This window comes from Bos indicus, chromosome 11 (genome assembly GCF_029378745.1).
Source record: "Bos indicus isolate NIAB-ARS_2022 breed Sahiwal x Tharparkar chromosome 11, NIAB-ARS_B.indTharparkar_mat_pri_1.0, whole genome shotgun sequence".
Taxonomy (NCBI): Eukaryota; Metazoa; Chordata; class Mammalia; order Artiodactyla; family Bovidae; genus Bos; species Bos indicus.
In genome coordinates, this window is record NC_091770.1 from 12,657,180 (window position 1) to 12,801,358 (window position 144,179).

General features: G+C 46.6%; 1 long non-coding RNA gene across 1 annotated transcript; it reads right to left on the reverse strand.

Moving 5' to 3' along the window:
• Positions 1-21,236: 21,236 nt before the first annotated feature.
• Positions 21,237-94,202, reverse strand: LOC139185639 (uncharacterized). The gene is made up of 3 exons (XR_011569139.1): positions 94,121-94,202; positions 32,833-32,962; positions 21,237-24,001 (listed from the first exon to the last, which is right to left on the reverse strand). It is a non-coding gene; the product is annotated as an uncharacterized lncRNA (long non-coding RNA).
• Positions 94,203-144,179: the final 49,977 nt, after the last annotated feature.

Consider the following 144,179-nt stretch of genomic DNA (forward strand, 5'->3'; position numbering starts at 1 on the left):
CGACTCTGTGTGACCCCATAGACGGCAGCCCACCAGGCTCCCCTGTCCCTGGGATTCTCCAGGCAAGAACACTGGAGTGGGTTGCCATTTCCTTCTCCAATGCATGAAAGTGAAAACTGAAAGTGAAGTCGCTCAGTCGTGTCTGACTCTTAGCGACCCCATGGACTGCAGCCTACCAGGCTCCTCCGTCCATGTGATTTTCCAGGCAAGAGTATTGGAGTGGGGTGCCATTGCCTTCTCTGGTATGTCTTCATAGAACCGTTCAAATTCAGCTTCTTCAGCATTACCGGTTGGGGCATAGACTTGGATTACCATGATATTGAATGGTTTGCCTTGAAAACAGAGATCATTCTGTCATTTTTGAGATTGCCTCCAAGTATTGCATTTTATACTCTTTTGTTGACTATAATGGGTACTCCATTTCTTCTAACGGATTCGTGCCCACAACAGTAGATACATTGGTCATCTGAGTTAAATTCACCCATTCCAGTCCATTTTAGTTCACTGATTCCTAAAATGTCGATGTTCACTCTTGCCATCTCCTGTCTGATCACTTCCAATTTGCCTTGATTCATGGACCTAACATTCCTGGTTCCTATGCAATATTGCTCTTTATAGCATTGGACCTTGCTTCCATCACCAGTCACATCCACAACTGGGTGTTGTTTTTGCTTTGGCTTCGTCTCTTCATTCTTTCTGGAGGTATTTCTCCACTGATCTCCAGTAGCATATTGGGCATCTACCATCCTGGGGAGTTCATCTTTCAGTGTCCTATCTTTTTGCCTTTTCATACTGTTCATGGGGTTCTCAAGGCAGGAATACTGAAGTGGCTTGCCATTCCCTTCTCCAGTGGACCACATTTTGTCAGAACTCTCCACCATGACCCATCGGTCTTGGGTGGCCCTACATGGCATGGCTCATAGTTTCATTGAGTTAGACAAGGCTGTGGTCCATGTGATTAGATTGGTTGGTTTTCTGTGATTGTGGTTTTCAGTCTGTCTGCCCTCTGATGGAGAAGGATAAGAGGCTTATGAAAGACTCCTGATGAGATAGATTGCCTGAGGGGATAATGGGTCTTGTTCTGATAGGCAGGGCCATGCTCAGTAAATCTTTAATCCAATTTTCTGTTCATGGGTGGAGCTGTGTTTCCTCCCTGCCCCACTCCAGTACTCTTGCCTGGAAAATCCCAGGGACGGGGGAGCCTGGTGGGCTTCCGTCTATGGGGTCGCACAGAGTCAGACACGACTGAAGCGACTTAGCAGCAGTAGCAGCAGCAAACTGTGGTGGAGGTAATGAAGATAATGGTGACTTCCTTCAGAAGGTCCCATGCATGTACTGCTACACTTGGTGCCCCCGACCCTGAAGCCGGCCACCAGTGACCCACACCTTCACCAGAGACTCCCAGACACCCACAGGCAAGTCTCCTGTGGGGTCACTGTTCCTTTCTCCTGGGTCCTGGTGCACAAGGACCTGTTGTGCCCTCCAAAAAGTCTATTTCCCAGTCCTATGTAAGTTCTGGCAGCTCTATGGTGGGGTTAATGGCGACTTCCTCCAATGGGAATAAAATTTGGAAAATAGTGTGTTAATAAAAGTTTGGGTGTGATAGATCATCATACATAGAAAAGAGTAAATAGTTTGAGTAACTTTAGACTTTGTTACGTAGTAATATAAAAAAAAATTATAAGTTTTTTAAAACAGGAATAAATGTGTATCTTCCAAATAAGAGAAATATGTATCTACCATCTCTGGGTGCCTACCTTTAGTTTTCTCTCTTGGGAAAAAAAGCAAATAGGTTTTTGTTTAAGACATTGAAGTTGGATCTCTTGCAGGCACTGCCACATCTAATATTAACTAGTATAATTTCTGAATAATATTTCTCCACCAATATACCGTAAGATCCAACTTGGAAGGGACAGTTTCTATATTTCCCCTTCCTATATTTAGGAACTTAATGTAGTACTTGTACAAATTGGGTTTATATGAAGAAGGGAGGAAAGGCAGAAAGAAAGGAAGGGGGAAAGGAAAGCTCTCTATAGACTCTTAACTATTTGAATAATCATAAAAAGTGTTTATTAATGAATCAGCATCAACCTGAAGAAGGATCTTAGTGTTCAATCTATATTAACATTTTTATCAATAATTTGGATAAGAACAATAACTTGATGTTATCCAATTTGACAGATGCTATACTATTAATGGGAATAAATAATATTAAGTGAAAGAATCAGGACAAAAAGTCTTTTCTGGCTGTGAAAGACAGAATAATGTGACCCTCCCCCAGAAAATGTTCAGCTACTATTCCCTGGAACCTATGAATATGTTACCTTATGTGGCAAAAGGTAATTTGCAGATGTGATTACCTTAAATCCCTTGAGAAGGGGAAATTATCCTGGTTTATCTGGGTGTAAGGATAAGAAGCTTCAGAGTCAGAAAAGGAGATGCGCTGACAGAAATAGAGGCAGGGTGAAGTCTAAACATGCTTTGCTGCTGGCCTTAAAGATGAAAAAAGGGATGGTGAGCCAAGGAATGAGGAAACCTTTAAACACTAGAAAAGACAAGGAAACTGATCTTATCTCAGTGCCTCCACACCTTGATTTTAGCTCAGTGAAGCCCACTTTGGACTTCTGCTCTCTAGAACTATAAGATATAAATTTGCGCTGTTGTAAAACACTGGACTTGTGACAATTCATTACAAGCAGCAAAAGGAAACTAATGTATTGGCTGAAAGTAAAAGATGGTCTAACAAAATATTTAAAAATACAGATTTAATGCAAATTTTTATATTGAGATCAAAGAAGACAACCAAATCTAGATTGATACTTTATAATGTGTCAAGGGCTTATGAATTTTAATTAACAACAAGCTCAGTAGAAAATAAAGAGATGCAAAGAGATGTGTGGGCTTGGAATGGAGAAACAGAGGTTCCATGTCATCACTGAGAAGGGTCCTGCAGACCCCACATCATTATCAATGATGTGGCACAGTGGGCAGCCGTGGGTTTAACTCTTTACAGAGGATATTGACAGACAGAAAGGACATCTAGATGAGGAGGAATCTAGAAACATATTTAAAAAAGAAGTAACTAGGTAGGAAAATTTCATCAAAATAAGAGAAAGTCTATGAAGTTATGCCACTTTCTTAAGTGATAGGAGCTTATTTTCTGTGCTTCCTGTGGGTTTCCCAGGTGGCTCAGTGGTGAAGAACCTGCCTGAGATGCAGGAGACCTAGAAAATGCAGGTTTGATCCCTGGGTCAGGGAACTCTCCTGGAAGAGGAAATAGCAACCCTCTCCAGTACTCTTGCCTGGAAAATCTCGTGGACAGAAAGAGCCTGGAATCACAAAGAGTCAGACATGACTGAACAACTAACACTTCACTTCATGGACTTATTTTCCGTGGTCCCTAAGGTTAAAACTCAAACTAGAAGGCTCCAAGGGGATTTATTTTAATCCAGCATGAAGAAGAAATCTTTCACCCTCCCAGCAGCCCTGACATTGGATGAATGTGAGGGTGAATATTGGAGAAGGAAATGGCAACCCACTCCAGTGTTCTTGCCTGGAGAATCCCAGGGACAGGGGAGCCTGGTGGGCTGCTGTCTATGGGGCCGCACAGAGTCGGACACAACTGAAGCGACTTAGCAGCAGCAGCATTCTGAAATTCTTGCCCCTAGACATAACTAAGAGTATTCTGAGAGTCTTGTCCCTAGATGTAACTGAGCATAGCTTGAGCATGTATTTTAAAGTCTCTTTTGGTCCTTAAGAGACTGTGCTCCTTGAATGGAAAGTGAATAGGAATAGTATCATGGAAAGAAGAGAGATGACTCCACTGTTTCACCCAGCCTTCTTACCTCCATCCAAGCCACAGTTTCAGAAAGAAACCTGGGCCATTAGAATTCTGCCTCCATCTTGGAAAACCCAAAATCCTGATGATAAAAGAGAGGACCTTGAGTCCTTGCTAGGCAATTCATTCCCTCTCCTACCTCAGCAAACAACAACACAACCAAAGAAAAATCTGTAATTACATCAGTCAGTTCAGTTCAGTTGCTCAGTCGTGTCTGACTCTTTACGACCCCATGAATTGCAGCATGCCAGGTCTCCCTGTCCATCACCAACTCCCAGAGTTCACTCAAACTCATGTGCATTGAGTCAGTAATGCCATCCAGCCATCTCATTTTCTGTCGTCCCCTTCTCCTCCTGCCCCCAATCCCTCTCAGCATCAGAATCTTTTCCAATGAGTCAACTCTTTGCATAAGGTGGCCAAAGTATTGGAGTTTCAGCTTCAGCATCAGTCCTTCCAATGAACACCCAAGGACTGATCTCCTTTAGAATGGACTGTTTGGATCTCCTTGCAGTCCAAGGGACTCTCAAGAGTCTTCTCCAACACCACAGTTCAAAAGCATCAATTCTTCCGTGCTCAGCTTTCTTCACAGTCCAACTCTCACATCCATACATGACCACTGGAAAATGGTCATACAGCCTTGACTAGATGGACCTTTGTTGGCAAAGTAATACCTCTGCTTTTGAATATGCTATCTAGGTTGGTCATAACTTTCCTTCCAAGGAGTAAGCGTCTTTTAATTTCATGGCTGCAGTCACCATCTGCAGTGATTTTGGAGCCCCAAAAAATAAAGTCTGACACTCTTTCCACTGTTTCCCCATCTATTTCCCATGAAATGATGGGACCAGATGCCATGATCTTCGTTTTCTGAATGTTGAGCTTTAAGCCAACTTTTTCACTCTCCTCTTTCACTTTCATCAAGAGGCTTTTTAGTTCTTCTTCACTTTCTGCCATAAGGGTGGTGTCATCTGCATATCTGAGGTTATTGATATTTCTCCTGGCAATCTTGATTCCAGCTTGTGCTTCTTCCAGCCCAGCGTTTCTCATGATGTACTCTGCATATAAGTTAAATAAGTAGGGTGACAATATACAGCCTTGACGTACTCTTTTCCTACTTGGAACCAGTCTGTTGTTCCATGTCCAGTTCTAACTGTTGCTTCCTGACCTGCATATCGGTTTCTCAAGAGGCAGGTCAGATGGTCTGGTATTCCCATCTCTTTCAGAATTTTCCACAGTTTATTGTGATCCACACAGTCAAAGGCTTTGGCATGGTCAATAAAGCAGATATAGATGTTTTTCTGGAACTCTCTTTTCTAAAACCAGCTTGAACATCTGGAAGTTCACGGTTCACGTATTGCTGAAGCCTGGCTTGGAGGATTTTGAGCATTACTTTCCTAGCGTGTGAGATGAGTGTAATTGTGCAGTAGTTTAGTGCTTCTCAAAATCTATAAAATCTTAGAGTTGAGGAAATGTATTTTCTGGGCTCTTGTCCCAGTTCTCAGGGAAAAAAAATAGAGCAGTAAAATGAGCAGTGGTGTCCCATTTCTCACAGAGCCTGGTTCCTCTTGATCATGAAGAAGAAGGAAGGCCCCACCGGCTCCCCAGTCCCTCAAGTACTTGGCATCCATTCTTTCAGGAACCCCAGTCCTGTGGGGGAGGCATGGAGGAACTCCTTTTCCCAAATGAGACGCGGCCCTTGACCTCAGGGATGGCTTCTTTTTGGGTCCCAGCCTTGATATGTGTGTGGGGAGAGGTCAGACTAGGGGCACAGATTGATGACAGGGTGGACAGCCCAACCCCTTATAGGTTCCAGAAAACACAGGGCCCTTGGGTACCCTGGGGTTCTATGAGAGGGTGCGGGATGAGGGGAGATCAGAGAACACATCCTTCCTGGAATAGACTTGACGCCACAGATTTGTAGTTTCAGTCCTACACATGGCATCCCCCACCATCACCAACTTTAAGGGAATTTCCATCTCTTCTCTGTCCCTCGGCTCACCCTCCACCCTGCCCAGTCTTCAGGATGGGTGGGAAGGGAACTGTGGAAATTCCCTTTTCAGGGACATGCGGGGTGACCGAGAGAGCAGGGGGTGGTGGAAGCAAAGGGAACACTGAAAACTGAGAAGGATCCCTTGGCTTTCTGCCCCCACTTTCATCCTCAGCCAGGTCATCCTCAGAAAGGAGGAAGGCCTCACCAGACCCACCAGCAGGTGCTGAATTTTCCCAAGGCCTCCTGCCCACCCTCCTCCAGTCCCCCAGCCAGCCCATCCCACCAGGGAGTCAGAAGGCCCAGCTGACAGCTGGGTTGTGCAATCAGCAGCCCAGATGTGGCTGGGACTCTGGCTTGTGGCAGCTGCCTCTGTCATCACCCAGAGCCTATGGCCTTTATTTCACCCTTGAGCTGTATTCTAGCAACATTCCTGTTCTTATCCCAGACAGGCCCCACCCCGGCCACCATCCTCCTCCAGCAACTCCAGAGAACACTTAGCAGCTAAGGATTATGGGCCCAGCTCAGCCATGCAATGCATACTCTGCTGTGCCGCCAATGGGCAGGGCCTCACCCTCCTTGGGCCTCACTAGATACATGCTAAACCTTGAGCCCTAAGTTCTCTCCTGAACTTCTGCATCATTCTCAAGGCCCTTGAGTTTAGCGATGCATTTATTGGCTTCCCACAGTAACTGGATAAAATATAAAACCTTTTGTTGCCCTTGGGTATTCTAACCAGGGCAAGGTCACATCCCAAACAGCTACCATGACCACTGTTTGCAGGAAGCCTTGGGTGTGGTCAATCTTTAGGCAACACCATTGATTCTTTGGCTTTAGGTTTGGCAGCCAATCAGACCTACAATAATTTCAGCCTGCTCTCTGCTTCATGCAGGACTGCCTGACTCAGAGCAGATGCACTGTAGTTATTTGCTAAATGGAAAAATACAGTAAAGATTAGCCGAGATAGAGAGCTGCTTGAGGTCACACTACAAACTAGCGGCCAACACAGGGTAAATCAGATTGCTTTTCCCTGCGCCATACTCTCTGAATTCACAGATGTGATGGGGTGATGGTGGAGTGATGGTGAAGAAGGTGGTGGTCATGACGGCGGTGATGGTGGTGCTATGGTGATAGTGGTGGTGACGATGGTGATGGTTGCAGGGTTGGTGGTCAATGATGCCCGTGATGGTGGTGCTGGTGGTGAGAGTATTGGTGATGGTGGAGACGTGTTACTGGTTGTGGTGATGGAGGTGGTGGTTGCAGTGATTGGAGTGTTGATGAAAGCAATGGTGGGGGTGGTGGGGATGATGTGGTAATGATGACAGTTAAGATGGTTATAGTAAGGATGATGGTGACAAGGGTGGAAATGGTGGTGACGATGGTGGTGACGATGGTGACAATGCCTTGACATGATAATGGACATGAATCCCCCTTATTTCAAGGAGTTCTCTTTGGGAACGCATGCTGCTGCTGCTGCTGCTGCTACTGCTAAGTCGCTTCAGTCGTGTCTGACTCTGTGTGACCCCATAGACGGCAGCGGCCCAGGCTCCACCATCCCTGGGATTCTCCAGGCAAGAATACTGGAGTGGGTTGCCATTTCCTTCTCCAATGCATGAAAGTGAAAAGTGAAAGGGAAGTCACTCAGTCGTGTCCGACTCTTCGAGACCCCATGGACTGCAGCCTACCAGGCTCCTCCATCCATGGGATTTTCCAGGCAAGAGTACTGGAGTGGGGTGCCATTGCCTTCTCCGTGGGAATGCATAGCACATTCCAATAACTTTGGTTCTCATCTTCAACTTTGGGAGGATTCAGAATCTGAGCCCTTACTCTAAGTTTTCCTCAGCAGCAGAAACTAAGTCAGCTTTGACCCCTGAGTCAGCCTTGAAGATATCTTGCCCAGAACTGCTGCTCTGATGAGGATATGGAAAGACAGCTCCAGCTGCTGCCCTGCTGGATCCACCAGAGTTTCCCGTGGTTCCCGGGGCTACTCCAGGCAATGGCAAAGCACAGCAGTGCTCCTAATGCTAGCCTATTCCTGGGGATGCAGGACTCCTCAGCCAGGTGAATTCGATTCACCATCCTCCCAATGCTGAGACTTTCTTGGAACTGTACCACAGTCTCAGATTCTTTTCCCCCAACCCTCCTTCCTTCCCTCTCCCCTTCTCAGGGGCAGGCCTGCACTGCCCTCGGAAGGTTCCTCTCAGCCCCCTGGCTCCCTCTCCTTTATTCTGGGAGAGTGTTCCTCCTTCCTCCTTTGCAGGTGTTTCCTCTGGTAACTCTTTTGTGTCTTTTAATGTCCTGTTCTATGCTTTTCAGAAGACCCGGGGAGAAAATCTGATTGCTCAAGCTGGGTAATACCATTCTGGTGAAAGGGAATTTTTAAATAGACAAAACATTTTTTAAAATGAGATGGATTTTCTTCTGACTTTCAGACTGCCTCTGAGGACAATTCCAGGCTGGTATGTGTTATATGCTTTGAGAAATAAAATTTGCCTTTGGGAGATTAAACCCTTGCAAAGGATTTGAAATAGATTGGAGAGAAGGGGGAAGATGGAGGAAACACAGAGCAAAGACTTTGAGACAGGAATAAACTTGCTATGTTCTGGGGATGACTAAGGTGGAGGAGAAGTCAGAGAAGTGGTGAAGCTGAAGCTGAAAGGTGGAGGGAATGAGAGAAGGATGTGGAAGTCAAGGAGAGGACCTGGGATTTGATGAAACAAGAAAAGAGGTGACACAGAGGACTCTTGGTTGGGTGGGAAGTGCATTACAGAGTGGCCGGGCAAACAGGGCTCACAGGGAAGAGGCCATCTGGAGGTGGCTGGGGTCATCCAGCCGAGCCACGATGCCAGTGGGATTGAAACGGGCTGAGAAAGAGTAAATCCGTCTTGTCTCACTGTGCATGACCACTGGAGAGGAGGAAGGCAGCAAGGCGCCTTGGAGCTTCCAGTCTGGAAAGTAGCCTGGCGGTACCTCTGACAGAAACAAGACGGCTGAAAGGTTCTGGAGGAGAGATTGTGAATTGGTTTTGGCCATGCTTTTCTGTTAATAGTGGGCATGTCCACCAGGGACTTGGAGATGTGGGCCTGAAGCTTGGCAATAAGACTGTGGACCAGGATGCGGGCTTAGAAAGGGAAGAATCAAAGGCGCTGTCCTCTGAGGCAGATGGAGGGAGAAAGCAGATCTTGGGAACTACCTACAGTGGTGGCAGGGAAAATGGAGTGGAGCAAACAGACGAGGGGGTGAGCCACAAGCAGCAGGAGAGAAAGGCAGGCAGTGCTTATAACCACAGGAGTCCTGGAGGCTGAGGGGTGCCTGTGTTTCCCTGAAGGGAAGTGGGGACAGGCATCTGGGGGTTTCTCACAACCTCAGAGGAGCTCTTCCCTAGAGCCAGGCCAGGACAGAGGGGTGACATTCTGGCAGGCTCAGAACATCTGCACCCGCCACCAGGGCGGCCTCCCACAGGCTGCTCCTGTGGTCCAGTGGACACGTCGCTCTCCTGGGGTCAGCGCCGGGGCGGCAGCAGCCTCCGTGTGAGGTGGTAGTGCTGGCATCTGATTCCCTGGAACAGGGACTAGGAAAACAGATGACCTCAGGCTGAAAGCTCTTAGAAGCATTGCTCAGAAGAGGGCGGAAAAGACGAGGCTAAAAATACACACAGACCCAAATTCCCTACCTCTCCGGAAAAATTCCAGGCAGAGTGTCCTACAAATGCGTCTGACACAGGCCCTGCAATTGGCTGTTCCCTCACCACCCTTTCCCCATCATGCTTGTCTCTGGCCTGTGCACCTGCCCTCCACCCAGGCTGGTTCCTCTCTGTGCCTGGGGCACCTTGGCTCAGTCCTATGTCCTGCCTGTCCCCACGTCCCCCTACTTCCACCTGAGGCACCTTCCTTCTCCATTGGGCTTGTCCTCACTTGGGCAGCATTCATCTCAGAATGGCCCTCCAACTTCCTCCTCCTAGGAGCCTGCTGGACCACCCATGCCAGGACTGCTCTGGGTCCCCTAACCCAGAATCTGAATCACACAAAATTGACCCTCAGATGGTCTCTCTTTCCCTCAACTTCTGAAGGTTAGACAGATCTCTTACAGTCATAACAGAATCTTCATAATGGAGGTGGAAGCAAGAAGGGACTTCTGATGTTTTCTTTTTCTTCTATCTCCAAAAGCACTCGGTCTATAATTAGGCACATGCGGAGCTTTAATAAGGTGGTGCTAGTGGTAAGAAATTAGTGAGCTTCCCTGGTGGATCAGACGGTAAAGAATCTGCCTGCAATGCGGAAGACCTGAGTTCGATCCCTGGATTGGGAAGTTCCCCTAGAGGAGGGCATGGCAACCCACTCCAGTATTCTTGCCTGGAGAATCCCCATGGACAGAGAAGACTAGTGGGCTACTGTCCATGAGGTCACAAAGAGTTGGACATGACAGAGCGACTAAGCACAGCACAGTGGCAAAGAATCCGCCTGCCAATGCAGGAGATGTAAGAGGCACGAGCTGGATCCCTGGGTTGAGAAGACCCCCTGAAAGAGAGCATGGCAACCCGCTCCAGTATTCTTGCCTGGAGAATCCAGACAGAGAAGCCTGGTAGGCTATAATCTATAAGGTTGCAAAGAGTCGAACATGACTGAAATGACTTAGCATGGCACAGCATGGCAGAAGCTTAATAAATCTTAGTGAGCAATTGAATAAATAGAATGGCTCAGTTATTAGCAATAAAAAAGTGGGTAGGGACTGTGGAGGGTATGGAGGATGATGGGGAAGGATGGGGAGGCTTACCCAATGTGTGTGTGTGTGTGTGTGTGTATGCGCACATGTGTGTGGGCAAGTGTGCCTGCCTTTGCATGTGACATGCATGAAAAACTGTACTAAACCAAAAGGGAGGAACTAGAATGTTTGGGATTCCTGAGTAGTTTCTAAGGTTCTTAAGACAGACCTGGGCTCCCTGGAAAGCCCAAGCCCACATCTTTGGGGCTGGTACTACCTGATTCTTGCCCTGAATCTCCTCATTTTGGCTGGAGATCGGGGAACCCTCCTGGCAGGGTTCCCAAGTAAAAGCTTTGGATCGTTTTCTGCCTCGAAGACCCTGGTTCCTCATCTTCAGTGGTGGGGAATGGGACACAGGGGTCCAGGGCATGTCTAATGGCCGGCGTCTCTTTACAGTGCTTCCTTTGCTTTTCTCTCAGGACCCTCTCCTTACTACTGCCTCTGTCCAACTGCTTCAGTCCTCATCTGGGAACCTCGAAGCTCCAGAAGCCCTGAGTACAGCATAAGACCCGACCCTCAGTAGGTAGCCCAACGTCGCAATAGGACGAAAGGGAGGGTAGGCAGGAAAGTGGGGGAGGAATTAGTCTTCCAACCTAAACCGTCTGGCAGGAGGATGGCAAAGAAGAAAGAGAAGGAAAACACATAGACCTCCTGCGGCATCATCCCGGTGTCCTTGCGGCACACGTGGCTCAGCAATGCCGGCTGACCTCTGTTTCAACAAAGCGACTGTCGAACAGTCAAAATAGTAAACATTACAGCTCTGACACGCTGGGGAAGGGGATGAGATTCTGACCCCCACAATTCAGCGTGACCCTCAGGGGAACGCCCAGTCCATCCCTCTCCAATCTAAGGAATATCAGGTGAGGAATCACAGACCTTCTCCTCATCTCCCTCCCTTCTGGCCCCAGCCAGCCACACTGGGGATCTGGTCAAGACTGGACACTTCACGGTGGGTGGGCTGACTCAGACACCACCTCTTGTTTCTTTCACTTCCTGGGACCCGGCCTTCCCAGGCAGGCCCGCCAGCCTCCTGCCTCCTCTCACTTCCTGTGCTACGTTCTCACGGCTTGCCCGAGGCGGGGTGGACCAGGTGCTCCTAGCCTGTGGACAGTGGGCAGGTGGCTGCCAAGCCTGCCACACTGCCCCGGGCTACGGAGTCATGCGGGGCTGGGGGCGGGAAGCTCTCCTTGGACTTCCCAGGAAGCTTGGACTGTCCACCCAGCTCATCAGAGCAGCCTTGCTTTGGGGGAGATGCTGGGCATGCATTCGGAGATTAGGGAGCTGCTACTTTGTTTCCCTTTTGGATTTTATCCTTATGTTCAAGACTCCCTTGGCAGGAGAGCTGGAAGGCAAGGAGGTGAACCGTAGAAATCAGGCCCCAGACCTCCCTGGAGCCTAATAAGGAGCCAGTACAGAGATAACTCAGTGAGATGCTAAAAATGCATCCTCAAGGTCACATTTCCATCATGTTCTGCCCCCTTAAGCAGATAAAGTGAAGAGCACAGACAGAAGACTTGAGATTCCAACCCTCCCCTGAAGGAATTCTTTCTGATGCACAGCCCAGTGTCCTTCCGCGCAGCACGAGAAGATGGCTCTAGGAGACCGCAGAGGACCGCGCAGCCTCTCGTGTTAAGCAACTTCAGGATCAGAATTCGGTTTGATGCCTTCAGTTCTGTGTGCAGGACAGAAGCCGAAGGAACTCAGTAGTGGAGCAATGGGGTCAGGAGAGGAACCCACATGTGTGAACCAACTGGAGACAAATGTTTGGCAGAGTTTGATTGAATGCCTGAGTGAGTGGATCAGACCGGCAGTGACGGCTTGTGGGCTGGAACTCTTGCAAGGGAGCTGTACATCCATATGCCCTACAAGCATCGACCGAAGGTTGAATAAATAATACAACTTGCATGTATATGTGTGACTATTTTTCAAATCATCAATGCTGCTGTCACGAATGAAACACAGATTCACTCGAAAGTAGTCCTGCGTGCAGACCGCCTTTGGGTTACAAGGCAGTTTCTCAAACAGCAGACCTTATAAAGACAACTGCGGTTTACAGTGAAATAAAACGATATCTGGGCTCTTCTTTAAAATACTCAAGGGAAAAAAGGCAGGGGGTAGATGAAACTAGGAGAGAATGTTAATAATTATTGACGCTGGATGATGAGCACATGGGGGGCTATTTACCGTTGTCTTACTTTTGTATGTTCAAACTTTTCCATAATAAAATGTTTTTTGAAAAGTATAAGTGCTCTTATGTGGTCATTCATGGAATCTATTGACATTAAAAAAAAGAGATTTTTTTTTTTTTTTGTGGAAAGCTGTTCACAATACATCGCTGGATGAAAAAAAGCAGTTGTGAAGCCATATGAAAGTATGACTTCAATTCTCTTTCTTTAAAAAAGTGAGTACAAGTATGTGTGTGTGTGTGTGTGTGTGTGTGTGTGTGTCTAGAAAAAGGCCTTCCTTTCAGACCCTCTGGAGATGTGAATGATGGTTACCTCCAAGTAGAAGGAATGGGATCATCTTTATTTTCTTTATTCTGTACATCTATATTTCCAATGAGTCTATTTTCCTTTTGTTATCTACCCAAAATATTATTTTTAAAACATTATAATAAGTATTCTTAGATTCTGAGAAAGGTTAGGAGGGATTCATATGGACCCTCGACTGTGATCAGAATGCAGTTTTCAGGGAAACGAGCAAGGGGAACAGGCTTGGGAAGCTGTCATGAAGGACAGACGCCTTGTGCTGGGTCTTAAGGATGGGCAGGATTTAGATCCCAAGGCGGGTGGGAGGCTGTTCCAGGCAACATCAAAACAAGTACATCCCGTCTTGAGACAGTGGCCTTCCCAGAGCTGGGATGAGCCCAGGGGCCAGGGGGCTGTGGAGGACATGGAGTAGAGATGGAGGGGTTGGGTGGGGCATGGCCTCGAAGGGCCATGGGGTTCTGGGAAAAGAGGAGCCTGAATGTCTGGCTAAAAATGGTCCTGGGTATGTGTGTGAGTGTGCACGCGCGTATTAACTGTGGCATTCAGAACAAGGGATAATTGGAAAAACATGACTGATGCTGAGCCACACGCATTTGGGGACATGTGGCTCCAGTTCTGGGATTGTTTGTCATTCCTTATTTCAGGAAAGCAGGAAGACAAAAGATGTAGCTTCGAACGCAGCGAAGACTCAGATGTCACCAGTCAATGTGGGGCCAGGCCACCGCCATCTATCAGCAGCGGCCTTTTGAGGCTGCCACCCGCCCCATGATCAGCCCCATGCCTGGGCTGTCCTGTGCCAGCTGCCAGATAGGACCCAGAGCCCTCCACAATCTGAGCTTTCGCACGCTGGGAGAGGGAACTCTGGCTCCTTCCCAAGGGTTTGCCGGAAGGGAGCTGGAGGGACAGCGGGATGCAAAGGAAGAGGTAAACTGGCAACTGGAGTTACAGGCAAACTGGAGTCAACCGGGAAACTCCCAGAAACCCCAGCACAAACCAAGGAACGAGCCTGGGTGACCCACAGAGGCCTGCATGACCTCAGGAAGGGCCAGAGGCTGCTGACTTCCAAAAGCTGGGGAGGTTGAGGGCCTGCTTCTCTGTACCTCTGTGTCCTTTCTGGCAACTGAAGTGGAGGCATCAGGATGCGGGTGGGGACTTGAAGAGAGCAGAAGACATAAACAGCATCCACATGCGAGGCCAGGCAGGTGGACTCCGGTTGGCAGGACCTGCATCCAACCCCCTTTGAGCAAGGTGATGGAGAACACACTTGCTAACTGCTAGCATCCAGTTCCTCTGAGTTCCCTTCACTCACTGGGATCTATCTAGTGCATAGACTCTTGGTATTTAGGACTGGAAGTGACATTACCCAAACTTGTTCTGATCTTTGAGAGAACACAGAACACTGTGCCTTACTCCGAGTAGGGGCTCAACAAACGTGAGGTCCCTTTACTGGCCCCATCCTGTCTCTGAGTCCCAGGAGACCTGGGTGGCAGCTTCACCAGGAACACAATAGCTTCCTTCTTGCTTTTCCAGCCAAGTCCTTTCCCCCTTCACTCAGCCAGAAATAAGACTGGACTTTTAAAAAATGTTTACTAGGAAACTAAGAAACAAACAAAGCAAACAGAATGCATGTGATGGAAGTTGAGGAACTATTACAGAATTCCAGATTTTATTAACACTCTTGGATCAAAGAACCCAATCTAAATCCCCCAGGATTTTTTCTCTTTTTTGGAGAAGTGCTTCTTGCTCGTATTTTATTGTTCTAATTTTCTTTCTCATTAATATTTTTTGCTAATATTTTTGAGCATTTGCCATGTGCCAAGCACTTTGCAATGTGATCACCAACCATTTTATCAGACTTAAGCAATGTGCACATATATCATTTTATCAGACTAGAGCGGTTAAATAATTTGCCCATAGTTGCTCCTTTGTGGCAGGAATGGGAGCTGAAATGAAACTCTGTGACCCTCTGCCGCTGCTACTGCTAAGTCGCTTCAGTCGTGTCCAACTCTGTGCGACCCCATAGACGGCAGCCCGCCAGGCTCCCCCATCCCTGGGATTCTCCAGGCAAGAACACTGGAGTGGGTTGCCATTTCCTTCCCCAATGCATAAAAGTGAAAAGTGAAAATGAAGTTGCTCAGTCGTGTCCAACCTCAGTGACCCCATGGACTGCAGCTTTCCAGGCTCCTCCATCCATGGGATTTTCCAGGCAAGAGTACTGTGACCCTCAAACCTGTGTTTTGATCACCTCTACCCTGACTTCCTTTGGCCTACACTCCCTTGTAACACCACCTAAGGAGGGTGAGGTAGGCTGGGGTAGGCTGGGAAGCCAGAAGGCACATGTGAAATTTGGAATCCACTTCTGCCCAGGCCTACTTTGTGCAAAGGTCCCTAACACTGACTATGAAACAGCTCGCAAGTTTAAGAAGACAAATAAATAAGTCTGCACTGTATTTCTTTAATTTCTATTTCTTATGGACTCATGTACACAAAGTTAGCATAATACCCAACTTACCTCTTGGCACGTTATCATCGTTGTTTCATACATGACTCTCAGTTATTTTTTATTTATGTATTTTTCTTTATTTCTAAGAAACTGAAGACCCACAGAGCACCACCCAACATTACAGGCAATGGACAATTACCTGTGTTCCCCTCCCTTCCTATCCCTATACCCCATCCCTTCAGAGTAACTATGCTGAATATCATGCATATCATTCTTTTAAATGTCAGTTTATCAGATTTAATTGTATGTTTAAAAGTAGAATTTTTTTAGTTTTACTTGTTTTCAAACTTGCAGGATTATAGCTGAGCACCAGAACCTAAGATTTCTTTTTTTCACCCAAAATTATACTACCAAGATTCATCCATGTTGTAATAGGCCATTTCTCTTTTTTTCTGTTTGATCCTATCAATAAAAACAGTCTAGTTAAGTAACTTTGCCAAGATTTTTGATCACTTTTGCATCTGCTATATCTTGCATAGATTCTTGAATTTAGTTCTCCTCTTAAAGGACACTTCAAAGAATGTCTTCAATGCGGGTTTCTCATGGCTGGTCATTCAAGTCTATGTATCACTAGGAATATTTTCATTATGCCCTGACAGTTGGTTAGACATTTGGTTAAACAGCTGGTTAAACTGACAATTCGGTTAGCTATATAATTTATGTAAATAAATAACTGTGGCAAGAATACATACATGAGATCTACCTTCTTAACAAAATTCTAAGTATATGCTATAGCATTGTTAACTATAAGCACAATATTGTACAATAGATCTCTAGAACTTACCATTTTTGCATAATTGAAATAGACAATTTGCTGCTGTTGTTCAGCCGCTTATCATGTCTGACTCTTTGCGACCCCACAGACTGCAGCAGGCCAGCTTCCCTGCCCCTCACCATTTCCCGGAGCTTGCTCAAATTCATGTCAATTGAGTTGGTGATGGCGTCCAACCATCTCGTCCTCTGTTGTCCCCTTCTCCTCCTGCTTTCAGTCTTTCCCAGCATCAGGGGCTTTTCTAATGAGTCAGCTCTTCCTATCAGGTGGCCAAAGTATTGGAGCTTCAGGATCAGTCCTCCAATGAATATTCAGGACAGATTTCCTTTAAGATAGACTGGTTTGATCTCCTTGCTGTTCAAGGAATTCTTGAGTCTTCTCCAGCCCCACAGTTCAAAAGCATTAATTCTTGGGCTCTCAGCTTCCTTCATGGTCCAATTCTCAAATCCATATAAGACTACTGGAAAAACCATAGCTTTGACTATATGGACCTTTGTCGGCAAAGTAAAGTTTCTGCTTTTTAATATATTGTCTAGGCTTGTCATAGCTTTTCTTTCAAGAAGCAAGAGTCTTTTAATTTCAAGGCCGCAGTCATCATCTGTGATTTTGCAGCCCAAGAAAATAAAATCTGTCACTGTTTACATTGTTTCCCATCTATTTGCCATGAAGTGATGGAACCAGATGCCATAATCTTCTTTTTTTGAAAGTTGAGTTTTAAGCCAGCTTTTTCACTCTTTTCTTTCACCTTCATCAAAAGGCTCTTTAGTTCTTCTTCACTTTCTGCCATAACAGTGGTGTCATCTGCATATCTGAGGTTATTGATATTTCTCCTGGCAATCTTGATTCCAGCTTTTGCTTCATCCAGCCCAGAATTTTTCATGATGTCCTCTGCATATAAGTTAAATAAGCAGGGTGACAATATACCACCTTGACATTCTCCTTTCCCAATTTGGAACCAGTCCATTGTTACAAGTCTGGTTCTAACTGTTGCTTCTTGACCTGCATACAGGTTTCTCAGGAAGCAGAGAAAGTGGTCTGATATTCCCATCTCTTGAAGAATTTTCCACAGTTTGTTGTGATCTACACATTCAAAGGCTTTAGAGTAGTCAATGAAGCACAAGTAGATTTTTTTCTCAAATTCTCTTGCTTTTTCTATGATCCAACAGATGTTGGCAATTTGATCTCTGGTTCCTCTGCCTTTTTTAAATCCAGCTTGAACATTGGAAGTTCTGGGTTCACATACTGTTGAAGCCTACCTTGGAGAATTTTGAGCATTACTTTGCTAGCATGTGAAATGAGTGCAGTTGTGTGGTAGTTTGAGCATTCTTTGGCATTGCCTTTCTTTGGGATTGGAATGAAAACTGACCTTTTCCAGTCCTGTGGCCACTGCTGAGTTTTCCAAATTTGCTGGCATATTGAGTGCAGTACTTTCACAGCATCATCTGTTAGGATTTGAAATAGCGCAACTGGAATTCCATCACCTCCACCAGCTTTGTTCACAGTGATGCTTCCTAAGACCCACTTGACTTCACACTCCAAGATGCCTGGTTCTAGGTGAGTGATCACACATCGTGATTATCTGGGTCGTGAAGATCTTTTTTGTACAGTTCTTCTTAATATCTTCTGCTTCTGTTAGGTCCTTGCTATTTCTGTCCTTTATTGTGCCCATCTTTGCATGAAATTTTTCCTTGGTATCTCTAATTTTCTTGAAGAGATCTCCAGTCTTTCCCATTCTATTGTTTCCCTCTATTTCTTTACATTTTTCACTTAGGAAGGCTTTCTTATCTCTCCTTGCCATCCTTTGGAACTCTGCATTTAGACAATTTGAGACTACATCAAACTAAAAAGCATTTTCACAGCAAAGGAAATTATCAACAGGGTGAGAAGACAATCTATGGAATAGGAGAAAATATTTGTAAATTGAATATCTCACAAAGAGTAATACCCAAAATATAAAAGGAACTCAGCAAAAAACAAATAACCCAATTTAAAAATGTGCAAGGAACTTGAATAGGCATTGCTCCAAAGATGTAACAGTGGCCAAAAAGTGTGTTAAGAGGCTCAACATTACTAATCATCAGGGAAATGCTAATCAAAATCACAATGAGATATCACTTCGAACATTTTAAGATAGCCATTATTTTTGTTAAAAAAAAAATGAGCGTTGATAAGGTTGCAGGGAATTTGGAACCCTTGAACACTGTTGATGGGATTGTAAATGATAGCAATTATGTAAAAAAGTTTAGAGTTTCCTCAAAAAAATTGAAAATTAGAACCACCATATAAGCCAGCAGTTCCAAAAGAACTGATCCAAAAGAATTGAAATTGGGATCTTTAAAAAATATTTGCGCTCCTCTGTTATTGCAGCATCATTCAAAAGAACCAAAATGTGGAAACAACCTAAATGTCCCCTCAGTGGATGAATGGATAAAGAAGACATGATATATACATGAAATGGAATATTGCTGTTGTTCAGTTGCCAAGTCATGTCGACTCTTTGTGAGCCCACAGACTGCAGTGCACCAGCCCACCTTGTCCCTCAGCATCTCCTGGAGTTTGCCCAAGTTCATGTCCATTGAATTGGTGATGCCTTCCAACCATCTCATCCTCTGTCACCCTCTTCTCCTCCTGCCTTCAATCTTTCCCAGCATCAGGGTCTTTTCAGTGAGTCAGCTCTTCATATTAGGTAGCTAAAGTATTGGAGCTTCAGCATCAGTCCTTCCAATGAATATTCAGGGTTGATTTCCTTTAGGATTAACTGGATTGATCCCCTTGCTGTCCAAGGGGCTTTCAAGAGTCTTCTCCTGCACCACAGTTCAAAAGCATCCATTCTTCGAGGTTCTGCCTTCTTTATGGTCCAACTCTCACATCCATACATGACTACTGGGATGGAATATGCAATGCAATGGAATATTATTCACACATAAAAAGATGGAAATCCCACCATAGATGACAACATGGATGAACCTTGAAGACATTATGCTAAGTGAAATAAGCTTGCCACAGAAAGACAAATACTCCATGATTCCACTTACATAAAACAGAAGGGAGAATAGCAGTTGCCAAGGGCTGAGAGAAGGGGGGGAATGGGGAATTGCTGTTTAATAGTTACAAAGTTTCATTTATGCAAGACAAGTAACTTCTATAAATCTTCTCTAAAACATTGCCCTTTGTTATTTTTAAATAGTGTTCCCCAATTCCATCTACAAAGCTAAAATATACCTAATGCAGAATGCTTGAAAAGCAGGCTAAAACGATCTTCAATCTTACCACCCTGAAATTTCTTCTATTAATAGTTCAATGTGTATAGATCCTGCCAAGACCTTCAAGAAGGTCGTAATGATGTAGATGTCAACTGGGTGCTTGAAACTCCTATTTCCTGAGACCTAATACTAATGCTGGATAATATTGATCTTAAAAAGTTTTGCCAAACTGATGGTTAAGAAGAAATGTAATTCCTTGTTGATTTAATTTGTAGCCCCAGAGCTGCAGGATAGTATTCATATGTGCATTAGCTATTGGCACTTCTGTGAAAGGCTCATTCAAACTCTTTGCCCAGGTTTCTTTTGAGTTATTTGAGTTTTCTTATTGTTTTGTAGAAAAAAATTTTGTATGCTAGCCTTTATATATGTTTCATACACTTTCTCCTCTTACGTAAAGGGAAGGTGATTTGCATTTAACTGTTTCTTTGAAATTACAGATGTTTAAAATTTTCATGTAGTTTCAACATTTTCAATATTTTCCTTTAACATTTCTGAGATTGTGCAATGCCTGGGAAGGTTTTCCCCATTCCACAATTAGAAGAAAAAAAAAATCCAAAGGATCTGAATAAATATTTATCCAAGCAGATATATAAATGGCCAACAAGAACATGAAAAGATGATCAACATCATTAGCCACCAGGAAAATGCAAATCTAAACCACAATGAGACACCATGTATCTACTAGTATGGCTACAATCAAAAAGACTGATCATTCATTACACATGGAGAAATCAGAACCCTAATACATTGTTAATATGAATACAAAATGGTTCAGCTACTTTGGAAAGCAGTATGGCGTTTCCTCAAAAGATTAAACATAGAATGACCATACAACCCAGAAACTGTACTCCTAGATAAATACCCAAGAGAAACGGAAACAAATGTCCAAGCAAAACTTGTACGCAAACGCTCATTGCAACATTATTCTTAATAATCAAAAAGTGGAAACAACCAAAATGGTCATCAAATAATGAGTAAGTGAATAAAATACGGTATTCCATACAATGGAGTATTATTTGACAGTGAAAAGGACTGGAATACTGACACATCGTATAAGATGGATAAACCAGGGAAACATTAGGCCAAGTGAAAGAAACCAGTCACAGAAGATCACATGTTATATAACTCCATTTATATAAAATGTACAGAATAGGCAAATCTATAGAGACAGAAAGCAGATTAGTGGTTGCCTAGAGGTATGGTTCGGAGAAGGCAATGGCACCCCACTCTAGTACTCTTGCCTGGAAAATCCCATGGACGGAGGAGCCTGGTAGGCTGCAGTCCATGGGGTCGCTGGGAGTTGGACACGACTGAGCGACTTCACTTTCACTTTTCACTTTCCTGCATTGGAGAAGGAAATGGCAACCCACTCCAGTGTTCTTGCCTGGAGAATCCCAGGGACAGGGGAGCCTGGTGGGCTGCCGTCTATGGGGTCGCACAGAGTCGGACACAACTGAAGCGACTTAGCAGCAGCAGCAGAGCTGTATGGTTGTATAACTCTGCTGCTGCTGCTGCTAAGTCGCTTCAGTCGTGTCCGACTCTGTGCGACCCCATAGACGGCAGCCCACCAGGCTCCCCTGTCCCTGGGATTCTCCAGGCAAGAACACTGGAGTAAAGGCTGTTGAATTGTACACTTCAAATGAGCAAATTGTATAGTATCTGAATTATGTCTCAATAAAGCTGTTTTTTTTTTTTCCACCAGCTTAAAAGAAAAGGAAATTTATTTGCCCTAACAATGGAAAGTCCAGGACAATGACTGACATGAGAGGTTTAGGGCTTTGTCTGTCTCTCTTCTTGGCCTTCGGATGTATAAAATTTATCCTCAGACTCTTTGGAGCTGGTCACATGGCCATCACCAAATAACCCAGAAGTGTGGAGTGTTTTGATTCACCAGAGCTGGATCACATGCTTGACTCCTGGTGCTGAGGGAGAAACTATATCCAGATCACATGAGACAAACATGTATAAGGAAGTGGATTCTCAAGTGACATTTATGAGCTATTCAGGAAGAAGAGGCAACAGATAGTAACAGACATTCAATATGGAGATAATTAAATCATCTGAAAATAATGGTGTTTCTGCATTTTCGTTTTCAGTATTTTTGCTACCCAATTTTTCTTTTCTTGTTGCATTGTTTAGGGTGTCCAGAACTATATAGGAAAATTATAGCAATAATATTACATGACTTTAATGGGAATGCCTCTAATATTTTACTATTCTAGACAGAATGGTTTGGATAAAATTTGATGCTCTTTACCAAGTAAGAAAAATATCATTATAGGCCTAGCTGGCTGAAATTTCTTAATTAAGAGTTAATTTGACTTATAGTGAATGTCAACTGCTATAATCATGAATTTACTCTCTTTTATTTGTCCAAACTACATGAATAAACTTTTTAACATTGGACAGTTTCTGTATTTCTATGAATTGCTTTATAATGGAGGGGATAAACAGATTATTTTTCTTAAAAAAATCAACAAGTAAGTTGTGACATTTTCTATTTCAGGAGAGCTCCTGGTTAAGGGAAAAAAATTTGGGTACCCATTGAGGGAGTATATGAGCCAGGATTCAAGAATATGGGAAAAGGATATGGCAGCTGGCTCTGTTTTCAGGCCCAGCTTTTAGGCCTTTTCCTTTCTTGGACCCAACACACTGGCAGTAATCATATAAGAGGCAAGTGTGCAGGATAGCCCAGTCCACCAACAGCTCCTTTCATATAATTTCTATTAGGCATGGTCTGTCAACAAAGGTCCATCTAGTCAAGGCTGTGGTTTTTCCAGTAGTCATGTATGGATGTGACAGTTGGACTATAAAGAAAGCTGAGTGCTGAAGAATTGATGCTTTTGAACTGTGGTGTTGGAGAAGACTCGTGAGAGTCCCTTGGACTGCAAGGAGATCCAACCAGTCCATCCTAAAGGAGATCAGTCCTGAGTGTTCATTGGAAGGACTGATGTTGAAGCTGAAACTCCAATACTTTGGCTACCTGATGCGAAGAACTGACTCATCTGAAAAGACCCTGATACTGGGAAAGATTTAGGGCAGGAAGAGAAGGAGACAACAGAGGATGAGATGGTTGGATGGCATCACCGACTCAATGGATGTGGGTTTGGGTAGACTCCGGCAGTTGGTGATGGATAGGGAAGCATGGCATGCTGTGGTTCATGGGGTCGCAAAGAGTCAGACATGACTGAGCAACTGAACTGAATTGGATAGGGGTAAAAAAACAGGATCAAGATCTGATAGAAGGAAAGAAGTACTTAGAAGACAGATAAGGAGGGACAAAGTGCAGAAAGCCTGTGACTTACCTACAGTTCCACAGGTTTTGAGTCCATGTGGAATAACCTCCAAAGTCTAGTTCCTGTCCTCACCACGATACTATCCCAAAGGTTGGTCTGTACTGCTCAGAACAGGGGCTCTAAATCCTTGGAACAGAAATTTTGGGGAAAGGAGGAACCAATATCCTTGTTCCTGTCTGGGTCTGAGGCTTCTTCTGGGCCACAGAACCCTTTTCACCAGTATGAGATGCTTGGTCCACATCCTGCCCAAATGGGTTCTCAAAGATGAAGCCCTCTGATTCTCACATAACTCACAGTTTTCTAGACAGATAGAGTTTTTAGGAAAAAGAAAAGTTTATGGAAATCCCAGCCAGATTCAGATGGGAAAGAACTGTCCTCATCACAATGTTCATGCAGTTAACAGCTCTGATGCTCAAAAATGCTGTAGTGGACATCAAAATTAATGGAACCAAGGTTACTTGGAAGCCAACAGGGCTTTGGTAATCCCTTAAAAGTGTAACTTGTCTCAGTTATGACAAAGGGAGAGTGGGAAATGGAGGACAAACTTTAGTAAAAGCTGAAGACAACATTGGAAGCCCTTGGGGTTAGCCAGCTCTTCCTAACAGAGGATGGTGTTGATTTCATGGGACTGAATAAGGAGAAATACCATTCATTCATATTTTTGATGAGTATTTACCCAGTTCCTTCTGCATGCAAGGCAGCCTACCATTTGCTGCAAACACAGTGGTGAACAGAGTAAACATGTCCCCTGCTTTGGCAGAGCTTTGAATCTAGTGAAAAAAGACAGTCAATAAGAGAACAAATTTCAAATTCTGCTAAGAGGAAAATGAAGTGTGTGTTATGGAAGGGAAGATGGGGTACACACGTGGAGATGTCAAGGGTGAGAAGAAGCCGTCTCAGTGAGGAGGAAGGGAGGCCACAGCATGGGTGAAGTCTTCACAGTAGAGAAGAGCTTGTTTTGTTCAAGGACCTGGAAGGTTAGTATAGCAGGAGCACCATGTGCTGGGAGAGACTCAAGTGAGATGACCTTGAAGAAGTATTGGGGCCAAATTATGCAGATCCTCTTGGACCATGTTGAGGAGTGTGGATTTTCTTCTAAAAAAAAAAAAAAAAGACAAAAAACATTTTTAGGCATGTGAAAAATCTGGTTTCTTTTTTTTTTTTAATTGCTCTAACTTCTATGTGTAAAACAGATAGGAAAGGGCAGTATAGGAAATAGAGAAACTGGTTAAAGGCAAGTTCCCAAGTGAGAAATTAAAGAAGCTTAGGCCAGAATGGTGTCAGTGGAAATGGAGATAAGCAAGCGGACTAGAGATGTATGTTTGAGGAAGAATCAATAGAACCTGCTGATGAAGACAATGTGGGAAGTAAGGAAATGTGGAAAATCTGTAATTACTCCCAGGTTTCTGAATAGAGCAGTTTGTTGGATGGTGATGCTGCCTTGAGATGGGAAAACAAAGGGGAGGGTGAATGGTGATGTATGGCAAAACCAATACAATATTGTAAAGTAAAAAATAAATAAATAAAATAAAATCAGCAGTCAAAATGACTAGTTGAGATCATGGAAATAAATAAATAATTTCTTACTAAAAAAAAAAAAAGAGTTCTATTTCAGGCATATAGAAATTAAACATCTACTTTTAAAACTCTCCTTTGTCTATGGTCGCACACTGTGCCTTATCCCTGGGAGCTCCTTGTCTTATGGGTTGGTGTGTCCTCTACTAGTCAATTACCAAGGACTCAAGCGCGGGGGAGGCCTAGAAGATCTCCTCACCCACTTTTTGCCCCAGCCCCACAATGCCTGTTCTCCAACAGCCCCATGAGGCCCCAAGTACCCCTTCCCCATGTCTCCATTTGGACAGGAGGATGGACTTGACCCTGGGAGCGATTCTTGGCCTCTACTGGGAAACTGGCTCCCAGCAACCTCCTCCCCCTGCGTCAGTCCTTTTCCCCTAAATGCTTCCCAGCTTCCCAGATGGTGTCCAGATAACCCGCACCCTCTCCCTGGGGTGTGATCATCATTCCGAGGGTCAGCTCATCTCCTTGAATCCTTCAGCGTAGGAAGAATCATGAGTCCATCTGTCATCACCCACCTCCCTGGGAACTGAGGAAGGCAGAGAGCCAGGCCAGCGGGCAGAGTACATTTGTATCCCTTTGCTCAAGGCCAGCTCTGCTGGTTAATCTATGGAGAAACCCAGCCAGGAAGTCTACAAAAAAACACAGGAATCACTAGTTTGAGCCTTCTGTCCCACACATCCTCTCCCCATCATCATACATGTCCTATTCATCATCCCAGATTTAGCTCAAAGGCCATCTCATCTGGGCAGGCTTCCGAATTCCCAAGCACATCTAGTCTCTCTCTCTCCTCCAATTCTTTAATTGGACCGCAATGGTGGTCTGATCTTGATGTACTGATAATGAAACGGTCTGGTTATGTCTCTCTTTCCATTAAATCTGTGCTGTTTAATATGGCGCCCACCCATTATATGTGGCTGCTTACATTTAAATCAATTAAAATTCAACAAAATATAATTTCAGCTCCTCAACTGGTCTAGCACATGATCAGGTGCTCAGTAGCCATGTGTGGCCAGTGGCTCCCATATTAAACATCACAGATTGAGAGCCCCTTCTCAATCTGTAGAATAGCACTGTGTTAAACTAAGAACTCCCTGATGACCAAACTGGGTGTTATCGTCTTTGTGCCCTTGGCACCCGGTACAGAATACAGAACATAGAAGATGCTAAATATGTATGGACTGAATGAGCAGATGAGAGGATAAGTTCTGGACACCATGTGTGAAGGAGAATATGGGTGACCTGCATGAAGTATGCTCCAAATACAGGAACCAAGAGAAGATATGATTTAGGGGAAAGACAGAGAGGACAGCTCAGTGTGAGCAAGGTGGCCTTTCTGTGTCCCGAGACACTAGAATGCCGTTGCCAGTGTCCTTCAATAGCACCATTAAATCACACATAGTCGCATAGGACAGCTCATCCTATCAGCCTCTCCTCTGTGACACCTCTGTTTACCTCTCTGTCAATCCAGTCCCCTCATTGTCCTTGAAATTCCCTGAGAAGTCTCTCCTGACCCACCCCAGCTGGTCCTACTTGCCATGCTCTGTCCAGCATCCCCAAGTACAGTGCGAAGGAACTCCGTCTGACGGCTACAGTCACTGTCCATTTTGTGCCCCAGTGCATACGTCTTATGTCCGTAACTCTGCTCTGTCCTTCAGGCTGACTAAGCAACAGATCCCCAGGGATGAGACCCCCTAAGACTTGGGCTCCCTAGGGGTAAGATTTTACTGATCAGGATGAGTAAGGGTTGCCCAAGAAGCTCTTTCCTAACAGGCAGGCCACTTAGGGGAAGGACCCGAGATCTGATCTCACGGAAACTGTTTACCCAGAGTCCTGCCCACCATGGCAGACACAGAGCAGGGGCTTGAGGGATTTCAAGACAACGCTACTTCTCCTGTGCAATCTCAAGTGGACTTTATGCAACAGCTTCTCTTCAGGGCAGTGGCTAGACTCTGGGAGAAGTGAGGAACACGGGCCTGAACCTTAAGGATCTGCGGAAGTTGAATCCCCCTGTGTTTGCCTGTATCAGCTCCTACTTCAGCATCTTGAGACTCATCATCTTCCTTTGCTTTCTGAGAATCCAGGAAACATAGACTGAGCAGTTCTGTAGCTCTGACTTAGCTCTCTGTGGATTCCTTCTTGACCCAAGAGCTCTCCCTAAATCCATGACTTCAGAGACCCTCCTGCCAACAGGAAGGGCTCTTCTGGCCCTGGGCCCTTATAATCCTGCTCTTCGCCTGGGCCATTTCTCTGTGGTCCCCTGGAGTTTATGTGCAAAGCTGTGGTAGTACAGTTTGGCTCTGCCCTTGTAGACAGTTCCGCTTCTTTTCCCACTAGAAACGAGGCCATTCTCAACAACAGGCCCAAATCCCCAAATAGTGGCCTTACCAATAGGAAGGCTGTAGAGGGTGATGTAGTATTTAGAATGTCTTCAATCATTCACCTTGTCCTTCTCCTGGGCTCTTAATACCAGCTTCTTTGACCCAAACACTATCCTTTAAAGCAATCAGCAGCTATTCCCTTTGTCCCCTGAAAGAGAACCTGGCCCTCAGTAACATATCTTTGAAAGTTGGCAGGTGGGCACACCTTATGCCCCATAGATGATCCCTTCTCACTGGTTCTGTGTGTGACACCCCTTCCACCAGAGGAAAGTCTCTTAGAGTCATGATTTGAAAGCTTCAGCACAGTTCATCTGTATAGGAACACACGTCTGCTACAAGGAGGCTTGATGGCACACAACTTTGGTGAGAGGTGTCGGGAAAGATATTCCAAGCCTCAAATCTGAGTCAGTGTTTCCCACTAGACTCATTCTTTTGGGTTGAGACTGGCCCTCCTTTTAAACAGACCCTTCTTTTTAAACAGTGGTCTTCCTCCCTCCCTTGAGGAGCGCTTGGGACTGGTCCCATGGGAGAGCTTTGTGGACGCCAGGTGACTCTCTGACTACTCCTCCAAAGGGCAGTGGAAGGAAGTGGCCATCCCAAAGCCAGAGCCTGTGCTCATCTCTCCCCAGCTGCCATGGCTGAGAGTGGAGGCTGTCTTTCCCATGTTCGGGGCAAAGGAGGGGAAGAGCTGGAAGTCATCAGGGTGTTGTTTTTGCCAGTGGAGCCCTTGAAGTGGAGACAGGAGGAAAACAAACAAACTCATGTCATCTCCCCAGGGTCCTGGAAGAGGTCCCTTTCACAGCCAGGAATGTGACAAGGAGTGAAGTCAGCCAGGAGGCTGCCTGCAGAGGGAGGGAGGCAGGCAGCGGGGTGAGGATCAGAGGCGCAGAGCAGGGGAAGGGGCCAGACACGGGGAGGGTCCAAGGCCGTCATATCCCTGGGGCTGGGGGTGGGCAAAGAGCCCGCAGGGAGAGATGTGCCCCAAGGCTGGGAGGGCCCCACTGTACAGAAAGACATGTATCTCAGCTTGCCTACTAAAAGGTCCAGCCCATATTTTCCAGAAGCCAGTTTTGTGGAATAGATGTGGCAATAATTACAGGGATTGGCCGCTGATTGGCATGGAGATCAGTACAAGGAAGAATAAGATTAGAAGTAGATACACAGAAAGGAAAAATGGTCCCTGGGAGGAGAAAAAGTGCCAGGGTGGGGACCGGCCCCAGGCCAAGTGGCCAAGTGAGACCAAGTGGATGAGAGTCCAGGTTAGACTGAGGTTGCCCAGCCCTCTGGCTCCCCAGGAGGCTTCTGATGTACTGAGGCTGACCCCACACTGCTGCTGTTCAGGAATCCATGACGTGTCCCAGCCTCACCTCTCTATCACGGGGCAGGAGCCAGCAGGCAGTGCTGGGCCCAGATTTGGTTCTCAGCTTGCCACAGCCCCTGGAAACAGGGGAGGGCCTGAGGGGAAGGTGTGGGGTTTCCTCCTCCAAGCCACCTCCATGACCTTGAGAGCACAGGTGCAGCTCACCTGCTCCTCCTTCTCCCTGTGTGTCTGACAGAGTCTGAGATGTTCTCTGCTCTGGCTCCCAGCTGTGTGGGAAAGCTGGGCTATGCCAGCCAGGTCCAGTTTTCCCAGCAACTCCCTTTGTAGCATTGGGATCACTGTAAATTGTCAGGACTCAATATCCCCATTCTGAAAAATGGAGGTATATCCTGACCTCCCCTCACCTCACCTCATTCACAGTTGAGGGTTAACAAGAAACCAGAGTGGCCAGAGCACCCAGGAAGCAAACTAACACATCTAAAGTATTCCAGGAGAGAGGTCTCTCTTTGGGAATTTTCTTTTTGTTTGGGGGTTTGTATAGATAGTACTGAAAACTTTATTTTATGTATTTGATTTTATTAAATATTGTACAGTACATTTTGACAAAATAGATACAGTGTAAATCTATAAATATTTGGATTTAAATCAAATATAATTTTTAACTTACATTCACAAACACCTTTGTTTTTTGGGCAAAAACAAAATCTTATATTTTTTCTGAATTTTGAATTTTGTTAATGAGTGTTTAAAGCACACATTATCTCTGAGACACTTTCAACAATGTTCTCTAGAAGGAAGTCTGAAAAACAGAATCAAGTAAGATGGCATGTATTATGTAGTGACACTGAATGTTGAGTTACTGAACTTGGAATTACAGCTGACCTTGAAAAATCTCTTTGGTAATTTTCTGCTGAAGATGCTGACTCCGTCCACAGCCTGAAATGTACCCGTGAGAGCGTCTGCTCCAGCATCCCTGTGTGCAATTGGGAGGACGGAGGCCCACCTGGCTCACAGACCCCTTAGGCAGGCCAGAGAAAGGTGAGCAGTGGAGAGGCAGCCCCGTCCCCTAGCAGCCCCGACCTTCTGCCTGGATTCTGATAAATGGGGTCTACCTTGTGCCTGAGACCCAGGAGCCACCTCAACCCTTTCCCCATTTCTGAACCTCCATCCTGAGATAGTCTTAGCACCGTTTGGAAGCCCAGACCTGGGGCTTGCTTTTGCTTCTCCTCCCAGAGGCTCAAGTTCCCTCTGAATCTCCAGCCCAAGAGCCAGTGCCCAAGCACTGCTCCCAGATCCCTGACACCTCCCGCCTCCTGGCTAGCTGGGCTTTCACTAGGATGTAAACACTCTGTGAGCAGGGACCTTAGGTCTCCTGTTCACTGATGAATCCAAAGCCCCTAGAACATAGCACAATGGAGACACCAGTATTTGTTGAATGTGCAGAGGCCAGAACCTACTATAAAAGAATTGGTGGGAAAATCCAGCCCACAGATTAAAGGGAAACCCATCAGGAAAGACACTCTGGGGTGGCCACATGCATCTCACCTCACTTGCCCCTCACCACAGTTTGTGTGCTATGCTCAGTCACTCAGTTGTGTCTGACTCTTTGCACCCCCATAGACTGTATAGCCCACCAGGCTCCTCTGTTCATGGGGATTCTCCAGGCAAGAATACTGGAGTGGGCTGCCATGCAAACTCAGGGATTGAACCCAGGTCTCCTGCGTTGCAGGTGGATTCTTTAACATCTGAGCCACCAGGGAAGCCCCACCACTATTTGCCACCTCTCAAAATGTATCAGTCCCTCCAGAGAGGACCACCTCCCTCCACCAGCTCAGGTCCTATAGCTCTCCATTGCCTGGTGGACTCTTCCAGCCTTCTTCTTTCTTCCTCAATGCTCAGTGTCACAGTAGCCCCAGGACAGTCCCTAAGCCATCAGGTTGCCGGCTCAGCATCCATATGGAGCTCACCAGGTCCCATTTGGCGGGTCTATCCTCCCAGCCTGGTCTGTGCATGCTCAGAGCTCACCCCTGTCTTGGAGGTTGTCTAGGGTGGGAGTCCTGGCTGGACCCAGCTCCCAAAACTTATTGGATCATCGAGAAAGCAAGTTTCTTCATCCTCTCTCACATATGCATCCCCAGCTCCACGCCCCTGCCTCTTTTTCCATGTTTTTAGCATCTTCTTCCGCTTGCTGGCTTCCCAGGGGTCCAGACTCAAGGCCATTTCCCACTGCCAGCACCCAGACCGCAGGAAGGCCGCTATCTCTCCCTCCTGGGCCTCCAGATCCCAGGGCCTTGTGTTCCTCTGCTACATTCCAGGCGAGACTCTGGTGGGAGAGACAGGGAGGACACCAAGGTGGTCTGAGCTCCCGGGAACAGCCCGGCTTCTTCCCTCCACTCCACTCTGCCTTCCCATCCCCTCTCAAGCTTTCTGGCTCTAAGCTGCCTGAAGGAATCTTGGCTCAAATCTTTACAGCCCCTCCTTTAGCCTCCTCCAAGGTCGCCTCGTCCTCTCCCTGCTGGTAGGCCCTGAGGACCTCACCCTGAGGACCTCACTAACACAGCAGGCTCCCCATGAACCTGCCATCCCTTTCCTTTGTCCCTGCTGGCCGAGAGATCTTAGAAAAGTTCTAATGAATTTGGGGCTCTACATCATCCCTGCCATATGAGGGATTTCAAGCTGGCACTGTTCCCTTCATCCTGCCACAGACAGTAAGCCAGTGTGGAGACCATACTCCAGTGAGAGACTCTCCCTCGGGCTGTCTCCTTAGCCTCAGACTGTCCTGCCCTAGACACAGATAGGTCTCTAACTCTGGTCCTCATTTGACATCATCTGTCCCTTCACAGGAGAAGGTAATGGCACCCCACTCCAGTACTCTTGCCTGGAAAATCCCATGGATGGAGGAGCCTGGTAGGCTGCAGTCCATGGGGTCGTGAAGAGTCGGACACGACTGAGCGACTTCCCTTTCACTTTTCACTTTCATGCATTGGAGAAGGAAATGGCAACCCACTCCAGTGTTCTTGCCTGGAGAATCCCAGGGACGGGGGAGCCTGGTGGGCTGCCGTCTATGGGGTCGCACAGAGTTGGACACGACTGAAGCGACTTAGCAGCAGCAGCAGTCCCTTCACAACGACCCCAGGCCCCTCCAGCCAACTCTCAAGAATGGGACATGAAGCACTTGAGGGAGCTGATGTTAGAGGCTTTTGGAGACCCTCCTCACAGCCCACCTTGGGTGGGGAGGGGCTGGTCACCCACAGTTCACTGCTTCGTAGATACTCTTCTGCCATCAGGAAGAGCTCTCTGGCCCAGAGCCCTTCGAGGCTTACTCTCATCCTTTGTCCATTTCTCTCTGTCCCACTGGCTCCAAGTATGAAGCTAGAAGCCTAAGATGGTAGCCTAACAGTGTCAATGTTTGGAGGGTGATTTATTTACCATGTCCCCAGTTATTCCCCTGGCCTTACCACTGGGTGTATTCAAGCAGTATCCCTTCTGCAGCTGTGCTCCTCTCTCAGGCCTCTGCTCACATTCAGTGTTCCTGAGGTCTCCATGAGCTCTCTTGACCCTTGCCTGGATCCCACCAGCATGCCAAGTCTCTCTTAAGTGTGGATGTCCCTGCTTCTTTCATACTCATTTCATCCCTGGAGCATATTGCTCCTGAAACACCACTCGCTGTCATGGCCTGTCCTTCTAGATATATCTGGTTTCTGATGGGTCCTGCATGGCATGAACACTGTAGAAGGTGATCCCAGAGTTGGCCAGAGTCCAAAATACCTCACTTCTAGCCTCAATTCTTTACCTTCCCTTTTCCCAACTGCCTAAAAAAAACGTGCCTCTTATGGATTTGTTTGAATAATAATTTTCTTTTTAAAATGTAAGCTCTTCTGCAAAGTCTAGGCCCTTCCTTCCCTTCCTTATATTGACCTCACATTTCTGCCCTCTAACCTTCACAGAACTTGATTAAACTGCACAGAGATGGGGTGTCTCTATTGCTGTTTTTCACCAGCTCCTCCTTATGTTTCTCTCACTGGTCCGTCATTTGCCAAATATTAATCAAGACTCCGCAATATACAAAGTAATGGGCACTTTCTATCTTCTTTCTTCTTTTCCATTAAAAAAAAATAATTTATGAAGTAGAGCCAGGGATCCCAGGCCAAGATAAAGTCTAAACAAGGATATAGGTGGTCCATCCCAGGACTGAGTGAGGCACAGGACTTGGTGTGCAGAGCAGAGAGTAAATCCCAAGAACCTCTTTTGAGTGAGGACCCCAGGGGCACCTGCCCCCCCTTGGCTCACTGAAGAAGCTATCATCAAGCAGCAGCCACCACCCCCTGCCCCCAGTCCACTTCTATTCAGAAGCCAGGGAGAGTCTCCAGAACACACCTCAGATCACATCCTTCAAGGGTTACAAACTCCTGCCTGATCTGGACCTCAATGTCCCCCTCATCCCATCTTAAGTTTGTGTGTCCCCTTGCTTGCTACAGACACATTGGTTTTCTTCAAGACTGGCTTTGTGTCAGCTTGCACATGCCTCCCTCACAACTTACACACATGCCCCTCGAGCCCACCACACTTGTCCTCACCCTCACTCTCTGCTTCTTGCCAACGTTCACATTTCACTGTAAGTGGCACTTCTTCAGAAAGGAACATCTTACCTGACCTTCAGCTGAAGTCAGTGCCCTGCTGTACATTCTCATCATCACCCTTATCATCATGAAACTCCACTGAGCTTATGCTTCTGTGATTAGTGATAGCAGGTGGCAGGGGTAACGGGGGGTCTCCATTCTGCTAGGGGGAAAACAGACATAGGTATGAGTTCTGAGAGCAGGGCTCTGGGAGGTAGTAGAGAAGCCAGTACCACATCCAGCTGACCACCAGGAGAGCCCACGTTGGGTGATAAAACCACTGTAGCATCCCCAGCCCTCGGCAAGGTCTGGCTGACCGGTCAGTGAGCAGCTGCGCTGCAGCTGGGACAGCTCTGGCCCTCCCTGTCCTCCGCTCATCTGATTTCTGCATGGCTCCAAGGATCACACTGCCTCCCAGGCCAGGAGCCTGTCATCAGCGTCTTATTCCCCGCCTCCCCTTCCTCCAGTGTGCACGCCACAGCTCATATTCCCAGGGTGTCTGGGAAACAGCAAGGGTACCACGGGCTCCTCCCAACTCAGGTGGCAGGTGATAAGCACTCCAAGCCCCAACAAAACTGAGCCTTTGACCCCTTGAGGCCTTTCCCACACATGCCATAGGTATTCAGTCTGGCCACATGAGGCTGGGGACACCTCCCTGTCTGTGTCCTGCTCCCTGGCTGCTGGCTCTCTACAGGACTGAAGGGGCATGTTCTTGGAGGTCCTGGAGACCCAGATCTATGGCTTCTGGCCTGAGGTGGTGTGATAACTTCCTTCTCCTCTTCCCTGCACCAGCTGCCCAGCCTTTCCTGGGCCTTTTCTCCATTCTGCCTTTACAGAGGCAGCCGGTGCTAACAGCAGAGGCCTCTCATTCTTCTTCCACTTTATCCTGGTTCAAGCTCATCAGTTCTTGTCAAGAAAGGAACTGAAGCCAGGGGTTCTAATCTTCCCAGCTCTGAGAATAATTTGCTCAGAAAACCCCTCTTTCCTTGACAGCTAGGTTTTGGTGTTGAGAAATCCAGGCCAAGAGACTTCCTCACCATAAAGATCTGGACATAGCTAGCAACATCAACTTACTGCCATCAAAACCATAATCTTCAACACTGTGATCATCACCACCATGAGTAATACAGTCATGACGACCATTACATCATTACCACCATCCAACGAACACTGTCGCCCTCCTCATCACCCTGATCGTTATCACCGTCTCCATTATTTTCACCATGGTTATTATCACCGTCACCAAGACCCATGACCACCCCCCACCACCGCCGCGCAATCATCCCACTTAACATTACTGCTATGATTAGCATGTCCACCACTGTCACTGCTGCTCCACTTTCACAAACATCCTCACCAACTTCTAGATTATCATCCCTGTCAGTTTTAGCACAACACCACAACAATTACACACTCACCATCTCCTTCACGGCACGTCAGCACTGCTATCATCAGGCATCACCAGCATCTCATCACTCTTACCTTCACAAACACCATTACCCACTGCCATCCCCTCCGTGGGCACTGTTATCACCCGCCAACATCAATACCATTATGATGGTATTCATACCCATCATCGCCAGCCATCATCAACACCCATTATCACCACCAAGCATCACTGTCCTCGTCCTTGTCCATGTCCTTCTTTATTCAGATGATTTTTCTCTGTAATAGATTCTATGAAATTCTTCTTTATTCTAAAAATCTATACTAAACACAACCTGTGCGTGTAACACACAATGGGTTATTCAGGTTGAATTAGTTGGCTTTCGAGGTATAATGAGAAACCCCAAAATAAGTGGTTTGAAATAACAAATATTTAATTACTTAGTGTATGAGTCATGGGTCGGTTGGGTAGTCCTTCCAGTCTGGGATGGAAGCCACTAGGCTTCCTTGCTGCTGCTGCTATGTGTCCCCAATCAGCTGATAGGTCAGGCAGCAACCAGATGAAGGGTGGTCTGACTCACATTGATGGGGCCCCTTAGCTCCGCCTCATGTGTCTTCTCACTCTCCAGTGGGCTCGCTCAGGCTCATACACACAGTGGTCTTGGGGTTCTAAGTTTAGCAAAAAGGCAAGCCCCCATGCACAAGGGTGGTTTCCAAGCCACTACTTACATCACGCTTGCTAATATCCCATTGTCTAAAGTAACTCACAAGTTGGCACAGACTCTAGAGATGGAGAAAGAGACCACCTCCTGATGAGAGTATCTACAAAATCACTTTGCAAGGTCATGAACTCAAGGAAGGGAAGAATTTATAGCCACTTTACACTTTACCATACTGTAAACTGGCCTGATGGTCCTCGTGGACCCCTTTTTATCCTCCTTTTCCAGGGACTCTCTCGATTCCTGCTGGACACGGCTTATGAAACTTCTGATTCCATCAGACCCTCAGCCAGTTAGTCTCCATTGCGTTTGTGCATGCGTGCTAAGTCGCTTCAGTTGTGTCCAACTCTTGGTGACCCTGTGGACTGTAGCCTTCCAGGCTTCTCTGTCTGTAGGATTCTCCAGGCAAGAACACTGGAGTGGGTTGTCATGCCCTCCGCCAGGGGATCTTCCCAACCCAGGGATCAAACCCGAGTCTCTTATGTCTCCTGCACTGGCAGGGGGGTAGCACCACCTGGGAAATAGCCGACTCCACACATGCTTGTGCAGGTCTGCCATCTGAGGTTGACCAGTTGCCCTGCCAGTTTCAGGCTCCTGCTGTACTTCCATTCTTAGAAGAAACATCAGTGCACAGAGTCTGGGCTCTGAATTCATAAGCAGTTACTGAAGGAGCTGAGTGACACAGTCAGGAAGCTCAGGTTAGACAACTCCCTATGAAATGAATTTTGGCAGAGAGAAGATGGGAGAGAACTTCAGATAACAGTCTGCTTTTCCTTTCTAATGAATTGTTCTAAGACACATTTTTTTCTGTCTGTCCAAAGATGTCCTGCCTGGCTGATGCACTTATATCTTGATGAGCTGTGTCTCTTTGTAACTCGTCAGGAAGCAAGGGTCAATGTGATAACTGTCGTCTTGCATTGGTTCCCAGCCTTTATGCTTCACTTCCACTTTGCTTCACTCTTGCTGCTGAATTTGCACCTCCCAAATAAAACATTAGCACTTAAGCCTTGCCTCAGGCTCTGCTTTCTAGGGAACCAAAACAAAGACATCATCTTAAAGGAGTTCATAACCAGGATGTTTTAAGAGGAAGCCAAGGACATCAGGGGGCTAAGTAGTTATGCCTTCTAGCCAAAGAAGACTGTAAAATTGACAGATTTTTTTGTGGTGTTAGACAGTGGGAGTAGTGGGACATCTGTGTCCCCTCATCAAAAAAAAAAAAAAAAAAAAAGTAGCCCATTTCTAGGAAGCTAGGGCTTGGGGATGAGGGTCTAGGAATTCAAGTCCCTACTGTCCCAGTTCCCCAGAGAAAGGGTTTCCTTTTTTTCCCTTTGCCCTTCCATAAGTATTCAGAATCAGGTTCAAAGATTCTTAGTTGTGCTAAGTATTAGGACTAGTCTCTGCTTTCTATCTCAGCCAATGAGCATGAAGCTTCCTACATCCAGAGATCACCTCCCAGTTCCTTGCAGACCAGAACTTTGACTCCCTCATCAGTCTAGGGTTTCCCAAAGGCAGGAAATATGTGGCTCTCCTGAAATCCAGCCCAAGATGACTCAACTGGTCACAAGAACAGAGCCCAGCCATGAAGCTGAGGTGGACACTGTCTGCTCCTCTCTCCTCTGATCATCTCACTTCCCCGACTGTGTCCTGGCCTCCTCTCTCCTTCCCAGGGCCCAGCTCTCATTAGAGAGCTCACCACCAACCTCTCCTCAGTCTTCGTGGTCTGAGATTTAGTCGTGTACATGGAATTGTGGCCCACTTTGTCCTTCTCTCTGTGTGTTCATGAAACTGGATGAATGAGTTTTCAACAAGGTTGGAGACAAAACAGGGAAAGCAAGTAATCCCCAAAGGGGAAATAGTAGGAAAATATGCTATTTGTTTGAAGACATTTAACCTTTCCCCCAACCCAACTCATTACTTTGAATTTGGGTTTTCCTAAAGTTCCAGCAAACCAGAGACAGGCTGTGTAATGTTTCAATCCTTGTGTTGCAGGACTGAGACTAAGCCCATGCATGGAGAGGGATGGGTGGTCACTCGGCCCTGGTCTCTAACTTAGGGCAGCATAAACTCTACACCTGTCTCTTGAACAACTCTCCTGTCTATGAAGACACCTGGGTCTAAAACAGTAAAGAGAGTAAATATCACTCCTTGCCTGTTTTACCCATGGCCCAGCCACTTTTTCAGGAGTTCTCCTTGCAGCTCACCCACACCCTGCTGGCTGCATTTCAAGCCTGTTTCTACCTGCCAATTCATAGTGAAACTTGGCACTCTGCTGCCATGCTTCATTCATTGGCTCTGTTTTGCAGGGACACAGGATTTAGCTGACTCCTTGGAGCTCTGGTTAACACTGAGTTTTACTTAACACTCAAAAGTCGAAGAGCACTGGCCAGGAGAGGCCAGGTTCTGTCCTTTCTCCTGCTTGGCATGCTCTCAGCCAGGTCTTTGGTTCCCAGTATCCTCAAGGGCAGCTGCTAGGGTATGGCTTGGGCTGATGAGACCAGCAGGGTATGGGCTCCTTGGGACCAACCAAGGTCATGCAGCACAAGGGGCAACTCTTGTGTTCTCAGGTCCTTTGTTAAATGCAGTCCATCGCCCGATGGTATTAAGTTATAAAATACAGAGCTCAGGGCAAGGTGGGATTCTGCAATGCCCTGTCCCTATTGAAAATACTTGGATCTGATTGGTTTGGGCTCAAGCGCAGACACAGGATTCTTCCACTTTAGAGCCCTCAGCTCCCCTTTCCAGTCTAATGACTACCTTTAGCAAGCAGCAAGGAAGACAAGTGAAGACCTTCGTCTTTGCAGGTAAGACAGCAGGGGAAAGGGGAAGGGAAGGACCATCTAATGAGCCTTTGGTAAGTATGTTATCCTAGAGAATATTCAGAATGGCCTGATGAGGCAGGCTGGCCATCCCCAGAGAGGGGAAACCTTTGGTATCAAGGAGTCCCAGTTCAGTGGCAGCAGTAGGGTTTTCCCCAGACACCACCCCAATGCTCGCCCTACCCAGCAGACTGCCTTATAGCTGTAAATAACATGGCATCCCGCCTCCAAGCGGAGAGAGAAATTGATTGTCTCCTATTCTAAGGAGGCTCACCAGGGCTCCTGCTCCCTGTTTATGTGATGCCTTTGATCTTCCCTTCCATGTCTCAGTGTCATGCCCAGATGCTTGGAAATTCCTGGCACCCCATCCAGGTATGGCTATGCCCAGAGGAAGGCAAAGGACCTGTCTTCCTGTTCCTCTGTCTTAAGAGTGAGGAATCATTTCCTGGAAGCCCCCAACAGACATCCTTCATAACCCATTCTTACATAATGAAACTAGCGTGACAGCTAAGTTAGAGCAACAGCTAGAATCGGGCTCTTTGATACTGTAGGCTTTTTTTAAGAGGCGCCTCCAAACCCTCCTAGAACAGCTCCTCTAAGCCTCAGCTCACACCTAACAGTGTTTGGGAAAACAAAGGAAGGGCCCCCATGGTCTGTCTTGGGAGTTCATGTCCAACAAGAATGCAAGATGAGACAACACAGATGGGTAAGCGGCCTAGCCCAACTCCGATCCTTCCTTCCCAGCTTCACTCAGTGAGTGCTTAGGAACTGGACATAGAGGCCCTAGAGAGAAGGTGGGGCCTCTGCTGGGCCTGCCAGAGGCCTTTCAATGGGGCCGAGACACAGCGATGGGATTGGACTGGACAAGAGGGACCTTATGGAACTGAGCAAGTGGAGTAGGAAGAGGAGGACAAAAGATTGGGATGGAAGGAGGGGCAGATCTGAAAGGAGGGGAGGCTTGAGTTCGGGTTTGAGCTCAGAGTTGAAGAAACTCAGCCACTGCCCTCTCGGCCCTGGGTCTGGGCAGACATGTTCCCTTGCCCGAACCACAGATATCCCAGAAAAGGTTTTCTCCGGATAAGACCCTGTGAGGACAGGGCAGGGAAGCCAAAGGCTGGTACAGGAGGACGGGGCAGCTGGGAGTGTGGAGATGGCCCCGGCAGACAGTGAACACCCCGCCCCCAGGAGGCTTCCAGCAAGGGAGAGCCCCAGCACCCCTGCACATCCCTTCGGGTCCATCATAACTTCCATGGAGACAGGAAAACTAGGGAGAGTGTGCCCCCAACTGGCCAGCCAGGACAGGGCCACTGGGAGTGCAGAGCCCAGGCCAGGCCAGAGAAAGTCTTGGGCCTTTCTTCATCTCACCCAGGAGCCACCCTGCCTCGGGAAAGTCAGCAAACCTCCCGGTCACGTGCCTTCCTGGCCCTGGGGAGGGTCTGTGGGCTACTCCCTATCTGGAACTTCATTTATGGTCTCCCACTGCTGCAGGCCAGGCCTTGCCTGTGTGATCAGAGCGCTGGGGACAGAACCACCTTGTCCCACTCCAAAGAGGGTCTCTCAGAGGTCTCTCTCCCTCCCCTGATATCAGGGTTGGTGAAGTTCCCAAATATGGCTCAGTTCAGAGAGAAGAAACTGGTCCTTCAGCAATCAGGAGTCTGGAAAGCTCTAAAGGATCTTGCAAGGGAGGAATCCCAACAGGGTGAGAGGGAAGCATCGTCCCAAGGATTTCCTAGCCCAGTGGGCACAAAAATAAAGTGAAAACTCAGGTCTCCCCAGTACAGGTGAGACTGGGGCTCCCTCCACACATGAGAGTCTGGAGGCCAAGGTTTTCCAGCTCCTGGCTTTCCCTCACTCAGGTAGGTGTTCAGGTTCTAAGGGAACCTAGGAGTTGAATGAGTTAATAGTTTTCTCTTTTATGGGAGAAATCATGCCTTTTATAAAAGTTTCCCCAGACCTTTCAAAGCATAATGACATTCTCCCATCACCTTCTTTTTCTTCCTCATCTAAATCCCTCCCATCACAGTTTAAGCCTCTGGGGCTGAGCGACGTGCTAGGCCAAAGCTGAATGTTGCTGCCTTTAAGAGGCCAGCAGCTTCTGGGAGAAACAGGCAAGGCCCTCCTCAAAGGAAAGAGGCCTGCAGCAGACAAATATACAAAGTAGAGCAGAAATCATAAACACGTTTTATTTCTAAATAATTTTAAAACCACTGGCCTTGTAGCAAATTGGAATATATTTCCAGAATCGACTCAAAGAGATTTTTTTTTTTACAGCAACATATGAAAAATGTCATTTAAATATCCACCAGCAGCTGCACCACATGTTGGGCTCTTAGGAAAACACGTTCATTCTTTTCATCAAAGTGCATTGATTAATGTTCCACTTCTCTTTGACACTTTTTCCATAGTTTGGGGGAAAAAAATCAAAGGCTATACTATTATCTGGAAGAAAATTAAACCGATAAGATTTAATGTCTGCTATATTCTACAGTCATGGTAAAAAATATCGCTCAGGCCTTGGGCCAAATGCAAATGAACATTAAGCAGAGGGTACATCCCTGCAGTGAGGCTTTTTGGAGGGGTTAGGCTGGGGCAGATGGGGGAGCAGAAAGAGCCGGGGATGGGGAAATGGCGGGGAGGGGCTGGCGTGAAGGTTTGGGGGCCAGAGCAGGGGGAGGTGGAAACAGGTCTGTGCAGAGGAGAAACTCTTGATGGCAACCCCTGAGCAGGGCCAGGGAGTGGGAAGTCAGAGGGGCGGTATTGCCCACCTGCAGCAGGGCTCCTGTGATCCTGGGATTTTGTGAATGGGATGGGCAGAGGAGAGAGAAGGATTGAGCGGGAAAGAGGGAGGGGAGCACAGCAAGAGGAGAGACTGCGCCAGGAGGAAGCCTAGGCAGATGGAGAGAGGGGAAATCGCAGCCTGTCTGGCACGGCAGCTGATGCCATAATTTAAAGGTCAACTCAGTGGAAAAGGAAGAGAAAAAAGGGGGAGGGGGTGGTGTTGAAAAGACTACCTCCACAGTATGGCACTTAACCCCTCCCATCCCTGTGCAGTCCAAGTGGCCTTTTCTCTTGACTTGACATCCTCTAAGTTCTGGTATCCCCTTCCCCAGTGTGGGCTCTGGAGGCTGCAAACCTAGCTCTGCCTTCTGCCTCCTTTTGTTACCTCATCAGAGTAGAAGCCACATAACCTCCTGAACCTTAGTTTCTTCATTCATAAACTGGGGATGATAAAACCGAATCTCCCCAGTTTATTGTAAAAGTTAAATTGTATGATGGCGTAAATGCTGGAAAAACTCGTTAAAAAGTTGCAAATCTTTCTGGGCTTCTCTAAAGGAAGTGGCTTGATTACCTTTGAGAAAAAGTGTCCCTTTGTTCTAGGAAAAAAAAAAAAAACACCATTTGGCAAATAAAAACTAGTAGCCATTCATTGTCCTAAGACACCCTCTGTCCTTGGAGACAACTGGTCATCCTTAGACTGAATGCTGTGAGGATGAGATATGCTCACTTTCAGCTTTCCTCTTTGTCTTTCACCAATTTATTTTGTAAGTGAGTTAATCTTTTAGCAAAATCTCTCTCTCTCTCCATGCTCCCTCTTCCTCCCTCTCTCTCTCAACTGGCTGAGTTGCTTCTTGGGGAAGAATGTTACTTTTCTCTGCATGGATTTGGGCTGCCTTATGCCTATAAATTATAGCAAGTTCTTGAGGGACTATGGAGGTTTTTGTTGGAATGGTTTTTTTGCCAGAAGGCTGAAGAGGAAACCCCAAGGGCTGCAGGAAAGACTTGCAGGCATGGGTTTCAGCTCAGGCTAGGGGAGGCTGTATAAAGTAACTGGACAGGCCCACAGCTTCCTGCTATGGTGCTCTGTGATGCTCTCTTGCCATGCAAGGGCCATGGGACAAGCCCACACTGCCTGTTGTCTATGGTGGGACAGAGCATAGACTATGAGGGAAGTCTGGAGACCACCTGTGCTCCCAGGCCTGCTGCTGGGCTAGATCACCCTGGTCTAATGGAATTGGCCAAAGGGCTGACTGGACCCCCACTGGCCCCTTACTTCCCTTCCATTATCCTCAACTCTTCGATGAGTCTAAAATCACAGCCTAGACTCTACTGTTATAGAAGAGCCACCTCCTGCTCTTCCTATCAAGACATGGCTTTCAAAGACTTAGATTTGAAAGATGGATATGGCCATGGTGATACGGTTGGTGAGGGGGAAGATGGAGGGTCCTTCTTCAGAATCCCCATCACTGGGGCTACAGGTAGCCATTTTCCAAAGCAAGACATCAGGAGAATTATACCCTTTCCCCTGGTCTCTTAGGTATGATAAAGGCCTCTTCTCTTTTGAACCCACAAAGACCAGGACACTTCAGCCCAGGAGAGGTTTGCTTCTAGGCAGAGCTATCTAGTTAGACAGTGAAAGAGGCCCTGGCCTGATGGCAGGTGAGGATGACCTTGCCTTGCTTCCTGCTTTCGCTCTGTCTTTCCCCAGTCCATGGTCACTTCTTCCCTGTAATGATGGCTGAGCCTCTCTTAGGAGGTGAGGGCCTTTCAGCACAGGGAAGCTCAGGTCTACCCTGAGCACTATGCAGTCTGGTTCTGGGTGTGCCAGGACTTGGCTGGGTGGGGTAAGAATGTCCAGGAAGAGGTACCCAAAGAGGGTCACTGCATGGAGTGGGGGATGGGCCTTGACCTTATGCCTGGCGAACAGCAAGGAAACTCTAACTCGGGGCTTTTTGCCAGTCGCAGGGCCAGCACAGGGAGCCCTTGCCAAAGGAAGAGGCTCCCTTTGTCCACTTGAGGCTGTAAGAGAACCCCTGGGGAGAGCAGCACACCTTCACAGTGACCACCAGGGGGCTCTGGGGGACCCCGCAAGAGCTACTTCTGGAAGAGAAATTTCAGTGACCCCCCTGCCTGGCCTGGAGCCCTAGAGCAAATGACAGAACCTAAAATCAGCTAGTAGAGAGAGCGCTCCCTGTCTCCACAGGTATGGGATGGAGGCTAAAGGAGTCATCCTTCAACAAGGGAATTCGTTTCTCATGCAAAAGTCTGACACGGGTCCACCCTGCTCCAAGATCCTGTTGACATGGCCCAGGCAAACCGACACTGTGTTTCCATTAGCTGATCGGCACACACAGCACTCTGCCACCAGCCATCCAAGAGACAGAGAAGGCTAAAACCAACCAAGCCCGTGAGAGACAAACACAAGTTTCATTCATAGTCTCAATCTAGCCAAATGTAGCTGTTGGCAGTTCCTTGCAGTAATTAGAGAGACAGCTCACATTTGCCTAAAATAACTAAAGAATTGAAGGAATAAAACCTTTAGTTCCAGGGCAAAGGAAACCTGGGGGTTATGATATGTCAACACATCATAAACTGAAGAGGAGCCCGAGGGCAGAGGCAGCGTCTCCCTGGTTGGGACAGAGGCTTCCCCAGGGCAGAGCCTTTGTCCCCTGCCTGACACCACCCAACACATTAGTCCAGAACACTCTCTAAGGGTGTTTGAGAGAACTGATGGGCCCATCTCTCCGGGGCCTTGCTGCTGACTGGGGCTCCTGGAATGGGTTCTGGGCTGTAATGCAGCACCCCTGCAGTGGTCCAGAAAAGAAGCAGCCCGTTGGCAGCCCCCAGCTCCCAGCAGCATCTGGTCCCCTCTCAGCAGCCCTGCCCAAGGCCACAAGAGAACATCATCCCACCCAGAGTGTCTGGCACCCAGTGCTGCCCTCAGCCCTTCTCTGATCAGTGTTTTCAAGAGCCCCATGCTCTTGGAACACAAGTCCCCTCTCCCTAAGGACAGCTCACACCTCCTGCCTCCAGCCTCTGCCTCCTTCCCAGAGTGAGCAGGTCTCCCTGACTCCCCGGGGTCCCCAGTGCCAGCTGTAGCCCCTTCTCTAGGTCACTCTGGGCTCCAAATCTCAGACCTGCTGGACCCACTGTCCAGCCTGAGTCATCTTGTGTGTCAGGCCTGCTCTGGGCCCTGGGGACACAGGAGCAAGCCTGCCCTCCATGGAACTCCTATTCAGGATGCTGACAGCCTCAAGAATCCTCTAGAGCTTTGCTTTCCAGAGACTGGACTCAGGTCATGATCCTGGCAGAGACTAGCGGCTATGGCTGCAGGCTGGCCATTGGGACAAGGAGGGACAGTCAGAATCAGGCAGGCATGCCTGGGACAGGGCTGTCAGACTGTTTTGGGGTATCCATCAGGAAACTGGGAGGCAGGGAGAGATGGAAGGGGACATACCAACAGCCAGGCTGGGCTCCGGGCTTATAGTCTTTGGGAGTCAGGTTGGGCCCAGAGAAGAGGCATATTGATTAAACTCATGCTGACCTAGCGTGGGTCTCCCTTCTGGGTTCTAATGCAGGCTTCAACACATACTCACCCCCTCCTTCCAGCCTGTTTCCTTCTCTGAAGATTGTAAGGATCACTCCCGCCCCTGCCTTGCCCCGTTACAGGGATGCAATGAAGATCACATGCAATATAAAGGCCACTGTGAACATAAAGGATTTGATTCTACTGCTCATACTTACACACCTAGAGAACAGGGAACTCACTACCTCTCAGGCGGATGCTCTGTTGAGCTGGTGTCTTCACTGAGTAACTCACAGGAAGCACACTGCAAATCCAGAGGGAAAAGGGCTAATGCAGCTCAAGGCTTCAGTTGGAGACTGGCTCGACCACATCAAGACCACAACTGCACAGAAGACGGACCCCAGAAAGCCAGAAGGTGATGCTTCTGGTCTTTGGAGACTTCCCTGAGCAACTTCCTCAGCCCTGTACAAACACCTCCCTGATCTTGACCTGCTCAGCCCTTGTCTGGTGGCATCTGACCATCTGTGAAGGTCTGGGGCTCTGTCACCCACTGAAGGCCACACATCTAAGAAGCTGCCTGGATTCTGCTTGTGAGCAACAGCTGTGCCCTGAGCATCCCCAGGCAGGCAAAAGGACATCTCCCCCGACCTAGGAGAAAAAAACCCTGAGACAGGGGCGGCCTCACTGTCCCCTCGGGGAGGAGCCCCCTGGGAGTGAGGGCATTTGGGGCAGCCTAGGGGATGGGGATGAGAAGCAGGAGGCAAAAGCAGGCAGCTGGTTCAGACCCGTGGCAGGAAGTCACAACCAAGATTCATCCTGGAAAAATGCAACTAATGCTACACAGCTGGGGCCCACTAATCAGAAACACGGGCCCAGAGGTGGCAGCAGGGACAGGCCCAGAGGGCAGGGCTGACAGCGAGGTGATAATCGGCAGCAAGCTCTAGGTCGGTCTCCCCACCCTCTCCGCCGGCTGCCGTTTAGAGACAGAGGTTGTCACACTGCGATCTGGACGCATTGCTTACCCATAGCCCAAACATCAGCTCAAACAATAGCTGAGCCTTCGTCAGATCTCCAGAGAATGGAGTCGGCATGGTGACATTCACCTCTTTCCTTCCCTGGTGATGCCCCCCAAGTCCGGGAGGCACAGCCTGTCCCCCTTCTCCCAGCACAGCCCGCCATCAGGACAGGTTCAAAATGAGCCTTGAGCCCTCAGTGGACTCCTCTCCATCTGGGCAAGGCCCTGTCCCCTGGGAAAGGCAGGAACGGAACAGGATTCTGGGCCGAGGTTATGTTAGGGGAGAACGTGGAAGACTGGACTGGGCCACAAGCCCTCAAAGTGCCATTTCTTTGAGTTCAAGGAACATAGATGAAGTTCCTGCTATTACCTGCATGCCAGGCCCTGGGCTACAAGGTGAATGTCTGCATTCTCTGTCCTCAGGGGCTCACAGTCTAGCTGGAGAGAGAAACAGGGAGAGAGGAGCTTTCACTCGAGGTAAGAGCAGGGCCAGGAAGGCCCCTGGGAGTCGAGGGCTAGAAGAGGGGCTCCCACACCTGCCCAGAAATGGTAGATCCTTCAGACCCCAGGATGCTCCGCTGGTTCTCCTCCCCACTTCCCTCCCACTTCCCAAGCTGTCCTTCTGCCCTCAGCAACATCTGCCTCGGGGTGAGCCCTCAGGGCCACAGCCTAGGGAGAGAAGAGGGAGTGCACACTGTCGGGAGAAGAGACCTGCCCTGTGGACCCTCAGCCCAGAGGCTGCCCCCTCCGAAGGGCTCTTGCAGTCCCTGAGCTCCGCCACCCTTGGCCCCTCCTCAGCCCCAGACCCTGTGTGGCCCCAAGTACAACCCCAGCAGCCAAGGGTGGGGAGAGGCTGGTGGCCCGCCTATTGGTAAGACCCCTTCTTTTGCTGCCTAAGCTGTCTACTAAAGGCACTTCTGGGAGCAGAGGTCCCCTGAGCCTTCAGAGCACACTGATGGTGAGCACAGGCCCACAGCCTGCCCCTCCCCACCTTCTCCCAAGCCTGACTCCCCCTCCCTGTGGCCCCACGCTGCTCCCGCAGAGCTGTCTCTGAAGCGTAAGGCTTGGTGTCTGGCCGACCCTCCCAAGTCACAGAAAGCATGGGTAGGTGTTGGGTGGGGGCCTGGGTGAAGGTTTGAGAGATGAAGGTTGAAGGACAGAGGGAGAATCCGGAGGGCGTGCAGGTGGGGAGACAGGGTTGGGCATGGCCTGGGGAAGCCTGGATGGAAGAAGCAGGGGTCAGAGGTCAGAAGCAGGAAAGATGATGAGGAAGCAAAGGGCAGTGTGGAGCTGGGAGCTGCCTTGTTGGAGGTTTCCTTACCGCCTGAGTGTTTGCCATGGAATTTCCCGGCCTAATAAAGAAGAATTTAAATAGACCGCAAGTTGCTTAATGTTGACTGTATAAATAATCCAAATCCCCAGCTCCCTTTGTTCCACAAGCTATTTGTGTCGAGAGAGAGGGAGGGGGCGGGATCCAACAGAAGCCACCGTCCCAGATCGCGGGGTTTGGGGACTCTATGTTCTCCTCCACCAGGGCCCCAGGGAGCAGGGTTGAGGCCTCGGACGGGGAGACTCGGGTTTCCCAGCCAAGCCTTCCGTTTGTGAGCGTGCACACACTGGCACGTCATCCCCACACAGATTCACGTGCTTGCGTGTACCCGTGCACACGTGCACACACAGCACATTGTGCCCGCGCTCACTCTGGGCATGTGTGCACAGGCACACGTGGGCCCACACAGGCTGACTCCAGTGCACACAAATGTGCGTACACTCCCAGGCACACAGGGAGCACAGAGGGGCTCAGATGAGGTGCCAGCCTGCCAGGGGGCGGGTGCCCCCTCCTGCTCAGTGACCTGGAAGCTCGCAGCTTGGCAAGAGGGACCCTTCAGAGTCCTGCTGGGTGTGTGGCAGAGTGGCTTCAGTCACACTGAGTCACTTCCAGGGAGGGTTCCTACGGAGTCACACACAAAAGCCAAGTTGAAAGTCTCCAACCCCACAGCTCACCGGTGACCAAGGTCTCCATCTCCTCCTCCCCCACGTGATCAATCCTGCCATGTCCACCTGTGCTTAGGTCTCAGAGGATAGGGGCAGACACGGTCATCCCATGAAGCCAGGGCCAGCATGGAAGCTTCTAGTCCCTTAGTAACAGGCGTGGCTCTAGGAGGGCCATTTCGACACAGAACACAGAAGGAGTACCACCCAATCCGTGGTAGCAATGGGGGAGACGGAAGGAGAGAGAGTCAAGGGAAGGGAAGAGGAGGGGAGGAGAGGGGCAGGGAAGGGAGAGACTGGGAGGGGAGAGGAGAGGCCAACGGATGCTACAGGGCTGACCTGCAGCTATTCCTGTTTGGTGTCCATTCTGACTGCTCCATCCCTGTGGGGGACAAAGTTAAATATCTTTCACTTCATTCTAGAATGTACTCTTGAGCACATTCACACGGATCACACGTGGCAATGAGAGCTTGGGGGGTAAGGGGTGGGGCGCCTGGCCCCACATATAATCCCAGGTTAGAAATTCCTGTTCCAGTCTTAATTCTGACGGGCCCCTGAGTCCCAGACCTTTCCTGGTCACCTAAACCATGCTCCAGAGGCACAGCTCAGATTAGCCCAACTCTGAACCTTGCACAACCCTACAGATGCCCCAAGAAATCAGTAACAGGGACTGATGAAGACCAAACCCAGTGTAAGGGAATTTTGAGGGTGTGAGATCCAAGCTTCTATCCCAGAAACCCACAATTTAATTCTTATGCTAAGAACTAGAGAACAACCAGCCAGTGAGAAGTGACCACTCCAGATAACCGAGTCACCAGCCAGAAATAAAGAATGAAAAAGCCTCAAAAACTAAGGTTCTGAGTAGAGGAGGAGAAGCCCAGTGGGCTAGAACCTTGGGGGCCATTCATTCTCTAATTTAGCCATCCATTCATCAAATATTTCAGAGAAGGCAATGGCAACCCACTCCAGTGTTCTTGCCTGGAGAATCCCAGCGATGGGGGAGCTGGGATTTGTGTACCTACCAAATGCATCGTCCATGGGGTTGCAAGGAGTCCGACATGACTGAGCGACTCTCACTCACTCACCAAATGCAAGCACTGCAATGCTGGATACTGTCTTCATAGGAGTGTGAGTGTGTGTCTGGGCATGTGTGTACATGTGAGTGCATGCATCTGGGTTTAAGAATTGCTCCGCCACTTGCCACATACAAACCCAGACAAGCACAGGATGCCACAATCACCCTCAGTCCCAGCCCCAAACCCAAACCCACCCTCCAGGGTCCTGTAATTCCTTCTCCTGAAGCAGTTTTGTCTCCTGTCTCATTAGAGCAGAGGGAATTCGGGGTGGAAGGAGCCCCTACATCTTTGCAACCCTGACCAACTTTGCTCAGGTCCACTAAGCCCAATAATCATTGTGCATAATACCTGCTGTCTTATTTACACGGGGCCCCAGCCCAGTGCTTCCTCTCAGCGGGTGGGGTTGGGGGTGGGGCTCTGGGAATGGAAATGCGGGTCTGCCTGCTGCTTCTTCCCCAGGCTGGCTGGGGGCTCGAGGCTCGGGGCTGCCAGCAGATGGTGTGCATCTCTCAGGCTGCCTGGGAGACGGACAGGAAGGAAAGCGGGCCTGTCCACATGCCCAGAATCTCTGGGCTGTCACCAGGTCCCCTTGATCCTCCTTCCAAGAAGGAAAGCGGGAAAACATGTCTTTCCAGGCCCTAATCCTCTCCACATGGGTGGGCACCATGGAGAGCCAGGGCCCCACTGCAGGCACGCAGACCACCAGAGTCCCACCATCATTCTGGCCAAGGACCCCTCCCCTAGGACCTGCAGGTTTGTAACCACAGAAGCTCCTGCCTTCCTTCCAGAGCTTCCACATGGACCACCTTCTACTCTCAGCCCGTCCTCTGCCTAGCAGGCCTTGCATACTTCTGCCAAAGGGAAACAGGCTGATAGACACCTGGGTGGAAGGAGTCAGGCAAGAAGTGGTTTGCCCTGAGCAGCTATTTGAACTTGAAGCCCTCCCAAGAGCACTACAGGCAAAAAGATCCAGGAGAGCTTCCCAGTTGGGTGCAGGACCCTTACAAACCTACACAGTGCATCCCTAGACATTCAGGGTAGGATCCCAGCAGCCGATGCCCCCGGGGCCAGTTCCCCATGGGGTGCTCAGGTCAGGTAGAAACGAGGAAGTGGAAGATCCTCCAGGATGGAGCCCGAATGGTCAGTAGGAGGCTAGAGGATCCATCAGAGGAAGGAAGGTCTGTGTAGGGGCCCTCGTCTAAACTAGCACCAAGCCTCTCCCAGCTAGGATCCTGTGAAAGGTCAGTTTGCATGACCGATGGTACAATCCTTTCTTGCTACAGCAAAACAGACCTCGTGCCATCTCCATATGGTTTCCAATCTTGGTTTCCAGTCTTGGCTCTTGTGGTTGATCCTGGCCACGTGGACCTCACCCCCAAACCCAACCCCCGTGGCCTGGCTTTTGGTGACCTGCATGTCTAACTCCAGGGTGTCTGAGGATACAGAGCCAGTGTGACAAGCACAGAGAGTGGATGTGGGCTGCACCCACCCACAGCTGGAGCTCCTGGCAACCCCAGAGTGGGAAGGAGCTCACATGTCAATTGCTCTAAGTCACTTGGGGCCTGCCACTAATGCCAGGCTGGCCTGCCCCCTCCAGCCACTATGTCAACCACACAGCCTGGACCCCCAGGGCAGGGAGGAGCTGCCAGGAGCTGGGAGGCGGGGAGGGCTTGGCACTGCTTTGATCTCGGGCATCAAAGGCCAGGAAATGCAATCAGCTCTGAAGAGCACTTGCTGTCAAGCCATCCCCAGCAGGCACAGGCCCAGACCCCTCCCCACTCTCCCAGGCCCCGCCTGGGCCCTAGTAGGCTGGCCAAGGGCCCTGGGCAGCAGACTGGAAAGGCCACCCCCATCCCCAAGCAATTCAACGGCAACTCTGAATAAGAGCTAACTCTGCCAGCATGGCGTCTTCCTTCTGTGCCCCCTACCCTGCTTCCCTCCACCTCCTCCCTGCCCCCCACAATGCCTACCCCCCTGACTTTTATTGTCCCAGACATTTGCATGAGAACAGGAACTTTGTGCTCTGGGCTCCATCTGCTCCTGCTTATTTCTCACTTGGAACTGAAATCCATGGTCACACATGCCCCCTCCCCACACCCTCTCTGCCTCTACCCAGGCTGCCCCCAGAGTCAGGGCTTGTGGGGTTTCTGGTCCTTGGCACAGATTGGTGCGTCCTGAGAGAGAGTGGCCCAGAAGTGGACAACATTTTGTATGAGGAGGCCGGGGTGTATAAGTCTCAGGATCTCTCTCCCTGAAAGGCCCCCAGGCCCAGTATCCATGAGTCATAAGCTCCAGTAAATATCATCTTGTGTTGCTTATAGGAACCACAATGGATAGTACAAGGAAAGCGATGTTGTTAAGTAAATGACTAAATAAGTGCGCCTCTCAGAGGGCACTTACTATGAAGAATTTTATAAATATTACCTCATGTTTACAAATATGGCCTCAGCGTCCTCAGGGAGGTGCTACTGTAATCCTCTTCATCCAGGTGAGAAACCAGGGCAGAGACTAATTAAGGAGCTTGTCCCAGGCCACACACCTGGTCAGAGTGACTGAGAGCAGTTGGTGCTCACTCACCCTCTGAGTCTCTGCTCACGCCTGCTCTAGAAGGCTCTTCTGCCTATTCCCATCCTTCAAAGCCCATTTCCATCTTCCTCCTGAGTCTCTGCTCACGCCTGCTCTAGAAGGCTCTTCTGCCTATTCCCATCCTTCAAAGCCCATTTCCATCTTCCTCCTGAGTCTCTGCTCACGCCTGCTCTAGAAGGCTCTTCTGCCTATTCCCATCCTTCAAAGCCCATTTCCATCTTCCTCCTGAGTCTCTGCTCACGCCTGCTCTAGAAGGCTCTCCTGCCTATTCCCATCCTTCAAAGCCCATTTCCATCTTCCTCCTGAGTCTCTGCTCACGCCTGCTCTAGAAGGCTCTCCTGCCTATTCCCATCCTTCAAAGCCCATTTCCATCTTCCTCCTGAGTCTCTGCTCACGCCTGCTCTAGAAGGCTCTCCTGCCTATTGCCATCCTTCAAAGCCCATTTCCATCTTCCTCCTGAGTCTCTGCTCACGCCTGCTCTAGAAGGCTCTCCTGCCTATTGCCATCCTTCAAAGCCCATTTCCATCTTCCTCCTGAGTCTCTGCTCACGCCTGCTCTAGAAGGCTCTCCTGCCTATTCCCATCCTTCAAAGCCCATTTCCATCTTCCTCCTGAGTCTCTGCTCATGCCTGCTCTAGAAGGCTCTCCTGCCTATTGCCATCCTTCAAAGCCCATTTCCATCTTCCTCCTGAGTCTCTGCTCACGCCTGCTCTAGAAGGCTCTTCTGCCTATTGCCATCCTTCAAAGCCCATTTCCATCTTCCTCCTGAGTCTCTGCTCACGCCTGCTCTAGAAGGCTCTTCTGCCTATTCCCATCCTTCAAAGCCCATTTCCATCTTCCTCCTGAGTCTCTGCTCATGCCTGCTCTAGAAGGCTCTCCTGCCTATTGCCATCCTTCAAAGCCCATTTCCATCTTCCTCCTGAGTCTCTGCTCACGCCTGCTCTAGAAGGCTCTCCTGCCTATTCCCATCCTTCAAAGCCCATTTCCATCTTCCTCCTGAGTCTCTGCTCACGCCTGCTCTAGAAGGCTCTCCTGCCTATTCCCATCCTTCAAAGCCCATTTCCATCTTCCTCCTGAGTCTCTGCTCACGCCTGCTCTAGAAGGCTCTCCTGCCTATTCCCATCCTTCAAAGCCCATTTCCATCTTCCTCCTGAGTCTCTGCTCACGCCTGCTCTAGAAGGCTCTTCTGCCTATTCCCATCCTTCAAAGCCCATTTCCATCTTCCTCCTGAGTCTCTGCTCACGCCTGCTCTAGAAGGCTCTCCTGCCTATTCCCATCCTTCAAAGCCCATTTCCATCTTCCTCCTGAGTCTCTGCTCACGCCTGCTCTAGAAGGCTCTCCTGCCTATTGCCATCCTTCAAAGCCCATTTCCATCTTCCTCCTGAGTCTCTGCTCACGCCTGCTCTAGAAGGCTCTCCTGCCTATTCCCATCCTTCAAAGCCCATTTCCATCTTCCTCCTGAGTCTCTGCTCACGCCTGCTCTAGAAGGCTCTCCTGCCTATTGCCATCCTTCAAAGCCCATTTCCATCTTCCTCCTGAGTCTCTGCTCACGCCTGCTCTAGAAGGCTCTCCTGCCTATTCCCATCCTTCAAAGCCCATTTCCATCTTCCTCCTGAGTCTCTGCTCACGCCTGCTCTAGAAGGCTCTCCTGCCTATTCCCATCCTTCAAAGCCCATTTCCATCTTCCTCCTGAGTCTCTGCTCACGCCTGCTCTAGAAGGCTCTCCTGCCTATTGCCATCCTTCAAAGCCCATTTCCATCTTCCTCCTGAGTCTCTGCTCACGCCTGCTCTAGAAGGCTCTCCTGCCTATTGCCATCCTTCAAAGCCCATTTCCATCTTCCTCCTGAGTCTCTGCTCACGCCTGCTCTAGAAGGCTCTCCTGCCTATTGCCATCCTTCAAAGCCCATTTCCATCTTCCTCCTGAGTCTCTGCTCACGCCTGCTCTAGAAGGCTCTTCTGCCTATTCCCATCCTTCAAAGCCCATTTCCATCTTCCTCCTGAGTCTCTGCTCACGCCTGCTCTAGAAGGCTCTTCTGCCTATTGCCATCCTTCAAAGCCCATTTCCATCTTCCTCCTGAGTCTCTGCTCACGCCTGCTCTAGAAGGCTCTCCTGCCTATTGCCATCCTTCAAAGCCCATTTCCATCTTCCTCCTGAGTCTCTGCTCACGCCTGCTCTAGAAGGCTCTTCTGCCTATTCCCATCCTTCAAAGCCCATTTCCATCTTCCTCCTGAGTCTCTGCTCATGCCTGCTCTAGAAGGCTCTCCTGCCTATTGCCATCCTTCAAAGCCCATTTCCATCTTCCTCCTGAGTCTCTGCTCACGCCTGCTCTAGAAGGCTCTCCTGCCTATTCCCATCCTTCAAAGCCCATTTCCATCTTCCTCCTGAGTCTCTGCTCATGCCTGCTCTAGAAGGCTCTCCTGCCTATTCCCATCCTTCAAAGCCCATTTCCATCTTCCTCCTGAGTCTCTGCTCACGCCTGCTCTAGAAGGCTCTCCTGCCTATTCCCATCCTTCAAAGCCCATTTCCATCTTCCTCCTGAGTCTCTGCTCATGCCTGCTCTAGAAGGCTCTCCTGCCTATTGCCATCCTTCAAAGCCCATTTCCATCTTCCTCCTGAGTCTCTGCTCACGCCTGCTCTAGAAGGCTCTCCTGCCTATTCCCATCCTTCAAAGCCCATTTCCATCTTCCTCCTGAGTCTCTGCTCACGCCTGCTCTAGAAGGCTCTCCTGCCTATTCCCATCCTTCAAAGCCCATTTCCATCTTCCTCCTGAGTCTCTGCTCACGCCTGCTCTAGAAGGCTCTTCTGCCTATTCCCATCCTTCAAAGCCCATTTCCATCTTCCTCCTGAGTCTCTGCTCACGCCTGCTCTAGAAGGCTCTTCTGCCTATTCCCATCCTTCAAAGCCCATTTCCATCTTCCTCCTGAGTCTCTGCTCATGCCTGCTCTAGAAGGCTCTCCTGCCTATTGCCATCCTTCAAAGCCCATTTCCATCTTCCTCCTGAGTCTCTGCTCACGCCTGCTCTAGAAGGCTCTCCTGCCTATTCCCATCCTTCAAAGCCCATTTCCATCTTCCTCCTGAGTCTCTGCTCACGCCTGCTCTAGAAGGCTCTTCTGCCTATTCCCATCCTTCAAAGCCCATTTCCATCTTCCTCCTGAGTCTCTGCTCACGCCTGCTCTAGAAGGCTCTCCTGCCTATTCCCATCCTTCAAAGCCCATTTCCATCTTCCTCCTGAGTCTCTGCTCACGCCTGCTCTAGAAGGCTCTCCTGCCTATTGCCATCCTTCAAAGCCCATTTCCATCTTCCTCCTGAGTCTCTGCTCACGCCTGCTCTAGAAGGCTCTCCTGCCTATTCCCATCCTTCAAAGCCCATTTCCATCTTCCTCCTGAGTCTCTGCTCACGCCTGCTCTAGAAGGCTCTCCTGCCTATTCCCATCCTTCAAAGCCCATTTCCATCTTCCTCCTGAGTCTCTGCTCACGCCTGCTCTAGAAGGCTCTCCTGCCTATTCCCATCCTTCAAAGCCCATTTCCATCTTCCTCCTGAGTCTCTGCTCACGCCTGCTCTAGAAGGCTCTCCTGCCTATTCCCATCCTTCAAAGCCCATTTCCATCTTCCTCCTGAGTCTCTGCTCACGCCTGCTCTAGAAGGCTCTTCTGCCTATTCCCATCCTTCAAAGCCCATTTCCATCTTCCTCCTGAGTCTCTGCTCACGCCTGCTCTAGAAGGCTCTCCTGCCTATTCCCATCCTTCAAAGCCCATTTCCATCTTCCTCCTGAGTCTCTGCTCACGCCTGCTCTAGAAGGCTCTCCTGCCTATTGCCATCCTTCAAAGCCCATTTCCATCTTCCTCCTGAGTCTCTGCTCACGCCTGCTCTAGAAGGCTCTCCTGCCTATTCCCATCCTTCAAAGCCCATTTCCATCTTCCTCCTGAGTCTCTGCTCACGCCTGCTCTAGAAGGCTCTCCTGCCTATTGCCATCCTTCAAAGCCCATTTCCATCTTCCTCCTGAGTCTCTGCTCACGCCTGCTCTAGAAGGCTCTCCTGCCTATTCCCATCCTTCAAAACCCATTTCCATCTTCCTCCTGAGTCTCTGCTCACGCCTGCTCTAGAAGGCTCTCCTGCCTATTCCCATCCTTCAAAGCCCATTTCCATCTTCCTCCTGAGTCTCTGCTCACGCCTGCTCTAGAAGGCTCTCCTGCCTATTCCCATCCTTCAAAGCCCATTTCCATCTTCCTCCTGAGTCTCTGCTCACGCCTGCTCTAGAAGGCTCTCCTGCCTATTCCCATCCTTCAAAGCCCATTTCCATCTTCCTCCTGAGTCTCTGCTCACGCCTGCTCTAGAAGGCTCTCCTGCCTATTCCCATCCTTCAAAGCCCATTTCCATCTTCCTCCTGAGTCTCTGCTCACGCCTGCTCTAGAAGGCTCTCCTGCCTATTGCCATCCTTCAAAGCCCATTTCCATCTTCCTCCTGAGTCTCTGCTCACGCCTGCTCTAGAAGGCTCTCCTGCCTATTCCCATCCTTCAAAGCCCATTTCCATCTTCCTCCTGAAGCCTCCGTGCTTTTGTCCCCATTTTAAAAAGAAGGAAACTGAGACCCAGCAGTCACTGTATTTCTGGAAAGATTTTACAAGGACCAGAGTCTCATTTAAAACTGAACTCTCTGATTATCTAAAAATTAAAAACCTCTTTTGGTTGGAGATTTTTCATTTCAAGGTGATTCCCTCAATGCCAAGGTCAGGAGCCAGATCGGCCAGTCAGCATGCAAGCCAGGCTGCCAAGCTCTCTGGGTCAGCATCGGTGGGCCACAGCTCTTCCTTCTGAACACCACAGCTCCCCAGTCACTGGCCAGTCCTGCCACCTCTCTGAGGTCTCTGCCCCTCAGTTTCTGGCAGCTTCTATACCTCGGCTGTGCCCAACCACACATCAAGTCAGAACTTACGAGCTCCCTTTGGGGCCGTGCTGTCATCCTGGGGAGACAAGCACAACCGAATGGACATGCTGGGCGGGCAATGGACCCCTGGACTGGGAGAGAGAGAGCTGAGGTCTATATCTGGCTCTGTTCGCGTTGGGACAAGTCATTTGGCCTCTCTGGGCCTCAATTTTCCATTATGTAAAATAAAAAGGGAGGGCTCAGGAAGCCCTAAATACTCTTCCAGCCCAGACGGGATGAAGAGAGACAACATAGAAAATAGGCTGGCAGGCCTGAGCCAGAACAAAGGCACACACAAAGGCTGGGTGTGTGTGTTCACAGGGAGTAGGAGCAGTTCCCAGAATGCCAAGAGGTGGTTCCGGAGGGCTTCCTGGGGGAAGTGAGCTGTGCACCCAGCTGGTCAAGGAGGTGTCAGGAACCAACTCCGTGACGTGTAACAGGCAGGGGCCCCGCTGAGCAGAGCCTGGGGGGCGGGTGAGGGCCTGGTGTGCTACGACAGAGGCAGGGAGGGGGCCGCCAGCCCCACAGGAAGCCCCAGCTTGTTGTTGGGTAACTTCTCCTCCTGTTTTCTGGGAACAAGCTGTTTGGAGAAGAGGGGGAGGGAGACTTTAAAGGCTTCCAGATGGGGGTCCCTTCTGCTGCCATGCCGCCACAAAGTCTATGCAGTGCTTTCTAAGAATCCCAGCAAATGTTAGCCAGGGTGGCTCTGGGGAGGTCTTCCAAGCCATCCCTCTGACTCTGTGCTCCCCACTATCCTGGACCCAATAGCAGGCCATATTTCATTCTTTACTATTATTCTTTGTTTATTTATTTATTTTTATTAAAAAGCTGCAGAGACAGGGAATTTGGACTCATCTTTGTCACCCTCCTCCTTGTCCAGGGTCTCAGCATCCTGACACACTCTCTGTCCACCCCATCTGGACCAGTCTGCCCTGAAGACAGGGGTTGGAGGGAAGGACCTGACTCTCCCCTAACCAGGGGAGGCTGTTGGACGTTCAACAGAGAAGAGAAAACGGAACAACCCAGGATCTCTGTGGAGAGGAGAGGCAGGGGCTGGGGAGAAGGAGAACAGAAAGGAGGGGCATTAGGGTCTACCCCTCCCCCAGCACACAGCCAGGGCTGCCGGGGTGGGCTCCCATGCTTCTCCTGGGGTTATTTCTCAGGGAAGCCAGGTGGTGCCCGTGCTCAGGGACATCCCCTTCCTGCCTCTCCCCACTCAGGACATCCTGGCTCCAGTGCTCACTTATACCCTCCTTGAGCTGGGGTGATGTGGACATACAGGGCTCCCAGCAGAGAGCTCTGGAGAGATCCAGGAAGGATCTGCAGAGACAAGGGTGGCTGGGCCCAGCCCAGCAGGGTCCCCAACCCACAGCTCTGTCCGGTCCTGGGGTTTGTTCACTAGCCCCCAGGTGGTAGTACAGGGCAGGTGGGGTGGAGAGGAGAGCTGGGCAGTGAAGGGCGCCACATGTGGGGCCCAGGACAGCTGCCCCTCTGGGTGCTATCCTGGGGGAAGGAGGGGGTGAGCCCCCCAGCCTAGGTCAAGGAAGAGCCCACATCAGTCCTGTTAGGACTCTGGGTCTCAGAAGGAGCAGTAGGTTTCCCCCAAAGCCTGCGCCTCCTCAGACTGTTGCAATACAGGCTTCTGATGAGAAGGCATTTTTTATGAGTCAATCAGAAACACATGAAGCACACACCACGGGGGTGAGCAATAGAGGAGCAGGGACAGGGCAGGGGGCAGACATGTGCCACCAGAGGAAACCTCCCTGACCTGGTCTCCAGCCAGCCCTGGGCCCAGCTCGGGGTGCTGGGCCCCACCCATGGGGCTTCTACTTGGAAGACTGAATGGGGCCTGGGATCAAGAGAAGAAAGATGGGTTGACCTTGCCATGGCCCTTCCTCTCCCTGAGAGCCCAGAAAGTTCTGAGCCTTCCTGAGCAGAAGGGAGCTTGAGGGAGGGCTCAGGGCTCACCTACCCTTGAAGAGGCCCAGGCAAAGGAGCCCAGGGATGCCATCCCTGAACCAATGAGTGATGCTCTTGGGCCGAGGGTCAATAGATTGGTGTTGAGGTGTAGGGCAAGGGGGCTCATGCAGATAGAAGAATCCGGCTGCACCAGGCCCTCACCCTTCGCAACAGATTACTCACGTCCAGACTGGGGCCTGGTCTTGGCTGAGCCCAGTTTGAGCCAGAAGGAGCCAGAGGGGACCCTGGTTTATATGTCCCCAGGCTTTGATTCTGGGAAAGATTGAAGCCAGGGGGAGAAGGGGAGGACAGAGGACGAGACATTTGGAAGGCATCACCGACTCAATGGACATGAGTTTGAGCAAGCTCCAGGAGATGGTGAAGGACAGGGCATGCTGCAGTCCATGAGGTCGCAAAGAGTTGGACATGACTGAGCAACTGAACCGGAGAAGGCAATGGCACCCCACTCCAGTACTCTTACCTGGAAAATCCATGGACAGAGGAGCCTGGTAGGCTGCTGTCCATGGGGCCGCTAAGAGTCAGGCAGGACTGAGGACTTCACTTTCACTTTTCACTTTCATGCATTGGAGAAGGAAATGGCAACCCACTCCAGTGTTCTTGCCTGGAGAATCCCAGGGACGGGGGAGCCTGGTGGGCTGCCGTCTCTGGGGTCGCACAGAGTCGGACACGACTGAAGCAACTTAGCAGCAGCAGCAGCAGAGCAACTGAACAACAAAAGTCTCTGCTAAATCCCTTCTACACTGAACCCCGACTCCGGACCTGCCTCACAGGGCCCCATCCCTCCCCAGCCTCAGTTTCCCCTTCCTCTACAAGAGCTCGGACAACAGAAACTCTGGCTCCTCCGGTGATGCTGTGAGTTCTGATGCAGGCAATTTGAGGGGCAAATGTATGCAGACGGATATGCAAATAGCCATCTCCAGGATTTACGGGCGGCCTCCGTTCTGAGGGAGGAGGTGGGAGGGTAGAGGAGGCATTTCAATGAGGCGGCCTCAGCCCGGCTGGCCCACTAAATCCTGGCGGTGTCAGCGCCGTAAAGCACCGTGATGAAGGGCAGGCGGCCCGCGGAGGGGACGCTGATTTACAGCCGCGAAAGTCTCCTCCCCGCGGCCACGCAGGCAAGCGCCACGAGACAGGGACGAGGAAGGATTTATGGCGCCTGCTTCCCCAGCCCGGCGGCAGGCAGTGGGGAGAACGGCGGAAGGTGACTTTCACCTTCAGAAGCCGCGGTATGGGACAGAGCAGCCTGGTGTCCATCCCCGATGCACAGAAGAGGGAAGGACGGAGGGAGCGCTACCAGCCCGACCCCTGCCCAGGCCTTCCCACGTGGTCTCTTCTCGGTGGCCTTTTCACGCTAAGCTTGACTCCCTTCACCCAGGCCACCTAACCCCAACTGTCACCTTCTTCCCTGGGGTCCTATCTGTGTCTGGCCAGCTCTTCTAAGCTTGGAAACTTTCTGTCCAGGAAGAGGAGGAAAGTGGGTTCCATTGCATTTCCTTCCCTCATCAGAGCTGGCCTAGAGTCTAACCTAATGCTTAGGCTGGAAAGGGAAAGATCACACTGTGATCTATTTGGGGAGACCATAAAGAGGAAGTTATCTTTCTCCTCTTCACCTGGCTGGAAGGTGTTTGCTTTGTCCGCTCCTTTCCAGCTTCTTCCTGGCCAGCAAGCAGGTGGACGCCCTGGGCTGTGGGTGGGACACAGGAAACCGCAGGCCCCGCCCACCCTGCACCCCCTGAAATCCCCTGTCGCTGGTACATTACAGCGTGGTGACACTGCCTCTCCAGTGACTCACCACTGTCTCAGAAATGACTCATGTGTCACTCCGCCAGGAAGTCCTACTGTGTGCCGGGGTGAGGCTGGAGAACAGGAAGTCTCAGAGGCAAAACTCTCCACCAGGCGGTCCTCAGGACCGCCCAGCCTCCAGCTCTTAGGGCCTCTCCCTCCCGGCCCACCACAGCCTCTCTGTAAACAGTTTCCCGTGTTCGGTTCTCATAATTAAAGGAGGCCAGCCCAGGTAAGGGGACCTAAGTCCCTCAGGTAAAGAAGGGCTCCTTTCGGGGATATAAATACATAAAGCAAAAAGCCTGCTTCAGCTGAGTTGCTCATCTACTGAGTTCTGTGTTCTAAGTGAAGCATGCCTCCCTTGAGTTCAAGTTAGGCAAATATGGCCCGGGCTTCTGGGTGTTCGGGCCAGAGAGAGCAGCAGGAATGCCTGCTTTCCTACCCAATGCCTCACCTCAGAAACCCAGAAACCTTCCAAGTAAGGCTGGGATCCTTCAACTTTGTCTCCACTCCTCAGCATCTCTCTGCTGCAGTCAACTCTGGCCGTGTTTCCTGGGGATCCCAATTATTCTCCACTTCTGTCCCCCTCCAAAGACCAAGTCCAGTTACCACAAGTGCTGTTGCCTCAAGCATATCTCTGTGATGTTGGCTTTCTTCTGAGAACCAAACTATGAATTGAGGCAAGGTTCTGTATGACCGGACTTCCCTGTAGCTCAAACAGTAAAGAATCTGTCTGTGATGCAGGAGACCAGGGTTCGATCCCTGGGTTGGGAGTTCCTCTGGAGAAGGGAATGGCAATCCACTCCAGTATTCTTGCCTGAAGAATTCCATGGACAGGGAAGCCTGGCAGGCTACAGTTCATGGGGTTGCAAAGAGTCAAACATGACTGAGCGACTAACACACAACTCACTCTGTATGACTCAACACAAATACCAAACTCCATAGACATTCCCTGCTGGGAGATTTGGCCTGGAGATTGGTGCCCAAGGTCTCAGAGACTCAAAAGAGCAGGTGATGGAGGGTAGGGGAAGCCACCAGAGCAAGTGAGAGGGCTGCCAGGGAGAGGTCAACACACACAGGACCCCCTGACAAATACACTCACCTCCTCCTTTCAACTTCATTTGTTCATCGCACTTTTGCTGAGAATGTGTGGGTCAGATAGAATCACTGCAAATAATTGTGCTGTTGGTGTGCTGCCTAAGGCTTCTTGTCTAGGGAACAGCAGTATACAAGTACAACTCCTGCATCATGGCCCTGGACTGTATCAACCTGGAAAGGGGACAGCTTTATCCCATTCATGCAAAGACCCTGTAGACTAACAGGAACCCCAATGCCAAGTACTGTGAAAATACGTTTACATCCATTACCTCATTTAATCTCAACATAGGTAGGTGTGATGTTCTTGTTTTCCAGGTGAGACAATGGAAGCATAGCCAAGTTCAAGTACTTGCCCAAGGTCACAGGGCAGATAACCAATGAAGGCAAGATGCAAACAGCATCCCCAAATCCAATTTCTCTTCTTGGTTTACTCTCTACTTGTACTCTGTCCCTTTCTTGGTGCTGTTATAACCCACATAACCTCAGCCCTCATCTAACGTGACTAACATACCAAGTGTTGGCACACAGGTGGAACATCCAGTCCTTGTCACATTGCTGGAGGGAACATGCAGTGGGAAAGGTACTTTGAATAACTGTCACATTTAAGCTCACAGAATTTATTCCAAAGTTCAATATACACCTACCGTATGATTCAACCATTCCACTCCTAGACATACACCCAAAAGAAATGAAATACTGTGTCTATATAAAGACTCTTGCATGAATGGGGCTGGCCAGAGAACAAGGGAAGGGAAAGCAGAGTCAGGATGGGCTGGAGAGCTTGGCACCCCTGGGCTGCCTCACTGTGCTCCCTTCCTCCTTCATTCAAGTCGAAAGCTCTCAGGAGCTCCATGCCAACCTCGTGGGGAGAAGCTGGTGGGAGGGGGAGGCCACGGGGCTCTGGACAGTGCTCAGAGGGCCTGCTAGTGACTGAGTCCCAACTCTGACCTGTCATGGGTGTGAAGCAGGGCCCCTACTGATGGGAAGGGCTGGTCTGGTCTGGGTTGGGCTGGCTGGGAGGCAAGGACAGGGGAGAGGGAGGAGTGGCCCCCGCCCAAATGAAGAGCAGCACGGCCAAGCACTGGGCAGACAGTAGAACTAAGGCCAGCTGAGCACAGAGGTTAGGAGCCCACAATGCCAGTATTAGCCAGAGGCCCTCAGCATGGCAGCTCTGTGAGTGCTCAAAGCTTCAGCACTTGCACTTGCGATGCTTCTGAAGGGCTCCAGTCAGGGTAAATCTGGCTGGATTTTCCCTAGGGATGGTGGCATCAAGCTTCTAGGCCGAAAGTTTCAGCAAGCTGCTGCTGGGTGAGGCCAGGCTAGGATCGACTCCGCTCCTGGCTAGGTCACACTCCACCACCCTGACTTCTGTGCCTACACTGGTCATGAAAAGCAGTACTAGCCTGTGAGCCTCAGCTTTAGCCATGCCAGGCTCTGAATCAGAAGACTGGCCCAGGGAGACATTGGTAGTTTCTTCCTCTTCTGGCAACCAGAATCTGCACAGCCTTGTCTGGCAGCCTCAGGTGGGCAGACCCAAAGTACCCTCAAGGACATCTGGAGGTAGCCTCCTCCTCACCCTGCCATCTTCTGCCTGTGCCTCTGGTTCCCTACTTTCATTTCTGCTCCCTGCTGGGACTAGAGCCTCAAACATTCTGCTCCAGGTTACTACTCCAGCCCCTGCCCTCACCCCGAGAACTCCACCCTGGCTGCTCTTTATCCCCACTGGGCAGCAGCCAGGATGGAAGACCAGGACATCCATAGCTCAGAGAGAAAAGACAATGCCACTTGAGCTAGTTCCATGCATCCTCAAAATGGTATTAGCCCCGAAGAAGAGCTCAGGAGTGGAAGGAAACCTGAAGTGGGGGAGACACACTGATTCCCCACTCCCAGCCCAATGTTCATTTTCAGTTCCAAGTTACAGCCTGGATTTCAGGAACCTCTTTGTCATTTGAAGTGTAAAATGTGTTCCAAAGTTAGTCAGGAATGTTTACTTTCTGCCACCCCTCATTCTAATGACTTAGGTCAGCACAGGGTATGGGCAGGGATCGGGGTCACCTGCTAATTTGTCTGTCCTGCTAGGAGAGTGCAGAGTAACACACTTCCCAACCAAGACCAAGAGATGGCCCCCTACCCCGACCACACTCCATTTTGAAGCTGTTCTCTGTGATTCAGTCCTAGGACTTCCATACCACTCACCACACCTCCCGTGTCAAACATGGACTGTTCTTGGCTCTAGCTTGCAAGGATTCCCCCCCTCCACCACGTTTTAAAAGCATCTTCTCTGCTTGTCCCAGATCTGCTCTCTTCTGCTGCCCAGTTGAGGTCATCACAGCTTCTGATCTGGACTCCTGCAGTCCTACCCCTGAGGCCTGCCTGCTCTCCCAGCCCCCCTAACCCCGCCTTCCCACCAGCATAGCTGCCCAGGAGGGCAGCCTCTTACTGAATGCCTACCCACTATGTGCTGGGGCCACAGAAACTGGAGGCAAGGACAGGCTTGTCTTTCGGTGGAGAAGATGGACAAGACTCAATCAGTGTGGCAGTGTCCTGCTGCAGCACAGAGTCTGCCCCAGGTGCAGGCTGGGTCCCAGGGTCATGGAGTGCTTCTAAGGAGGGTGGGTGCACAAAAAGGGCAAGAGCCCCTCTAGGCCACAGTGGTGTTCTCAGTGGTGGGATGCGCTGGGCAAAGGATTTGAGGCCGATTTCACAGTCTTCTGTGCCCTGTGCACACTTACTCATCACACATGTCCCAAAGGATGCCTCAGACTGACCTCAGCAACAAAAAGAACGTGTTGATTTTCACCCCAAACTCAACAGATTGAGCCAGAGAAGTTCAACCCAGGTGCTTAAAGGACATCACCAGAGACTCAGTTTCTCTCTGTGTCTTCACTTCATCCTCAGCTCTACAAGGTGGCCCTCCAGCACCTCCCAGCTCCCCCTTCCAGAGAGCAGTGCCCGAGCCCCACACATCACCTTGTGCAGGAGAAGAAATCCTGTGCCAATGACATACTCACTTTCACTCTCTCTTCCTTCCTTGCTAGAGCTTCACTCCCTCAGAAATACAGTGAATGTTTTCTTGGAACTCATTGACTCTGACTAGGTTAAAAATCCATCTGTGAACCAGTTGCTGAGACTGGGAGAATTTGATCATCCTATTGGCTTGGGCAGGGAAGGTCTGGCATGCTGCGATTCATGGGGTCACAAAGAGTCGGACACGACTGAGCGACTGATCTGATCTGATCTGATTGGCTTGGGCCAGGCCCTATGCTCCACCCTCGAGCATATAGGCAGAGAGTGGGCGTGAAAGACGCCATGGCCAGGAGCGCAGAGGATGGATGAACCTAAGGCTGGGGAGTGCCTGTCCTGTAGATGAAAGTGGGCAAGAGCACCACCCAGGATTTACTTCAAACCAAGTATCAACTCACCTTGAAAAGAAGACTCTGGATGAAATAGTGGGCCCCCAACTTCCCTCAAGTTCCTTTCCCCTGATTTACTTTTTCATATCACCTAAGCTCCTGGAGAAGGAAATGGCAAACCACTCTAGTATTCTTGCCTGGAGAATTCCATGGACAGAGCAGCCTGGTGGGCTGCAATCCACGGACTCACAAAGAGCCAGACACAACTGAGTGACTGAGGTGATGACTCTCACTTTCATCACCTCAGCTGGTACGAGAGAGCATTATCTCTGAAGAGTGCAACTTCCATTCCTCTTTGGGGCAATCTGTGTGTGTGTGTGTGTGTGTGTGTGTGTGTGTGGTGATGTCATCTTTTAGAATATAGGCAGATGTGGGGATTGAAAAGCCTTCCTCCCAAACACTAAACAGTTATAGCCAAGAAAGAAAGACCACACATGCGATGTGATGCTGACACTGAAGCCAGCGAGTGCAGCTCTGGGAGCCTGGGGCACCTTTTGTAATCTCCCACGGCCCGTGTCTACATGGAAGAGAATGGGGCTGGGACTTTGGCACCTGATAGGCCAAGGCCCAGGCCAGCCCCTCTTCCCCAAGGAGAAGCTACTGGCACTTGCAGGGACAGACAGAAGTGGGTGAGGGAATCTGGAAGGGTCTGAGGCCTCCAAGTCCACAAATCATCCTGTTCTAACATAAATGGCAATTGCCAAGAGTACAGCATGTTTTCCTGCGTCAGCAGCTCAGTGACTAATGTCCTAAGATAAATGGCTTTGTTTTGCCTTGTTTAGAGTGATTCTGTAACCTTTCCCTTCTTTCTGCAAAGGGGATCCCCCATGTCTCTCCTATCTGCAAAGGGGACCCCCCACATCCCTCACAAGTGCACCCAGGGCTAAGGAAGGCTGAGGTCAGGGCCTCTGGCTAGGTGGGGGTCACTCCATGTACAATGAGAGGCAGGCCCAGGTGAGAACCTGGGCTTTGTGGGTCTGAAGCAGGTCCATCATCAGTCCCCTGCAAACGACTCTCTAGTAGCTGGGAACAAGCTCTACCCTCAGGCAGACTGGAGCTGGGGCTGGAGGGAGGCTCAGGAGCACCCAGGATTACTGGGGAGAAAACTGGGACAAGAAGGGCGAGGGGAAGAAGAATGAGCGAGTAGAACAAGGAAGAGGTTACACTCCCATCTTGTGCCACTTGAGTATTATTAAGCCACCTGGACTTTGTTTTTTTGTTGTTGTTTAACCAATGATGGCAATGGCACCCCACTCCAGTACTCTTGCCTGGAAAATCCCATGGACGGAGGAGCCTGGTAGGCTGCAGTCCATGGGGTCGCTAGGAGTCGGACACGACTGAGCGACTTCACTTTCACTTTTCACTTTCATGCATTGGAGGAGGAAATGGCAACCCACTCCAGTGTTCTTGCCTGGAGAATCCCATGGACAGAGGAGCCTGGTGGGCTGCCGTCTATGGGGTCGCACAAAGTCGGACATGACTGAAGCGACTTAGCAGCAGCAGCAACCAGTGAAGACTCTGGATTTTGAAAGAATTGGCTGTGGACCCAGACCCAGGTGGTTGGGAATCACAGCCCTATCATTTACTGGCTGTGGCATCTTGGGTGGTATTGCACCATTTTATAGATGAAGAAACTGAGGCTTAGATTGGCTAAGCAATTTGCCCAAAGTCACACATCTAGCTCATGGCAGTATCCAAACTTCAACCAGGATGGTCTAGCTCCGAAGCCAATAGCGTTGAATAAAGAGGCACTTGGGGAAATCAGTTTCCCCAGGTGCCTACTGATTTGTGAAACACCAGCCCTCACCCTTCCAGAAATATGCCCTTGTTTTGCCACACTGCAAGTCCTGTGGTTTATACTTCCACCCCTCTGCTTTCTGAACACACTTCTCAGTGTCCTTGTGGTTGGTGGACCATGGGTCACTTCCAGGATGGAGCATTTCATTGTCAGTATGAAGCCCTTCAGAGCCCTTGCACTCTGTCACAGCAACCAGCACTGTTCCAAACAGGCTGCTCCATCAGCCTGCATCCTACATTAGGACCATGTGGATGGGCCTCCTGTGAACCCACAGTGGACAATGAAGCATGAGTGAGAAATAAAACTTCACTGCTTTAAACCTGGGCTTCCCTAGTGACTCAGATGGTAAAAAATCTGCCTACAGTATAAGAGACCTGGGTTTAATTCCTCAGTCAAGAAGATACCTGGAGACGGGAATGGCTATCCACTCCAGTATTCTTGCCTGCAGATCCCACGGACAGAGAAACCTGGTGGGCTACAGTCCATGGGATTGCAGAGTCAGACATTACTGAATGACCAAGCCTGCACGCAGTCTTTAAACCAGTGAGATTGGAGGTTGGCTTGGGGCTTCCCAGGTGGCACTAGTGGTAAGGAACCTGCCTGCCAATTCAGGAAACACATAGACTTGGATTACTATGATGCTGAATGACTTGCTTTGGAAACAAACCAAGATCATTCAGTCATTTTTGAGGTTGCACCCAAGTACTGCATTTCAGAATCTTTTGTGGATTATAAGGGCTACTCCATTTCTTCTATGGAATTCTTGTCCACAGTACTAAATACAATGGTCATCTGAATTAAATTCGCCCATTCCAGTCCATTTTAGTTCACTGATTCCTAAGATGTCGATGCTTATTCTTGCCATCTCCTGCTTGACCACGTCCAATTTACCTTGACTGATGGACCTAACATTCCATGTTCCTGTGCAATACTGTTCTTTGCAGCATCAGATTTTACTTTCATCACCAGACACATCCACAACTGAGTATCCTTTCCGCTTTGGCCCAGCTGCTTCATTCTTCCTGGGGCTTTAGTAGTTTTCCTCCACTCTTCCCCAGTAGCATATTGGACACCTTCAGACCCGGGGGACTCATGTTTTGGTGTCATATCTTTTTGTTCTTTTATACAGTTCAGGAGGTTCAGTGTTTGTTCATTTCTTTCTCTTCATGTTTGAAAATTACAGCCTTAACTTCTGTTCTTTGGGTGAATAATCTTTTTGAGAGTTGCTATTTCATGCGGGTGTTCTCCCAAATGCCCTTCCCTATAGGGCAGCTTTCTGGTTACCTTATCCCTAGCTCTGAACCATGGGATTCAGAGTTGTGAATAAGAGATTATGTGAACAACTTTGTCTAGGAGTCTTCTGCATGTGGATGGGGTAGTTCTGAACTTCATATCTACATAGGGAACATGGAAGAGCTCGGTTTTGTTATTGGGCTTCATCTCTATTTCTGGCCTTGGATAGACAGCATGTTTCCAGACCCCTCCTCAAGGCTGATCAGAGTCAGTCCATCTCCCCGGTGGATGGGCTGTATGTTCATGGCTCCCTCTATGGGCTTCACGGAGGAGCCCAGTCCTGGCATAGCTGTCCAATCCCCAATGACTGGTCTTTGTACCCAGTTTTCAGCTGCACTTCAGCTCCTGTTCACCACTTTGGTTTCCTTCTCCATCATTTGCCTGTGAAGGTCTTCCTTTTTATATTCTTTTTAACATACACATATATTCTAAATTAATTAACATATCTGTTCTTCCTATATATTGAGATGAAGGTAGACAGTTTGACATCTTGACCCAGGTTTGATCCCTGGGTCAGGAAGATCCCCTGGCAGAGGGCACAGCAACCTGCTCCAGTATTCTTGCCTGGAGAATCCCCATGCACAGAAGAGCCTGGCGGGCTACAGTCCACAGGGTCACAAAGAGTCGGACACGACTGAAGCACCTGAGCACATACAGCACTGAAGTAGAACGTATCCCATCTTGAATGAAACTTTTCTCTTCCTGGGAGGATGAATCAGTGAATCCTTTTAGATGTAGGCAGTAATGTCCAGCAAAGGGAAAGGACAGGGGCACATTTCCACCCACCACACCATCATGTTTCAGAGACGTCAAGGCCCAGGAGAAACAAGCCTTAGGGAAGACAAGGATTCCAACAGCCCTGAGCCACAGAGCTTTCAGACTAGAGGAGGGTCATCTGGCCCACTTGAGGTTAGGAGGGCTGGGTTAGGGAAGTCTTATTTCACATGGCCCTTGTCCATGCTGTCCAGGCCTCCTGGAAGAAGAGTCAGAATTTGGCCTTGGGAGGAACTGGCTCACTGCCAGGCCAAGCGCCAGCAGGGCCTCTCACAGTGGCAGACAAGCAATGGACATCACTGCAGATGCTTACTTTGGCAGACAGGCCCTGGGCACTGGGGCCCGCCACCTGAATGCAGTCTCCCCTGCCCAGGCAGACTCTGCAAACAGTCGACAGGGTCCTCCATGGGCATGAGTTGTGGAACAGTAACTGCTGCAGTGGGACTGGGCTACAGGACACCAGAGGATCTCCTGGAAGTGGGGAGACCCTGTGGAGGAGTGTAGCTCTAACCTTCTGTCAGATTATTTCTTCCCCTCCTCTAGCACAAACAGAGCAACCCCATCCCACAGTTCCAAGAGACAGCTGAAGGGAAAGTGGCTAGATTGCAGAACAGACCCTTCTGGATCAGGTGGCTCTGAAACTGGACTTGATCTGGGAGAGATTCTAGAACTGGAACTGCATGCTCAAAGGGAATGCCTGTAGAAGCAGGGAGGAGGGTAGAAAGAATTTCCCTTACGTGGCAACTGCTGGGTTAGGGTGAGTAGAGGGATGCTACTCACCAGGCATGTGTGACCCCCAAGTATCTTCTCACCACTTTCTCCTTTCCCTCCAGTCACGGCCAGCCTTGGCTCATTCTTTCCCTGACATCTACTTACTCACAGCTGTCCAGAATCTCCCCCACCTGGCCAGAGTGGCCTGAAAGAGCTCATCATCCTATAGAATGTGTTGAGTTCCTTCCCGAAGACGTGGAAGGGCTATGTTATTTCCTAGAGAAGCAGGCAATTGGGGAGCCCCTCTAGCTCTTCCCCCAGCCAAGACTGGCCATTTGGAAGCTGCCTCGGAGGTTACCCTGGAGGCGAATCTTGACGTTACTTCTGACTCCTATTGTGTGGGTCAGCATAAGAGCATGGAGAAAACAGCTCAGCTTTTGAGATCAGACAGATCTGGATTTCGTCCCCAACTCTGCCATGTGCAAGGTGTATGAACTTGGGCATGAGCTTAAATTCTATAATCCTCAATTTCATGTAAAAGTTTACGATGGTGATAACGTTAGTCCCCACATCATGAGAGCATGTAAGATTCCGCCAAGGGTGAAAGAAGACACAGCCCTCAGCACAGGGTCTGTCTGATGTGAAGCACATGTCAGTGCTCAATAAATGATATTTAGCATTAAAGTGCTACCCTGAGGGGTGAGAATGGAGAGGCTTGCGCCAGTCTCATCAAGCAGTCAGTGAGTTTGTTTGACTCAAAAAGGCAGGAAGAAGTGTTGGGGAACCATGTAAGAGGTTTTGGGGGGACCCCAGGAGCCTGGTCAACAGCAACACCCATGACCTGGGCACTCTGATGCCAGTGCCCACAGATGAGGAAGAGGTTCCAGGACCAGATCTGCCCAGTCAGCAGCTCTGGAGCCAGCCCAGCACTACCGCGGGCAAACATCTGAACAGAGTTGTTTAGCATTCATCCAGAATTCATGAAGCTCCACTTCATCCATCTCTGTCAGCACAGTTTGTCTCTGCTATTGCATTGTTGAGTTACCTTCTTTGACCTTCAAGTTGCTTGTGGGTATTTCAGAAGACATTGTCAAGTTTCACTGTCTGGGCCAGTGAGAATAGGAGTGAGGCAGTAAGGACCACCACGACCCATTAAGAGCCCAGAGAGACAAAAGAAGGCACAGGATGAACTACAATGAAGATGTGGCCTTTAGGGCTGCTTGAAAAGGACAGGGGCCTGCTTCCCAGATGATGGCTGCCCAGAGGGGAATTTCACCCTAACACGTTCCAAAATGTGTCAGTCATTTAGCGCATTTAGTCACTCATTCTAATTTATATATGAATAATTAATATGAGACTTTTGGTTCAAGACATCAAACCGTCTACCTCCATCTCTATATATAAGAAGAACAGATATGTTTGTTAATTCAGAATATATGTATATGTTAAAAAGAATATAAAAAGGAAGACCTTCACAGGCAAATGATGGAGAAGGAAACCAAAGTGGTGAACAGGAGCTGAAGTGCAGCTGAAAACTGGGTACAAAGACCAGTCATTGGGGATTGGACCGCTATGCCAGGACTGGGCTCCTCCGTGCAGCCCATAGAGGGAGCCATGAACATACAGCCCATCCACCGGGGAGATGGACTGACTCTGATCAGCCTTGAGCAGGGCTCTGGAAACATGCTGTCTATCCAAGGCCAGAAATAGAGATGAAGCCCAATAACAAAACCGAGCTCTTCCATGTTCCCTATGTAGATATGAAGTTCAGAACTACCCCATCCACATGCAGAAGACTCCTAGACAAAGTTGTTCACATAATCTCTTATTCACAACTCTGAATCCCATGGTTCAGAGCTAGGGATAAGGTAACCAGAAAGCTGCCCTATAGGGAAGGGCATTTGGGAGAACACCCCCATGAAATAGCAACTCTCAAAAAGATTATTCACCCAAAGAACAGAAGTTAAGGCTGTAATTTTCAAACATGAAGAGAAAGAAATGAATAAACACTGAACCTCCTGAACTGTATAAAAGAACAAAAAGATATGACACCAAAACATGAGTCCCCCAGGTCTGAAGGTGTCCAATATGCTACTGGGGAAGAGTGGAGGAAAACTACTAAAGCCCCAGGAAGAATGAAGCAGCTGGGCCAAAGCGGAAAGGATACTCAGTTGTGGATGTGTCTGGTGATGAAAGTAAAATCTGATGCTGCAAAGAACAGTATTGCACAGGAACATGGAATGTTAGGTCCATCAGTCAAGGTAAATTGGACGTGGTCAAGCAGGAGATGGCAAGAATAAGCATTGACATCTAAGGAATCAGTGAACTAAAATGGACTGGAATGGGCGAATTTAATTCAGATGACCATTGTATTTAGTACTGTGGACAAGAATTCCATAGAAGAAATGGAGTAGCCCTTATAGTCCACAAAAGACTCTGAAATGCAGTACTTGGGTGCAACCTCAAAAATGACTGAATGATCTTGGTTTGTTTCCAAAGCAAGTCATTCAACATCATAGTAATCCAAGTCTATGCCCCTATGCCACCGTGGCTCAGAGGTTAAAGTGTCTGCCTGTAGTGAGGGAGACCTGGGTTCGATCCCTGAGTCAGGAAGATCCCCTGGAGAAGGAAATGGAAACCCACTCCAGTATTCTTGCCTGGAGAATCCCATGGATGGAGGAGCTTGGTGAGCTACAGTCCACAGGTCACAAAGAGTCGGACACAACCAAGCAACTTCACTTCACAAGCCCCTATTACCAATGCCAAAGAAGCTGAAGTTGATCAGTTCTATGAAGACCTAGAAGATCTCCTAGAACTAACACTCAAAGAAGATGTTCTATTCATCATTGGGGATTGGAATGCAAAAGTAAACAGTCAAGAGATACCAGGAGTAACAGGCAAGTTTGGCCTTGGAGTTCAAATTGAAGCAGGGCAGAGGCTAACTGAATGCTGCCAAGAGTATGCATTGGTCATAGCAAATACCCTTTTTCAACAACACAAGGGACGGCTTTACATATGGACATCACCAAATGGCCAATACCAAAATCAAATTGATTACATTCTTTGTAGCTGAAGATGGAGAAGCTATCACTGTCAGCAAAAACAAGACCTGGCACTGACTGTGTCTCAGATCATCAGCTTCTCATAGCAAAATTCAGGCTTAAATTAAAGAAAGTTGGGGTTGGGGGAACACTAGGTCAGCCAGGTATTACTTAAATCAAATTCCCTATGAATATGCAGTGGAGGTAACGAATAGATTCAAGGGATTAGAACTTGTAAACAGTGTGCCTGAAGAACTGTGGATGGAGGTCCGTAGTGTCATACAGGAGGCAGAGAACAAAACCATCCCAAAGAAAAAGAAAAGCAAGGAGGCAAAATGATTATCTGAGGAGGCCTTACAAATAGATAAAGAAAGAATAGAAGCAAAAAATAAGGGAGAGAGGGAAAGGTATATCCAACTAAATGCAGATTTCCAAGGAAGAGCACGGAGAGACAGGAAGGTCTTCTTCAATGAACAGTGCATAAAACTAGAAGAAAACAACAGAAGGGGGAAGACTAGAGATCTCTTCAGGGAAACTGGAGCTATGAAGGGAATATCTTGCCCAAAGATGGGCACAATAAAGGACACAAATGGTAGAGACCTAGTACACACTGAAGAATTCAAGAAGAGATGGAAAGAATACACAGAAGAACTGTATATAAAATATCCAGATGAATGGATGATGAGCATGGTGTGGTCAGCCACCCAGAGCAAGACATTCTGGAGAATGAAGTCAATGGGGCCTTAGGAAACACTGCTGTTAATAAAGCTAGTGGAGGCAATGGAATTCCAATAGAACTATTCAAAGCCCTAAAGGATGATGCCATCAAGGTTTTGCATTCAGTATGTCAGCAAATCTGGAAGACCCAGCAATGGCCACAGGACTGGAAAAGGCCAATCCTCATTCCAGTTCCCAAGAAGGGTAGTAGTAAAGAATGTGCTAACCATTGGACAATTGCACTCATCTCCCATGCGAACGTGAGGCCATACTCAATGTGGCCCACGACTGGGGGACCCCTCTCCTTCCTCCGCACTGCCAGGTTAGCGTGCTGTGGCCCTCATGGACCCAGCATGGGCAGTCAGCCCATCCTAGCCACAGCGGGGGCGGAGCAGGTGGTCTGGCCGGGTGATCGCCTCCCCTCTTCCTCACTTCATGGATTTCCTCTGCCTCCTGTTGCCCTATGCCCCAGGCCACACACGCCCAGCTCCTTGTGCTAGCTTTTAGCCTCCCCGATGGCTCAGCAGGTAAAGAATCTGCCTGCAATGCAGGAGAAACAGGAGAGATAGGTTGGATTCATCGGTTGGGAAGATCCCCTGGAGGAGGAAATGGCAACCCACTCCAGTATTCTTGCCTGGAAAATCTCATGGACAGAGGAGCCTGGTGGGCTACAGTCCATAGGTTACAAAGGGTCAGACATGACTGAGCGACTAACACACACCCATGCTAGTAAGGTTACGCTTAAAATCTCACATGCTAGACTTCAGCATTATCGAACCAAGAACTTCCAGATGTCCAAATTGGGTTTAGAAAAGGAAGAGGAACCAGAGATCAAATTGCCAACATTCTATGGATCATAGAGAAAGCTAGGAAATTCCAAAAAAAAATCTATCTCTGTTTCATCAACCATACCAAAGCCTTTGTGTGTGTGGATCATAATAAACTATGGAAAGCTCTTAAAGAATGGGAATACCAGACCATATTACCTGTCTCCCGAGAAACCTGTATACAGGTCAGTAAGCAAAGTTAGAACCCTGTATGGAACTATTGACTGGTTCAAGATTGAGAAAGGAGTATGACAGGGCTGTCTGATGTCACTCTGTTTGTTTAACCTATATGCTGATCTCATCATGAGAAATGCCAGGCTGGATGAGTTACAAGCTGGTATCAAGATAGGCGGGAGAAACATCAACAACCTCAGATATGCAGGTGATACCACTCTAATGGTAGAAAGTGAAGAGGAACTAAAGAGCCTCTTGATGATGGTGAAGGAGGAGAGTGAAAGAACCAGCTTAAAACTAAATATTTAAAAAAATGAAGATCATGGCATCAGGCCCCATTACTTCAAGGCAAGTAGAAAGGGAAAAGGTGGAAGTAGTGACAATTTTCCTCTTCTTGGGCTCTAAAATCACTGGGGATGGTGACTGCAGCCATGAAATCAGAAGGCAATTGCTTCTTGGCAGGAAAGCAATGACAAACCTAGACAGTGTGTTTAAAAGCAGACACATTACTCTGTCAGCAAAGGTCCGTATAGTCGAGACTATGGTCTTCCCAGTGGTCATGTGTGGTTGTGAGAGCTGGACTGTAAAGAAGGCAGAATGCCAAAGAATTGATGTCTTCGAACTGTGGTGCTGGAGAAGACTCCCAAGAGTCCCCTGGACAGCAAAGAGATCAAACCAGTCAATCTTAAGGGAAATCAACCCTGAATACTTGTTGAAAGGACTGATGCTGCAGCTGAAGCTCCAGTGTTTTGGTTGTCTGATGTGAACAGCTGATTTATTGGAAAAGTCCCTGATGCTGGGAAAGATAGAGGGCAGAAGGAGAAGAGGGTGTCAGAGGATGAGATGGCTGAATGGCATCACTGATGCAAACTTTGGGCAAACTTTGAGAGATGGTGAGGGACAGAGAGGCCTGGCGTCTTGCAGTCCATGGGGTCGCAAAGAGTCAGATATGACTGGGCAACTGAACAATAACCATGAAGTTGCCCTATAGGGAAGGGCATTTGGGAGAACACACCCATGAAATACCAATTCCCAAAAAAGATTGTTCACCCAAAGAATAGAATTTGAAAGTGTAATTTTCAAACATGAAGAGAAAAAAATGAACAAAAATTGATTCAACAGAAAGTATAAATGAAGGGGAGGTAAGGAGGCAAAGATAAATCATGCTAAGTGAAATAAAAATGATATTGCAGACATAATTATATTTTATATTCTTAATAAATAAACCTAAATGGCTTAAACCTTTATTAAAAGGCAAATTTCACAGTGTTTTCACTTTAATTCATTACATGTTATTTATGAAAGAACTGTATAAAATTGAGACAGAAGGGATGGAAATGAAGATAGGCAAAACACATACACATAAAATGCTATCCAAAAGGTAACTGGTAAAATATTAATTAATAAAAGAAAACATTAATTTTATGGAAATAAAAAAGAACATTCTGGAACATTTTCTAGTCTTAAAAAGTATTATTCGTTAAAATGATATAACTATAATGTTGGTATACAACTAACAGTGCAGACTCAAAGTATGTAATTTGACAGTATTAAAAGAAGTTGACAAATCCACAATCAGAATAGACCACCTCTCAGAAATGAATAGATCATACAGTCAAAAATTGCCAAGATTATTAAAGATCTGAATAATAAAAGTATAGATTTGATATAATAAAACCATGTAGTACTTTGCACCCAATAAATAGAAAACACACATATCTCTCAAGTACACATGGGTCATTTGTGATATTTGATCTGAAACTGCATGTCAAAGCTAGTCTCACCAAATTCCAAAGACTCAGCATGATAGAGAACACATGTTCTGACTGCCACATAATAAAGCTCAAAATAACCATTAAAGGAGGTCACCCCCAAAGCCCATATATTTAGGAATGAACAAGCAAACAATCCCACTGCCAAATAATTTATAGGTTAAAGAGGAAATCATAATAAAAATTGTGAAAATTTTAGAAATGAACAATAATAACAAGAGCATAGTATATCAAAATTTGTGAAGTTGCCCCTAGAGAGAAATGTCTAGATCAATCTGTATTTATCAGAAATCAAGAAAGATTTAAAATAAATAGACTGAGGAGTAACATCAAGAGGTTGAAACTAGGATAATGGGGCAAACCAAAAGGCAGAAAAAAGAGAATAGCAAAGATGAAAGCCAAAATAGTAAAATAAAAATAAAAAATAGAATCAATGAAATAAAAAGTGTTTGCTTAAGAAAAAAGAAAATCTCTAGTAAGTTTTAATAATATAATACGTTAAAATAGTAATAATATTATTTCAATATTGCAATATTCTTACAATCAACCAAACATAATTATAGATACAGTAGAGTTATTTGGGGGGCTTCCAGTAGCTACTCTGTATAATAATCATGTCTTTTTAAAATATTTCCTGATGCTTTAATATCTGAAGCCATGGTGACCCCCTCAGAATTCCTAGATATAGTGAAGGACTCACCTGCAGGCACCCTTCATATGCAAACCAACCAATCCAGTGCCCATACTCCATCTTCTTCCTTTATCCACCTGCCCCTTGCCCTAATCATCTCAGGGCAGGTACCAGACAGCTAGGTGTGTCCCAGAGCCTGCTGAAGTTATTCAAACTAGAAAATCCTAAGCCTCTTTACTCTACCTTATCCATTCTCTCAGAAACCACAAAAAAGTCCCTTGCTCATATTTTCCCTTCACCCATACTGCCTTCTGACTGACCCTGGTGCTTCCCCATGTGGGCCTGATGGTGCAGCATTTTCCCTCCTCTTGGAAACTGTGAGGAACAAACTACCTTTTCAGTGACAATCGTCTTCAGATCTGGACCTTACTACACCTGCATAGCAATAAAACTTGCATTGTAAACCAAGTTCCTCACCACTAATCCAGAAGGAGAAAGAGAAGGAAATAGATAAAGTGGGAAATGTAAGATATAAACAATCTCTCTAACCTTAGAAACAAAAGGTCCCAGGGAGGACCAAGGATTATTAGTAAAAGAGGAACCACATTTAAATATCTCCTGGTGATATTTTAGATGTCAGGGAGAAAGTTCAAAATCCTTGAAGTATTTGAGGGAAATAAGGTTAATGTCAGTGTGGAGAGGATTGAACTGGAATCAGACTTCTCCTCTATAAATCTAAAAATAAAAAGAAATATGATAAATATAATAATATCTACAAAGTTCCAAGGGGGGGGGGGAAACCTGCAATCTAAGACAAGAAAGCTATAACTCATTTGTGAGATCAATTAAAAGAATATTTTTCAAACATTTAAGCATTCAAATGTATACCACACACTCAACCATCAAGAAAAATTTGTTCAAAATAATGGTTCAGCTAAGCAAGAAACAAAAAGGATAATTAGTAAAAGTCAGACACAACTGAGCAACTGAACTGAACTGATGGTTAATTAAGTTAAAATCAATATTAACATAATTTTTAAAATAGAAATGTTCAAAATAATCACTGAAAAAGAAGGTACATAAATATAAGAAATAAAGTCATAATAATAATAATAATAATAATGACGTTAATCTAAAATGTCATTGTATCAGGAAAAACAGGAGGTAGAAGCTTGAAAAGCATGAAATAATCTTACACAAATAAACATATACTATGTTCTTTTTGAGGTTGGAAAACAGATAGTATATATATAGTGTGTGTGTATGTGAGATTAAAGGAGCGCAGTTCACTCAGTTCAGTCACTCTGTCGTGTCTCTTTGCAACCCTAATGATTGCAGCACTCCAGGCTTCCCTGTCCCTCCCTGTTAAGGGAGCTAGAGATGAAATCAAAATGTAAAACATGACTTTCTAATCTCTAAATATAAAGACACTTGCAAAGCAAGCTTAAGCAAATGGGAAAATGAAAAAGGAAATATAAGGAAGCATGAAGAGTAGAAAGTATTAAATCATGCAAGATAAATGGTCAAATATCCTGTCTCCAATGACCCAGGACTAAAATGACACTGGGAACTTCATGCTGAGGAGAGTCTCAGTTCAGTTCAGTTCAGTCGCTCAGTTGTGTCCGACTCTTTGTGACCCCATGAACCACAGCACCCCAGGCCTCCCTGTCCATCATCATCTCCCGGAGTTCACTCAAACTCACATCTGTCGAGTTGGTGATGCCATCCAGCCATCTCATCCTCTGTCATCCCCTTCTCCTCCTGCCCCCAATCCCTCCCAGCATCAGAGTCTTTTCCAATGAGTCAACTCTTCACATGAGGTGGCCAAAGTACTGGAGTTTCAGCTTTAGCATCAGTCCTTCCAAAGAACACCCAGGACTGATCTCCTTTAGAATGGACTGGTTGGATCTCCTTGCAGTCCAAGGGACTCTCAAGAGTCTTCTCCAACACCACAGTTCAAAAGCATCAATTCAGCTCAGCTTTCTTCACAGTCCAACTCTCACATCCATATATGACTACGGGAAAAACCATAGCCTTGACTAGATGGACCTGTTAGGTCTACTTTAATTTCCCCATTTGCAATAATCCATGCCCTCTGTTTCTCAGAGTACCTGTAGGAAGATAGCTGTTGCAAGGACAGCAAGCAAATCCAGTGTATATGTCCCCTTTGATCTTTAGAGTGGTGAAGCTGAGTGAATACCCTTAACCCTAGTTTCCACCACTCAGGGATGATTCTCATTGGCCCAGCATGGATCAGATGCCCCCTTACAGCAAGCAAACAAGTGTAGCCAGGGACAGGGTCTTAAAGAGCTCCACACAAAGTGTACCACCTTCCAGGAGAAGGTTAGAAAATCTGCTAGGTGTACACTACTCAAGGACAAACAAAAAGATAGCAATATTCATATTAGAAAATGTAGAACTCACAGAAAAAAGCCAAAACAAAAACCCTAAAGTAAGGGAAAATGTTATCCTATATATAGTAAATTATACAAACTAAAAGAGAATATCCCAAAGAAGGCCAATGACAAGGAACATTCAAACAGTAACACTGCGCTATTTCACATGCTAGCAAGATGATGCTCAAAATCCTACAATCTAGGCTTCAATAGTACATGAACTGAGAACTTCCAAATGTACAAGATGGATTTAGAAAATACAGACGAACCAGAGATCAAACGGCCAATATCCATTGGATCATACAAAAAGCAAGGGAATTCCAGGAAAAAAAAGCATCTACTTCTGCTTCATTGACTAAGCTAAAGCCTATGACTATGTGAATAATAACAAACTGTGGACAATTCTTTTAAAAAAATGGGAATGCCAGACCACCTCACCTACCTCCTGAGAAACCTGTATGCAGGTTAAGAAGCAATGGTTAGAAAGGGACATGGAGCAATGGACTGTTTCAAAATTGGGAAAGAAGTACATCAAGGCTGTATATTGTCACCCTGCTTATTTAACTTATATGCAGAGTACATCATGCAAAATTCTGGGCTAGATGAAGCACCAACTAAAATCCAGATTATCAGGAGAAATATCAATAATCTCAGATATGCAGATGATGCCACCCTAATGGCAGAGAGTGAAGAGAAACTAAAGAGCCTTTTGATGAAGGTGAAAGAGAGTGAAAAAGCTGGCTTAAAACTCAACATTCAAACAACTAAGATCATGGCATCTGGTCCCCTCACTTCATGGTGAAGAGATGTGGGGGGAGTGGATGGAAACAGTGACAGATTTTATTTTCTTGGGCTCCAAAATCACTGCAGATGGTGACTGCAGCCATGAAATTAAAAGATGCTTGCTTCTTGGAAGAAGAGTTATGATAAACCTAGACAGCATATTAAAAGGCAGAGATGTGTCTTTGCCAACACAGGTCTATGTAGTCAAAGCTATGGTTTTTCCAGTAGTTGTATATGGATGTGAGAGTTAGATCATAAAGAAGGCTGAGTGCCAAAGAATTGATGCTTTTGAACTGTGGTCCTGGAGAAGACTCTTAAGAATTCCTTGGACAGCAAGGAAATCAAAACAGTCAATCTTAAAGGAAATCAACCCTGAATAATCTTTGGAAGGACTGATGCTGAAGCTGAAGCTCCAGTATTTTGGCCACCTGATGCAAAGAACCAATTCATTGGAAAAGACCCTGATGCCAGGAAGAATGAGAGTAGGAGGAGAAGGGGGCAACAAGGATGAGATGGTTCGATGGCATCACTGACTCAAACAGACATGAGTGTGAGAAAACTCTGGGAGATAGTGAAAGACAGGAAGCCTGGAGTGCTCTGGTCCATGGAGTTGCAAACAGCCAAACATGACTTAGCAACTGAACAACAAAATGAGAATATAAGAACCAGGAATCTGTGTGTACTGAATATAGTATCAAATATACATAGCTAAAAAGTTTAGAAATTAAGGAGAAATTGAAAAAAACCACAGTCATAGTTAGAAGGCTTAATATTCTTCACCATTTCTGTGAGATCAAGTAGACATAAATTAATAAGAATATATTAATAGAAGAGTTAAACATTATTAAATTAATAGATTTATATCAAAATATGTTTCCTAGAAACAGAAAATACACAGTCATTTCAAATTGCTAAGGAATAGTTGCAAACTTGATCATAACTTAGGCCACAAGGATAATCTCATTAAAGTTTCAAAAGCAGAAATAGTATAATACACAAACTCAAACCACAATTTAACAATGCTAGAAGTTAATAGCAACAGAAAAAAACAAAGAAATATGAAGTTCCTCTGGAGAGAGTAAAACTTGTCTTAATAGCCCTAGAGTGAAAGAAGAAATCAAAATTACAATTAATGTTTGTTTCAGAAACAATGGAGAACTATAGCAAAGAAGAAACACAAAACTCTAAAGAACAGAATGCATATAGTTTTATATTTTTCTCATTAAACGGAAGAAAGAAATTTACTGAATAATGTATTCAACTCAAAATGCAAGCAAAAGAGCAAGAAAGCAAACCTATGAAATGCTAGAGAAGAATTTAAAGATAATGAATTAGAACATTAAAAAGAATACATTTGAATCAGTTCTAATGAGGTGGATGAAACTGGAGCCTATTATACAGAGTGAAGTAAGCCAGAAAGAAAAACACCAATACAGTATACTAACGCATATATATGGAATTTAGAAAGATGGTAACAATGACCCTGTATACGAGACAGCAAAACAGACACTGATGTATAGAACAGTCTTTTGGACTCTGTGGGAGAGGGAGAGGGTGGGATGATTTGGGAGAATGGCATTGAAATACGTATAATATCATATATGAAATGAGTCACCAGTCCAGGTTCGATGCACGATACTGGATGCTTGGGGCTGGTTCACTGGGACGACCCAGAGGGATAGTATGGGGAGGGAGGAGGGAGGAGGGTTCAGGATGGGGAACACATGTATACCTGTGGTGGATTCATTTCGATATTTGGCAAAACCAATACAATATTGTAAAGTTTAAAAATAAAATAAAAATTTTTTAAAAAGAACATAATAAATTACAAATAAAAACTATATATCTGAGAAATTCATGGGCTGGATCTTTGAAAAGACTGTAATTAGGATAACAACAGATTCAAGGGATTAGATCTGGTAGACAGAGTGCCTGAAGAACTATTGACAGAGGTTTGTAACATTGTACAAGAGGAGTGACCAAAATCACCATAAAGAAAAAGAAATGCAAGAAGGCAAAATGATTGTCCGAAAAGCCATTACAAACACCTGAGAAAAGAAGGGAAGTTAAAGACAAAGGAGAATGGGGAAAATATACCCAACTGAATGCAGAGTTCCAGAGAATAGCAAGGAGAGATAAGAAAATGTTCCTAACTGAACAATGCAAAGAAATAGAGGAAAACAATAGAATGGGAAAGACTAGAGATCTCTTCAAGAAAACTGGAGTTATCAAGGGAATGTTTGGGCTTCCCTGATGGCTCAGTGGTAAGGAAAAAAAACAAAACTAACAAAACAAAAAAAAAACCCGCCTATGATGCAGAAGACATAGGTTCAATCCCTCAGTCAGGAAGGTCCCCTGGAGAAGGAAATGGCAACCCACTCCAGTACTCTTGCCTGAAGAATCCCATGGACAGAAGAGCCTTGCAGGCTACAGTCCACAGTGTTGCAAAGAGTCAGACACAACTGAGCAACTAAACAGACAAGGGAACATTTCATACAAAGATGGGAACAATAAAAGACAGAAACAGCAAAGGCCAAACAGAAGCAGAAACGACTAAGAAGAGGTGGCAACAGCAATCAGAGCAGAAAAAGAAATAAAAGGAATCCAAATTGGAAAGGAAAAAGTAAAACTCTCACCATTTGCAGATGACATCCTCTACATAGAAAACCCTAAAGACTCCACCAGAAAATTACTAGAGCTAATCAATGAATATAGTAAAGTTGCAGGATGTAAAATCAACACACAGAAATCCTTTGCATTCCTATACACTAATAATGAGAAAATAGAAAGAGAAATTAAGGAAACAATCCCATTCACCATTGCAATGAAAAGAATAAAATACTTAGGAATATATCTACCTAAAGAAACTAAAGACCTATATATAGAAAACTATAAAACACTGGTGAAAGAAATCAAAAAGGACACTAATAGATGGAGAAATATACCATGTTCATGGATCAGAAGAATCAATATAGTGAAAATGAGTATACTACACAAAGCAATCTATGGATTCAATGCAATCCCTATCAAGCTGCCAATGGTATTTTTCACAGAGCTAGAACAAATAATTTCACAATTTGTATGGAAATACAAAAAACCTCAAATAGCCAAGGCAATCTTGAGAAAGAAGAATGGAACTGGATGAATCAACCTGCCTGACTTCAGTCTCTACTACAAAGCCACAGTCATCAAGACAGTATGGTACTGACACAAAGACAGAAATATAGATCAATGGAACAAAATAGAAAGCCCAGAGATAAATCCATGCACCTATGGACACCTTATCTTTGACAAAGGAGGCAAGAATATACAATGAAGGAAAGACAATCTCTTTAAGAAGTGGTGCTGGGAAAACTGGTCAACCACTTGTAAAAGAATGAAACTAGAATACTTTCTAACACCATACACAAAAATAAACTCAAAATGGATTAAAGATTTAAATGTAAGACCAGAAACTATAAAACTCCTAGAGGAGAACATAGACAGAACACTCTCCGACATAAATCACAGCAGGATCCTCTATGACCCACCTCCCAGAATGTTGGAAATAAAAGCAAAAATAAACAAATGGGACCTAATTAAAATTAAAATCTTCTGCACATCAAAGGAAACTATAAGCAAGGTGAAAAGACAGCCTTCAGAATGGGAGAAAATAATAGCAAATGAAGCAACTGACAAACAACTAATCTCAAAAATATACAAGCAACTCCTGCAGCTCAATTCCAGAAAAATAAAAGACCCAATCAAAAAATGGGCCAAAGAACTAAACAGACATTTCTCCAAAGAAGACATACAGATGGCTAACAAACACATGAAAAGATGCTCAACATCATTCATTATCAGAGAAATGCAAATCAAAACCACAATGAGGTACCATTTCATGCCAGTCAGAACGGCTGCTACCCAAAAGTCTACAAACAATAAATGCTGGAGAGGATGAGAAAAGGGAACCCTCTTACACTGCTGGTGGGAATGCAAACTAGTACAGCCACTATGGAGAACAGTGTGGAGATTCCTTAAAAAACTGGAAATAGAACTGCCATACGACCCAGCAATCCCACTGCTGGGCATACACACCGAGGAAACCAGAATTGAAAGAGACACATGTACCCCAATGTTCATCGCAGCACTGTTTATAATAGCCAGGATATGGAAGCAACCTAGATGTCCATCAGCAGATGAATGGATAAGAAAGCTGTGGTACATATACACAATGGAGTATTCAGATCAGATCAGTCGCTCAGTCATGTCCGACTCTTTGCGACTCCATGAATCGCAGCTCACCAGGCCTCCCTGTCCATCACCAACTCCCGGAGTTTACTGAGACTCACGTCCATCTAGTCAGTGATGCCATCCAGCCATCTCATCCTCTGTCATCCCCTTCTCCTCTTGCCCCCAATCCCTCCCAGCATCAGAGTCTTTTCCAATGAGTCAACTCTTCGCATGAGGTGGCCAAAGTACTGGAGTTTCAGCTTTAGCATCATTCCTTCCAAAGAAATCCCAGGGCTGATCTCCTTCAGAATGGACTGGTTGGATCTCCTTGCAGTCCAAGGGACTCTCGAGAGTCTTCTCCAACACCACAGTTTAAAAGCATCAATTCTCAGCCATTAAAAAGAATACATTTGAATCAGTTCTAATAAAGTGGATGAAACTGGAGCCTATTATACAGAGTGAAGTAAGCCAGAAGGAAAAACACCAATATAGTATACTAATGCATATATATGGAATTTAGAAAGATGGTAATGATAACCCTATGTGCGAGACAGCAAAAGAGACATAGATATATAGAACAGTTTTTGGACTCTGTGGGAGATGGCGAGGGTGGGATGATTTGGGAGAATGGCATTGAAACAGGTATAATATCATATGTGAAACAAATCTCCAGTCCAGGTTTGATACAGGATACAGGATGCTTGTGGCTGGTGCACTGGGATGACCCAGAGGGATGGTATTGGGAGGGAGGTGGGAGGGGGGTTCAGGATGGAGAACATGTGTACACCCATGGCGGATTCGTGTTGATCTATGGCGAAACCAATACAGTATTGTAAAGTAATTAGCCTCCAATTAAAATAAATTTATATTTAAAAAAGAAGAAGAGGTGGCAAGAATACACAAAAGAACTATACAGAAAAGTTCTTAATGACCCAGATAACCACAGTGGTGTGGTTACTCACTTAGAGCCAGACATCCCAGAGTGTGAAGTCAAGTGGGCCTTCGGAATCATCAGTGTGAGCAAAGCTAGTGGAGGTGATGGAATTCTAGTTGAGCCATTTCAAATCCTAAACAATGATGCTGTGAAAGTGCTGCATTCAATATGGCAGCAAATTTGGAAAACTCACCAAAGGCCACAGGACTGGAAAAGGCCAATTTTCACTACAATCCAAAAGAAGGGCAATGCCAAAGAATGTTCAGACTAACATACAATTGCACTCATTTCACATGCAACCAAGGTAATGCTCAAAATCCTTCAAGGTAGGCTGCAACAGTATGTGAACTGAGAACTTCCAGATGTACAAGCTGGATTTAGAAGAGGTAGAGGGATGAAAGATCAAATTGCCAAAATCTGTTGGATCATAGAAAAAGCAAAGGAATTCCAGAAAAATGGATATGAGAGTTGGACCATAAAGAAGGGAACTGATGCTTTTGAATTATGGTGCTGGAGAAGACTCTTGAGAGTTCCTTGGACAGCAAGGAGATCAAACCAGTCAATCCTAAAGCAAATCAACACTGAATATTCATTGGAAGGACTGATGCTGAAGCTCCAATACTTTGGCCACCTGAAGGGAAGAGCCAACTCATTGGAAAAGACTGATGCTGGGAAAGAAATGAGGGAAGGAGGAGAAGGGGGTGACAGAGGATGAGATGGTTGGATGGCATCACTGACTCAATGGACATGAGAAAGAGCAAACTCCAGAAGATAGTGAAAGACAGGGAATCCTAGTGTGCTGCAGTCTATGGGGCTGCAAAGAGTCAGATACGACTTAGCAACTGAATAACAACGAGAAGAATAGTGAATCTTTACTGGGTATTCAGCTGATGACCAAGTATCACACTGAGCACTTTAAACACGCCACACATTCATCTCACAATCAACCATGAGGTGGGAAGTATAGATACTCCCATTGGAACCAGGAGAATAATATCACTATATTATTACCACCTAATCCACAGACATCTTTCAAGTTTTGCCAACTGTCTCAATGTCCATAGGCAAGTAGATTCAATCCAGGATCACGTGTTACATTTTAGTTGTCATTTCTCTTTAGTTTCCTTCAGTCTGAAACAATTCTTCAATCTTTTCTTGACTCTCTTGACCTTGACACTTTTGAAGATAAAGGCCAGCTATTTTGTTGAAAGTCTCTCAATTCGGACTTGTATGATGTTTCCTCATGTTTCATATTTTGAATAAGAACATCACTTGCTGACTCCCCATTGCATCCTCTCAGGAGTCACATGATTTCAGTTTAACCTCGATCACTGAATTAAGGAAATATCTTCCAATGTCAAGGGACCCTTCTACCCTTTGTAATCAATAGGTACTTACTGGGGAAGTACTTTGAGATTATATAACTAACAAGTTCCTCATCCACATCCAAACATACAATGATGTTTCTTGGATGAATCAATCATTACCTTGATGATTTTCAAATTGTAATTTTTGTGTTTTTAAAAATTTTATTGGAGTATAGTTGATTTTGTTGTTGTTCAATAGTTGATTTATAATGTGTTCATTTTTGCTATATAGCAAAGTGATTCAATTATATATATATGCATGTACATATATTTATATACACTTTTTCATATTTTTCCTCTTATGGCTTATCACAGGATACTGATTGTGGTTCGTTGTTCTACACAGTAGGACATTGGTTTTATCAAATGGTAATTTTGAACCCCCACCATTCCTTCTACTATAAATTAGTTGACATTCTGCTCTTAAGGAAAGGTTCTTTTCTTTTCTTACATATTCATTTAATTATTTATATCAATGTGGACTTTTGGATTCCTATTTTATTCAATGGTAAACATCTGTTGTGTGTGCTCAGTTGCTTTAGTCGTGTCTGACACTGTGTGACCCTATGGACTGTAGCCCACCAGGCTCCTCTGTCCATGGGTTTCTCCAGGCAAGAATACTGGATTGGGTTGCCGTGCCCTCATCCAGGGGTTTTTCCGGACCCAGGGACTGAACTCATGTCTCTTAGGTCTCCTGCACTGGCAGGTGTGTTCTTGATCAGTAGTGCTGCCTGGGAAATCTAAAATTCTGTTACTATTCCCTTATATTTTTTTCAAATTATTCCAGATCTAGTAGGAGTCCATTCAGACTATTTTCTATATCCTTTTGACCTGTACTCATCATTCTCTGAGTACTTCTTTTCTGGCACAACAAGATGTTCCAGTCTCATCTTGTAATTTTCCTGCCCCAGTCCAGGAATCCACCATTTCTTTCAAAATCCCTGTTTATTTTTGGTGCAAAAAGGTACTTAAAAACAAAGATCTAGGTATGAGGTGTGTTCATTGCTATTAGGGCACAATGATAACAGAGTTGAGAAATCCACCAATATCTGTACCATCTATCGCTCTATCTACCATCTATCTCTCTGTGGTCGGTAGTTCCAAGATTGTCCCCAGGTATTCAAGTACTTATGAAATCCCCTCCTTCCAAACATAGACTGGACCTAGGAACTCATTTATAACCAACAGAATATGGCAGAAGTTCAAGTTCAACTTTACATTACAAAAAGACTGACTTTTATCTTGGGCATTCTCTCTCATTCGCTCATTCTGAAGGAAGCCAGTTGCCCTGCTATGAGCTTCCCTAATTGAGAGGCCCACATGGCAAGGGACTGAGGGTGCTTCTGGTCATCTGCCAGTGAGGAAGTGAACACTTCCAACAACCACATGAGTGAACTTGGAAGCAGAGCTTCTGCTGACAGAGACTTCAGATGAGACTACAATCCTGGCAGCCTTGTGCATACTTGAGGCAGAAGCACTCAGCTAAGTCACTCTGGATTCCTGATGCACAGAAATTATGAGATAATAAATATGACCTATCGTTTTAAGTCACTAAGGTTTGAGGTAATTTATTACACAACAAAAGAAAACCACATACATACACTTATTTCTGTATCTATTCTATGTATTGAAAACCATGAACTCACACCACACTTCCAATTCCAGTTCAACACCATGGGATTAATTCTAGTTTTCTTCCTTCCCATAACTGTGACTCCCTTCTCAGACAGTGAGAAACTGACTCACAATATTCTTTAATATATAGTTATTTATTAGGTCAATTCCCCACCCTCCATTTATAACCAATTTCCTCTCATTGCCCTTGCCACCCAATGTACGCTTTCTCTATCTACTCAGACCCCAACACCCCAACTTAGATTTATGGACACCACCTACTTTGTTTGGATCCCAACCTTGTCCAGCCATCCCCCAATGACTTCTGAAAGAATTGTTCAAGAAGGGAGAAAGGTAAAGAGACAGACTAGAAAGCAAGCAATATAGAATACCAAAATATATATTTTTAAATAGAGAAATAAGCTTCAAAAAACCTGAAAAACTATTAAGGCCTTACCCACCTAAAGGTGTTAGGCCCAGAAGTATTACTATTCCCAGTTCTCAAGGAGTAGATCATTCCTGTGCTACACACACTGTTCCAAGACCAGAGAAAAAATTAGGTAGTGTCTCAAATCACTTTACTAACCCAGTAAAACTCTGATATCAAAATCTGATTAAAGAAATTAAAACTTCACATAAATAATAATAGGCTGAATTCAGCAATACATTTTAAAAGTAGTGTATGAGCAACTAGATTTAACTCCAGAAATCCAGGGATGGGTCAATGCTAGGAAGTCTCTTCACTCTAATAGGTAAAAGGAACTATATGGAGACACCTGTTGACATCAAATGGATTTTTAAAAAATTCAGATTATTGGGACTTCCCTGGTGGTCCAATGGTTACAGACATGGGGAGAGAGGAGGGAAGGGTGAGATGTATGGAAAGAGTAACATGGAAACTTTCATTACCATGTGTAAAATAGACAGCCAATGGGAATTTCCTGAGCTGTATGGCTCAGGAAACTCAAACAGGGGCTCTGGATCAACTTAGAGGGGTGGGATGGGGAGGGAGTTGGGACAGATGTTCAAAAGGGAGGGGATATATGTATACCTATGGCTGATTCATGTTGAGGTTTAACAGAAAATGGCAAAATTCTGTAAGCCAATTATCCTCCAATAAAAAATAAATTAACTTTTTTTTAAATCTAACCCAAGAAAGAAATCATTAGTTGGAATATGGGACATACTAAAGACCAAACTAAAATGTACTTAAGCTCTTAATATATAAATTATAAAGTATTTTTTAAACATTATCCACATGAAAAGACTGTTCTAATTTGGAAAAGAGAAATAAATTTACTGTTGAATAAAAAAAAAAATCCACCTTGAAATTCATGGGACATGGGTTCAATCTCTAGTCATGGAACTAGGATTCCACATGCCACAGGGCAGCTAAGCCCATACACTGCTACTACTGAGCCCATGAGCCACGACTAGAGAGAAGTCCATGAGCCACTACAAAGAGCCCACATGGCACAACAAAGACCTGGACACAACCAAATTAGTAAATTAATTTTTCTTTGATTAAGATTCTTTTCTAGAAAGTCAAGTCATTTTTGGTTGCAGGTAACAGAATCCAAGTCAAGTTTGCACACATAGATCTATCTCATGAAAGGCAATGAATCAGAACCAAAAAGAATTGCTGGAGAGGAAAAGGAAAAAGTTGTCTTTTATATCTGTCCATTAAGAATAAATATTCTAAAATCAATAAATTTCTTATAAATCAATAACAGCTGTCTCGAAAAACCAATGGGGAAAAATTCCAGAACCACAGATCAAATTGCCAATATCCATTGGATCATAGAAAAAGCAAGAGAATCCAAAAAAAACGTCTACTTCTGCTTCATTGACTAAGCTAAAGCATTTGACTGTGTGGATCACAACAAACTGGAAAATTCTTCAAGAGATGGGAATACCAGACCACCTTACCTACCTCCTGAGAAACCTATATACAGGACAAGAAGCAGCAGTTAGAACCAGACTTAGAACAGTGGACTGGTTCCAAATTGGGAAAGGAGTACATCAAGGCTGTATATTGTCACCCTGTTTATTTAACTTACATGCAGAGTACATCATGTGAAATGCTGGGCTGGATGAAGCACAAGCTGAAATCAAGATTGCCTGGAGAAATATCAATAACTTCAGATATGCAGATGACACCACCCTAATGTCTGAAAGTGAAGAAGAACTAAAGAGCCTCTTGATGAAGGTGAAAGAGGAGAGTGAAAAAGCTGGCTTAAAACTCAACATTCAAAAAACTAAGATCATGGCACCTGGTCCCATCACTTCATGGAAGATAGATGGGGGGAAAATAGAAACAGTGACTTTATTTTCTTGGGCCCCAATGTGACTGCTGATGTTGACTGCAGCCATGAAATTAAAAGAAGTTTGCTCCTTGGAAGAAGAGCTATGACAAACCTAGACAGCATATTAAAAAGCAGAGACATTACTTTGCTGACAAAGGTCCATATAGTCAAAGCTATGGTTTTTCCATTAGTCTTATACAGATGTGAGAGTTGGACCATAAAGAAAGATGAGTGCCAAAAATTGATGCTTTTGAACTGTGGTGCTGGAGAAGATTCTTGAGAGTTCCTTGGACAGCATCAAACCAGATAATCCTAAAGGCAAGCAACCCTGAATATTCATTGGAAGGACTGATGCTGAAGTTGAAGCTCCGATACTTTGGCCACCTGATAAGAAGAGCCGACTCATTGAAAAGACCCTGATGCTGGGAAAGATTGAAGGTAGTAGGAGAAGGGCTCAATATTGGATGAGATGGTTGGATGGCATCACCGATTCAATGGACATGAGTTTGAGCAAACTCCAGGAGGTAGAGAAGGACAGGGAAGCCTGGTGTACAAAGAGTCAGACATGACTGAGTGACTGAACAACAACAACGATATCAATGAAAGACTATAACAAACCTAGAGGATTGATGCTAGTTATGTACAAATATTGAAGAAATGTAGAATATTTTATGTGATGATATAAAAAGGAAATTTGGTGAAAATAGAGGCATGTTCGTGGGTAAGAAGACGCATGTTGTAAAAATGTCCAACTGCCTTAAATAAATCTATAAATTCAAATCAATCCCAATGGTGTTGTTTTCAGAATTTAACGATACAATCCTAAAATTGAGGTGGAACGCTTAATAAAAGTCAGGAAAATCTTGGGATATTGCCTGTGTGTGTGTGTGTGTGTGTGTGTGTGTGTGTGTGTATCACATACTAAAACCTTTACATCTATTGAGTGCTTACATTGTACTGAATTAAGTGTTTCACATGCACTATGGATTCTATTTTCTCCTCCTCAAAACTCAAAGTACAATTACCTGCAACTTTGAGATGTTTAAAAAGTTTGCCAGTAACACAGAGGCACTATTATAAATGTCAGGAGTTTTATTTGAAGCCAAAACTCATTACTTCAGGGCTTAAAAGTTTAACTACTATACTGATTAAATATCTTACAAAGCTTAGAGTAATTTAAACAACCTGGTACAGAAAGAGGGCTCAATTGAACAAATTAATAGGAAGAAATATATATACCTATCTTATTCCTAACATAAGAAAAGAATTACAGGTTTTTTGTTTCACTTTATTTCTTCCATGATTTATTATGATGAACAATATAAGGGAGAACTTGTTTATTGTATTACATTTTTCATAGAAAGTGTTATTGAATATATTTATCAATTCTATTTTTCTTTTTGTAATTCATCTTTTCTTTATAACTTTTCCCTCCTATTTCCTTTGGTGTGTTTTGTTCTTTTTTGAGTTTTTTGAGCTGAATGCTAATGTTTTTATTTAATAATGAAGCATTCTTGCCTATTCATTTTTCCAACTGAACTTTGCGTTCTCTTAAAGTTCTGAAAAACTGCTATGAGAATGTTTATCAGAATTTTATTAAAGGTATAAATTAATATGTGGTGAAACAACATTTTTACACATTGAATCTTCTCAACAAGAAGCATGTCCTTCCATTTATTCAAGTCTTCTTTTGTGAATTTCAGTACTGTTTCAGAGTTTCATTCCTATGGGTTCTGCACAGCTTTCAAGAGTTCATGCCAGGGAAATTTTTTTCCTTCATAATTAGCTATTGCTATTTTATTAGAAAGCTCTTGATTTTGTTAACTGAATTCATCTTGTAGCTGGTTCCCCTATAAATCCTCTTCTATAGCTTCCCTAGGATTTTCAAGAAAGAAAAAAAATTATTATATGAAATTAAGATAATTTCATTTTCTACTTCTTAGTTTCTTCTTTCAGTTTCTTAAACAATTGCCTTAGCTCAAACTTTGAGAACAATGTCAACTAATAATGGTAATTGTTAGCATATTTGTGCTGATTCTGACTTTAAGGAAAATGTCTTATTTTTTCGTTACACTATTTGTTCTGAGATAATTATAGATTCACATGCAGTCATAAGTCGCAAAGAGACCTCATGTATCCTTTACCCAGCTTCCCATAAAGTTATAGCTTGCAAAAGTATAATCAGGATATTAATATTAATCCAATTTACATCTTATTCAGATTTTCCCAGGTCTGCTTGTATTTGTGTGTGTGCATGTGTATGTGTTTTAACTCTGAGGAATTTCATCATGTTCTTGTAACCACTAGCACAGTCAAGACACAGGACAGTTCCACCACCACAAGGATCCCTTGTATTGCTCTTCGATAGCCACAATAGCCTCTGCCCCCTTACCAACCCTCACACCCCATCCCTGACTCCTGAAAATCACTCATTTGTGCTCCATTCCTATACTTTTCTCATTTCTCATTTCCTCATTTGTTCTCCGTTCTCTATACTTCCTTGAAATAAACTTATATACAGTATGTGATATTTTGAGATTGGCTTTAACAGCTTCACCATAATCCCCTGGCAATTCATCCAAGTTGCTGTGTGCATCAATAGCTGTTTTTGTTTCTGTTTTGCTGAGTGTATTCCACAGTCAGGGTACACCACAACTGGTGTCACCATTCACTCTCTGGAAGATTTCTGAATTGTTTCCAGTTGGGGGTATTATGAATATATATGTTGAACATCTTCTCATGAGCTTATTTGCTATCTGTATGTTCTGCTTATTACAAAATATCTGTACGTGTCTTTTTCTAATTGGATTTTTTTTTTTTACTACTGAGTTTTGAGTGACTTTTATATATTCTTGGTGCTGCTGCTGCTGCTGCTGTCGCTTTAGTCGTGTCCGACTCTGTGCGACCCCATGGACGGCAGCCCACCAGGCTCCCCCGTCCCTGGGATTCTCCAGGCAAGAACACTGGAGTGGGTTGCCATTTCCTTCTCCAAAGCATGAAAGTGAAAAGAGAAAGTGAAGTTGCTCAGTCGTGCCCGACTCTTCGCGACCCCATGGACTGCAGCCCACCAGGCTTCTCCGTCCATGGGATTTTCCAGACAAGAGTACTGGAGTGGGTTGCCATTGCCTTCTCCGATTCTCGGTGCTAGTCATCGTCAAAGATGTGATTTGCAAATATTTCCTCTTTGTGGCTCCTCTTATTCCCTTCAAATAGCTCCCATGGATAAAAAGCTTTTAATTTTGATGAAGTCCAATATATTGTGGCTTTCTGGTATAGATAATGGTTTCACGTCAAATTTAAGAACCCTTCGTCTAGACCCAAATCCCAAGATCTTCTATTTTTTCTAAATGTTTTATAGTTTGTTTTATACTTAAGTCTGTGATAAAGTATTTGTCAAAGCCCAACACTCATTCATTATTAAAACTCAGTAAATTAGGAATAGAAGGGAATTATCTCAAATTGATAAAGAGCATTTACAAAAAAAGAAAAAAAACTACAGCTAATGTGCTTAATGGTGAAAGACTAAATGCTTTTTGCCTAGGATCAGAAACAAGGCAAGTATGTCTGCACTCACTGCTTTTGTTCAATGTGGTGCTAGAAGTCCTGGCCCCTGCAATAAGGCAAAATAAAGGAATATAAGGCATGTTGTTTAGAAATAAAATTGTCTTTATTCGAAGATGATATAATTGTCCATATAGAAAATTACATGGAATCTACCAAAAAACCGATAATATATGAGTTAAGTAATGTTTCTGGATACAAATTCAACACACAAAAAATCGATTGCTTATCTATGTACTAATAATGAACCTATGGAAACTGAAATTAAAAGCATAATAGCATTTACAATGATTCCAAATAAAGTTAAATACTTAGGTATGCATTTACCAGGGGCTTACCCACTGGCTCAGTGGTAAAGAATCCGCCTACAATGCAGGAAATACGGGTTTGATCCCTGGGTGGGAAGATCCCCTGGAGGAGGGCCTGGCACCCACTCCAGTATTCTTGCCCGGAGAACCCCATGGACAGAGGAGCCTGGCCAACTACAGTCCATAGGGTCACAAAGAGTCAGAAACGACTGAAGCAACTGAGCACAGCACAGCACATACATTTACCAGGGCTTCCCGGGTGGCACAGTGGTAAAGAGTCCACCTGTCAGTTCAGGAGGTACAGGAGACGCAGGTTCAAACCCTGGGTCAGGAAGATCCTCTGGAGTAGGAAATGGCAACCCATTCTATTCTTGCCTGAAAAATCCCATGGACAGAGGAGTTTGGTGGGCTACAGGAGTCGCAAAGAGTCAGACATGACTGAGTGACTGAGCCCAGATGCATACATTTACCAAAACATGTACAGGATCTATATGCTAAATATTACAAAATGCTGATGAACTAAATCAAAAAAAATAGCCTCACACCAACCAGAGTGGCTATCATCAAAAAATCCACAAAGAAAAAATTCTGGAGATGGTGTGCAGAGAAGGGAACCCTCCTGCACTGTTGGTGGGAATGTAAATTGTTACACCCACTATGGAGAACGGTATGGAGGTTCCTTAAAAAACTAAAAATAGAGCTACCATATGATTCTGCAGTCTTATTCCTGGGCGTATATCCAGGAGTAAGATATATTTTTTCTTACTATTCTTACTTTCTCTCTGTTTTTCTCTCTGTTTTTGTTGGATACAAATTCAACACACACAAAAAAATCAATTGCTTATCTATGTACTAATAATGAACCTATGGGAACTGAAATTAAAAGCATAGTAGCATTTACAATGATTCCAAATAAAGTTAAATGCTTAGGCATGCATTTACCAGGGGCTTACCCACTGGCTCAGTGGTAAAGAATCCGAGAAAAACACGGCCACAAAAGATACACATACCTGAAAGTTCAGTGCAGCCCTGCTTCCAATAGCCAAGACCATCTGCAGCAACCTGGATGGACATAGAGAGTGTCATACTGAGAGAAGTAAGTCAGACAGAGAAGGGGAAATGTCACATGACTTCCCTTATATGTGGGATCTAAAAGAAATTATACAAGTGAACTTACAAAGCAGAAAGAGACTCACAGACTTAGAAAACAAACTCATGGTTGCTGGCAGGGGTGGGCATGGGGAGGGATAGTTAAGGACTTTTGAAAGGTCATGTGCACACTTCTGTATTTAAAACGGATAACCAACAAAACGTATTGTATAGCACATGGAACTCTGCTCAACATTATGTGGCAGCCTGGATGGGAGGGAGTTTGGGGGAGAGTGGATACATGTTTCTGCATGGCTGAGCCCTTCACTGTTCACCTGGGACTATCACAACTTTGCTAAACAGCTGTAGAGCATACAAAATGTTGTTGGTGTTAAAAAATTAAAATGAAATTTGAAAAAGGAAAATCTAAATCAGTTCAAAGACATACTGAACTCATGAATTGAATGATTCAACACAATAAAGATGTCAGCTCTATTCAAGTTGATTTTTAGATTTAATGCAATTCCTACCGAAATCCCAGCAAGATTTTTTGTAGACATACACAAGCTTATTCTAAAGTTTGTGTGGAAGACATAGGCCCTAGAACAGCTAAAACAACCTTCAGAAAGAAGAATGAAGTGTGAGAATCACTCACTCTGTTCTGGGCTAAACATCTTCAAATAATTCTTTTTAAAGGAAGAATGTGGATCATACACTCTTACCCACAAAACTGAAAAATGGAAACATTTCCATGCTTTCTTTTGGCAGTCAATGTTGCAGATGGGAAATCTGAAGTCATCCTAACTTGTGGATAATGTTTTTTTTAAGTTTTTGATTCTCGAATATCTTTTTCTTATTAAATATAATTACTTCCATGATATGTCTAGATGAGATCTCTTTTTACTATCATGCCTAAAATATAGTAAAACACTTATGGACACATACGTGGTTTCCCTTTTGGCTTCTAAGAAATCAAAAGAAAACTTTTTTTTGTTCTGACTGACCATTGCCTCCTCCAGCTATTCTGGTTTACCTCCCACCCAACACCTCTTGTTCTTTGCTCCTATCCTGTGCAAGTCTAAGATCTTAATTGCAAGCACCCATACTAACTCTTGCTGCTTTAGTCATGAATTAATTTATTAAACAGATATTGAGAATCTAACCAAAATATCAACCAGTGAGGACTCCAGCGATGCCACCACTGAACGCTGGGGGCTGCTCACAGCATTACCGCTTGAGCACTGGACCCCAGACACTGCAGTTTGTGCCGTGGCTTCCACTGTCCTGGACCAGTACTGCCACCCTCAGAATGACATCTCCTCAATCCTTTCATCATTGTGCTACAAGCCCCCTTTTCAAAGTTCCATCTGCCTGAGCCTGACTGGCTGGCACAGGTCACATGCTGGTACCCTAGCGAGCAGCCTGAGAAAATGGGATTCCGGCCTTTTCTGATTCTATGTGTCAGACAGTAAAGACATCTAACATGAGAAATTTCACAAGCAGAGAAAGGAAGTTCCACTAGGACCTTGCTTCTCTGTCCTCCCTCTTCTCGCTCATCATTTTCATCTCTGTATCCACTCACATTTTGGGGAGAAACACTCAAGTTTGTTTTCCACATCACTATTACAGTTTTCCATTGTGTCAGTGCTGCTCCTCACCTGCCTTAGTGTGGGTATAAATATATGTGTGTGTGTGTGTGAAAGTGAAAAGTATTAGTCATGCACTTATGTCTGACTCTTTGCCATACCATGGACTGTAAGCCTGCTAGTCTCTCCTCTGCCTATGGAATTCTCCAAGAAGTGGTTAGCCATTCCCTTTCCCAGGGGATAGAACCTGGGTGTCCCACATTGCAGGCAGATTCTTTACCAGATGTCTGAGCCACGAGAGAAGCAATATATATATTTATATATAGATATATATTTATTTATCAGTTCAGTTCAGTCGCTCAGTCGTGTCTGACTGTTTGCAACCCCATGGATGGCAACACACCAGGCTTCCCTGTCCATCACCAACTCCCGGAGCTTGCTCAAACTCATGTCCGTTGAGTTAGTGATGCCATCCAACCATCTCATCCTCTGTTGTCCCCTTCTCCTCCCGCCTTCAATCTTTCCCAGCATCGGGGTCTCTTCCATTGAGTCAGTTCTTCACATCAGGTGGCCAAAGTATTGGAGTTTCAGCTTCAGCATCAGTCCTTCCAATGAATATTCAAGGCTGATTTTCTTTAGGATTGACCGGTTCGATCTCTTTTCAGTCCAAGGGACTCTCAAGAGTCTTCTCTATATAAATATTTAAATATATATATATATATATATAATTTATATGCATGTAAATTTATATTTATACAATATATTTATATAAACCATATATGTATATTTAAATTTTGTTCTCATCCTTCCTTTGAACTTGCAATTCATGGGAGTGTTGACTGCAAAGATAGATGTCAACAATTCCTCCTGAACCTGTTTGCACAATTATCCCCCTCCATCAAGGGGTGAAATTTTCCCTTGGTATCTCTAATTTTTTTGAAGAGATCTCTAGTCTTTCCTATTCTATTGTTTTCCTCCATTTCTTTCATTGATTGCTGAGGAAGGCTTTTTTTATCTCTCCTTGCTCGTCTTTGGAACTCTGCATTCATATGCTTATATCTTTCCTTTTCTCCTTTGTTTTTCACTTCTCTTCTTTTCACAGCTATTTATAAGGCCTCCTCAGACACCCATTTTGCTTTCTGCATTTCTTTTTCTTGGGGATGGTCTTGATCCCTTTCTCCTGTACAATGTCACAAACCTCCATCCATAGTTCATCAGGTACTCTATCTATCAGATCTAGTCAGTTAAATCTACTTCTCACTTCCACTGTATAATCATAAGGGATTTGATTTAGGTCATACCTGAACAGTCTAGTGGTTTTCCCTACTTTCTTCAATTTAAGTCTGAATTTGGCAATAAGGAGTTCATGATCTGAGCCACAGTCAGTCCCAGTCTTATTTTTGCTGACTGTATAGAGCTTCCCCCTATTTGGCTGCAAAGGATATAATCAATCTGATTTCAGTGTTGACCATCTGATGATATCCTTATGTACAGTCTTCTCTTGTGTTGTTGGAAGACAAGAGCAGATGATATTAAGAAGAGGTGGCAAGAATACACAGAAAAACTATACAAAAAAGATCTTCACAACCCAGATAATCACGATGATGTGATCACTCATCTAGAGTCAGACATCCTGGAATGTGAAGTCAAGTGGGTCTCAGGAAATATCACTAAGAACAAAGCTAGTGGAGGTGATGGAACTCCAGTTGAGCTATTTCACATCCTGAAAGATGATGCTGTGAAAGTGCTGCACTCAATATGCCAGCAAATTTGGAAAATTCAGCAGTGGCCACAGGACTAGAAAAGGTCAGTTTTCATTCCAATCTCAAAGAAAGGCAATGCCAAAGAATGCTCAAACTACCGCACAATTGCACTCATCTCACACGCTAGTAAAGTAATGCTCAAAATTCTCCAAGCCAGGCTTCAGCAATATGTGAACTACGAAATTCCAGATGTTCAAGCTGGTTTCAGAAAAGGCAGAGGAACCAGAGATCAAGTTGCCAACATCCACTGGATTATCAAAAAAGCAAGAGAGTTCCAGAAAAACATCTGTTTCTGCTTTATTGATTATGCCAAAGCCTTTGACTGTGTGGATCACAATAAACTGTGGAAAATTCTTAAAGAGATGGGAATACCAGACCACCTGACCTGCCTCTTGAGAAATTTGTATGCAGGTCAGGAAGCAACAGTTAGAACTGGACATGGAACAACAGACTGGTTCCAAATAGGAAAAGGAGTACATCAAGGCTGTATATTGTTACCCTGCTTACTAAACTTATATGCAGAGTACATCATGAGAAACGCTGGGCTGTATGAAGCAAAAGCTGGAATCAAGATTGCCAGGAGAAATATCAATAACCTCAGATATGCAGATGACACCACCCTTATGGCAGAAAGTGAAGAAGAACTAAAAAGCCTCTTGATGAAAGTGAAAGTGGAGAGTGAAAAAGTTTGCTTAAAGCTCAACATTCAGAAAACAAAGATCATGGCATCTGGTCCTATCACTTCATGGGAAATAGATGGGGAAACAGTGGCTGACTTTATTTTGGGGGCTCGAAATTCACTGCAGATGGTGATTGCAGCCATGAAATTAAAAAAAGCTTACTCCTTGGAAGGAAAGTTATCACTAACCTAGACAGCATATTAAAAGCAGAGACATTACTTTGTCAACAAAGGCCCATCTAGTCAAGGCTATGGTTTTTCCAGTGGTCTTGTATGGATGTGAGAGTTGGACTATAAGGAAAGCTGAGCGCCGAAGATTTGATGCTTTTGAATGGTGGTGTTGGAGAAGATTCTTGAGAGTCCCTTGGACTGCAAGGAGATCCAACCAGTCCATCCTAAAGGATATCAGTCCTGGATGTTCATTGGAAGGACTGATGTTGAAGTTGAAACTCCAATATTTTGGCCACCTGATGCAAAGAGCTGATTCATTTGAAAAGACCCTGATGTTGGGAAATATTGAAGGCAGGAGAAGGGGATGACAGAGGATGAGGTGGTTGGATGGCATCACCAAAGCAATGGACATGGGTTTGAGTAAACTCCAGGAGTTGGTGATGGACAAGGAGGCCTGGTGTGCTGCTGTTCATGGGGTCACAAAGAGTCGGACACAACTGAGCGACTGAACTGAAACTGAATCAAGGGGTGGGATGTCTTGTGACTTGACATAACCAATAGAATGCAGCAGGAGTGCTATTATAAGACTTCCAGTTTTCATTCTTAAGAGGATTGACAGCTTCCACTTTTCCAGTTTGACAATCCAGCTGCCATATGATGAAACTCAAGCCACATGAGAGAGCAAAGGGTCCCACAGTTCTCCAGTCATCAAGTGCCAGATATGAAATGAAGCCACCTTGAACATTCCAGCTTTGGCCTACTTCCCAGCTGAATGCCACCACCTCATGAAGCAGACTCCACATCACGTGGGGAAGAATTGTCTAGCTGACCCTGCCTTAATTTCTTCCGACAGAATTGTAAGCAAATAAAATGGTGTGATTTTATTGAGCAATAGGTAACTTGACACACTCCTACATCTTACATGGTTCTCTTTTCATCTTACTTTGTCATTTGTTCATCTCATCTTATTTCCTCTTGATCTTCTCTCTTCTTATGATTGTCTTTAGCTGTTCGTAGAAGCCACATTAACTGAACTGAACTGAGAAGCCACATTTCTTTGCAACTTAATGCAGTTTCCAAACAATTTCCTAAAATTGAATTTTAGTTACTCTATGTACTTATGAGTCAGCAAGATGAATTTTTCTTTCTAATGTTCTGCAGTTCATCTTTTTTAAATAGATCAAGTTGACTGCTTTCCTTTTTTATTCATTTCTGGAAATAAAAGATATATTAAATTTTTGGTTTTTTTTTAAATAAATTGTTTTAACAACCAACAGATTGTGTAGATCTCCCCTGGTCCTCCTACTTTGAAGTTAGCTGGGTCTCCTTTCTGGCTTAATAGCAACAGGACTTTCAAGGACTCTGTATACTAAAGAGATCTCAGCCCAACTCCCAGGGTCTGTTTCCCAGGCTTTCTTGTAATATGTGGTTGCTGTGTTGCAAGGTGAAGTCTCATCCTCCTACCTAGCTTCCTGGAACTTTGAAACTATGCTTTCTAGCATGTCTTGTTACCAGGTATGTTAAGTCTCTGTCTTCACCTGCATGTATGTTCTCCTTGAAAGCAAAGCACCTCCACTGAGCTCCCCTATATTGCCCTGTTGTTTGCATGGTTTCAGTCTCCAAACGAGTGTAGAAATGCTTGTAGGAAGGCAGAACAAGCGGCATCACAGAGTAGTGGGGCAGCTTCCTAGGTTTTTATTAACCTCACATCAGAATATTTTAGGGCAACCAGAGTAAGAAAAAAGAAGTATCCTGCTTTATTTTAAGAGAAGCAAGAGTATGTCACTTGTCTGGGTTTCAATACAACTTTATCAGTATTATGTTTAATAAACATTCCTTCCATAATCTGATAATACGTTGTTTATCAGCTTCAGTTTTCAGTGATGTTATATATTTTCATCTCTTTCTAAGTTTTTGTAAGACTTTTAGAAAGGAAATCATAGAGGCCACATCAGGGACTGCAAACCCTGCCTCCATTAAAACCTTTAGCAGTCTAGAATATCTGATAGAGTATCTGATAGAAGCCCATATCACACCTGCTGAAGGAAGGTCGTGAGTGGGAGTAATTCTAGGAAGATGTTGTGCAAAAGGAATTCTAATTCCATTTTCTCAAAGGAAGCAGGTGGACTATGAAGAAAAGGATTGTTAAGGAAAATGCCCTAGATTAGAGAGAGAAGCGGATTTGATGAAAAAGTTTTGCTAGCTGCAGTCAGGATATTAGATCCTCAAAAATTTAGAGATCATCATAGTGCCAAATTTAGGCCTGACCAACATATGAGCAGAGATCTTGAATGCTACAATTTTAATGTTAAGGTCATATCAGTAGTTAAATCTCCAAATTATATATGCTTTTGAATCCAAGTATAGAGAAGGCAATGGCACCCCACTCCAGTACTCTTGCCTGGAAAATCCCATGGACGGAGAGGAGCCTGGTAGGTTGCGGTCCATGGGGTCGCTACGAGTCGGACACGACTGAGCAACTTCACTTTCAGTTTTCACTTTCATGCATTGGAGAAGGAAATGGCAACCCACTCCAGTGTTCTTGCCTGGAGAATCCCAGGGACGGGGGAGCCTGGTGGGCTGCCATCTATGGGGTCGCACAGAGTCAGACATGACTGAAGTGACTTAGCAGCAGCATAGAGATGGTAGAAGTAAGGAGTCAGCTAATATGGGGCATTGAGTGAAAATGTGCAGACTGAATCATGCAGTGTAGCCCCAAGCTCTCTTTCCCCACTGTTTTGGTTCTCCACTGTCACATAATAACCACCCCAAAATGTACTATCTTAAGACAACAAGCTTACAAATGCTTACAACTGTAAGCAATACAAGCTTTTATTGTTTACAATTCTGGAGGTTGACTGTATCCAGCTAGATAGTTCTTCTACAGCATAGGAAGTTGACTGGGTGTTATAGTCATCTGAGGGTTCATCTGGCCTGCAACATCCAAAATGGCTAACTCACCTATCTGGTGCCTTGGTTGTTCACGCTAGAAGGCTGGGATAAGCTGGGCTGCTGGGATGTTGGGGCCTCTCTTTACCCGTGTTTCAGGGCCACCTTCTCTATGCTTGTCCTCTGATTGTGGCCTTTCTTCACGGCCTCCCCAGCAAGATAGCTAGCCTTATTACATGGTATCTCAGGGCTCCTAAGAGTACAAAAGTGGACACATCCAAGCCTTCTGAAGGCTAACCTTAGAATTGTCACAGCATCATTTCCACTATATTTTACTGGTTAAAGTAGTCACAAAGCCAATTCAGATTTAAGGGGAAAAAATATCACTTTCTGAGAGAAAAATGGAAAAAAAACTCAATGACCTTCTTTAGTGCACCATACTCACCTAGGTCCAGAACACTAGCAGCCATTATATAATGCAACTGAGGCTATACTCACACTGTATAGAGAATGGAGAGAGGGGCATGGAGGACTTTTTCCAGTGGAGAAACTGAATCACCTTAAAGAAAAGATACACACATTTTCTGGAGGTTCACAACAGGACTCTGAGCTACCTGTCTACAAGCCCCTCCTCCTTTCCCAGCTTTTGATCTGCTTTTCAGTCCACACCTCTACATATGAATGGATAATCAAGGATTGGTAGACATCCGAAGTAAACTGCACACATGATAGACAAAGCGAAAACTCAAAAGAAACAGAGATGAAAAGAAAAGCAGTGAAAGGGATAACAAAATAGGTAATTAATATTTTCAGGGAGATTTTTAAATATTTCATCCAAGAAATAAGAAGATAATATATAAAAAAGAACAATCAGACAGTAGCAAAGAACTCTTGAAAATTAAGCATATGAGCCAAAAAAATGAATAGAGGAATTAGAGGATAACATTAACAAAGATAAATACACAAAATAACAAGGATGTAGACAATATAATGGATATTCAAATATTATAGAATAAATACAGGAGTTCCAGTTTCCAACCTCTAGGTGTTCCCAAGGTGAAAAAAGAAGATGGCACCAAAGTAACTGCAGAAAGAAAGTTGAAAGAAAGAGAGATAAAGAGAGGGAGAGAGAAAGGGGAAGGAAGGCGGATTCTTTACTAACTGAGCTATCAGGGAAGCCAGGAAGGAAGGGGAAGGAAAAGAGGGCCACACAAAATTTTTCCAGAATTGAAACTCAAGGGCCTCCAGATTAAAACCCAGTTAAAACCAAGGAAGTAAATCAAGAGAGAGGAGACACGACATGAGATCAAATCAACAAAGACTAAACATAAATGGGGGATAAAAGGAATGCAAGAATGGTAGGGAGGAGGCAGGTTGAGGCTATGCAGCAACCATGGAGAGATGTGAGTCAGGACAGAGAGCAGATCTCGGAGCACAAGCAGACGAGACTCTAAAGGGGAGGAAATGAAAGTGGTCAATTATCTGGTAGGTTTGACTACTTGGAAAATTGTATTGAGAGGTATTTTACAGAGCTATGAAATGGTGTGAAATTCCTTAGGCAGAGGATCAAAGAAAACAAAACAGATGGAAAACTGAGGCAATTATTAACTCCAGGAAAAACGAAAAGTTGAACAATAATGGAGATATAACCAGAGTATACCACTTGTGTCAACAGTAAGCAAAATTTATAGTCATAATAATGAAACTCTGAAAATGATTTTAATTAAGAATCAAGATATAATAGTAAAAGAATATGGGCTACAGAAGAGAGTATATAAATGAGTGTATATTTGTATCTGTCATAATAGAAAGTGAATAATGTTTGAAGTTAATGGATAAAGAAAAATCCATATGTTATTTTAGTTAGAAACATGGATATAAATACCAAAGAAGCACTGTAAGAGCTTAAAATGCTTCCTTCTGGGGAGTAGGATGGGAGGAGGGTGATGAATACAGTTGTGAGGGGTCTCAGTAAAACTACCTACTACAGCATCCAAATAATCCGCTCCTTACCCCATGCAACATCCCTTTCCCAGCCAGGCATTGCCTTGCAACACACTTCTACTCGGTCATAAATCCCCTTCCTTATTAATACTATCTTCCCCCTCACCCCCTGGCCAGGCTCAAACACTCCCCAGACAATCTCCTTTACTCTTTACTCTCTGTTTATACTTATAATTAAGTCTTTGAGACAGCATGTTTGCTGTCTGCAAGTCCCGAGGGAAAAAAATGCAAATGAGAGGGACTTCTCTGGTAGTCCAGTAGCTAAGACTCTGTGCTCCCAAAGCAGAGGGCCTGGGTTCAGTCCCTAGTCGGAGAACTAGATCCCACATGCCACAACTGGTATAGACAAATAAATGAATAAAAAAACAAATAAACTTCCCAAGTTTACTTATTAAAAAATGAGAAATTATATAAAAACTAAGGATCTGGGATCAATAAGGTCAGAGGAAAAAGTTTTCAGTCTAAAGCTCAGAAAGCAAGTGGATAGTCATGTTGTCTTTAACTTTTGAAGATTGTAGGTCTAGCTTGGATAGCCATGTTTACCAGCCCGCCTCCTTCCCAAATCCATCCTTCAAGTCTCACCTCCTCCATGAAATCCTCCCAATTCCCCAATCTTCAAGGATCTCTCCTTTTTAGGACAGTGGTACCTTCAAACTTACCAACTCCCAGCTCATCACATACATCTTGAAATATTTCTCGAGTCAGCTACAGGAGAGCAAGCACCATACAAATACGTCTTCTCCATGTATTTAGATCACAGTCAAGAGCCAGGCGGAGAAGGCAATGGCACCCCACTCCAGTACTCTTGCCTGGAAAATTCCATGGATGGGGGAGCCTGGAAGGTTGCAGTCCATGGGGTCGCTACGAGTCGGACACGACTGAGCGACTTCACTTTCACTTTTCACTTTCTTGCATTGGAGAAGGAACTGGCAACCCACTCCAGTGTTCTTGCCTGGAGAATCCCAGGGACGCGGGAGCCGGGCGGGCTGCCGTCTATGGGGTCGCACAGAGTCAGACACGACTGAAGTGACTTAGCGGCGGCAGCAGCAGCAGCAAGAGCCAGGAGCAAAACGCTTATAGGCCCCCTACAGGGGCTGAATTTGTTAAATTGCTTGATTCAACTCTCAACAAATGCCTAGAGCCTGTTCACATTTTCTTCTCTTCCTGTATGAACTGGTATGGAGGCCAGTGTCCGACTCTTCATGTCTGTTTTTAGTAGGTATCAAAAAATATTTATTGAATGAATGAATTTAATAATCGCATTTTTTACTTCTGGTTCCTGCCTTCCTTAGGTGATGTTAGCACAGGAAAGCTGGGTTAAATTGCACTGAGACCGTGGTTCTCAACGTGTGATCCCTGGAAGAGCAACATCACATAACCTGGGAACCTGTGAGAAATGAAAATCCTCAAACCCCACCTGGGACCTCCTGAATTAGAAACACTGGAGACAGGGCAGCCTGTGTTCTGACAACCCCTTCAGGTAATGCTGGTGCAAGTTAAGGTTTGAGGAGCGCTGCACCAATATTTCCTCTCCTGCTGAAGGCTATATCTTGCCCTGTCTTTACTCACATAAAGGTATTGGCATGCTAGGCCAGTAACCACAGCCAGCAGTAAGACCAGCAGAAGCCTCTGGAGTGATGGAGGCCCCTGCTGCCCAGTGGCAGGACTTTAGGCAGACTGTTTAGTCTAAAGAAAGGTGACCTGAATCTTTAAAGTCCTGTTAAGAATCACCTCAGGCAGGAGCACTGGGCTTCAACTACAGTAAAAGGTATCCAGGCTAGCTGAGAGGAGGGTGGCTGGGCCAGAGTAACCAAAGGAAGACGGAGAAGGTCAGGTCCTTTTTCAGAAGGGCCTGGCGCTCTGAGAACCTCAGCCCTCTTCCCCCCACCACCCTTCCCTTCATCTTCATCCTCCAGGGGAGAGCCGAGACAGCGCCAGGAGCAGATTTACAGCTCACAGCCATGAATAATGCAGCAGCCCAGCTCTTCAGGCAGAAGCTTCTGGGTAGCTGTAAATCACCCAGACACTGTGCCAGCCTGCTTAATCAGCTGTCCCCAGGGCACCTCAGCAGAGGGAAAGAGGGCACCCTAGCTGCATTCAGTAGCCTGGTTAACAAGACCCCAGGCTACAGCAGCCAACAGGCTACCCTCCCTGCCAGCCTCACAGTTCCCGAAGTGTGGCCCATAGAGGAGCGACTTCCCTAGAAGGGACAACAGAAGGACATAGGTGAGAGAAGAGATGCAGCCCTTGACACTGGAAGCTCCAGCATGCGCACACACAGAGCACTTCTGCCCTAGAGCTCTGGGCCACAGTGCGACGTTGTATATGCCAGGCATTCATTGTAGAAAGGCCCCAGCAGGAGGGACACACACACAAGGCTGAAATCCAGCCCAGCTTTGCCCACTGAGCCCTGCGTGCTGGCTCAGGGCTGTGCTCTGGTATCTTTTTCTGATTTGCTCAAAGTTATGGTCTCTGCTGCAGCTCTGGGCATACACCTGGGTTCCCACTTCCTTTCTAATCCCACTTTCCCTAGGTCACAACACTGGCCCTGCCTCTTCCTAGAACCCCAGTCTCCCCAGCTGCTTCCCAACCCCTGCCTAGGTGAGGCCCCACCCCCTCAGGACTCACCCTTTCCAGGTGTTGAGTTCTTCCTGCTATCTGCCCTGCACTCCCCAGCTCTGTGCTACTCAGAATGGGAAGCCCACAGCTACAGGTGCCCGCACACTGCTGTAGTACAGATACAAGGAGCTGGGACAGAACTTTCCCTGAGACAGCCTTAAGTGGGGTCATACCCAAGTTCCCTGAAGGACAGGGCAGGACAGCTCCTTGTTGTGAATAACCATACGTAGATGATCCCCAGCAAAAGCAAATTGTTTGGGTTCCCTTCAGTGTATTTGCATTCCAAATTTGATGTACATTTCCTACCAGGACCCCTCAGTCAAGCCTGAGCCATAATCTAGCAGGGAGACCTTCTCAAACTAAGGGACGATTTTCAACCCACTGGAACTCTGATTCATGAATCTTTTAATGATGCTTATTCTCCAGCAGAGAGGAGGATATTGCTCACAATAAAAGGGTATGTTTGGGGAGGGGTATGCACAGGGGAGCAGTCATCTGAAAATAGGATTAGGAATTTTAGAAATGTATGAAGTTCCCAAACCATGTCTCCTATCACATGACCCATTTGGTGTCTCCGGAAATCCCACATGGAAAATTGGACCGAAGCAGGGAGACACAGCTTCCCCAGGGAGGCGGGAAGGCTGAAGTCGGCAAACTGAACCTCCCTGGGAATGGTGGTGCCCTTGAACTTGCGGTTTAATAAATGAGCCAGGTCACCTGCTCTGGGAGGAGCCCCTGAGGTCTTATAGGTCACAGGGGCAGCCCACCCTGACCACAGTAGCCCACTTCCTGTCTTGGCCACACTCCCATCCCCAGTCACCACTGACTCTAAGTGTTACATGACTCAGCACCCAGAGCCACCAACCACTGAGTTCATCATCCCCGTTGGAGAGGCCCAGGCAACCAGAAGTCCCCAAGTTTACTAGCATCTATGGGCTCCATATGAAATGATCCCCCTGCCCTGATGGAGAAAATGCAACCCTTCCCCTTAGGAGGGCCCTGTCCTTGGCCATGCCGGTGGCCACCGCAGCTAGGCACTCAACACACATCGTTTATGTAACCGCAACAGACCAGGATACAACACAGGAGCCATACCTATGGTCTTTCCTCTGAGTCGAACAGTCAGGTAGTCATTCAACACATACAGCTGAAATCTGTGTGCTGGGCACCGGTAGGCCATAGTGTGAATGGGTTAATAATACAGTCTACAACTTGGCGAGCATTGCTGGGTTCCAGGTACTGTCTTAAGCACTCTGCATGTGTCAGGTCAAGTAAGCCTGACAACAGCCTTTCGTATCAACTTTATTTTACTGGAAACTGAGGCACAAACACATTAAGTAATTTACCCAAGGCCATACTGCAAAGTGAGAGAACAGATTTCAAATCCAGACCACCTGATTCCAGGACTCAAGCTCTGGGTAGCAGCTGACTCTGCTGTTGCTGCTGCTAAGTCACTTCAGTCATGTCCGACTCTGTGTGACCCCATAGACGGCAGCCCACCAGGCTCCCCTGTCCCTGGGATTCTCCAGGTAGCAGCTGACCCTATTCCTCCACTAACAGGTCTCTTTCAACAGCTCACCATCTAGGGGAGAGTAGGGTAAGGAACCAAGTAATCAGAACATGGAGCACTCTGAGCCAAGGTTGCTAATTCAGCAGGGCCCTGGTGCCTTAACTGGACATCAAAGTAAGATTCTGCCTTCTCCTGAAGGGATCAGTCTATGAACCATCCCAGAGGAGTAAGAGCTTGGCATTTCCAGAAAATAGCAAGACACTCCACAGCTGTGAGCCACGGGGCTGGAGAGGCAGGTTGAGGCCAGCGTCTGAGAGGCCGTTCGTGCCAGGCCAGGGCAAGCAAGCTCTGTCTTGTGGGCACTGGGGGGCCACTAAAGGTTTCAAGTAGGGCAGGAACATAAGTCCCATCCAGAGGAAAGCCCTGGCACAGGGGATGGGGGCCATCTGGGGCCCGCCTGTGGCTGAAGACCTAACGGCCAACTCCCCAGAGCCTGGCCTGGCCTCCACTTGCCCTGGGCCCGGGGCGGGACCAGGGGAGCCGGCCGGCTGTCTCCAGATGATTAAGGAGCTGGCAGTGGCTCCCTTGGTCCAGGGAGGCCGAGCCAGCAAAGCATAGTCTTCCCTCTTCCCCTTTTGGCACCGAGGGGGCCTATTGATGTTTATCAGCCCGTGTTTATTATTCTTAACGCTGCTCAGGATGTTCCTCCCAGCTGGGGAGGGTGAGGCAGGCCAGCGGGGAGCACAGGGACAGGACCTTGGCTTCACTGCCACCCAGGATTTGTGTCAGAGCCGGGAGGCTCACAGCTCGGCCAGTTCGGCTTTCTCATTGACAGATAAAGAAGTGGAGACCAGAGACTAGGAGACATTTGCTCAAGGTCACAAGCAAATTCAGTACGAAGATTGTCTGCAAAAGAGAACTGAATGTGAATTCAGATCTCTCTGTCCCTAAGACCCTGCATCTGACCTTGGTGTCTCATTCAACAAACACTTACCACATGCCTGTTGTGTGAAAAGGCTCTTATTATCCAGGAGGTATGGTGGGGACAGCTGAGATGGGGCGAGAAAGGGGGTAGGAAGGGTACTCTGAGTAGAGAAAACAGTTTGGGTAAGAACCTGGAACATAGCAATGGTTCTGGAGCTGGATGTGCCTAGCACATGGAGGGAGGTGGGCCAAGGCAGGAAACGCAGCTGAAGAAACCAACGGGGCTGACTTCTCTCCCTGAGAAGTTTCCCATGTGGGGTCAGAGGAGCCAGCTGCCCTTATGCCTCCAAGTAATGCTCAAGCTCATCCCCACTGCCTCCAACTCCACCATTAGGCTAGCATCCCTCAGATTCTCACTGCCCACAAACGCAGCTGAACTAGACTGGGGCAGGGAGGGAAGCTGTGAATCCAGTTTCCTCTGCTCACCGGGAGACTCCGCGTCCAGAAAGAAGGGGTTGATGAGAACTAGCCCTTGAGGACCACACGGGGGCCCTCTTTGTAGGTGGTAATGTCCCTCTGGAGACTAAGGCAGCGAGTCTGAGGCCTCCAGCCAGGATCCCAGCTTGAACAGCCCCTCTAGGCTATATCTAACCCCGCTCCCTCCACCTGGGACTCCAAGGGGCGGGCCATTGCCCAGCCTGGGCCCAGTGTGCTGCCGCTCCAGGCCAGTGCTGAGCACCATCCAGGGAGGAAAGAGCACCCTCTTGGCCTTTGTCCTCCCAGGCTGTTTCTGCCGTGAGCCTTCCCAGAGTTTTCCCCTCCAGACTGTCCTCCCCAAATACCCTTCCTGATTCCAAGAACACTTGGGAGCTGGGGACTCAAGACTTCAGCCCACGAGTTGCCCTGTGTTAGTCCACACTCATTTCCCTTTTCTTATAGCCTCTGGCTGATTATGTTCTTCCCTCTGAGAAGGATGGGTCTGTATTAATCCACTCCGGGCTCTTTCCGGGCCTCGCTGAGCCTGCCAGAAACTGGGACAGTATCGAGGAGGCACTTGATGACCTTCTGCCGTGAACCAGTCCCAAGAAGCTGCCTCTAAGCCTCAGGGTTGAGACCCAAATCCATTGTCTTCAGGGTTGAGGTCTTATTGTACCCCCCCACCCCACCCCAGACCCTGAGTACCAAGCACTTGAAGGGAGGCAGAAAAGAAACAAGGATTGGGGTGTGAGTCTAGGAGGACTTGGGGGCATCTGCTGCATGAGAGGGAGCCAGACCAGCCCAGGGCTGCTGAGACATGAGGAAGAGGGCAACAAGATGTGATGACTGGACAACCGCCCAAGCCAGAGTTCACCGGTGAGCCCTGGGCTTGCGGGGCTGCCTTTCCCAACAGCACTGTGGCCTGTGGGCCAAACCCTTGGCTCCAAGGGCCTCATCTGGATGATGAAGGTGTTGGGTGGTCCAGAAGATTCCTACAAGTCTTCCCAGATCTGACCGTCAGGATTCTGTTTTGTTTTAATCCCGTGCTCTGTGATTGCAGTGCACAGTGGTGGAATGTGTTTCCAACCTCAGTATCTCTAAAGCAGAGCCCTGGAAGCCCACATTAGTAAATGCTCATGGCCCTTGTGCAGTGTCTGAAATGACCAGTGCAGCTCAGGGTAGAAGAGTGGCATGTCCCTTACAGCCAAGGTAGCAGAGATCACACAGCCAAACCACACACAGAGCTTCTGTTAGTCATCTGTGCTCAAGGCCAGTTGTAGTTAAGGCCATGGGCTTTGAAGGCCAGAAGAACCCCATGGAAGTAGGGCACAGCTCAGAGCGGGGAAGTAGACTCAGCATGAATGCCTGTGTCGGCCAAGAGTGATCATAAAGGCAGCACTGATCCATCACTCCATTCAGCTCATCAACCATCCATTATTCATTCTTTGAATTTTCCCCTGGCTGCAGTTATATGCCAGGATCTGTGAAGATTAAGTGAGTAAGACCATCTCTACCCAGAGGAGTGCATGACCAGGCTAGGAACACAGATGGGTAATACAAGTTAAGGGCCATCAGAGCTTCATGAGGCCGAGTCTGGTGTCTGCCTGGCAGGGGTGGCTCTGAGGGAGCAGCATGCAGAAGGAGGGGCCAGCCCTGGACCTTGCTGTGTGGGTAGGTGCTGGACTGGTGATCAAGGACCAGAGGCCTCAATGGCCCAGCACCCCCAGGCCTGCATCCCAGGGGGCTGGGAGCCACGCTGCAGGGAATGGACTTTAGCCAGAGGCCACAGAAGGGCTGGAAGTGCAACTTGCTCCAGTTTGTGCCATCAGGTTAAGAACGGCAGGGCCCTGAGCAGGTGCAGTGAGGAGGGAAGAAAGGGTAGAGGGAGCATGCACTGGCCTGGACCACTGCTGCAAGGACTGGGGAAAGCGGGATATCATCCTACACACCTGGTTTTCCCATCTGAGCAACGAAGGAGGCGACACACATCAGAGTGGGTTTAGGAGAAGATGCCAAGTTCAGCTTTCCCTGAATCACACACAGCCATGTTTCCTTCAAGCATAAAAGGTTCTGTCGGCAATTCATAAATGATTTATTGCTCCTCCCTGTCTGCATTCATTATCCTTTGGATTCTGAGTCCTATACACAGAGACAGAGAGAGGCACAGAGAAGGGGAGAGAGCCCGAGAGAGAGTGATCAGAGAGGACTGAGTCTTTCTCTCTCCTCCTGCCCCTGGTCTCTGCCTCTCACGAGGGTGGCCAGTCCTGGGGCCTGCATGGGGCCTGCATCCACTCCCTCACCTCATTCTGACAGCAGTCCTTGAAGCCTTGCGAAATGGAGGCCCCAGGAGGGACTGTAACTTACCAGAGGTCATCCTTCTAGGCAGTAAATGTTTCCTGATGCTTGCAGTGTGGTGGCCACTGGGGTTCACTTCTCTGCTTCCCTTTGTGGCTATCAGCAGCATCAGGAGGTGGAGGGGGATCCCAGCAGGGCCTGGGACATAGCAAGGCCTCATCTTGGTCCAGGGAACTAGGTGGCCAGGGATGCCTCTGGTGGATGCATTGGGTCAGCAGGGAGGGGGTGGTCTCTGCTCCAGATGAAAGGTTGAGAACATGAGAAAAAATGTCAGGTCTGCATCCCTGTGGAAATGCCTCCTGACCTTTTCTAATGTGACGTGGTTTGAGTTTTCCGGAAGCCAAGCCCCCCAAATAATGGTTCTACTCTCTTTTCTAATAAATATGTGGCCCTGGGCCCAGCTCTCTTCTCTGCTTTGTCATGAGGGACCCGTTATTTATGACTTGGGGATGAGTCACAGGCCTTGGCAAGGAACTCACAGCTCTGGGCCCAGTGTATTTTTCCACTCGGTAGCAAGAGAAGGAAGATGCTTGTAAATTCTCCCATTGAAACGACTGTGTAGGTATCTTCACAAGGATACTCCTCCTGGCTCGACCGTAAATCTTCTACTTGGTGGAAGTTCCTGGTGGTCTTTGGCTGCCACAGGAAAAGTGGGTGGGGGTGCTTGTGGACTCTGGGCTCAGCTCCCACCCCAGCTCCCAGGCCACACAACTACATGCCTCAAAAAGTGCCACAGATTCTGGGGGGGGGGGGGGGGGGGGGTGGTTTCAAGGCACCCTGGGCACTGTGAGTGGAAGGAGATGAAGGGGTCAGGACAGCGGGTCCCAGAGAAGGTAAGAGTACAGTGTGGGAGAAACAGGCCCCAGGAGGGAAAGGGTTTAAGGTTTTCCCAGCGCCCCCCAGCCCAGTCTGCATTCCTCACTCACTTCTGACTCTGTATTAGGTTTGACCGGCACCTCTCCCAGGCCTGCATGGACATTCTTGGTTTACTCCCACTTCCCCATTTGCTCCAGCTCTTCTTCCTTCCCCCAACCCCTCCCCTCAGAGCCCCTAGCCAGGTATTATGCTCAAGCCATCAGACCATGTGATGATTTCTTACTTTCCATTTGTTTGACTTACTGTTCGATTTTAAGCTCTCTTTTCATCACTTACACCATGACTAGGCACTTGATCTGGGGTGCGGGTGGGAGAGGTTCAAGAACTGTAGAAGGAACAGAGATGTTTTACCCTGCTTGCAAGCTAGCAAGTTTGCCTGACACTGCTTCAGAGATGCTGGCAAAAGACACAGGATTCCTGGCTCAGAGACAAAGGACAGTTTCCTACTAACATGATGGTAATATCCAGATCACCAGCATTTGAACCAGTGCAGGGAGTCATCATCCCTACAGGGTGAGGCAATGAGGGCCATGAGATGCTTGCATATATCATAGGCTGAATTACAGGGGTGGATCCCTGAGTTAGGGAGCCTGACTGTTTTATAATAGGCAGTAAGCATGTATAAACTTGACCCAGAGGAAGACATTCTCTTTGTTGTACTCAATAGTAAACAAAGCTGCCCTCTGCTGCAGAGGGAGACACCTTCTCTGTCTTCATAGACTGTTAACCATGCAAACAACCTTGAAAAGGTCATCAAGAACAAAGCAAGCCTGGGCTTGTGCTGGCAAGGAGTACAGGAGAGACCCATGGAACGTTATCTCCTAATAGGAAGCTTATAGTGACCATCTCTGGCTAGCATTGTCCTCAAACCCTGTGATCTCCAGCTCTGAAGTACACTCAGAGTCTTGGTGAGGTTGTACCCCATTTATAGAAGCACGCTGCAGCAGGCTGTTTGGTGCCCGGCCATCATCCTCAGCAGTCACTTGACAAACTGAAGACTGTTAGTATTACAGGTACTTAGCCTACACACAGGACAAGCCTGTGGTGCTGGAGGCTTAGCGCTCCTGGAAGTAGTCCTCAGTCAAAGAAAGATGAGGAGGTGGTGGATAGACACCCCAGCTTCCTTCCCTTTGCTCGAGATGACTGTCTCCCAAGTTCCCAGTGGAACTGAGCCCCAGTTGCCCACATGGAGAGCTACTTGATGGCACACCCTGGGATTCTCCCCTGTTCTGGCTCATTCTTGCCCTCCCAGTACTTTCTGGGATCGCTTCTCTACTTGCACTCAAATCCTTGTCTCAGGACTGCTTCTAGGGGACCCTAACCAAAGATACTTAATTAACATTATAATGCACTCTTATTCAAAAAAATGAAACATATTGTCCTCACAATACAAGGCACAAGTAAAGAAGTTAAGCTTACCACACTCAACTTGACTCCTGGAGACATGCAACAATTTCTTGGAGAGAGCAGCAGATCAATGGAGAGAAGGGGAACATTGTATTAAAGAGGCCAAGATAACCGAATCTAGGCCCTGAGAACAGAGCAACTGAACCAACCTCAGATAATACAAAAGGGAGACACGTAAGCATTATTGGCCAGAGAGGTATTCGCCTGTAGTCTTCCCTTCTGTGAGCTCTCCCCACATTATCCAACCCCAAGTCTACTGCTTCTTAGTCCAGACTCTTCCCTTATAGGAATCTCAATCACTCACAAGTGTGAGGATCTGAGAATAGCTGTGAATGGGATCCCTGGGGTACCGACTTTACAACAAGCCTCAAAGCCTTGAGCTAAAGTGAGGAATACCCAAGAAGGGCAATAGAGTGGGAGTCAAGAGCATCAGCACAACGTGGGGAGCTTGTCCAAACCACACACTTAATAATTTGGAAACATCCCAAGAGTGGGCTGAAAGTCTCCAGTTCAGCCACATCCCTGCAGAATTTCCATTCTGCTCAGGACCACTTGCCAGACTTCCTCTTCAACACAGACACTGGAAATTCTCCCCAACAACCCTTGACAAGTGGATAGAAACCCATGAGGAAACTACTAGCATTAATTGTTCTGTGCAAAGTCAATTCAATCCTGTCCAACTCTGTGTGACCCCTCGGACAGTAGCCCACCAGGCTCTTCTGTCCATGTGGTTCTCCAGATAAGACTACTGAAGTGGGCTGCCATGCCCTTTCCCACAGAATTAATTAGTACTTATCATTATTGCTTATTATCATTATTATCCCTCAAGTGAGAACAGCTCTTTAACTTTTCAAAGCTTTATCACTTTGACCATATGTCATTTGAGACTCTTCTTCCCCCAAGTCCCCATTAATATAAATTTTAAAATAATATCATCCTCATTTTACAAATAATGAAACTTTGGCTTGTAAAAGGAAAATTAATGGAAATTCTCTTAGTTTGTAGATAAGAAGACTGAGACTCAGAGACACTGGCTTGCCAAAGGTCACAGAACATGCTGGTGTCACAGAGAATAAGAGGAGCAACTTGTAAGTAGTAGCTATCACTAGCTGGGTATTTACAGTCTTCCAGTTCTTGCATGCTGAATATATTCTGTTCATGATCTTTATTAATCCTCAGAACAACCTTGCCAGGCTGATGCTATTATTATCCTCATGGAACATATGAGGACCTCAGGCTCAGTGTGGTTCATGTCTGCGAGTGGTCATGGCTGGGTGGCATGGCTGTGCATGGAGTTAAGCTCCCTGGCCCACAGCTCCCTCCAAGCATGAGCCAATCAAACCCAACAGCCAGACGTCTAGGCTGGTGACATCAGGGCCTAAGGCAAGGGACTGGGGGACAGCCAAGTTCTGGCTGGTAGCCCCCTGCCTAGACAGCTCCCCATGTGCTAAACCACATGGGAGCCAGAGTAAAGAAGTGTGCCTGCTCCTCCCTGCTGAGGACACCCTGCCAATGTGCCTGGGGCTTGTCTTTATACACCAAAACCAGCCCACAATTTCTGGGCCCTAGTTGGGCAGTGGGAGGCTTTGGACTCAATCCTTGCAGTTCCAATTCCAGTGTAGGCAGCTCCAGTGCAGAAAGGACCCAAGTCACTAGCCATCCCAGCACTCCCAGCAAAGCAGAGCACAGCGCCTCCCTTGCCCCCACCAAAGCAGCCCCTTTTCAACTATTTGGCCATCCCTTTCTACCAATCTGCTCCATGGTCTCTTCCCAGGGAGACATGTTGCTCTCCTCCCAGGCCTGGCCCATGGCTCAGAATGTACACCCAGGCTGACCTCTCCACTTTGTTTGAGGAATGGTTTGGTGTGAATGCCAGGCAAAGTCTTGGGTCACTGGCAACAAAAGTCTGCTGCAGCATCCCTTTCCCTGAGCCCCGACACTTGCCCTCTGGCAGTGAACCTTGAAACCTCCTCAGGATCCAGATGTTTGGTGTCCTGCAGTCTGGCCAGTGTCCAGCCACACCACAGCAGCGTTAATGGACCATGTAGGCATGGAGACTTCTGCTGGGCAAGATGGAGGTCAGTTTACTTAACTTGGTTATAAACAAAAGCAATAATTAGCCTGGGTGAGGGAGGAAAGGGAAAAGGAATAAATCAAGCCCAGGCTGAAGAAACACCTGTGGAAAGAACGCCTCAGCCTAGGGGAACAGCGGCTGCAGTAAACAAACCACGAGCGACCTTGGCTCACAGACTATTAATTTGCTGATTGTTGATGGGTTTACACAGCCTAAAATGAGAAGAAAGCCATGGTCAGGCAGCAGCCCAGTCACCCTGTATGGGAGCATTTAGTCATTGAAATACCAAGGTGGACCAGTCCTGATCTAGGGCTGTAGGCCTGAGTGGGGGCTCTGCCATCATGGGGGCACCCAAAGAGGGATATGCCCTCTACAGACTGGGAGACAGATGGGGAGCGGGCAAATTTGCACCCAGACAACTCCAGTAATAAGTAGAACCAGACAAGTATATGTATGGGTCAAGACTTTTGGTTACACCTTGAACAAGTTTAGGAAAAAAGATGAGTATTGCCTCACAGAATTCAGTCAAGTAATGGCAAGAGCAAGAATACAACTGGGCTTCAGGTGCCCCCAGATTTCTCTGTGTGTGTGTCTGTCTTGCTCTCTCACTTCCATCTCCATCTCTCATCTTCATCTCCATCTTTCATCTTTCTCTCATCCACATCTCATTTCCATCTCCATCTCTGTCTTTGATCTCTCATCTCCATCTCTGTCTCCATCTCTCCATCTCCATCTTCATCTCCATCTTTCATCTTTCTCTCATCTGCATCTCATTTCCATCTCCATCTCTGTCTTTCATCTCTCATCTCCATCTCTGTCTCCATCTCTCCATCTCCATCTTCACCTTCATCTCCATCTCCATTTCCACCTCCATCTCCATCTCTGTCTCTCATCGATGGCTGTCTGGGTAGTAGCTTCCTTCTCTTAATGCACAGTGACTTCTTTCACACAGAGAAACAGCATCCAATAGCTTCCAAATTTTCCATCATACCACTTCTACCTCATTCTCCTCAGTTTCTGTTTTTTAAAAGCATATCAGGTATATGAAATTGAATGAGGTAGCTGGTCTTGAACCAGTGAACCAGAACCAGGTGGATAAGGAGCTATGATTGACCCAGCTTGGGGAAGTCCCAATGGTGACCACAAAGGCAGGGTTGCCAAAGACCAGGCCAGTACCCTCTCTTCAGCCATGTCGGTGCTGGGGACAGCAGGGAAGGGAAAGAACTCCAGGTGGAGTGAGGGAGGCTGGATATTAACACCACGGCTGGTCACTGCAGTCTGTTGACAGTCACAATAAAGAACCATAACGGCAGCATGAGCCACACGAGTGCAGAGCAAAGATTATGTGACTGAGTTGGGTAGATCAAAGAAGGTGGCACTGCAGTGAGTGAAGAAAAATAGGAAGTCAGTCCACACAAGAGGAGCAAATTGCGAAAGATGTGGGAGCCTGAGAGTATGTGGCTATGGTATGTCTGGATGATGGGGTCAGCGTTGGACCTGATGGCCCTTTGACTTTATTATGAGTCATTGAGGAGCCCCTGATGATGTTTGGGCCAAGGTGACATGATTATTCATTCACACAAGAAACACTTCCTGGATGTTTGCTGTTTTCCAGATCTTGTGCTGGGTGCTGGGGACAGAGAGAAGGAAAGTCTTGGTCCTGCCCTCAAACACTTCCTGAACAGGTGAGAAAGAGATGCATAAATGGATGGTTATGGTGCTGGCCCTTGGACAGACAGCAGCTATGCCTTAGAGGTCATGGCTGGAATCATGGCATAGTAGCCCCTAAAAGGCATTAAAGAGGCAATAAAAATCTCCACAGTTGACAGTTAAGGGGTAGACAGTTGAGCCAAGTCCTGGAGACTGAGTAGGTGTCTGCCACATGGTTGGGGAGATGGCAAAAGTGAGATGGGTGGGAAACCCAGGCTGAGAAACAGGATGTACAGTTTTCAGAGGTCATGAGCCATTTGGAAAAGCAAAGCAAGAAGAAGAAGAGGGGTTGGAATGAGAAGGAGCAGGCTGTTGGGTGTGCACTGTGGGCAGTAGGGAGCCAGGGAAGATGTGTAAGCAGGGGATGTTCATGTATGGAAGAATCTGGCTGCACCATAGACCTGGAGAGGCAAGTTCAAGTGGGAGACAAGAGACAGCTAGCAGACAGCTGTGAGACCAGGACAGAAGTGATGAGACCTGGACTGAGGCAGGGAGATGAAGCAGAAGAGATGGCTTTGGGGGAGTTCAAGGGTTGAATTACATGGGGACTGATAGAGCCTGGGGAAGAGTCAGGGCACACACAGGAGCAAGGGTCCCATAAGAAAAAGAAAGTTGGGGAAGAAAACCATGAGTTAGGTTTGATTTTAAGGTGTTAGTGGGACCTCCTAAAGGAATTACCCCATTGTGAGGTGTAGAGTCAGAAGATGCTATGCTATGCTATGCTAAGTCACTTCAGTCGTGTCCGACTCTGTGCGACCCCATAGACGGCAGCCCACCAGGCTTCCCCATCCCTGGGATCTCCAGAACACTGGAGTGGGTTGCCATTTCCTTCTCCAATGCATGAATGTGAAAAGCAAAAGTGAAGTCGCTCAGTTGTGTCTGACCCTCAGCGACCCCATGGACTGCAGCCTTCCAGGCTCCTCCATCCATGGGATTTTCCAGGCAAGAGTACTGGAGTGGGGTGCCATTGCCTTCTCCAGAGATACTTCTGCACTAAAGATAGAGGTGTGGGAGCTCTTTGGGAAGGCAATATTTGAATCTGTGGGGTGCTTTGGATCTCTATGGAAAACACACACAGAACGAAGAAAGTGGGCTTGAAAAGCTAGCACCAACATTTAAAGGGACAGACGGAGGAAAACCGCCCATGAAATATATTAACAAGGACCCATCACAGGTAGTCATCCTCCAGTATCTGTTCTCCCTATCTTACATGGGAAGGGGAAAATATACCTGGCTAGAGATCACAGTCTCCAGCTTGGTATGGCCATGTGCTATGTTCTGGCCAGTGAATTATGAGCTGAAGTGACATCATATTTCCCACAGATGGCAGGATCTGGAGCATCCATCTGGGGCCAAGAAATGGAAATGCCACATAGAAGATGGCAGAACAAATAGGAACTGGGTCTTGAAGCCTTCACACTGCCACCCCCACCATGCACCCAGCCCTTTCCTTGAGAGGAGAGTAAATTTCCATGGCCTAAGCCACATGTGGGGATATGGGGATTCTTTGTCTCAAAGGGTAGTCAAAGAGGAAGGTTGTCAGTGTAATCAGACTCCATAGAAGTTAAAGGAGAGAGGTCAGAGAAGAACTTGGTCATGAAGCCACTGGTGCCCATGGTGAACACAGACTCATTGGGGTAGAGAAGCCTAAGTCCAAGTGGAGTGGGCTGAGTTGTGAACGTCAAGCATAGTGGAGAAGCAGATATAGACAAGTTCAAGAGGCTAGATCGAGAGGGAGAGCCGAGATTACCAGCAGTGTGGAGAAAGGGCTAGTAGAGGGTGGGTAGTCGGAGAAGGCAATGGCACCCCACTCCAGTACTCTTGCCTGGAAAATCCCATGGACAGAGGAGCCTGGTAGGCTGCAGTCCATGGGGTCTCAAAGAGTAGGACACGACTGAGCAACTTCACTTTCACTTCACTTTCATGGATTGGAGAAGGAAATGGCAACCCACTCCTGTGTTCTTGCCTGGAGAATCCCAGGGATGGTGGAGCCTGGTGGGCTGCTGTCTATGGGGTCGCACAGAGTTGGACACAACTGAAGCAACTTAGCAGCAGCAGCAGCAGTGAGGGAAAGGGTCCAAGGAAGCCCCTTAAACCCTTTAGGCTAGAGCATGCTGGCTGGGTTAGGGAGAAAGGAAAGAAATGCCAAGGCAATGTGAGGTGGGAGAATCAAAGCCCTCTAGAGGCTAGACAACAGAGATGCCTGCATAAGGCTGGGACTGGAGTATTTCATGGTGGGTTTGGGAAGGAGAAGGGTAAGCCAAGTTCCCATTCTCAACATGAAGGGCAGATCCAAGGTCTGCCCACAACTGCCTCTCTCAGGTCACAGCCTTCATGGAGCCATTAGTCAGTGTCCAGTCTCTGGCTCCATCTGGTCTGATGTCTGCTGGGCAAGCAGGGTCAAGGGTTCAGGGCCAACTGGGTGCCTGATGGAGGAGGGAGGAAGGCAGAAGGGAAACCAGGCCAAAAGAAAGAAGGAGGGACCCATCTCTTGGTCCTGGACTTTCCATCCCTGGAACAGGAAGAGTGGGGAATGGAAAGGTCTGGGTCAGAAGGAGGTGACAAGTAGACGTCTGGGGACATTCTGGGCCTAAGGCTCCCCTGGAGAGTAGCCGGGAGACAGAGGGTCTCAAGCTCTGGTTCTCACGTCTCCAGGGCTGAGGGGAGCATGGCTGGAATGCACCAGAAGCCAGTGTCTATCCCCCGGGGCAGCCAGTAGGGAATCTCCAGCCCTGAAGTCATCACCACCCGAAGAGCCTGGACCCCGCCATGGAAAAAGGGTCCCGCAGGGGCGCCCGGCGCCGGCCGGCAAAGATGAGCTCATAGCTGCTTGCGCCTCTTCCCTTCTTTTCCAGGCATCTCAGATTTCTGGATGTCAGGCACATCTGACAGACAGGAGGAGAGAACAAGAAGGCAACTGGGATATAGACCCAAGGTGGGATATAGGGCCCAGCAGTGTTCCCCTCCACTCCAGTGCTGCTCTTGCCTGCCTGGCTCTATCCTAGACCAGATCCAAAGGGGTGACCTTTCCTCCTCATTTCCCTTTAAGGCACCTAAGGAGCCCTAATGATCAGGCACCTAAGAAAACGCACCTGTGTTACCCGGAGGACCAACAGCACCTCTGTCCTCTCTCATCAGTCCAGACTACTTATCACATATTTGCTTTGGAAACAAGGGTCCTGGACCTAAAAGGAATAGGAAGCAGGGTAGAAGAGGTAGTCAGGGAGGCAGGAGACTTGTGGGGCTGGGGCGTCCTGGGAGGAGGCAAGGAGCTGCCACGTGACACTGCAGACAGAGCACGGTGGCAAGAGCCAGAGCATCTTTCCCTGGCTCCCGCTTCAGCACTTCATAGTCCTATGACTCAAGTGAAGTCACTTTCTGCCTCAGGGCCTCAGTTTTCCCATATGACCTTAGAGGGTTTTGAGGATCATTTGGAAGCACAGAAGTGGGCTTTGAAACCTCATAGCTCTTTGCACTCACAGGGAGCATATTATTGATGCAGGTAAAAAATGTACTGTTCTCAAAGCAGTCACACTGCCCAAACCCCTGGGCCACTATTCACCCTGTAGCCTATAAGCCTGGTTCTCCCTGTGCTGTGAATGGAGTTCTTGGGAGTGGTGCAGCCCCAACTCGATGGAATGGCTGTCCAAAAGTTTCCGTGCTTGGAGAGTGGGGCTACCCTGGTCACCTGACAATTGGGGGTCTCTCTGGGAACACCTAGATGTCCTCCCTGCTTAGGACATTCTAGTCTAAACAAGGTCATGCTTCCCATAGGGAGGCTACAGAAGGAAACTGGCCCATTGCATCTCACAAAATTAGGACAAGATCAGACAGATTTCAGTTAATTAGATAGTGAGACTACAGAAGAGATAAGAATGGCTCTGACACCTGTGAGACTAGATCAGACTTCCCTAGAGAGCTACCCAGAAACCCTGTTAGTTTATCAACAATGAGGCCTAGATTTCCTGTCTGTATAGGGAACATAAGACTGTCAGGGTCACTGTCTTTTTCAATCAAAGATGTAATAGGCCAGAGTGGCCTTGGAGGTTGAACACTCAGAGGGGGCCCTATGTTCAGGGGCAGCCAGTTCCACAGATGGACAGCTGTCCCTGGCATCCAGAACTGGATGCCTTGTGGTAGAAGTGTCATTTTACCTACAGGGAGAATTTTCCAAGGGAAGGGAGGAAAGGAGTTGTTAGTTACTGAGTCCTTGGTCTATACTAGGACGTTACCTGCCATGTGTCAGATATATTGTAGGAACTCAATGGATAAGGTACTGAATGATTGGACAAATGGATGGACAGCGGAGGGAAAAGCCTAAAACATCTGACACCCTGATTAACTGCAGTGATTCTGACTCCTAAGGAAGTGATACAGTGATGTAACATCTGCCTCTTCTAAGTAGATGCTTTGGTGTGACGCAAAGTCCCTTAAAGAGATATGTGGTTTGCAAAACTGGCCAAAGGAAGTCATTTGCTCATTACAGGAAAACAAAAAATTGACAGCTGTATTGAAAAAGGCACATGTACCCCAATGTTCATTGCAGCTCTATTTACAATAGCTAGGACATAGAAGCCACCTATATGTCCACTGACCGATGGATGGGTACAGAAGCTGTGGTACATATATACAATGGAATATTAGCCATTAAAAAAGCATTTGAGTCAGTTCTAATGAGGTGGATGAACATAGAGCCTGTTATACCGAGTGAAGTAAGTCAGAAAGAGGATAATAAATACTTTATACTAACGCATATATATGAAAGCTAGAAAGATGGTGCTGATAAACTTATTTGCAGAGCAGCAATGGAGACACAGATGTTGAGAACAGACTTATGAACACAACTGATGGGGGAGGAAGGAGAGGGTGGGATGTATGCAGAGAGTAACATGGAAACATATACTATCGTATGTAAGATAGATAGCCAACAAGAATTTGCTGTTATGACTCAAGGAACTCAAACTGGGCTCAGTAATGATCTAGAGGGGTGGGATGGGGATGGAGTTGGGAGGGATGTTCAAGCCACGTGTTGAAAATGGCAATGGGTTTCCTGGTGTGAAGAGAGTTAATGTACAAGAAGGGGATAGAGCATGCAGCATCCCAGTAAACTTATCTGGCTGAAGATTTTATCTGTGGTTTAGGTTGCAAAATACCTCAGCAAGGCATTCAAAGTCCTCCCTGCTCTGACTAGCCAGCATTTCAGTCCGTATATTCTGCTGTCTCTCTCTATGAATCTTGCGCTCCAAACAACTTTCCCAGATTTTGTTGAATTTCTGGGAAGCCAGAAATACCCTGGGAATCAAGGAGCAATGGCTAGCAGGTTTGAGCACTTTACCATGCTGTGTCCTGCCTCTAGCTCCTGGTGTTGCCCCCTCTGCCTTTAAATTGCTTTCCTCTTATCCCAGAGCCCCTCCAGATTGACCAAGTCCTTCCTCCATGACCATACCAGCCACTCAGGATTCTTCCGTTCCCCTAGTACCTCCTGTACTCTATGAACAAACAGCTGCTGTAAGTCACTAAAGAATTCACCAGTATTCCAGCTCTCCTCTTTCCAACCTCCTCAGAAGATTGCACTTTCCTGCCTCTTTGGAAATTAGTCATCCTTTAGCCAATAAAATATAGGCAGACTATAATAGGTGGCATTTCTGAGCAGAAGCTTGAAAACCCAAAACATGCCTCACCATACTCTATTTTCCTTCTGCCGCAAGACTGCAAAGTTATAGGTGTCTTGAGGCTGCCCCATCAGCCTGGATCTCAGAGTGAAACTGATGTGGGGCAAAGCCACAGCCAACCTGCAATGTACATAAAAGTAAGTGAGAAAGCCTGTTGTGGAAAGCCAGAGAAATTTTGGAGTCTCTCATTACCACCCCCTAAACTAGCCTAGGGCTTCCCCAGTGGCTCAGTGGTAAAGAATCTGCCTGCAATACAGGAAATTCAGGAGACATGGGTTCAATCCCTGGGTCAGGAAGATCCCCCGGAGCCGGGTACGGAAACGCACTCCAGTATTCTCGCCTGGAGAATCCCACGGACAGAGGAGCCTGGCAGGCTACAGTCCATAATGGACACAACCAAAGCAGTTTAGCATGCTCTCAACCTAGCCTAAGGGTTTCCCAGGTGGTGCTAGTGGTAAAGAACCTGCCTACCAGTGCAGGAGACTTAAGAGATGACATGAGTCAGACAGGACTGAAGCAGCTTGACACGCACACACACAACCTAGCCTAAGCTGACCAATACAGAAACAGTGTAAGATTCTCCACGTTCTCTTATAGCCACAGTGATCCTAAAAGCACATAGAATTGGATTCTCCATCAGCATAGTCCACGGGTGACCAAGTGCACAGAACCACTTTCTAACATATAGTATTAGAATTAAACTTATGCTGTGTACACTCTCTAAGGTATAGGGGCTGTTCGTTATTACAGCATAACCCAGCCTATTCTGACTATTGTCTTTAGATGCCCTACATATGTATCTGTCCTACGATCTTGATTAATACTCCTATACTGATAATACTGTGTCTGTCATTGCCATGTCCAGCATCACTGCATCTCTTATGAATACCACTGTCCTCACCATTATGAAACTTGACATCTTGGCCATAATCCCTCCAACATCCCCACAACTATGAATCCATCATCCCCACCAATGTTCCCACCAATGCCACCTCCAACACCAAATCCACCAGCACTCCCATCACGCTCACCATTCTCACCACCAAGCAGAGTCACTATCACTTCCACCTTCATTGGTATAATTGTCAATGTCAACCGCATTACTCTCACCTCTCTCTGTATCACTCCCATCACATGAACCCCATTATTACCACCTGTCTCACTACCATATCACTTTACTATCACTGCTAATGTCTCTCCTCTAATATTTCTATCTCGTCACCCCTGTCATCATTAATACAACCACTTCCATCGTTCCTCTATAAGAATTTTGGCCATTACTTCCAAGATCATCATCAATATCACTTTCACTGTCCCTGGCATCCTCACTGCCTCTATCGCTTCTCCTGTCACTTCCTTTATTCTGTTCATCACAAAATTCCCATTGTCACTACCAATTTCTCTATCTCTATCAGCCCCATCATCATGCTATCACCTCCAGCTTCACTGCCATCTTCACTGGTGGATTCTAAAGGTCATTCACAGCTCTCCTCTTCCAGCTTCCTGCATCAAGGAGTGTTGCAATGTTATTTAGGTCTAAGAATATCTTACGATGTGCTGTGTTAGTTCAGGAGGTAGTATGCCAGACTACCTTCTGGCCCACATGGGTGCAGTATGAAGGTTACAGCCTGCTCCCCCGGGGAGAAAGCCCAGTCATCTCTCCTTTTCGCCTTGAACCTTTTCTCCCCACTCCTCTCTTTCTCTCCCATATGGCAGCCACATGGTCCTGGAAGGGCCTAAGCAATGGAGCAAATGCAAGATATTTCCGTGTTTCTTGAGCTCCCTTTTGTGGCTTTCTGGTGAGTGTGGACATGTCCAAGACTTGGGTTTGGACCTAGAGGCGATAGATGGAGCAGGTCTTTCAGCTGATCTTGGTTCCAAGCCATTTGGATTGACTTATTTGGTCAAGAAGTTCTCCGCATAATCTAGCACAGCTCACTCGAGTTTTGATTTTTATATTCTATTTAAATCTTTATTTTTTTTATCAAAGTCATACATGTACATATTTTTGAAAGTAAAATGTTCTACAAGGTTTGTAATGAAAACCATAAGACTTCTGCTCCAATCCTGCTTACTTCTGAGTCCTCCTTTCCTGAGGCAAGTACGTTGAATTGCTTTAACTCTTTCTTCTAGTGTTTATTTCCATGCCTATAAAGGTAATACTGATATATCTTGCATTTTTCCATTTCCAGTTTTATTTACTGCCATTTTACTATAGAAGATGAGGAGTCAGCTCTCTTACAACACGGCCACCCACATACGCATGTGTGCGCACACACACCACACACGCACATTTGCACAGCAATATTGATTTTGATCACAGCCATATCCAGGCTTTGCATTACTATTACTAAATTACTATCTTCACAGTTGCACCACTTTTCCTTTCTTGTATGACTTTTTGGTTCTCTTGGTATTAATAATTACCTGTTTTGCTTAATTTTCTATGTGTCATTTACTAATTCATCCCTGAAATTTCCAGTGGAACTGAAATTTTCCTTTGAATGTACATAACTGTACATTTTTTATTTTCTTCTTGGAGAACTCTCACCTGGAGTCCTTCATCCTCATGGCCAACATGGACTTACTGTCCTCTGCATATTTTGTACAACTTTCATCCTGACTCTCCACTTCACCATCATCCTCAGACTTCCTTTGTCTCTACCTTGATTGCTACATCCTTTGTCTCCTTCCCTTTCCTTGGTTTACTCCTTAATTAAGTTGGACAACATTCTTCAATATCTTCCTGGAAATAGTGCTTGGGAGCTAATTTTTAAACACCATTCATGCCCCCAAAATATCTTTCTTTTTCATCATACTCAATTGCTAGTTTAACTGGGTATAGAATCTAGTGTGGAAACTATTTCCCTCAGAATTTAGAAGCATTATTCGTTTCCTTCTACTTTGTATAGTAGTAGTTGTTGATATCTTTGATACAATGCTGATTCTCAGCAATTTGTAAGTAATCTTTTTTCCCTGGAAACTTTTACATTTTTATTTCCGGTGTTTGTGCCTTGAGGGAAATTGTTTTTGTTTTTAAATTCAGTTTGCCATGTACTCATAGCAAATTTTCAATCTATAAATTCATGTTCTGAAGTTTGGAGAAGTTTTCTTATATTGCTTCTTTGGTGATTTTACCTCCTTCCTTTATTTTTTATTCTCTAGAACTTATTTTTTAGAGGATGCTCCTAGACTGATCACCATTTCTGTTGATTTTCGTCTCTTTGGTATTTTGTTCTTTTTTGGGAATTTGTCCTTACTTTATCTTCCAGCCTTAATTTTACTTTTAATAAAATAAAAATATTATATTTTTATTCCCAAGAGCTTTGTTTTCTCTGATACTTTTAAAAAATCACCTCCAGTTCTCTTTTAAAGGAAGCATCGCCTTTTTAATATAGTTCTTAAAATGTCAATCATAATATCTGTGCTTTCTTCTTCTTTGTTTCGTTTATGTTCCTTTTTCCTCTTAGTTTGTCTTGATATCTACCTTTCATGTTGAAGAACTTCCTGAAATATCAAGTAGTTCTTAGTTGTCCATTCATACTGAAGTGTGAGGCACTAAAATTTTGATAAAAATGTTGGAAGAAGAGATAAAGTTGTTGACATGTGGGCTTTTGGTGATGGACAGGGAGGCCTGGCGTGCTGCGATTCATGGGGTCGCAAAGAGTCAGACACGACTGAGCGACTGATCTGATCTGATCTGAAAGACCAAATACCAGAACCTATAGAACTTTTTCCCACAGAAAACCAGTTTCCTCTGGAAAGTCTCTTCAAATAGCCTTCCTGCATGATATTTACCTGACTTCAGTTACCTGGGAATTGATGATGAAGAGAGCAGAAATCCTCACCTTTCAGGAAACAGACATATCCTATTTTCAGATTGGCTCCTCACCCCTCCACATGCTCTGCCTGATGCCTCTGTGTTTAGAACCTTCCAGGTTCAACATCTCAGAACATAAACCTTCTGTCCTCTGCCAGCATGGGAGGGGATGATTACCTGGTTGCATGGGGTAGGGAATAAGTCTGAGATGGGGAGGTTCTTACAGGTCTTTTAAAAAAAAAAAAAACTTGTAACCAACCCTCCCAGTTTTTCACCCTCATTCTCAATCCCTGCCTTCAGAAGTAACTGGTACTTCCAATTCCCAAGCTTTTCTGGGATTCTGTGACTAGAAACGTTTTGCTACATATTTGCTTCTGCCATCTACCCCCACAACGTTGCAGGCTTGGGTTTCAGTTTTCTGTGGTCTGCTATGTCAGGTACCACTCATCCATCCACTTTCTAATTTCCAAATTCTTGACTTCTCTTGCCTGCTGCCATTTCCTCTCCCATTCTCCTTTTCCTTGTGGGTTTATTAATTTAAAAAAAAAAAATTCCACTAAAATAGCACTTTAGTGAGGCTTCTGGAAGTAGCCAAGATAAACATAAGCATTTAATCAGCAGTGATTAAGAAGTCAAATGTTCTCCATTGGAGTTTAGGGTGAAAGTAACAGTTAATCACATAGCCTTCTTCCACCTTGCTGTGCCTGCTTCCTCTGTGCCTTTATCTCCTGGAGTGAATAACTGGTTGGAGGTAATCCTGGTCACTAATCACCATAACTCACCGTGACTCCAAGTCAAGTGTAACACAATTATCCCACACAACACAACCATCTTCACCTCTGTCAGAGCCTTTATTACCAGAGTAATCATCACTGTTATCCTTCCCTTGACGTCATCATAACCTCCATTTCCATCTCTATTACCGCCCCCACCATCACCATCGCTACTGTCTCCATCCATATTCCTTGGCGTCCATGCCCACCATTACTTCTGAAAATACCACCATACCCTCCACCATCATTTCATTGCCACGAGCACCATCAACTCCACTGTTACCAGTTCCATGATTTTCACCAAAATTTTCATTATCTCCTCAGGTACTGTATTATCACCTCCAGAAATTTCATTTAAATTATACATTTAGTATATTCTTCCTTTTGGGTTACAACAGTGATTTTTGAGTACACAGAAAAGGAGTAATATCTACATTTCAACACACAGAATTCTCTGCGTGGGTGGAGGGGTAGAAAAGAACATACTGGTTTCTCCAGCTCAAGCTACATACATAGGAAGGGGTGGGGTGGAAAGGGAACATTCATTGAGCCCTTTCTAGGTAATAGACATCATACTAGGCACACGAGTTAGAGGATTTTCTCTGGTAAGAATCACTGCCCTAGTTTTACAAGGAGGAAACTGAGATTCCCAGATGCTAAATAACATACTCAAGGCCACACAATTAATAAGTGTTGGAGCCAAGATTCCAACCCTGTGTGACTTCAAAGTCCATATTCTTTCCATTACACTATGCTGGCAAGAAATCTCAAGAGCTTGGTTTAAGCACAATGGGTTATGACTCTGAGTAAAGAAAGCCATTGTCATGGTCCCTGATCTCAGGGAGATCTGATCTGATGAGGCAGGAAGACGCCCCTCTCTCAGAAAGAAGACTGTTATTAATGAACAAGATTAAATCCCAGATTCACAGAGCCTATGCTTTGCCTAGGCTCACTCAAACAATTCTTCACAATGCCCAAATCCTGCCACCTCTCCCTGACCTTGGGTTCCCAGAGGGAAAAGGGAGGGAGTGTGGACATCCAGTCCTGGGAATGCCTGGGGTTGGGAGAGCTGAGCTATTTTGGGATTGTTTACATTTGGAATCTTCCTGATTTTTGGTCCCAGAAAAACACCCACATGTTGGAAACTCTTCCGAGTTATTCACTGTTGGGGTTTTTCTTCATCTCCTTCAGCTTTTTCTTCTTCTTGGATGGAAAAAAAATCTGCTAGTGATTAGTCACAACCTGTGAGGCTCAGCTTTTGACAGCCCCACTGAGAAGAAAGAGACAAAGAGGCTCAGAGAGGGGCCCATGGGCAGATGCTGCTGGGAAGGAAATGTGGTTCACAGCATTGACCTCCTGGGGTGAGGGATGGTCCGTTCACCTCTATCTGCCAAGGGACAATTGCTCCCTGGACTGTGGCTGTTTTATTCCAACCTTTCATCCCAACTTAACTGGAGAGAACAGGCCAGAGCATGCATTAGAAGGAAACCCAGGGGGTCAGGACCTGGGCAAGCAGACTAAAAAGAAAGGACAAGGGGAGCAGGTGCCAAGCACAAAATATGTCTGCCCAATGGGGCCCTTTAGGCCACAGTCTCCACTGACAACCCAGAGGGCCCCATTTCAGGATGAAAGCATAAGCTGAGACAATTCCATACCCCTTTGGACAGCCCTGTGATCCTTAGCAGGTTTTATCACATGTTTGGGCTCCTGGAAATCCCAGGGTGTGAGAGGGCCTCCTGCTTTTTTGGGAGAAGGCTAAGGGTCGGGTGGGGCTGAGCACTGTCCACAGAGACCAGGACAAAGGGAGATTGTTTGAGCTGAAGAACTGGGGCCTGGAAGTCATATCTGGATCCAATTTTAAAATCTAAGGATTGTGAAACATGGTGAGGAGGGGGTAATAAAGGGAATTTGGGAAATATCCCTTGGTGTAGGTCTTTTAAAGGAGGTTTCAAAGCAACAAAGGGAAAATCAATGAATACAATAAGCAACAATACAGCAGGAAGGTTTAATGTCAGGGGAATGCAGAGCTGTCCCTAGGCTGTGTGGGACCCTTGGAAAATATATTTTTGTCAGGCTCCTATCTATGTAAACAATTTGAGTCATTCAAAATCAGCATGTCAGCACCATTCTGAAAGCCCAGTCTCATGTGATCCCACATGAAAAATCCTTCACCAGCCAGAGGAGCAATCCACTCACCAGACTGCCTGCTTTGAAGCCCTGGGATGACTGCATAGGCAGAAGTTGCATTGCTTATTGGAGCATCTGGTCAACCCCACACATAGGGTAGAGGGTTGGAGGGCAGTTGAGGGAGGAGAAAGGCCTGGGGCCCACACAGGTCCAGGTTAAAACTCAGGGTGCCCCACTCAGATGGCAGTGCCAGACCTTGTCTGTCCTAACCACAGAAGAGGATCTAAAAGTTTTAAGAAATGCACTTCAAGGACAGGGTCTTTCTCTCCCGGGTGTAAGGATGGTACTGGGGCTAGAGACAGTGACATCTCAGCAGGACACCTTGTACTTCTGGCAGGGAGGGGTGGTTCTGGAGGGGCAAACTGTTTTTTACTAGTTATGTGACCTCAGTGAAGCCTCTGTTTCCTCTCTAACCTCAAGTTCCTCATTCATAAACCAGTAATGGCAATGCCTACCCTATAGGGCTGTTGTAAGCATAATGGCCAGCATCCGGGTCCTGCCTCTGCCTGCAAAGTGTGGAGTTGCCTGTGGGCAGTGTGGTTCAGGTCTAGAATCTTGGCCCTGACTTCCAGCATCTCCAAGGTGGGCTGTGCTGGCCAACATCGTTTCTACGTGTCTCAGTCACTAGCCCTGGGGAGGAGCTCATCTTCTCTTAAGAAGAGGGGTCTCTAGGCCAGGCTCCTGGAGGGGAGGGCAGAAGGCTGAGTTACAGATCTATTATCCAAAACAGGCAGTCAAGGTCAGCAGGGTTCAAGCTGCAGGCCTGACAGGAGGAGAGGAAAGCCTAGGCTGGATCACCCAAGAGAGGATCTTGAGAATGTGATGCCAGCAGAGACACTACCAGCTTGGACTGAAAGGAACAGATGAAATAAAAGAAGGTAGAATGACAATCAAAATAAAGACTGCAACGTCGCAGCCATGAGCCAAAGAATGTGGACAGCATCCATCCTGGGAAAGGTGAAGGGATGGACTCTTCCAACTGGGGGCTACACAGTGATGATCTCAGGAAGTCTTTGGGCAGAGAGTCATTCTGGTCTTGTTGTAAGGAGAGAAGGTGGCAGCTGAGCCCTCAGAGAAACATATTCAAGGCTCCCTTTTGATTCAGTGTATGTGCGATGGAACCCTGGCGGCTGCCTAGTATGCGTCCACATTCCCATCCCCAAAGCACCCGCTGAGCCAGCTGAGGAGCAGCCATGGTCTGGAGATAAGTGAGAGGTGAGGATCAGGGCTTGACTAGGCTAAGCTTGCCCTCTCTCTGATTCCCTCTGCATCTCCTGCTTGCCCTCCCTCCTCAGAATACTACACTAAGTGGCCTCCTGGAAAATCCCCTTGGTGTCACGTTTTGTTAACTATGGAGCCAGACTGAGGTCCCCTAGGACACTCAGCACAACCCAAGCTAGGACAGCCCCCAAAGGTAAAGGCGAGGGAACACTTGGCAATGACCCAGCAAGGGCTCCACAGGAGCCTGTCCTGAAGACGCTCCATGAGCTTGCCATACCCAGAACTCTATCCTGCCAGGTGGCTAGCCTGCCACTCTACTCACTGCAGAGCCCTGTGAATCCTGGGAGGCAGCCCCTGCCCAACCCCCACCTCCACCTGGGAGTGCCTCCCTCCTCCCATCTACAGCTACTTTTTTAGAAGCCAGCTGCAGTCTATCAAAAGATTTTGTTTTCTTATGTGCAAGTTTAAACGAAAAGTCATTTAAGATACAGAAATCAATTACATTTAATTACAATGCACATGTAATGAGCCAACATAAGAAAGAAGAGACTGTCATGTTCTTTGATGGATCTACAAGGAGAGCTGAAGCCATGGATGCAATGCCATGCCTGGCAACACAGTCCCACCCTGGTGACAGAATGCAGCCCAGGTTCTGCCCCCCATCCCCCGAATTAGAGGAGCTCAGTGCCTGCCGGGGCCAGAGATCTGCAGGAAGGGAGGAAGGGGCCTCCATAATCATGCTCCAGATGTCATTTAGGCCCGAGATTTATCAAAGTGGGGCAAGTGTGGGAAAAGACCACTAAGAAACCAGGATAGATGAAAGTGCCGCATGTGAAGGGAAGACGGAGGTCCAAGTCTGAGCACCAGCGGGCCTTGGCCTGTTTGGTGACATCATGAGGCGACACCACTCAGATCCAACAACGCCCTTCTGCTCAGAGTATCATTGTCGTTTATTAACCATCTCCTTTTAGTCACTCTCATGACCACCAGCTCCAGGGACGCAGGCTGTGCGTTATTTCTGCCACTTTACAGGTAGAGTAGCTGAGGAGGAGAGATGGCACTGTGTCCTCCCTTGCTGACCCCCTCCATGGAGCCTGCAGGGGCTGGTTCCAGCCTCGCATTTTGGTGGAGCCCCATCTTTGCCCCTGCCCACACTGACTGGGGTGAAGAGAGTCAGAGCTGCCAGAGCCGGGTCAAAGAGGGCAGCTCTCAACAGGACAAGAAGGCCACTGGTCGCCAGGAGGTAGCCCAGCCCTCTTGGCCAGGTGCCCTCTCCCACACTCACCAGCTAAACTTCCTAGGCCAGGGCCTCTGACCTGGACCCATTGTCTGGGAGAACTGGCACCTTGGGGATCAGCCCTCATTCTGTCAGAGAGCAATTAGCCTCATCTCAAGTATTTGTGCCCCCACTTGCCCACTTGAGTCTGTTTATGTTTTGTCCTGGAACCATGCCTGGGCCCAGCCTCTACCCTTAGAGAGTTCCCTAAAGGCAAATTCTGGGTCTCCCTCCCCTCTACTTCTATATATTTACTCCCAAGACTGTTTCTTGCTTTTTCTTTTCAATACTCTGCTATTTGCTTGCTTGCTTGGCCGCTCAGTCATGTCCAACTCTTTGCGACCCTTTGAACTGTAGCCCACCAGGCTTCTCTGTCCTACTGAAGTAGGTAGCCATTTCCTTCTCCGGGGGATCTTCCCAACCCAGGGATCAAAGCCTCCTCTCCTGTGTCTCCTGCGTTGCAGGCAGATTCTTTACCACTGAGCCATCAAGGAAGCCCCAGGACCCTTCTATCTTCTCACAAAAACTGATTGATAACTGTTTCCTCCCAGACATCCATCTGTCTAACTTGGATTTTCCTCCATAGATGGATGGAGATTCACCCTGTGCTTGTAAAGCAGGGAATGGACCTGAGTCTCCCCATTTCCCAGATGGAGAAAGCAAGTCTCAGAGAGGTTGGGAGACTGGCCTGTCAGGAAATATTCAGTTCTGGACCTCTGGCCTCCCAGTCTGGGGTCCTTTCCCCCAGACAACCTCACCATGGCCTCCTGGTGTTCACCCCAAGAAAAATCCAGGAGCCGGGACAGGAACTGGGACAAAGAGGAGGACACTGGGGCCCAGGCCTTGACCCCAAGTTCCTATTTATAGTCTTTGTTCCGGAGACGGCCACTTAAACACACATTCCTGATAACTGAATAATCTTTGGCACCAAGCAAAAAATAGCCTGTGGCCCAGACCACAATTGCACAGCTGGAGCAGGGTGAGCAGGGGCGACGTGGGGCTGGATGGTGCAGGACAGGCTACTGAGGGGGGAGAGGGGTGGCAGGCGGGGCCAGGGTTGGGACAAGTGAGTGGGACTGCAAATATAGCCAGTTAAATATAGCCTTGCCGACCTGGACATGGGGCCAGCCTCCTCTGCAGGCAGTGTTTCCCAAATCGGCTTGGATCTCCTTTTCCCAAAGGAAGTGAGAGCCAGAGGCCTGGTGGGGAGGGGCTGGAGGGACCTTGATGGTGATGGGGCTGAAGGCACTGGAGAAATTGGAAATAAACTGGGGACCCAGAGCAGCGGCCCTGCTGGCATCTTCTGGAATTACCACTCTGATGGGGAGGAGTAGCCATTCCCTGAGGCAGATAACAAAGGATATCTCATTCCCCAAACCAGCTGACTAAGACCCCAGGCCCCTGCCAGCTCCAGGACTGATGCTGAAGCCTCTTCTTCCAGAAGACTCAGGCCAGGGTGTAAATGGGAGCAAGAGATATGGAAAGTTTTGGAGTCCAGAGGCCTCAGAAAAGCAACCATGGCTGCTCCTTCTCTCAGGGTTCCCCTAGAGCAGAATTTTGGACCAGCAGACACCAGGTTGATGCCAAGGGGCTTGCAGGGGTGACAATTTGGACAAACGTTTCTTTGCTCCTAACAGTGTCCTCCCACCCTTCAGTTGTTCCACTGGAGCAGGATCTTGGTTCTAAGCTCTGAATGTGGGGGAGTCAGTGTGCCCCCCTTTCAAGAGTTACTGATAATAGTAAATAGGGTCACAAAGCCAGATCTGAGGCCCCCCTGCCCCCCTGTCAGCGTCACTGATATTCTGGGAGGTCCCAGGCCGTGTCTCACTCAGGGTTGGGGATAAGCCTCGTCACCTTACATGTCGCTGTAAGCCCCCTGAAGGAGTCTCACCTCGGCCCCTGCCGCTGCTGTCCCCTGAAAACCCCTCCATATCCGGCAGTCACCAAGCCTGCAGAGGGCCAAACCATATTGCTTTCCTTCTGATCATCCTCAGAATGTGTCATCAGGGAAAGGAGAAACAAAAAGAACATCCGTGTCCCTGTTCCTACGCTGTGGACCCCCAAGTATCACTGCCTACGTCTCAGATCCCACAAGCTCATCAGTTTTCTCTCTGTCAAGGGTGTGGGTGCACCCTTGGCACATTTTGCTTGCTCTTCCTTCAACATCCTTCCAAGCTGGGGCAATGCGCCTCGAGTGTGGTCTTAGGGTAGCAATGCCACACTCCCCACTTCAGGAGATGAGGGTGTCAGATCCAAGGACTCCATGCAACTAAGCAGGGAGCACACCAGGAGGAAGCCCTCAGTCTCCACAGGCTGCAGCCATAGGGCAGGGGGGAAGGGGGTGGGGGCAGTGACAGCTGTGTGGGAAGGGGCTGGTCATGCAGGCCTGGTGCAGCCGACTCTGGGGCCCCCATGCAGAGCACTGGCCCTGCATTTCACAAAGATGCCCAAGAGCCCACCATCTGCCAATTACCATGGCCACGAGTAAATGAGGCCCAAGAGCTGCTCCAGCAACTGCTCACAGTCACACAGTCAGGTATGTGCTGGAAGTGATGACAGAAGCTGGCAGGAAGCTGAGCCAGTGGGGACAAGGATCAGGAAGGCCTCTGGAGGCCTTGGAGGCAGTGAAGCAAGGGATTCCAAACAAGGATCCTATGTGTAAAGGCCCAGAGTGAGAGGAGGGCATGGGAGATGGGTGGTATGGCTGGTGCTGAGAATAAAGGGAAGAGAGAGAGGAGGTACAGGATGCTGGAGGAAGGAGAAGGGGCCAGATCATGCCTTGGACCCCATTCAGGGAAATCCTCCTGAGGGCAATAGGGAGCCATTGAAGGGTTGTAAGAGGGGGTAACCTGATCTGTTTCTAGATCAGAAGGGTACTTTGACCAAAGTATAGAGTGGATGCAGAGGGGAAGCCTAGACAGGATGTGGGCAGACCAATTAGGAGACACTAGCAGATGCCCAGGGGAGCAATGGTTGTAGCCTGAACCTAGATAATGGGGGAAGTGGGTGGAGAAAGCTGGGAAGTCCTGAGATGTATTTAGGAAATAGACACCATAAGACATGGTAAATACTTGGATGTGGGAAGAAGAGACAGAAAGAGGTAAAACATTTACTCATTCGTTCATTCATTCACATATTCACTTATCAGCTCCACAATGAACATCTAACACAGGAAGTTCTTTGCTAAGCCCTGGGGATACAGAAAGTGAGACAGCAGGTTTCTTCTCTCAGGGTTCACATTCTAGCTACACAGGGATGATGTAAAATAAACACATAAACAAATTCATGATCATTGTTGGGTAGTGGCAAACGCTATGATAGGCTTCCAAGGTAAAGAATCTGTCTGCCAATGCAGGAGGGTCTTGAGACGTGGGTTTGATCACTGGGTTGGGAAGAGCTCCTGGAGATGGAAATGGCAACCCACTCCAGTATTCTTGCCTGGGAAATGCCATGGACAGAGGAGCCTGGCAGACTACAGTCCGTGGGGTCGCAGAGAGTCAGACATGACTGAGAGCACATGCAAACACTATGATGCTAATAAAACAGGGTAAATAATAGGGTGGTTTTGGGAAAGGGCCTGCCTTAGATTAAATGTTCTTTGAAGCCTTTTCCAGAGGACAGACTCAAAAGTCAAGGCTCAGAGTGGGAAAGAATTTGCAGTTTTTGAGGAACAGAAGAAAGACCAGTGTAACTGGGGTGTAGTAAATGAGGAGAAGCTTGGAGAAAATGAGGTGGAGGGTTGGGCAGCTCCCAGATCTTGTAGGCCATGGTGAGGCATTTCCATTTTATTCTAAGTGAACTGGGGAGTCACTGGAGGGTTTTTAATTAAACAGGGGAGGGACATGATCTGATCTATACTTTTTCAAAAGATTAACTGCTTTATGAAAAAGAAACCTATGGCCATATTAGTTTTCTAGGGATGCTATAACAAAAAACACAAACTAAGTGGCTTCTAGTATATAAATTGATTGTCTCACAGTTCTGGAGGCTAAAAGTCTGAGATCAAGGAGTCAGCAGAGCTGACTCTCATTCTGAGAGCATGAGAGAGAATCTGTTCCATGGCTTTCCCATAGTGGGTTGCTGGTAATTTGGAGTTTTCCTTGGATTGTAGCGACATCACCTTCATCTCTGCCTTCATCTTCACAAGACAGTCTCCCTATGTGTGTGTCTTTGCCCTGATTTCCCCTTTTTATTAAGGATATCAGTCATATTGGAATAGAACCCACCCTAGAGACCTCATCTTACCCTAATTAATTACATTGCAAGGATTCTACTTCCAAATGAGGTCACATTCTGAGGTATTGGTGTTAGGAGTTCAACATATGGATTTGGAGATAGACACAGTTCAACACAAAATGTTGGCATTCACTCCTAGGCTTGGTAAGTATAATTTGATACTAGAGATCTTAGGTAATTACCCCAGTGAGTATCTAGTGAAGAACTAGTGGGCAGTGATGCTCTTCCTTGAAGTGGTTATCCTGAAGACCCCATGTGGGAGGCAACGAGAAGTTCAGCTTTCAACATGATGATTTTGAGGTGTCTCCAAAAGATTAGAGGAATATCCAGTAGGCATATGTTGTGGCACACAGGAGAGGAGGTGGGCCTAGAGGCGTCAGTTTGCAGTTCATGAGTATCTCAGGCAGTAAAGTCAAGGAAATACGTGAAGTCCCCGGGAAACATGTCGAGGGAAGATAAAGCCAACATGTAGGGGCTCTTTGCTAAGGAACACTGACATTTTAGGCCTGAGCCCATAGTAGACTGAAAAGGGGCAGCAGAGCCAGGTGGGAAATTGGGTGGGAAAGAGTGGTACCACGTGAGCCAGGGGAAGGCAGAGTTTCAAAAAGGAGCAAATTGACTTCTGCTTCTGGTACTGGTGGGCTAAGTTATTTGACTCAGTCCTCTTACTGAGAACAATTGAAAGCGACAGGGGATTACTTTTAAAAACATAATCTTTAGAGCATAGAAGAGATCATACGGAAATGGAAATTAGCAGGCTAAATCTAGAAGGAGGAGATTGCTCAGAAAGGTAAGGGAGCACCTTAACCCTGAAGGCACTTGCCAATCTGTAAGACGAAGCCTCAAAACCAAGCTGTGATTTTTCACACCTCTCAGGAAGAGGAGAAGAGAATAGAAAGCCCAGGGCTTTCCCAAGTTCGGACAGTCCTCTCCCACAGTAAACTGGAATTATAAAGAATTGCACTCTCCAGGGTGAATTAAGAGTGAAATGGCCTCTCACTTTCTCTTCCCCAGCATCCTCGCACAGGTGCATGTACACACACACACGAGCGCACACCAAGTCACTTCAGTCCTGTCTGACTCTTTGCTACGCTGTGGACTGTAGCCTGCCAGGCTCCTCTGTCCATGGGATTCTCCGGGCAAGAGTACTGGAGTGGGTTGCCATGCCCTCCTTCGGGGCATTTTCCCAACCCAGGGGTAGAACCTTTGTCTCTTATGTCTCCTGCATTGCCAGCGGGGTTCTTTACCACTAGCACCACCTGGGAATCACACAAGCACATACATAATCCTGCCTCCCAGGATTATACAAAAGTTAGCTTGATGCAGAACAGATCTGGGAAGAAGAAAAAGAAAGGAAAAGAAGAGGGGAGGGAGGGGAGGAAGAAAGGAGAAGAAAGAGAGGACAAGGATACCCATCACTGAGAGTTTACAGAACAATTACAGGTCATTCACTGGAATCACTGACCAAATCTATATCACTGGGGGAGTCCAAGGAATCTCGAGCTATGAGATTTTATGTAATTGCGATCATAACTTTAATCAGTTTTTCACTATCATATTATTTAAAATATAACACTTTAATCTAATTAAATATTTACATAAGATATCAAAAACCTAAGGATGCTTACCAAAGAAAAGCTGCAGTAACGAAAAAGAGACTTTAAGAAAAAGGCATTACCAAGAATCTGGTCACAATCAAAAAAGATTTAATTCACCAGAAAGGTATAGCAAGTTTAAACTCTGTGTACATAATAACATAGCCTCAAAAGTATACAAAGTAAAAATTATCAGAACTTCCAAAAAACTGAAAAATCCACAATCACAGTGCATTAACTCAATTCACACAAGCCAGAGTTCAAACAAGACGTCAGTTCATTCTTCTGTAACAGGGACTGTTCCTTCTTCAGGCCTAATATATGCCCTCCACTCCAGGGCATCCTTTTCCAGGGTTGGGATAAGGAAGAGAATACCAGAATAGTTAAGTACACAGGGTCAGTACCCAAGCTGCCTGAGTTCAAGTCCTAGCCCTACATTTAAACTCTCTGAATTTCAGTTTCCTCATTTATAAATTTGGGGTAATAACTGATCATGGTGAAGATAATGAGTTAATGCACCTAAAGAACTTAGAACAGTACTTGGAATACAGTAAGCACCCAGATAAATGTTAATAATAACAACTCGACTGCCTAAGAAGACAAATTCTTATTCAGATGATTGCCTTGTGAATGTGGAACTAGAAAGGGGTGTGGAATGGCTTGGAGGGAAAGTTTACTGTGCTCTGGGGAAGCCTAATAAAATATCTTAACTCCACAAAAGAGAGCCCTCCCCCGTTTCCTGAGCCTCTCTTCCCTGAACACGGCTGGAAAGCAACAAACAGCTCTTATTCCTCCAGTCTTTTTCATTCTAATCTCACCATTCCAACCCACCCACCCTCCTGTAAATGAGCTACGCACCAATGTGCTAAGTACACATTGACTGGCTGTGAATTCAAAGGAGTTTCTCAGTGCCTGTGCCTCAATTTCACATCAATTTCACTGAACCATCTATAAGGCCGGGTTAGTATTCCAGTTATCTATTGCTGCATAACAGACCACCTCAATCCCAATGGCTTGAAACAGGGGTCGGCAAACCATGGCCCACTTCCTGTTTTTGCACAGTCTAAAGGCTGAGAACAGTTCCTTATATTTTTAAAGAGTTGAGAAAATATCAAAAGAAAAATAAAGTTTTATTGGAACACAGCCACATGCATTCATTTATGTATTGCCTGTGGCTGCTTTTGCAGGACAACAGAGTAGAATTGTTGCAGCAGAGCCTTAATGGCCTACAGAGCCTAAAACATTTACTATCTTGTCCTTTACAGAATAAGTTTGCCAACTGCCTGGCCATTTCCTAGCTTTCCTATCCCCTTCCTTTCCTTGCTTCTCCTTCTGGAATGGTCGGCTTCCAGGACAAAACACTGAAAGAGGCATAAACTCAGGGCAAAGAAACTGCTTGCTGCCCCTTTCCATGGGCATAGTAGCAGAATTAAGTGGGATCGCTGGTTATTTTTGCAGATGAAGAATGGGTCTGAATGGGATGAAGGTTGTCACTCAGACTTGCTGGAGGCCCCACGAAGCCCATGACCAGCTGTGACACATATGAAGAGCCCTTGCCATGGGCCACATTCCATGTCAAAGCCTGGCCTCCAGATGCCAAGCTCCACAGTCAGGGCCACCATCTGCATGGCCCCCATGAGACCTCCCAGACTGAGGCCATGTGCAGGAGTGCTGTCAGTGGGGGAGCGGGGGCCTTCTAGCTGCGGAGCACATGGATTGACAGGTATGCTGTTCCCACCCTAGGCCTCGCCACAGACTTGGGAACTCAGAGCTACCAACGTCGAGACAGTGTATGTCTCCACTGGAGGAGGGGCCAGGCAACCTTTCAATAGCTGGGGCTTTGGGAGGTCACAGGACTCCCTGCAAGTCTCATCCACATCAATTACATTGAGGATAAATTGCTTCCCAGTCACACTCAGCCCTAATTCTGGTCACATCAATGTAACCTCACACTGACCACAGACTGACCCTGACACTGACTCATACTGATTCCAGCCTTGGCCATGACCAACCTCTGACAATGGCCACCAAACTGACCCTGGCCTAAGACTAGCCTTGACCCCAGCTGCAAAACCAATGCTGACCCTGACCACTGACTGACCTTTGATCTATTAATAACATTAGTGGAATATACCAAACCATAGCACAGCCTCACAGGTGTAGCATCCGACTGTACTTGAGTGACAGGTCAGGAGGAGGAGGGTCTGTCCTATATAAACTCAGAGTCCTTGCAGCAAACAGGTCCTGAGTGACTGCTCCCAGGCAAGACAGCTCAGAAGCACTTTCTGGAATGCCTGATGGCCTCTGGACCTTATCCTGTAGTTCCCCACCAGACAGGCCTTCTTCTCCTTTCTGCTTACTCTAATCCTGCTATGTCCAGTCCACCTGCCCGAGTAGGCTAGTCTGACTGTTCACATAGATTTTCAAACAGCTTTGACACATATGATCCTCATGGGAAATGTCCTCTAAAAGGGTCCCTGGGGAGCTTCTTTTTCTAAGAGTAGACACAGGAGCTATGTTTTGCTTCCCCCAACAAATTCAGTGGAAACCAGTTTGGAATTCCACTGTCTTTGGGACTTCACTGGTGGTTCAGTGGTTAAGAATCCACACTTCCACTGCAGCTGGTCACAAGTTTGTTCCCTGGTCAGAAAACAAAGATCCCACATGCCACACAGTGAGGGGGGGAAAAAGATCACTTAAAACATACAGTGGACCAGTAGGCATATGAAAAGATGCTCAACATTGCTAATTATTAGAGAAGTGCACTCAAAACGAGGTACCGTCTCACACCAGTCAGAATGGCCATCCTTAAAAAGTCTACAAATAACAAATGCTGGAGAGGGTGTGGAGAAAAAGGAACCCTCCTACATTGTTGGTGGGAATGTAAGTTGATAACAGCCACTATGAAAAACAGAATGGAGTTTCCTCAGAAAACTAAAAATAGAATTACCATACAATCCAGCAAGCCCACTACTGAGAATCAGTTCAGATCAGTCAGTTGCTCAGTCATGTCCGACTCTTTGTGACCCCATGAACCGCAGCACACCAGTCCCCCCTGTCCATCACCAGCTCCCGGAGTTCACCCAAACCCATGTTCATCAAGTCAGTAATGCCATCCAACCATCTCATCCTCTGTCGTCCCCTTCTCCTCCTGCCCCCAATCTTTCCCAGCATCAGGGTCTTTTCCAATGAGTCAGCTCTTTACATCAAGTGGCCAAAGTAATGGAGTTTCAGCTTCAGAATCAGTCCTGCCAATGAACACCCAGGACTGATCTCCTTTAGGATGGACTGGTTGGACCTCCTTGCAGTCCAAGGGACTCTCAAGAATCTTCTCCAACACTACAGTTCAAAAGCATCTATTCTTCTGCACTCAGCTTTCTTTATAGTCAAACTCTCACATCCATACATGACCACTGGAAAAACCATAGCCTTAACTAGACGGACCTTTGTCGACAAAGTAATGTCTCTGCTTTTTAATGTGCTGTCTAGGTTGGTCATAAATTTCCTTCCAAGGAGTAAGCATCTTTTAATTTCATGGCTGCAATCACCATCTGCAGTGATTTTGGAGCCCAGAAAAATAAAGTCAGCCACTGTTTCCACTGTTTCCCCATCTATTTGCCATGAAGTGATGGGACCGGATGCCATGATCTTCGTTTTCTGAATGTTGAGCTTTAAGCCAACTTTTTCACTCTCCTCTTTCACTCTCATCAAGAGGCTCTTTATTCTTTACTTTCTGCTATAAGGGTGGTGTCATCTGCATATCTGAGGTTATTGATATTTCTCCCAGCAATCTTGATTCCAGCTTGTGGTTCCTCCAGCCCACCATTTCTCATGATGTACTCTGCATATAAGTTAAATAAGCAGGGCGACAATATACAGCCTTGACGAACTCCTTTTCCTATTTGGAACCAGTCTGTTGTTCCACGTCCAGTTCTAACTGTTGCTTCCTGACCTGCGTACAGGTTTCTCAAGAGGCAGGTCAGGTGGTCTGGTATTCCCATCTCTTTCAGAATTTTCCACAGTTTACTAGGAATATGCCCAGATAAAACTATAATTCAAAATGATACATGTACCCCTATATTCACAGAAGCACTGTTCACAGTAGCCAAAACATGGAAACAAACTAAATGTTCATTAACAGATGAATGGATAAACAAGATGTGGTGTGTGTATATATATATATATATATATATATACACACACACACACACACACACAATGGAATACTACTCAGCCATAAAAAAGAATAAAATAATGCCATTTGCAGCAACATGGATGCAATTAGACTTATCATTACTAAGTGAATTAAGTCAGAAAGAGAAAGACAAATACCGTATGATATCACATATATGGAATGTAAAATATGGCAAAAATGAACCTGTTTTATAAACCGAAACAGACTCATAGGGAACAGACTTGTGATTACCAAGGGGGAGGGCTAAGACAGAGGGGTAGACTGGGAGCTCGGGGTTAGTAGATGCAAAGTATTACATTTAGACATGGATAAACAACAAGGTCCTACTATATAGCACAGGAAACTGTACTCAGTATTCTATGATATGAATACATAGTATCTATGATTTGAGTTTATCCTATGATAAACCACAATAGAAAAGAATATTAAAGAGAATGTGTGTATGTATAACTGAGGCACTTTGCTGTACAGCACAGATTGACACAACATTGTAAATCAACATTACTTGAATAAAAGTATTTCACTGTCTCCTTGCATACATCATTGCTGGGGAGAAGTCTGATGTCAATTTGATCTGGGTTTCTATTTGTATGTAATCCAGTCATTCTCTTCCAGTGAGTCAGGATGGGATATGGGACAGAAGGGGCAAGGAGAAGTTCATCCCTTGGGACACTGTGTGGACAATGAGGTGGGAGCCTGGTTGAGGGCGTTTTGGTTATGACATCTCCCCATTCCATCTGCTGCACCTATACTCCAAGTCCCACTCACTCATCCGTCCTCAGTGTTCCTGAGCCTCAAGTACCTAAGAACCATGATGTTCTCCATGCACACAGCTCCTATTCTGAGAGCTCTGAACCTTCCCTCTTTCGTGGCAGTGAACCGTTCCCCATGGCCAGGGGACAATGCACATGTGAGCACCCCCTATGCAGCTGTGTGCCTACCCGTATGTATGTATACATGTGGCTGTACATACACGTGTATATGAATGTGTGTTATCGTGCATGTTTGTACGTGTGTACATATACATGAATATGAATGAGCACATGAGAGGTGTCTAGGAGTGAGTATATGTGTTTGGTATGCATATGGGTGTGCATGGGTTAAGTGAGTATTGTGAATGTGTTACTTATGGGTTTTGTCTACATGTGTGCTTTTGTATATGTGTATGTTTTTGAGAATATGTGGCTCTTCCACCCTCGACTAGCAAGGTGCTCACCTGTTTCCTGCACAATCCTTGGACTAGATACGGCAGATCCCCAGCAAATCTCAAGGGTTTGCATTCAGTGGGACAAGATTTCAAGCCCTCTGAGTCTGTGGCCAGTAGCCTTGACACACCCAGGAACCTGTCAAAAGTTCAATTCCCATGGGTGGTTTGGAGGAACAAGGAAAACAGGAGCCTTTGGGTAGGCTTATGCCTCTAAGTTGTCCCCCCAACTAGTCCAAGCTCATGGGCTGTTACTGCCAAAACATATCACCCACAGCTAATGCTGTCCCTCTATCCCCAAACCCTGTTTCCAGACCCCAGGTCCCTCAGCATACAAAGCACTAGCCCCTGCCTCCTCCCCAGCCACTAACTCCCAGGTCCACCTGCCCGACTCCCCTCTCCACGCACACCCTTGCAGAGAACAGGAAGAGGGAACACTCTCAGAAAGTTCACCTTTCCACCTTCCACCTGAGCAAGCCTGAAGGGAAAAATCAAAAAGCAGCCTGAGGAAAGATCCTTCACCCCTGGGTAATACTTCAGCTTCCGTCTCAACTCCACCCATCCATGAAGAAGAATTTGAGGCTTCAGAAATTTCTCTCGGTTCTACTGCACCCTGCAGCTAGCTAAGATTGTTAGAGGGTGAATGAGGTCACTCTAACCAGCTCTCAAGGCCTGTAAGGAGTTTAGGATCCCAACACACAAGTTCACACATCAATCTACACTCTCCTTCCCATCAGGTGGAGTGAGAAGCAGGAAG